This window comes from Pipistrellus kuhlii, unplaced genomic scaffold, assembly GCF_014108245.1.
Source record: "Pipistrellus kuhlii isolate mPipKuh1 unplaced genomic scaffold, mPipKuh1.p scaffold_m20_p_4, whole genome shotgun sequence".
Classification (NCBI taxonomy): domain Eukaryota; kingdom Metazoa; phylum Chordata; class Mammalia; order Chiroptera; family Vespertilionidae; genus Pipistrellus; species Pipistrellus kuhlii.
Genome location: NW_023425540.1, coordinates 23,393,496 through 23,537,674, shown reverse-complemented (window position 1 = coordinate 23,537,674; position 144,179 = coordinate 23,393,496). Strand labels below are relative to the sequence as shown.

The 144,179-nt window shown below is 40.3% G+C and overlaps 1 protein-coding gene across 1 annotated transcript; it reads left to right on the top strand.

Annotated features, from left to right (window-relative positions):
• Positions 1-26,625: 26,625 nt before the first annotated feature.
• Positions 26,626-123,632, top strand: ADAMTS16 (ADAM metallopeptidase with thrombospondin type 1 motif 16). Its single transcript, XM_036409669.2, has 23 exons — positions 26,626-26,853; positions 26,939-27,044; positions 33,431-33,756; positions 54,035-54,317; positions 56,155-56,354; positions 58,446-58,529; positions 60,676-60,835; positions 62,580-62,685; positions 67,991-68,128; positions 74,423-74,576; positions 78,044-78,139; positions 79,680-79,828; positions 81,077-81,249; positions 83,017-83,147; positions 85,076-85,199; positions 85,632-85,876; positions 87,530-87,668; positions 90,819-90,945; positions 112,363-112,564; positions 112,752-112,946; positions 115,552-115,776; positions 121,486-121,633; positions 122,356-123,632. The coding sequence occupies exons 1-23, from the start codon at positions 26,794-26,796 to the stop codon at positions 122,469-122,471; spliced, it is 3,687 nt and encodes a 1,228-aa protein (XP_036265562.1). The 5' UTR covers positions 26,626-26,793; the 3' UTR covers positions 122,472-123,632.
• The last annotated feature ends 20,547 nt before the right edge of the window (positions 123,633-144,179 follow it).

Below are 144,179 nucleotides of genomic sequence, written 5' to 3'. Positions count from 1 at the left end.
GGACGTTCTCCACCCACCCCTGCCAGACCCAGTTCTCTTACATCTCATTTCTGATTCTGGAAAGAAAATTCTTTCTTCCATCCATCCTGAGAGGCAACTGAGGAAGTTTTAATTTTCACACCTACTGCTAAATAGAACCCAAGCAAAGTAAAATCAAGGCAGGAGCAAATATGGAAAATGCTCTCCACTTTGACGTTTCTCATTCATTCCTGTTTGTGATTAAGGGGTTCTCAGAAGAATAAATATGTATTTTCAGTAGGAAAAACTGAGTTTATTAAAACAAATTGTGAGTACCAGACATGCATTTTCAGCAGTCAGCAATTCCATTGGGTTGAATTGGCTACGTTTCAAGCTACACATATTTTGAAGGGAAAAAAAAGTCCTTAAACGCATTCATGAAATAATTTATACTCTTTCCCACTAACATGCAGCTGCCTCCACAGTACAAGGCTCCTGGTTCAACAAAATACCCCTTGCTGGGGAAGTGGGGGTGATACAACTCCTGTCCTGGAAGAGGATCAATGTAAGACTTTCTGACATGGTCAGAGTGTGGGGTTTATACATTAGGCCTGCAGACAAACCCAGTGATTTTGATTTACTAGAATAAAGATTCAGTTTGAGGAGAGTCAACGAACAAGGAAAACCATCTTGACATATTGTAGATATAGGAAAGATAGGTGAACCCAACTATAGGCCCCAGGTTAGATTCTCTGCAGTAAACCCTTTGGTGACCAGTATAGACTAAAGAATCAGCAGCTTCATTAAAACTAAATAATCAGTATGGGTTCATCAGTTGTAAGAAATACACCACATGAAAGCAAGCTGTTAATAATAGGGGAAACCATGTGGAAGTGAAGGGTATACAAGAACTCTCTGTACTTCCTGTGTAACTTTTCTATAAACTTCAAATTGCCCTAAAAATAATATGTTAATTAAAAATCTAAAACAATAAATAATTCATACTGAATATTATATAAAATGTATTACCCATGTATCTATTCTTCAAATGTGTGACCCTCACTGAAGGTCTTTTTTTAATCTTGAATTTTCTTTTCACTCCCTCAAAACTCAGCCATTTTATCTGAGACCTCCTTGCAATTTTTCTTGTACTATATATTCAGCATAATCTACATAGAAAAAAATTTTCATATGGGATCCCAGCCAACCAACCCCACTGAATGCCTGCGTGTCACAAAGCACAGTTTTCATTCCCTCTCTCTCTCTCTCTCTCTCTCTCTATCTCTCTCTCTCACACACACACACACACACACTCACACACACACACACACACACACACACACACACAGATGCACATACACAGTATCATTGGTCAATTACAGGGAAATCCAATGTCTGATATAGTTGAAGATCTAGGAGATATATTATAAAACTATTATAGTATTAAAAGTTATGTATGTTATATTCAACATATCAAACACCTAACATAGAATGTGGACAAGCACATTAATTGAGTATATTTTCAGTCTATTTAACTGGAGTTATAAGAAAATTCTTTCTTATGAAAACTAATGACATCTATCTATCCTTTTTAAAAACTCTAACAAAATGGACATATTATTTATGGTTCTAGATTTCATATTTCAACCTTAAGTGTAAAGTCTCTGTGGACTCCGCTCTTTCTCTCCCAGAAGGGTTTTTCTCTGGGTAGCACATCATTCATTGTTTTTGTGATTGGTGCATAGAGGAGGTGGCATCTCTGAAGCCCTCTCCCAATGTGGTTGCCCCCAGATCCGTCCTTCAGAAATACTCTGCAGCTTCCAGGACTCAGTCCTAGGCCCCCAAACCAAAGTGAAATTTTTACTTCATGGCAGAGAAGGTGTGAAGAGGCATTTTGAGAGCGTAATTCTGTGAGTTGAGTGTATTATCGATATCAGATAGAAATAGCTGAAATACTAGCTGTGAGAATAAGCAATAATCATATATAATTAAAGCCTAGTACACTAAGTGTCCAGTCAACCAGTTGTCCATTTAATCAAAGTGTAATATGCTAATGATATGCTGAGATGGCTAAACTGCTCGCTATGACGTGCACTGGCCACCGGGGGGCCAACTCTCCTATCAGTAGGTTAGCTTGCTGCTGGGGTCCAGCCGATGGGGACTGAGAGAGCCAAGCTGAACATGCCTTGGAGCCCTCCCATGGTCCCTCCTGGGCTGGCCAACATCCCACATCCCTCTCTGGCCCTGGTTGAGCACTAATGGGGTCCCTTGGCCTGGCTTGTGCTCTCTCACTATCCAGGACACCTTGGGGATGTAGAGAGCTGGTTTTGGCCCTATCCCACAGGTCAGGCCAAGGGACCCCACTGGTGTACAAATTCATGCACTGGACCTCTAGTGTTAAATAATAGAAATAAAAGTTAAAGAGAACGTTCTGAGTAGAGGACAGCTGATGTTCTGGGGAACAACGTCAGAAAGTCAGATTGAGCCAAAGCCAGTTTGGCTCAGTGGATAGAGCGTCAGCCTGCAGACTGAAGGGTCCCAGTTTTTATTCAGGTCAAGGGCATGTACCTTGGTTGCAGGTACATCCCCAGTGGGGAGTGTGCAGGAGGCAGCTGGTTGATGTTTCTCTCTCATTGATGTTTCTAACTCTCTACCCTTTTTCCTTCCTCTCTGTAAAAATTCAATAAAATATATTAAAAAAAAAAAAGAAAGAAAGAAAGAAAGAAAGAAAGAAAGAAAGAAAGAAAGAAAGAAAGAAAGAAAGAAAGAAAGAAAAGAAAGTCAGGTTGAAGTGGGCTTGAAAGTGAGGAAGGCCTTGGGCTATTTAAGGAGCAGCTCCTAGTGTTTTCAGAATGCAGAGGACAGTTTACAAGCAATCTCCAGGGCTTGGGGAGAAAATGTGAAGCACCTCATCCTGTTCCACAAGTATCTTGCATATTCCAATAACAGGCATGTTGCCTGAGAGTATGGCCATTTGTTTATTGTTGAGTGTTCTCCACAGGGCTCAATGTAGCCAACAGTCCATTGCTTACTCAAAGGGCTTACTCCAACAATAGGCCAAGAGAGAAAAGTGTTCTTGAGAATAGTGCCATTTCAGAAGGAAAGGAATTCCACCCGAGGCAAGGAAACCCCCTTGCAGAGGGACCTCAGTATCCTCTGTGTCTAGCTGTGAAAGTTGCCCTGCAATGGGCCTACACAATGGCTTGCATTATAGTCCTGTTTTCAAACACATTTTTCTGAGAACCTAAACTTTGCTAGTTAGGATAGTATAAACCCACAGGGATTTTTTTCTTTTTCTTTTTTAACTTGTCCTTGGAAGGCATTTGTCTCCCAGTATCTCAGAATTTAGCAGTCAGCTTTTCATTGTAACAGCATGACCTTCTTGTCCAGACCTTAAGGGTATATGTGTGCCTTGCATAATTTCCCTTTGTTTCCTCAGTTTCTCCTCTCTGCATCTACCATCAGACTAAATGGGTACTCTTCTCTTATTTCCCTGCTTATCTTCTGCAGCCATGTAGTAATTTTGCTTCTAGATTGCCACTTGGCCTGATTTCATGGCAGCCATGAAATTATGCTTAATTTTAGCAATAAAGTTCATATTTAGGAGAAACACAAAAATGAGTTAATTGGCTATTTACCTGCCCAGAACTCCCTTCTCACTTGGTGTCTCCTGTTTTAAGAATTTGCTATTGAACAAAGCCACAGACCTTTCACCTGAAAGCAAGCACCCAGGGAAACAAATAATGCCTCCAGGGAGAAACAAGAAACCATGAGGTATTGTTAAACAAAGCATTCTCTCAGCCCTGTGATCTCTTGGAAGATATGTAGATATCTTATCTAAAGGTTATTCCCACACTCCCACACTCCAGTTATATTGCTTCATTGCACTATGAGGGGGAGCCTTAGAAAGGTGCAGGATTTAACATCAGAGTTGCCAGCAGTGTCTTAAACAATCAAGTTTAATCATGTGTCCTCTTTAAGGGCTGCTATTTTCTCTCACTCTTCTCACCCTGGTACCCTACCTGCCCCAACCCAGCCTTTAGGACTCTTTCACCAACATGTGGGGACAATGTTGTTTTTCTTCTTCTGGGTGCCCCTTAAAATTTGACCCAATTCTCCTCGATAGATGTCATGCCTGGTGACAATTTCTTAAAATAGTAAAGCTGAGGAAAGGCACTGAAAACCTGCCTGAGGCCACAACCCTGTGACTCCCCTTCCCTCAATTTTTACTCTTTCTTCCTCCTTTATCCTTCTTGTTCTATGTTCTTTCTAAACATTCTGTTTGATTCCTTTCATGGCAAAGTCAGTCAAAATGGGGATATGCTGAAAGGAAACTGGGTTTAAAGCAGTAATATAGGAAATCAAATTATGTGCACATGCACCACTTATAATTTTTACTTTAGGAGACATAGAAGGTTTAAATCACAAGTCAAGATTAATTTTAAAACTTAAGTGTTCAGCTGCTTATTATTTTCTTTTCATAAAGTACAAATTATGCCTCACCACTGACAGGCAAATGTGTGCTATATATATATCTTATATAATAAAGAGGGACTATGCTAATTGACCATCACACCATCACAAAGATGGCAGTGCCCACAGCCAATAAGGAGGGAATATGCTAATTGCTGCCCCACCCTCAAAGATGGTGGCTCCTACAGCCACAAGATGGTAGTGCCCACTCTCCTCAGCCCGGCCTTCCTGGGTACCTTCCTCCTGAGTCCCCCAGTCCCCTCAGCACCCCCAGCAGCCCAAGGCTGGCCTGAGTCACAGGCAAGCTTCAGATGGCAGCTGCCCAGTTGCCCAAGCCACCAGAGGCTCAGGTAACCAGGGCCAGCCAAGGCTTGTCCTGCTGGCAGTGGCAGCAGTAGAGGTGTGATGGGGCAGCATCTTTCCTAGGTCACCTCTTGCCCCTGAGGACTTCCGGATTGTGAGAGGGGGCAGGCCAGGCTGAGGAACCCCTGCTCCAGTGCATGAATTTTCATGCACCGGGCCTTGAGTATATATGGCAAAGTCATATATATATACATACATACATATATATATATATATATATATATATATATATATATATATATATATATATGACTACTGTGATGAATTGTCAGATTTGACAGCCTACTTGCAGAAATTTCTTGTGTTTGAACTTAGATTGTGAAGAGAGAAAAAAAAGAGAGAAAAAAATACACAAAAACAAAATACCCTGACCTGAGGAGCAATATAAAAGTGTTAGCATAGGTAGCTAGTTAGTATTAATTATGGAAGGGAGCAAAGGGAATCAGACATAAATCATAATAAACCAGGGAGCTGAATCAGACAATAAGCCTGCTGCTTCCCTAGGAATTTACAGCATTCACACATACTCCAGGGGGCTGCTGCATCTTCCATGCCCTTAGGACCTAATCTCTTAAATGGGTGGAAAGAATCCTTACCAATCTTTAGCAGGGATTAACCGAGAGAGGACTAAAAACAGCAGGAGAAATTCCTCTGCTGGGCACATGCACAGTAGCATTCCAGATGGTGCAGAGGAAGGTCCTCCTACATATAAGGGAGGTATCCAATCTGGGAAAATAACTGATTGGTTAGGAAGAGGGGCCAACACAAGCTCCAGAAGGACTGGAAATTGATTTGTTAATTGGAAAGAGCACCTGGTCCCTTGCACACCATAGATAATATAATTCAAGTTTAACAAATGCTGCTGGCTTAATAACATGTGTTTCCCCAATCATTTGTTTGGTCTCTCCTTAGCAGCTATGCTGAACTAGCAGCTACTGGGGCCCCAAGTGTGAGCCTGGGCCTATCAACACAGCACTGACTGGATTGCAGATAGGAACAGAGGCTAAGCCAGCCGGATGTGGACAGAGACTGAACTGGACTGAACTAATGGCTCCTGGATCCTGGCCATTCTTCTGGGCTTGAAGAAGACAAGACTGGACTTCCTCCACCTCAGGACAAACATCAGGAATATGGGGGTAGTTTTTCATTTCAATAAATCTTCCCATTAAACATTGTCTTTTCATGCTTGGGTCAACAAAATGCTTTTCTTGTGACTTCTTGAAAGGAACCCATTTCCACCTGCAACAAAAGTATTTGTTAAAAAGTGTATTATGGAGGTGCCAGACAATTAGAAAGTTGTCTAATTAACACTTTCACTACACACTTGAAATTTTCCAGATGTAAACACATATTGTATTCATTTACTTCATTTTTAACTTTTGCCTTAGATACCTACCTGAGGTACATGAAACTTTGAAAGCAAAAGCCATAGCAATTTGCCTTTATACCTTATATCTAGCATAAAAATTCCTAAATGATATCCTAATGAGTCCTAGTCCTTTGCAATGGCCCTCAGTAAGGCTGTCCTCTGTGCTATGGGAGGCTGGAGTCCCCTCCAGGAAATCAGAGGACCCCTGGTCAGGTTAAAGATGTGGCAAGTCTTCTATAAAGAAACCAAATCAGCTAGGCTCCACCATGTGTTTCTGAACCTTATCTGATCCCAGATTCTTTCCATTAAGAAACACCTGATAGCACTCCCAGGAAAAGGCATTGGAAAGGGTGAGGCTAGACGACTTCTTGAGTAGAGGAAAACATGGCTACTGATCACATTGATTAAAGACACCAATTTTTTTTAATCTGAGATAAATCTAAATGAGCACAAGAAACAGAAGGAAATATGAACATTATAAAGCTTAATCACAGAGAGCATTGAAAGCTAACTGCAATGTCAGCCAGGGGCTAAATCAGCATTTCTGTCACGCACAGTCCTGTAACTCTGGTTACAGTAGCTAAAATCACAGGTCCTCACTTGTCACATTGCCCCCAAGACACAGGTGAGCCTTGAACACAATGGCAGAGGCAAAACAAGATGTTTTCCAAAAGAAAAAGAGCAAAAAAAATGAAACAAATACATGTTGATCATTAATGTTCAGAATGGCAAACTAACTTTCACTCTTACTGCACTGTAAGGAACCGGGACTACATGTGATGATTCCTTTGTATTTCCTCATTCCTCATTTCTAAGGGGATAAGCTCAAAGCATGTGTTTGGCATAACAATTGTTAGCCACCTTCTTAACATCAGAAAATATGTGAGTGATCATTTTTCTTGCAGAGTTTAGGACACTTATTCTCAGAAAGCTATTTCTAAACTCAGAAAGTCTAGCAGTATTGAAGAGATGACTAATCATCATAAACACATTAGGTTTGTAAATCCTGACCAAATCTCTGTTTTCAAGATGGTTATTTCTTGTTATTTAGTAGCCTGAGAGAATCAACAGCAACAGTGGCTTCTGCATCCAGGGCCAGCAAACCCAGTGGATACCATTAGACCACAGAGCTCTGAGGACCTGCAGGTGACCAGGGAGCACAGTGGGGAGAATATTGCTAAGAACACAGATGCTGAGGCCAGAATAACCAGGTCAAACCATGGCTTGCACCTCTGGTTCTCAGTGTCTCTATCTGGTAAGTAGGGATACTCTTTACCTCATTTCCTACAAAGAGTGATTGTGCTAATTAAATAAAGAGAGTCTCCGACAGAGTAGGTGCCCTCAGACTGTTGGCTGGAAATCTGTAATTAAAAGGGCTAAGGGTGCTTCTTGGCACTCATAGGAGCCATGTTTACTGGGTTGTTATTTACCTGCCTAGAGCCACCCCACCTGGAGCAGAGAACATGGAAGCCACATGGGAGGCTTTTGTAGGAAAAAGAAGAGAACTTGGAATTCTCATTGCTGCTACACCTGCCACTCAGAGCTTTGCACCACGGAAAGGTCAGCCTTGCTCTTGGTGTTGCCACCAATGCATTGGCTTTGTGGCAGCACATTTGTTGGAACACGTTTCCCCCAATGTGGGCAAATACATGCAACAAAACCCAGGAGCCTGATCAAAGCCAAATCTCAGACAGGAAAGGCTCTGGTGTCCAAAGGCCTTGAGGTTGCAGGCTTTAGAGTTCATGGACAAGACAGAGATGCTGGTGCAAGCTGAGGCCCTGGGTCCTGGGAATAGGAATCCCTGCCCATGTGACCAGCATCACCACCAAACAAGACAGCTCTGAGCAGTGCCAGGACCACGTCCATCCCTCCTATTTAAGTTTTAGTATGTATTTAAAGGTTTGCTTTGAACAAGATGCTATAGCATTTTCACCTTGAAACAGCTAGATGCCTTAGAAAAGTATGTTCATAAGCCAGAGTCAGCAGCATCCCAGAGGAGATGGGAGGCACTTCCTCTGTCTCCCTACAATGGCATGTATGTTGGTGTAGGTTCATGTGGGGAGTACACCTCCTCAGGCAGGATGGCATAACCTCTGTTGTGAACAATACCCCCTTTGCCACTTTCAGAACCAGGCTGAATGGATTGACCCAAAGCCTTACCCAACCTCCTTGGTGCTCCACTGCCCTCCTTGGGGTTTAGTAGTCCACTCTGCATAAAACATTAATCTTTGGGCTAAAGGGAAATTGATTCTCAACATGACATATGGCACAGAGGCCCTAAGTGGAGGTGCTATGGCGATGTGTTTTGTGTTCACCTCCCAGTTACTCAGTGACAAGGGCAGTCACTGGAACACTTGAAATACCACTGGGATCAGGAATAAGTTATGTGAAGAGTGAACTATTAACGGAGGTTGAGAGTTCTGAATAACACAGACCTCCCTGGCAGCGCCATGCTTTCCAGCAAAAAAGAAAAGGCAGCACTTGGTCTGCTGCAAGGTGTTTCCCAAGACCCACTGCTGTTCATCATATAAAGGGTGTGTCCATGAGCGTGGTCACATATGGAGTGTCTTACATCTTAAGTGCCTCTTCTGAATGCCCTCATGCTTGATGGAGACACTGTATGGACAGTAATTGTGTGCAGATGGAACTGGACACTTCACTCTGCAATCTGAGCTCACACACTCCCGTGCTTCATGCCTTATGCCCAATGAATGAAAAGTGAAGGTAATATATGCTGATGTCAAACAAAGTAACAGTCATTCAAACCAGCTATCTGATTATAGCCACAAACAGTAAGAAACTCCACAATTAAACCTTAGCCAGTTTTGCTCATTGGATAGAGTATCAGTATGTAAGCTAAAGGGTCCTGGGTTTGATTCCAGTCAAGGGCATGTACCACAGTCACAGTCTCCTCCCTGGCCCTGGGCCCTGGGCCCTGGTCAGAGCAAGTGCAGGAGACAACCAATGGATGTATTTCTCTCACATTGATATTTCTCTCTGTCTTTCCCTTTCCCACTATCTCTAAAAATCAGTGAAAAAATATCCTTGGGTGAGGATTAAAAAAAAAAGGAAGAAAAAGAAACACCACAATTAATAAAATGAGAGATTTACATACAAATACTAATAGAAATTAAGAAAAAAATATATGCTGTTATTTGAACCATTAACAACTCAGGTTCAAATAGTGAAATGAATTCCTTGTATATCATTTCAGAATATCATTGTTCCCTTTGTTTCCTAAAATATCTGCTCCGCCTTCATTGTCATCTCTTTCCTTATAGGTAACATGAGTCATTGTGGGAATGAGTAGCCTCCTAACCATAAGTGACCTATAGAATAGGGGTCATTATTTCTGTCCCTGGAAGAAGTGATATGTCTTTCTCCCTCATCAGAGATAAGTCCAGACAAGCAATGGCGGGCAGGGGGTAAGATTCACAGGTCTTAGAGCCTCCTGCCATCTATCTGAGTGCAACCATTCTAGGACATAGTACACAGTGCCACCTCAGTGTCTGAGACTGCCACTGGAGTTCCATTGTGTCCACTTTCCAGCCAGCAGGAAGGAGGCAGCAAGGAGCATACCCGTTCTTCAAGGATTTCACCTCTGCTGACATTCTACTAGCTGGAACTGCTCTCCTGACCTTGATAAGTGTCATTGAAAATAGGACATTACATCTTTACTCGAGGTAACCACATACCCAAATCATAATAAAATAATGGGGGTCAGATTACCGTATTTTTCGGACCATAAGACGCACTTTTTTCCCCCAGAATGGGAGGAAAAAGTCCCTGCATCTTATGGTCCAAATATAGCCTACACATATACTTTAAAAAAAAAAAGTTTTTTTACTTGCCCGGCTCTGTGTGGTCTCTGTGTGCTTGCCCGGCTCTAAAATGCTTCTAAATGCTGCTGTTTACTTTACAGTGTTGATTACATGTGTTTATGACTGTGATGTTGGGTTTGAATGCACATAAAATATTTTAGGACACTATTTGTTTCAGAATCTTTTTTTCTTCATTTCCTTTCTCTAAAAACTGGTGCGTCTTATGGTCCGGAGCATCTTATGGTTCGAAAAATACGGTAGTTAGGAAGAAAGGACAACAACTGCTAAGAATTGTTCTTGTTATAATAAGAGAAGATTAATCAAGTGGTCAAAGAGGTGACATTTATCATGAGGTACAAGTTTAAGTTTCTGGATCCTATGAGGGCAGTACTGAACACTTGCTTTCTATTTTTCTGACACCCAGACTGTCCCTAAGAATACCACCTCTTAGCACCCAGTGAAATCTGTCCTTCCACCACTGCAGCTTCATCCAAGTGCATTTGAAAGCACAACTAAAACTTTTGTCCAAATGAGAGTTGCCATTCCAAGTCATTACTTCAAACCTGCCTGGCCATCGATTAGAAATTCTTACTTTGGGAATAGGCTTCCAGACCAGCCCTGAGGGAACACCAAAAATCAAAATCCCATGCCTGCACATCCCAGGTCATCTGCAGAAAATAGCGGACTCCATAGACTGCAATGTTGTCCAGTGAACAGGATGGCCACCCACATGGCCCGCAGGCCTCTGCAGGCAATCTTAAAGAGTTCTTCCTACAGTTACTGCTTTCACCTTTTCACCACTGTGACAGGTGTGTGTTAAGAAGTTCCCATCTTAGAGATTACTATTTTTTTCCTTAAGAATCTACACAAATAGGTAAATTGTCATCCCACCCTCTTTTTACAAACAAGAAAATTAAGACTTAGAAAAGGTTAGTAACATGTCCTGGTTCGTGAAGATTGTAAGTAAGGAGACTAATAGTACAACTTGAGCAAGGTGTCTCCACCACCATTGTAGACATGGACAACGCCAGTGCCTGTTCAGACAGGCAGGGCCTCACACTGTATCCTTGAAACTCAGTTAAACTAAAATATAATTTTAGACAAGATGGCTGCAAGATGCTGTATACTTTGTGTAAAATTTCCTATAAGCATATTCAAGCCAATTTATTGTGGCTGCAAACCAAATTTAGTGGCTTCAAACCACTCTTCTTTGCATTAATATTGTTTCAAAGCCAATGATGGATTTGTTAATATTATTTTTATATGCCTAGCTTCTCTCCAGCTTTCTCCCTAGAGATGGATTTTTGGGTAGGGTGTTTTAGCATTCACATGTGTCTTTTATTGTAAGTGTATTAACTAATACCTGCTGATTTTCTACTTATGGCCCCTGGGACTCTGGTCTGGAAGCTGACCCTGAACCAGTATGGCTCTCACTGCTGTGATTCATTTTTTATAGGTAAAAACTATCATTATCAACTGGTTTTTAAAAGAGCAGTTGAGCTTTGGTGTGAAGACTCCTAGTGGGTAAGAGGCCAACATTGTGGATTGGGTTCTTTCCTGCCTCTCCAGTCTTCCTTCTGCCTTCTCCCACCCTAATTTTTCTGCCACCTATTTTTCCATCACTGATAAGTTCTTATCTATTGATATATTGATATACATCTACATGGATATGAAAATCCAAAATAGGTATAGAGAACATTGCAATTATAAATAACATAATATTAAATTACTTAATGGTTTTTGGTGTTATGCAGTGAGACCTATATTATATCTCATGGAATTTTCAAGGTCAGTGATGTAAAATGATCAAGGAAAAAATATCCTCAGCTACAGATTATGTTATTAATTCAAAGCAATTTTATGATTCATGTACATATCTATTGCTACAGTTTAGAATGTCAAACTCAAACCAAAGTTTTACTTCTCCTCCAGTGTTCTCTCCTACATAACAAAGTACTCATGAACTTTATCCTTAGAACCATTCAACCTTCTCACTTTACCAGCATGTCAGTCACTCAGAGAAGCCTAAAGAAATAGGAATATTTTTCTAAATGCTAATGATAGTGAAACTAATTTTTCCATGAGTAAAACTAATAATTCCTTCAAGTTTTAATGATTGAGGAGTCAATTTCAATTGAGATTGTAAACTAAGTAAAAAAATAATAACAATTTTTCTAGAGATTCCTACTAGACCTGTATGAATTGTGAATCAGACACTGAGGTTTGGGAGTCCAGATGCTAGATTGATAATTCCTCAAAATTCAGACTTTGTTTTCTACTATAGTCTTAGGAGAAGATATATCAGTGAATAAATGATACCCATATGGTTAGATATTGCATAGAAATTTAAATAAATAAACTAGATACCCAGTATGAATACAGATTACAACAATAATAAAATGTTTAGAAGTTAAGAGAAAAACAGTGGGCCTCCAAATTTATTAGATAGAGCAAATGACTGTTCCAAGGTCTTCATTTTGTCAATTAATGTACCCCAGGGTTTAAAGGGCTTACCCAGGATGAAAAACATGGTCCCCACAGACATCCACAGCCAGTTGGCAATGTAGAGGCATTCTAGGTGGATTATTCTGGTCCATGATACCCATCGAGAAGACATGGCAAATCAGAGAACTGACTACATGTACTCCTGATAAAGGAGAGAAATGTTTATACTTTTAAGATCATGGTTCATTTTAGATGGATCTAGTAAATTCTGTGCCTACTGTGTTTCCCTGAAAATAAGACATCCTCCGAAAATAAGACCTACTTACAGGTTTCCTTCTGAGTGAAATATAAGGCATCCCCCCGAAAATACCCCCCCCCCCTAAGCTAAACATGAGAGATTTGGTCCACTGATTCTGAAAGAAATGGAGTCACAAAAAATTCACCAGGAAATTTAGGAATTGGGTTGTTATGATGATGTTCCAGAAGATGATGACATGATTGTCATTGAATAAATGAGTAAATTCTTGATACTGTAGGATTCACAGTTTGTCTGGTTTGTGTTGACAACTACTATACTACCGAACCGTATACAGGTAATAAATTTCCTTTATTTTCATTTAACAATAAATGTGTACCGTATTCTTCTTCATGGAAAAATAAGACATCCCCTGAAAATAAGACCTAGCGCATCTTTGGGAGCAAAAATTAAAATAAGATACTGTCTTATTTTCGGAGAAACAGGGTATCACAGACACTAGTGGCCAGCACTAAGTTTGTATTGAAAGCACCATATATTTGGGGCAGGGAGAGCCCTGCTCCCATGCCTGGCTAAGGTTGACTGGCTGCTTGAAAGAAAAGTAGGATCCCATAGCTGGACCACTCAGTGTCTCAGTGCTATATCTGACGATACGTGGCACCCATGCCATCCAAAGTCTGACACCCAAAAGTTTGCCATGTCCCCGACATGGAGAACCTCACTGTGATTCCATGAGCCAGAACTCAGTGGTGGTCATCTGGGCCCTTGGAACATGCAGACTTCATAGATTCTAGTTATGCAGGGTCTGTGCATGTTGAAAGGAATTCTCCAGGCATCAAGTATGTAGTTTCTATTCTTTCCAACAAGAGTTTCTTACAAAGGATCCCTTTGGTGGCTATAATCTCCAAGAAAATCTTGAAATGCAAATAGGCCTGCAACTCTGGCCTCCCTTAATCCTGGGCTTAATGTGTGCACACATGTGTACATTCACTTTCGTTTTTTTTCTGCTTCTTTTTCCAAAAAATTCTCCATAAAATCTATTTCTGTACATCAAGAATTCTTAATAGGTTTATTATTTTTGAGCCAAATGTTATATTCATTACTTTGTATTATATGTGTTTTATATGCTTTTCTACATTAAAAACTTGCCCCAAAATGATGCTGGAATTTAATTCTCGAAGGGGGCAGTACTTGGACTTGATTGTCAAGTAGCCATGCACCATCATGAACCAAGAACCCATTTTCTTAGAGCAGTGGTCAGCAAACTAGGGTTCGTGAGCTACATGCAGCTCTTTTGGCCCCTTGAGTATGGCTCTTCCACACAGTAACACGTACAGGCGCGCATGTACAGTGCGATTGAAACTTCGTGGCCCATGCACAGAAATTGTTTTTGGCCTAGGTGAGTCTATTTTGAAGAAGTGGCATTTGAACACTCAAGGGGCCAAAGAGCTGCATGTGGCTCATGAGCTGTGGTTTGCTGACCACTGTCCTAGAACAAGTGGGCATGGCCCTGATCCTTAGCGCTCAGTCAGCCTCTTACTGCCCTCTCACATGGGATCTCGTCCAGTTCTTCTTACCTCTGAGAGGTTTTCCTGACAGTTTATTCTTTTACACACACACAAAAAGATTCCTGCTTCTGAGGAAAATGTGTCCATTATATAACTTTTATTTACTTGTGGGAAAATTAAAGTTTAAAAGGTTGAATGGACAGACAGATACTTAGCCTTTTATATATAAATTATTATTATCATTCCTCTACTTCAAAAATTATTAGTTTTAAGGAAGGTACCTAACCAGGTCTTCAAAGGAAGTTCAGTAGGAGACACTTACTTTTAAAAGTTTTCAGCTGTCAAAAGAAATTTCAATTGTTGTTCTGTTGATATTTGGCTCTGTTAACTAATGAGTTTGCCAACCACTAACCTAAGGTCTGTCAATATCCCTGAAGTACCAAGGCCACCTATAATGGATGGAGTTAGACCTTAATGAGAGAGATATCTTATCCCCATTAGGACCACCTGTCCTGTGCCCACACCTACAGGGTGGTGTGGGCACAGGACAGGTGACTGAACAATGGCTCCCCTCCAAAGATCAGGAATTTTCTGCCTATGGAATTTTCTCTATTTCTCATCTCTTCCTTTCTATTATTAGTAAGATTCAAGCACTTTCTGCTACTTATTGGCATAAGAAACACCCAAACCTATAAAGATTTTTTATGAGTTTATTTGAACCAAACTGACAACTGCCAGGAAGCAAATTTCACATGCTTCAGAGAATGGCAGCTTTGCAGCTTCTTTTATGTAATTTAAATTAATGGGAGAACATAACGAAGATTACAAGGAGCTGGAAGAAAGCAAGTCAGGGAATGGATTACAGAATAGTTAGACTCAGAAAATCTGAGCTCAAATACTGTACTTGCCACTCTCCTAACAGTAAATAAATACCCTCTGGTTTGGGAGTTAAAGGTTTTTCTCTGAGAAATGGGAAATAATAGACCTCTATCAGGATTGATTTGTGATGTACAGGAAACAGGCGAGTCTCAAGGAGTGCTAGTCAGTGAAGAATCCAGAGGAAGCGGGGGAGAGGCATTGTCACAGGGAGCCCAGATGGGAGAAATAACACTGACAAAGAGAAGTGCTTGTCCATTTAAGAGGTGAGGGCAGCTTAGAACCCGTGACATTGCAGGCAACACCTCAGTGGCTCTGTCACTAACAGGTGGATATGCCATAAAGTTCATTTGTGCAGAGATATTTATATTCACTTCATTGTGTTCATCAGTGGAGCAAGAGGACCAGCCCTATGAATGTGTATGGGAGAATGACTCCTTTGAACTCTTGAGCCCTGTATTCTGGATAGTTGCACAGATAGCTTATGTTGTACTTATTCCTGATATTCCGTGCCTAAAAGGAAGGTTTCAAGACACCTCTCTAGGTTTTGTCCCAAAGCAGAGTGGAGACAACCAGTTTCCAAAGGCAGTGTGTTGTCAATGCTCAGCTTCAAGATCGCCTGGCCAGCTTTATGCCTCAATTGGAAACATTAATGAGTGTCTTGCGTTTATGACACTTTGAAGTTGTTAAATGGAAATAGGTCATTAGATTAACACACACTTTACAAATATTCCATTATTTCCCAGATTCCCCACTGAGCAAAAGAGGCATCTGCAAATCTAATTTGAAAGATTGGTTTGAAGTGAAATTTTGGCAAACTTCCCGGAGTCTTTGGTTTTCTGGGTCTCTGACCCTGTGTTTGTCTCCTGGAGTCATCTTAGGGGTGTGAGCACTGCCACCAAACCCAGGCCATTCCTCAAACAACCACGAAAGAAATACACTTAGTAAGAATTCACACTCACAATACACAGGCATTTTATTTGCAGTATATGGAATAGAAAAGTTGCATGTGCTCTTACTGTAACCAAGTTAATAAGGGTTTTTCTAGGAGGTGCTAAAAATAAGGACATGAAAAAAAAAAATCAGGTGAAGGAAAGATAGGAATTGTCCAAAAAGAAGAGTTTATCCTTTAGTCCTTTATGAATTACTAGCACTTTTTCATTTTGTAAAGTTTCCTTTAGAGATTCAATAGAATCAACTGTTACTATTCCATGTGAAGGTCAAATTCTGAGTCTTACAGACAAGTACGCATGTTCTATTTAACTTTATTTATTGGTCCCCCTGTGCCTGCAACTCTTTATAACCACCCTCCATATCTCTGCTACTTTGTCCTCCTTTGCCATATTCCAAGTAAAACTTCTATTGTGCTGTATTTTGCGTCCCGCCATCCCAAAGAAAAATACCTTTTGAATATTTACAATTAGCATTCAATACTCGTAGGTGTTGCAAAATAGATAAATTTGAATAAGAAAGCATTCCTCTATTATGGAGTTTACTAAATGAGTTAGATGTTAAAAAATAAGGATACATGGAAAGATATATGTGCCAAGAGAGAAAGAGGGTTTATCAATCATGTGTTTTCTTTTCTGTATCATGGATGTTTTGAACTCTGAACCTTATTCATCCTGGAAAGAGAATGCCTCACAAGGCTCACCTGCAAGAGCACCTTTCATATGCTAACCAGCCAACCCAGAGCCTGTGCCCCAACCACCCCCTTTATTCGGCACTTACTCTTGGGCCACTACCTTAGTGGCCAGACATCTAAGAATGGCCCTTGTCCTCAGAGCTCGCTGAAGTTATTCAAATTTGTCAACCCCAAGCCTACCTGCACTATCTGACCTGTTTCTTCTTGTGGAAACCACACACACACAAAAAGGTTCTTGCCCACTTTTTCCAGCTTTCCCTCTGCCTCCTGACCCTGATGCTCCCAAATGTGCCCATCATGTGATATGTCCCCCTTTTGGGATCTGTGAGTAAAAAACTATATTTACAATGAAGTCATCTCATGCTCTTTTGGCCTTACTGAACCTGAATAATAATTATATATATATATGTATATATATACTAGAAACTCAATGCACGAAGATTCAGCAGAATGGGCCTTCCTTCCCCAGGCTGTCTGCACTGCCTTTGCTCTGGCCAGAGCCACCTTCCCAATCCAGCCAGGAGCCGCCTTTCTGCTCTGGCCCTTTCTGCCTTCCCACACTGCCCAGAGGCCTGGAGTGGCTGGGGTAGTGTGGAATACCTGCATCATCGCCATGGTGACAACTCAAGTGTCCCACCCTGCCCCCAGCCGCTTAGTGCCTCTATAGGCAAATTAACCCACCATCTTTGTTGGGTTAATTTGCATACTCACTCCTGAATGGCTTGTGTGTGTCTCGAAGGTGCAGTCAATTAGCATGTTACATATATATATATATATATATATATATATATATATATATATTTATTAAGAGAGAGAGATAATAAGTAAAATGACTGAGTAAGCAAATAAGGCTTGAAGAAGGATATATAGTATCAATCCAGTCTATAAAACATGGGAAGGCTTTGGTAGGCAGAGCGGGAAGGCACTATGTCCAAAAAAAAGCATTGGAAGAGAAACCAATATAAGGTATCTTGCTCAATCAGCAAAATGGTCAGTGGGGTAGAGTTAGATCACATGCAGCTTTATGTGGATGAGCTGTGGGTGATGCAGATTAATTTCACAGTGTGGATTGAAGAAGACTGACCCTGGGTTTACTCTGAAAGTCACTCTGGCACCAGAAATAAGTCCACCTTGTTAAATAGGTGGGTAGGTTGGTAGGTGGATTGAACAATTTCTGAGTGTCATGTGCCTTTACATAAATTACAATCAGGTAAGATTTGTTTTGGGAGGTTAAAGGGGACATGAATGGAGTGCAAAGAGAGATGAGGGAGGCTAAGGCCTGGGCTGCAGAGGCGAGGTCAGATGCTGTATCTGAGGACCACATCTCAGATCAAGGTCAGGAATCATGGGAATGGGCTGAGAGATGTAGTGACAACTGAGTTAAGGCAAGTGACTTAGAACTGAGCATGGGGTCATATGAAGGTCAGAGACTTGTTTTGGATAGCAACCATGTGTGGAGGGCCTGACGAGCAATGAAAGGGTCTGTAAGTACTTTGTTTTTTGGACTTCCCTCAGCAGCAGCCTAAGAGCTGCCATAATTTAACTCAGCCCAGTAGGTTCCTCCCCAATAAAAACTGTCTATGTCTTTTTTACTACTTCTGTCTTAACCCATGCCCATCATACAAACATATCTTTCATTTTTAGGACCAAGTCCAGAATGTACAGAACCTACCAGTTAAGGACAGGTAAATCAGAACCACCTGGGAAAGTGCTATCAAGTCAACCTCTAGACCCTTATAAACATAGTGTGCTAACAGGACTGAGCAGGAGTTCTTGCTGACTGCATCCCTGCCATTACATACTTCTTGATTTGCTGCCACATTTGTCGAAGGGAGAGTTTATAATGGAACTGAAAACCTACTTTATTGTAGCTATCAAAAATAATAATAAGCAAAACCACTTTATTTTTTTAAATTGATTTGAAAGAGAAAGATAGAGCTCAAAATATCCATTGTTGTTCCACTTATTTATGCACTCTTTGGACACTTCTTCTATGTGCCCTGATGAAGGATCAAATTCACCACCTTGGTATAGCAGGATGATGCTGTAACCCACTGAGCTACCCTGCCAGGGTTAAACAGAACAACTTTAAAATGGAGTCAAAACTATCTTCCCAGAGGAACAGTTTTGCAAGTCTTATGCCTCAAATCTTTGACATGTGAAAATAGGACAAAGTAACCTTTGGGTTAGTCCTAAAGCAATCTTATGTCCCAAAAAACTGTTTTCAAAAATAACAAGAAAGCAGATATTATGACTACTAAACTGATGCCAACCAGACTGAATTTTTTTTTACAATTAGCATCACCATGTTATGTTATCTGCACCAATAGAAATGCCTTCCTTCTATTGATGTAATTGCCCCCTTTCCCTTTCTCACAAATATCCCTTGCCTTTGTCTCCTAATTAGAACATTGGGCTTCTGCCTAAATCAGTGTGCCCTGAAAAGCTATTCTTATTGCTCTCAAATAAATGCTTGTTGCCTCTCACTTTGAAAGGCCTTGTATGTTTTAGTTAATTTTGGACTGTGAGCCCCAAACACGTTGGAACTCACATCAAAATCACACATGGTGCCCAGAACCTGCTGATTACTAGTAAGTGGAGCAGCAGCCTCGCTGTCACTTCTTCAGAATTGCACATCATCTTGCCTAAACCAGTTTGGCTCAGTGGATAGTGCATCAGCCTGCATACTGAAAGGTCCCAGGTACAATTCCAGTTAAGGACATGTACCTTGGTTGCCGGCACATCCCCAGTAGGGGGTGTGCAATAGGCTGCTTATTGATGTTTCTAACATCCTTCTCTTTCTCTCTGTAAAAAGTCAATAAACTATATATTTAAAATATTTTTATATCATCTTAAAGGGCACACACTCACCCCTTCATGGCTGTCATCTCTGTCAGACAACCAGGCTGTCATTGATTAAATCTGCCCTCTGCTCAGATCTTCGGATTGGGGCTTTGCTCTTAGCATCAGCTTCTGTGCCTGAGCCTCCACCCCTGCCCTGGAGCCATTTTCTGCCTCTTGGTTCTGCCACACAGCTCTGCACTGAGCTATTGTTCATGTGGCCTAGTTCTGAGCACCAGTGTCCCCTTGTCCCTTCCTCTTGCCCCCTAATATCCACCTAGGCCTCCTGGGGTAGGTATTTTCCTGGAATCTGATCAACTCTTCCTCCCCTCTAGTAAGTCTCTGCACTGAAGTATGACAAAGGAGGAGCTCAGATGATGGATAAAATATGTGGGCAGATTTTGAATTGAAAGGCTTAAACCCACTGCATGTTCTAAAATATAAACTTTTGAATTCTCATCTCCTCTGTGGTGACTTCTGGGAGGTATGGTCGGGAGAAAGTGGACATAGATTAAATGTCCACAGTTAACAGGCATTCCACCTGGAAAGACCTTATCTTCTGTGCCAGCTGAGGCCTCTGGGCACAGAAACATTATTCTTCCAATGATTTGCATGCTAAAATGCAAGCTAAGGGCTCATGCCTCTGCCTCTCACTAAAGCAGTTTGGGGGTTCTCAGGACAGGCTGGGAGGTATCTGCTCCTCTATTACTGCTCTGGAGCCTGACAATCATGGCTTTTCCTAACATAAAAGGTAAGAGGAAACTTGAATGTAGCCTTGTTCCTTCACAGAGATAGTCCCAACCCAGTGCTGGGCCCTTGAGTGGGAGAGATATAGCTGTGAGCAAGACATACCAGGAGGATGAAGGCAATACACAAGGTGCCCAGTAAATACATGATGTGATGCCAGGTGGAGGAAGAGAGAGAAAGAGAATAAAGCCTGCTAAGCAGAGAGGATGTGATGATCTGTTCTGAGAAAGGTGTATTTGATCAGAATTTCCCACATTAAAAGACTGGAAAAAATGAGGATAATATTGTCTGATCAACAGTTTAATTTTCTAGACAGTGACTTTTCAACATCTAAATTAACACTTCATAACCAGTGTCTGTCCCTGCTAAGTGGGACATATCCAGTGTTTGAGGCAGAAAGAGTTTGAAAAAGCATAATCTATATTTGCATTCATTTAATTTATCTTAGTTATTATATATTTAGTTTATTCTGAAATTCCAAATTGTATCCAAGTGTGGACGAAAAAAGGACCACGTGCTAACCTGACTAACTCAGGGAAGGCCTGTGTGGCGGCCTTGCAAACTCAAGAGACCTAAATAACCACAAAGGATGGTCTGAAATAAAAAACTTTAATTAAAAAGCAATTTATAGTGGGTAGTCATATCCTAGGCCAATATCTTCCCTGACAAAGATCAACTTCAATCTTTACTGAGCCCATTGTCTTTTTGCATCTTTAACATACCTGTGAAATGTCAGAGTAACTTACAATTTCCCTTTTTCTGGACCCCTCAGGACACAACCAAATTCTCCTGGGCAGTGGCAGGTCTGAGACCATAAATTCCTTCATTGTTATAGTTAGCAGGTTAATTGCTGACTCTTCACTATCCTGTACCCACCTAACTAAATGAAGTATGTGTCTACGGTTTTACTTTTTATCCAATCCCAGGTTCCCCACTACCACTTGTTTTGCTTTCTCCAGCCTCCCTAACCTATGGATTTTATACAATACATTTAAGTCTCCTTTGACTGTAATGTATAAAACAAGGTGAAAAACTGCCATTCTCAGGAGCATCATCCCAATACCTTGAGATTCTTTTTCCTGGCACTTGTTGACAGTTTGGCTCAAATAAACTCACAAAATTTCTTTATAGCTTTGAATGTTCTTTATGTTAACAAAAGGATGCTATCGGACTTGTACACTTACCAATCTAAATTAGGTAAGAGCAGTCAAATTCATCAGTTCTTTTGAATGAACTGGTAGACAAAGCTAGAAAGTGAGAAGCTCTTATTTGAATTATACATAAGTAAAAATTGAGAATTCAGATTTCCCCAAACAAATTATTGCTTAGTTTTCAGAAATCAATTGAAACATTTGCATCCTAGTGATTTTACAGACCCACAATTACTCTTGTTATTAAAGAAACATTAGGAACAGGATAGTATGTACACTGTTTTTAATCTATAAATACTATCATGTGGTTACTGATCTGGAATTTTGGAATTTGTGAGCTTGGATTTCTTCATCTCATGAAGATAGAATAAGACAGCTGAGCTAGAATTGCTCCATGGTAATTAGTTGTCATGGGAGGTGGGGGAAGGGGTGCAGGAAGGGGGAAGGTTTCCATTTGAATCTGTCCCAGAGCACTAAGTACCACATACACTGTGGTGTTTGCAACATTGCAGATGAGATTCTATATATTTGAAAATCATCTGATGTTTTCCAGCACCTTTGTAAACAGTAAAAATGGTTCTCTTCTCCCATGATTTGTGTTTCTGATAGGTAGGTAGTCAGTCCTCTTAGTCAGGTATTCACACAGGAGATGTGATATGGGAAAATGAATTGAATTGGTCACAACAGATTTGCTATGCAGTTCCGTTGGCAGAAATGCTAAACTCTGTTCAAGGATGCAATCTTTATTCTGGAACAATCACTGGAATGACTTCTCATGCAAATCAACTGGATTTGGAACTACTCCTCATGCAAATCAACTGGATTTGGAAGCAAAGTTTTGAACTAAGGAAATGTTGATATTCATGTTTAATTTGGTCTGCATTGATCTGATACTGCCAATTATTTTTTCCATTTGTTTCATGTTGTCAGAGAAATGATACCATTGTAATTAGGTAGTTGATGATAATAGGAAAGAAGCAAAGGGGGAAGCCAGACATTATAAGCATGTCATTTGGGCAGCTTCACCAGGAAGCTGCAACTTTGCACTCCCCATGGAGCCCCCAGTCTATTCTCTGCAAAACATGGGGGAAGGGATCCAACAAAGAGAAGATAGATCCATGCCCCATAAAGTTGGGGTGATATTGGGAAGGTACTTGCCAGTCAGTCAAACCTGGGGACAGATATGGTTGGCCAGAAAGGGTATGGCCACTGCAAGTGCAGGAAAATTTGGGGTGACATTATCTCCTAAACAAAGGAGTTCGCTCTCTTGTTGCTCTTGGCATGCTTGACTTGTGACTCTTGTTGCTCTTGTGCTTTGGCTCACTCTTGGTTTCCTTGCATTTGCCTGTGTTTCCTCTGTAGCCATGTGGATCTGTGGACCCCACCTGTAATCAACTAAGGGCTACAGCAGGGAGCACAGCTAAGATCGCTTGATGCTAGACTGGACATTGCTCCAACATAGAAAGGAAACTCTGGACATTGACTCTGATTTTAGCTCTGCTGAAACTAAAGCTATACTTCTTCTATAACTGTACTGAGGAAAATGGGACTATGTAAACTCAGGGATTTGATTCCACAGAAATAAAACTTCCTACAATATCACATCCTCTCATTAAAGTCTCAAAAACTTCTTTTTCTTGGGATATTGCAAGAATTTCACCCCCATAAGCAACTGGAGATGAGGCCCTCTACCATCTGTTAACAGTAATATGTACTATTTTTATATAAATGTATTCAATTTCATTTGAATTAAAGTTTTATTCAACTTATAGAACAATTTATACATTCCAGGAATTGTTTATGTCTTCGCCCCATGGCACCTGAGGAGAGCATGGAAGCCTCACACCTGCTGCAGAGCTTCTAGTGCTGCTTCCTGGTGGCACAGGCACTTTTTCCCCTCGCAGGTGGGCTGTGGTGTGCTCTGAGTATGAGCGGTGGGTAGTGAAGGACTGGTGAGGGGGACGCTATGGACTCTCACCCCTGCCCTCCCCAACATGGGATGGTCCCACCTCCTGTGGCACCTCTCCACTTCTGCCCTGTTTCCTGAGCAACATAGTGGCTCTGCCCCATTGTACATGCATCCTCCTACTGAATGGTCATTACACTGTGAGGGTATCAGGACTATTAGCGTATTTGCTCTTTATTATATAGGATGCCTGTCCTGTCTTTCAGAACCTAGTTCCCAGAATACTCCCATTTTACAGAGGCCATAAACCACAAACCATATAAAATCTCCATAGGGGCTGTTGTCACACCCTTTATCTTCCTCTTTCTATTTTCCCTGTTGTTATTCTCTTCTTTTTTTTCTATACATTCAAAATATATTATTTACTTTTCTATTCTCATATAATCTTATTATAGCAACCAGCATTTACTTTCAACTTTTCAAGAGGATCTTAGCTTAATTCTCTATGTTCAAAGTTACCAATAAAGCATATAAGTTGACTCCCTAATCTGTAGAATAGAATTTTAGTAGCATTTCACTTGCTTTTCTATACTTTCTTCCCTTTCAGTTCCTTGAAAATATTTTGTGAAATGCAAAACATACTATTTCTATTGACCTCATTTAGTTATGTATATATGTGTACATACTTTCTTTTTCAGTAATCATCTTTGTCATTTCATGTCAGCAATTATCTAAACTGTCTATTTTAATACTAAATACCATTAATTGAATATCATGTCTCCCAAATAATAAGCACATAAGCATCTATATCTTTCCCAAACTGAAAAAAATCTACATACTAATGATGTTTAAGGAAAAATATGACAAAATGCACAGCCAAACACATCCTAAAAGAATGCAAAAGCAAGGATAAGTGATGTTTCCATGAGGATCCGAACTGGAGAACAAAATCAAACCTGCCTCCAAACTTCGCAAAAATAAATGCCAGATCACAACAGTGTTTGGAAGGAAAATGCTGTGGTTTACATATGTTACTCCAAGTTGACTTTGTTGTGCTGCAGGGAACAAGAAATACATCGTCAAATGTGCTCTATTGTCCTTGGTGTCCCTCCTCAGTGACAGTCTGACTTGAGTCAAACTCTCCCACCCTCTTCCTTGGGGACATTTAAGCTCCAGGTTGATCTCCTTTCCAGTTGAGCTCTTTCTTGCTATAGTGTAGATCAGTGCACCTAACCCCAACAGGTCTGCAAGCCAGCGCTGCCATTCTTGTTGTGCAGATAGAAAACCGAGGCCCAGAGAGACCAGATCAGCTACAGAGAACCAGATCAAGCAACTAGATCCATTGATAAAGACAAAGGTGATTCCAGGTCCTCAAGGAGAGCAGAAACAGCTCCCCTTCAGGACTGGCATTTAGGAATTCACTGTGTGGTTCTCCAGGCAAGTAATTCACAGCCTAGGGTGCAATCATCTCATTAGCATTACAAAAGACACTTTTAATGCTCTCAGCACTTGGGAAATTCCAAGGTTTTCAGGAGCCCTGTGCCACAACTAGAAGACCTTGTGCTTGTGTGTGTGTGTGTGTGTATGTGTGTGTGTGTCTTATTATATAAGTCACAAATCACATTATTGCACTGTGTTCTTGGCAGTTCTGGTTACACCCAGTGTACCAGTTTCTCTCATCTGAGCTCCCATTCCAGACACCCAGGCTGGAGTATGCCTTTGGTGTGTGTGATCCAGAGTCATTCCAGGTGTAGGATGAACTCTGAATTCAGTGAACAGCTAAAGGAACCGAAAAAACACTATTGTAAAAAAAAAAAAAAGTTTCTTTCCTCACAATGGAAAGAGACTCATTTTGGTATTACTTTAAAAAATCCTAAAATTGAATCCTTTTATGCCAGCCTTTCTTCTTTTGTTGCATCTGGTTAAATGTATAGACAGAGGCCCCTGGGTGTCTTCATGTCAGACTTGGAGAACCTGACTCCCAGCAGGCTATATTTGACCTCAATAGAGATGATTAGAGATCCCCACTTACTGAGCATGCAGTACCCCGTACTCACTCAGGACAAAGGAAATCTGCCCTGAGTGAAACTCAGAACCTTTGTGAGTCCCTTGGCTGAACCTTTGTGAGTCCCTTGGCTAAACTGAATATGAGCCACAAAGACCAGAGAACTGCAGGATGTAACTGGTCAGAAATGTGGAGAGCAACCAGTGGAGCAAAGCACTAACAAGTGTATTCATGCGCAAATTCAAACACACACACAAGTGTGCACACACAAGAGGGCATTGACATATATAGGTGCACACACAAGTTCATGTACCCAGCGTTCGCAATGAAACGTGCACACGTATATGTATACACATAAGCTGTGGAGAGATGCAGAACCAGGGTTGGGATTGTTGCCAGGCCTGTGGCCGCCCTCCTGCTCCTCCTTGGGATCCAAAGGCTGCCCCCAGAAGCTCCTGCACAGACAGACCCAGGCAAGGCCAGTCTAGGGCAGCCTAGGCCCTGGGAACCAGGAGCGCAGTTACATCCCCGGGCAGATGGCACAAAAGTCGGAGCTTCTTCCACCTCCAGGTCACTCATCACTTCACAAGCCCCAGAGCAACGCACATACACACAGATCCACATGTTCCCCAGAAGGTTCCGGTGTCCCAGACCGCACCCCATCTTCTCCCCCAGGCAGGAGGGAGGACCCAGCAGGGCTCCGGGCAGGCGAGTCCAGCCCCACTCCAACCAGCAGCTGTCTACGCCTTCCTCTTCGCAAGAAAAGCCCTCAGGAAGAGGGTCCAGGTGCTCAGCGCAGCTAAGCTCCACCAGGCCCGTAGCCAGACAGTGGTCTGGAGGGCAAAGGGTGGGCCATTCAAACTGCCCCCTGCCCAGCGTCTCCAGCCCCTCTCAACCCTCCTGACCACCACCGGCGCCCTTTGAGGATCCGACGTTGGACAGGCGAGCATCCCAATCCTCCCAGCCCTCAGTGCTCTCCTTCTCCACCCCCTTTCCCTGCCTCTTCCCTCCCCCTCTTCGCTGTCCTCCTGCCCTCCTCCTTCTCTCCCCTCCCCTCCAACTCCCTCTTCTCCTCCCTCTGCTCCCCTCCTCTGTCCTCTTTCCTTCTCCCTCCCCTCCCCTGTCCTCTCTGCCTTCCTTCCGATACCCTCCCCCATTCTCCCACGATGCGGGCGGGTGCTCCGCGCCGCCCCCGTCCAGCCGCGGTCGCCACTCCGCCCCCCGCGCGGTGTGGAGCTGCAGTAAAAGCCCCTCGCGGGTGGCGGAGTCGCGGAGGGGAAGGCTCCTGCACTGCAGTCGGATCGGGTCCTGGGTGCCCACTTGCTCGCAGCCCGGCTGGGGACCGTCCCGCGGTCCTGGACCCCTTCGGAGCTCCCCCGGGTGAAGCCGTGCTTTCTCCCCTCGGGGGCGCTGCTTGGGCGGTGAGGCCATGCGGGGCCCCGGCTGCGCGGCGCTCTGGGTGCTGCTGCTGGTGCAGGTGGGTGTGCAGGTGAGACCCGACGGCGGGGCGGGGTCCACGGGGCTCCCCTCGCGCAGCCCCCCGGTCTGACCCAGGTGTCGCCGCTGTTTTCCAGCAGGCACCTGCGTGCGCCTGGAGACCCCCGGCGGCCTCACCTGGGAGCCCGAGCAGCCGGCGTCCTCCGGGGCCTGCGGAGTGGCCCGCCTGGGTGCAAAAGGGCGGTAAGTCCGCGAGCCGGGTGCCTGTCCATACAGGGTGGCGGCTGGTGACCCCTAACGCTGCTTTAGAAGGCGCCGCCCGCGAATGCTCATCCCTTAGGAACACTTCTAAGACACCTCTGCTTCCTGCGGGGGAGCACCTGTGTCCACTCTCAGGGAATATATTTTATTTTAAAACATGAAAGAGCCAAGGAGGCATCTAGAGGTTGTATAGATGTGAGCATCAAAGGATTTTTATAAAGAGCCTATTACTCAATTCTCCAATCCGCCTCTCCCCCACACACCCTCTGCTTTTTAACCTGAGCTCTTTCCTAGACTCAGAACCCGAGGCAGAGGTAGTCATTTCTGCTCAGCACTTAGTTATCTTCAAGAGCATAGTGTGGCATCACAAGCCATGCCCATACCTTGTGCCACTACCTGTCATAAAAACAAATCTGACCCTTTCGCAATGTGTGGTTTTACTTTCGAGGCTCAAAAGCAGCATTTCACAAACAGAGTTTGGGAATTTCACATTTCCTGGGAATTTCACATTTCTTGGGTGAATGGGAAAGCAGGTGTGGCACATCAGTGGCTAGATTAGGGGTGTCGAACTCAATCAGAGAAGGGGCCAAAATCTAAAATCCAGCCTAAATCGCGGGCCGAATGGTTTACTGAACAGTCATAAACTGTCATTGTGATGGAAACGCAGCAGAGTGCAGTGATGACAGCGCGGTGCGGGCCACATTGCAAGGCCTGGCGGGACGGATTTGGCCCGCGGGCCTTGTGTTTGAACCCAGTCCATTGGGTTTTATTCAATGTTAGTACTTTACATCATTTCCAACAATGAACGGTCATCTTAAATGAGAGGGGAAAAAATGACTTTTAGAGAGAGAACAAGCTTTGATTATCAAAGCATAATTTCAGAAAATTAAAGAGGCAATAATTAAAATACCTGAATGTTATTTCTTCCACCTTGATAAAATTACATGAAGATAATAATTTAATGTCTGCATTTGCTGTTGAAGTTGTCTCCTTCTGGCCCTGGACAGTGCGGCTCAGTTGGTTGGAGCCGCCTCTCCATGCACCACAGGGCCACAGGTCTGGTTCCTGGTCTCAGCACACACCCAGGTTCTGAGTTCAATCGCTAGTTGAGGCACTAAAGGAAGCAACCAATTGATATATATCTCTCTCTATCCTTCTCTCTATCTCACTCTCTCAAATCAATTAAATGACATATACTCTGGTAAGAATTAATTTTTTTAAAATGACACCTCCTTCTGAATGAAGATGTAGATCCTATATAAAGTGATAAAACAGATGAATGCGGGAACAGAGGACCTTTTCCGGGACCACCAGAGGGCGCTATATGTAAATGATATAAACGATTTAAAGCTCAGTTTTCACTGTATTTAAAGTTCACCTACTTGGAGTTGCCCTAGTCATCTTTATTGTTTCTCTTACCATGCATTATGCAATATAGAAGTTAATTGGCCCCCGGTACTTAAAAAAAAGATTGTTGTAAAAACTTTAGTTCTCTAAAATTATGAAAATTCCTGAAGGTCTCAGGAGATTTTCAGAGTACTTGATTAAGTTTCCTTTAAGATAAGAGTTTTATAGGCAGAGAACCATTTATTTCCAGGAGGAGCAGCCAAGGCATCCTGCTTAAGCGTGCTTTTTAAAACCCTGGGAGGATAGATTCCTATGAGCTGGACTCCTGGCTGGCTGGCATGCAGCTCCAATAATGGGGCATCTTAGCAGGTGTCACAGCCCAGATTGTCCATGTCAGCCACTTACCTGGCTTGGTCAGAACCTGAAGGGGCAGGTGCAACCCATCATCAGTGAAGTCCAGCTTAGTGGACAAACCGCCCTCATCCCCACCTGCATTTACTTTAGGTCCTTAATTATAACAGACTCAGCTGAGAAAGTGTGTGTCCAGGGGTGGCTTTCACAAAACCAGAGAAAGATGCTTTCTCCTCAGCAGTGTTACCTGCTTCCATCCAGAACAGCAGAATTAGAGTACACTGTTGGTGATGCTGGGGTCAGTTTACTGTTGGAAATCCAGGCATCCGTTATATAAGTTGAAATAACTCTTTTAGTCATAATGTTTGTTTAAAACATATTTCAAACTATACTACAAGTTTTGCTGGCTATATGAAGTAATTGTGCCTCCATACACACTTTGAGGCAATAAAAGGTAACCAAATTGAGATAAATTCTATTTTCAAATATGAGGAGCATCCATTTTATTTTGGCTGATTTCGCATTGCTTTCCCTCCTATTATTGAATGATTATTTTTCCCCTACAAATTTGCCCCTCTAATAAAAATTGTGGCTCCTTTTAGAGCAGAGACATATAATGGATTTGCTAACTTTTTAGTTCTAGAGTAAGTTAAGTTTTTAGGAAGGTTCACAAGATCCTTAGAACTTTGTTTCATTGGGCATAATAGGTCTGTGCTTGTGCTGTGGAAGTTTATATTGATTTACATTCAAGCATTCACATCCCAGGAGGCAGGGCAATGTCCTTCAGGTCGGCCCAGTGGTGTAAATGTTTAACAAGAGGCTCTTTGGAGCTCTGATTTGGAACGTTTGCTGGTTAACATGGGGTCCCTACTCCCATCATGGCAGATTTCAGGCTAGTGATGTGACATCACTAAACACAGAATGAGGAGACAGTGCAAAATCAGCTCTCTGAAGCTGGTCACCTCGGCCCTAGCACAGGCACAGATGATCCACACCCCATGCCCTGCGCTTGAAATCAGACTGTTCCTAGGCTGATTGCTGTTGTCAAAAACTTTCTGACATCCAGTAGTTCAGGGTACTGACTGAAGCAGCCATGTGTATTTTTCCCTCTTTAAAAAAATATATATATGTAAAGGACCCAGGTCTTATTTAAAGGATTCTCAAAGGTCAGGTATCACATTGACTTTTCTCAAAATCACAAACCAATAGTTTGGGGGTTATAATCTTAAAACGTAAGATGAAAAGTTAGTTTAGAATTTTTAGTTTACTGCAATTACATATTAATTGTCCTCCAAATAATAATAAATGTATGATGAGATTTTATAGTTATTTTGTTCATTCATTGCATTCTTTAGCTATAACATTTTTCACATTGATTTGCTTTTTTTTTTCCTTTTTACTGAATTTAGTGGTGATACTGATTAACTAAATTATGCAGGTTTCAAGTGCACAATTCCACAATACATCATATGTATACTGTATTACATGTTCATCACCCCAAGTTAAGTCTCTTTCCATCACCATTTATCCCCTTTGTAACCTCCTCCATCTCCCATCAGCACTCCTTCCCCCAAGGAATCACTACACTATTGTCCATGTCCATGAGTTTTTTCTTTCTTTCTTATTTTTCTTTTTTGTTCAGTCCCTTCATCTCCCTCAACCCCTCAAAACTCCCAGATAACTGTCAGCCTGCTCTCTATGAGTCTGTCTATGTTTATAAGGTTACTAGAGGCCCAGTGCATGAAAATCTTGCACTGGGGGGTGGGGGTGTCCCTCAGCCCGGCCTGCAGCCTCCCGCAGTCTGGGAGCTCTCAGGGGATGTCCAACTGATGGCTTAGGCCCACTCTCCATGAGGAACCATCAGTTGAACATCCTTAGCACTGCTGTGGAGGTGGGAGAGGCTCCTGCTATCATCACTGCACTAGCCAGCCGTGAGCATGGCTTCTGGCTGAAGGGTGCTCCCCCTGTGGGAGTGCACTGACCACCAGGGGGCAGCTCTTGCATTGAGCGCCTTCCCCTGGTGGTCAGTGCACATCACAGTGACTGGTTATTCTGCTGTGCAGTTGATTTGCATATTAGCTTTTTATTATATAGGATTTGCTTGTATAGCATCAGTAAGGTGGAAATACTGTGTAGTGGTCTGCAATTAGCTTTTAAACTCCATGTTCAGTAATTTCACACACTGGTAATCAAAATTAGCCATGGTGGGAGTATTTACCCCAGAGAAATTGGAAAATGCTGTAAACCAGACTGTCTTTCCCCCCAGACATCTGGTTGTCACATATTTATCAGCACAACATTGCATGTGTTCATGTAAAAGGGGCTTATCAGTCATCATTTAAAAAAAAACAAACAGATAATATCTGCCATCCAAAATAAAGGTCGTGAGAATAAGGCTTATATCATCTGGAAACAATTTGATTTTTTAAAATAGTAATCATCTTTTTACATTCAATAAATTTGAGGGTTAGCTAGTGTTTGGAGCAGTCCACGTGCTTCTGTCCTCACTCCAGGGCCTCTGTTGTAATGGAGCCAGGCTAGTGGTGACTGGATAGTACTCCCTGAGAGCCCTGGAGTGCAGGATGATAGGTGATAACTGTGCCATGTCCCACCAGCCGGTACCCTTACTCCAGAAATGCAGAGATGGGAAAGCAGGTTGGGCATGCACTTTTCACTTTTGTCTTTCAGAATGGCTCAGGCTGTGATCACAATCTTAGGCCACACACCCAATCCTGACATGTTTTCTCTTTCTGCATATAATTTAACTGGGTTTGTTTTACTCTCTCATTATTTTGCCCTATGTACCATGATGCCTGCTTTGACATACATTTCAATGGTTGGTTATCATGTTGTCTGCCCAAACCTGCTGCCTGTCTAATCTGCATATAGCCCATCTCATCAGTCACCCTCAAAGTGTCTGTTCATTTATAAAGGGCCAGGCCTGTGGGCCCAGCAATGGGCCTAAAGGACTCAAACGCCAAAGCTCTTAAGCAGAGAAAACAGAGACCACAGCCAAGGCCTCAGTTATTCTGCCTCTTGTTCAGATTGGTTCCCTGGCCTCAGACCCTCACCTGCCATGGTCTTCATTATGGGAACTCCATCTTTGGTTTCTCTGCCTCCCTATCCTTGGCTTCCTCTGCCTCTCCCAAACCTGAGGCATGCCTTTTCTGACTGTCCCTGGCTGCCACCCACTCTGCTCCATGTAACCACAACTATCTGCCAGGACAGCACATGGACATGTGGACAGTTTCATTTGTGAATAAAACCTTCTTTTTCCAGAAAATAAATAATTACTTGAGTACTGTTCAGTTGTGGCCAAATGCCACTTCTGTAGATGTTTTATTTTATCTTATGACTCCAAGAACCATGTTCAGCTCAGATAAAGGCTGTATAGAGCCCCAGTTTTAAGTATCTAACAGAACAGCTTCCTAATGGCATATATATATATATATATATATATATATATATATATATATATATATGAATTAGAATCTGCATGAGAATATTAAGATTGGGGTCTCATTAGGCATGCAAGAGGTCTTTGAAGACTGTTCACCTCATTGCAGGGGTAAATCTTCCCATCTCTCTCTAGTGCTGAAGCCTAACATCTGTTTCAGGCCCTTGGCATGCTAAGCTGCTATTTTCTAATCATTAGAAAAAAATGTGGGGTAGTCAGTAGGCCCTCTTGGGGGGAGTGTGCAGGCCCATCACTAGCATGCAGATGGAGGCACATATACCATTGTTAAGTATCTTGAAAGGTCTAAATCAAGCTAACACATCATTAACTAAGAAAATCTTGACCCCATCCTTGACAAATGCAGCTTCATGTGGTCTCAAAGCTCAGCTCCGAGTGTGGAGGATGGCCCCACAGGGAGAGCTGTCCCTGGCATGCAGCCACCCCTTCCTAGACCAAGACCTGTCCTGCTTGGGATAGCAACAACCTTTCCTGACCTTTGAAGAGTAGAGATGATATCATTAATAATGGTACTGAGAGAACAAATCCTGGCTATAAAATAAAAATAAGCAATTTTCTATAAGAGAGATACTCTGTGGAGAAGAAAACTGCAGTGTTTCCAGGAAACCTCTCTGTACATTGCACAGAGAGGAAGTGACTCGGGTGTACATGGAGTGCAATTGTAACACTGTCCATGATCGAAGCTCCACAGACCTATATGAGTGCTCAGAAATCTGATAGCTCCTTGGAATTTTCCTGACTTAAAAAAATCATTTATTTGAATTTGTTTTTGGCTAAATACTGTACATTCCAGTGGGAAGAAGAGTGTGGCACATGTCTTTGAAAGGTCCTAGAGTGTGAAATGGGATCAAGCACTAAGAACCTAGGCCAACTGGAGGGTCAACAGTGGTGTTCATTGCACGAGCCACTAGTTAAATATAATAGTTTAAGTCAATTTTTTAGTTTTATTCAGCCTACCATCTGTTTTCCCTTTTAAGTGTTACAGAATTTGCTGGATTGGTTATAGGAACAGCAGTGACTTCCCTTTGAAAGGCCACTTTTAAAGTATTCCCTCATTTGTGATTTTTGTGGATGGGTTGATATTGAAAATCCCTTCATCATTTTGTACTGAGTGAAAGCGTCATCTGGTAACAGGTTATATTTGAAAACTTTTGCATTCTTTTTGAGAATTCTGAAATTATTCTTCCATTTTCAGAATATGAAATGGTGTCTCCCTATGAGGTTGACTATAGTGGCAACTACGTGTCCCACGAAATCGCACACCCTCAGAGGAGGAAAAGGGCACTGGCCCAGCCTGGAGTGGACTCTCTTCACCTGCGGCTAAAAGGCTCCAGGCATGACTTTCACATGGAGTTGAAGACGTCCAGCAATCTGGTGGCTCCTGGGTTCATCGTACAGATACTGGGAAAGGGCGGCATTAAGTCGGTGCAGGCTTTCCGACCTGAGGATTTCTGTTTTTATCAAGGCTCCGTACGATCCCACAAAAATTCCTCGGTCGCTCTTTCAACCTGCAAAGGTTTGGTGAGTATAGCTCTTGCTGCCTGCAATGAGGTGGCAGGGACAGTGATGTGTGAAAGAGGAAAGATGACTTATTTCCCTTAAAATATTTGAGCTTGATCTTCAATTAGTGCAGTGAAGATTTCTTTGATTGGCAAAGCTAGAGAAAATAGCCAAATAATCAGTTTAAAATATGTCATGCTGCCTTCTTTGGCCCATTTGAAAACAGCACACACATGTCTAGCCTTTTGTTGCCTCTAATGTTCTATAATAATTGTGGGAAAGCACTGCACCTTGAAAATTGTTCCTATGAATTTATGGCCACCTCTGAAGGCATCGACATCTTAGAGGGTGGCTGCATTCTAACTGCTGGTCCATTATCAGTGTCCTAATTTTTAATAGAATGCAGTACTCAACTGATTGGCCATGGCAATTATTTGATCAGTTGCTTGAAAACACTTCTGTCATTTTGAAGCGGATAACATGCTTGCACCCTTGGGTGCTCATTTCAAATGGGTTGATGAATTCATGGCAGGGCATTGCTGATCTTATTGTACTGATGATTCTATGGGTGCATCCCCCATTTTCTTAATATCAGATTGAGACATTAAGCATCATTTAGGGGCTTCATGTGATGCCCTTTGCTGGGACTCCTAAAGTGAGGGTCATCTGGCAAGTTGAGAAGATACTGGGAAAGTATCCTTTAGACTGACCTAAGCTGAAATATTAATGGTTTGTCTTTGACTTTCCTTAAAATATCTTAATATTTTTAGGTAAGAAAATATTATTACATTCTTTAGCTTAAGTTAATCAGTGACACATATAGAGATGTAACTTAGAGTGAAAATGTGTGGTTCAAATACCTTTACCTTAAGGTCTTGACCATATTAAAGGTTTGGAAAACATTATTACATATCTAAAAAGTGCTTTAAATCTGCCTTGAATTTCTTTCCCTTTTTTGAAAAAGGGATATCAGACTCTATATATCAGAAGAATCGTGTGTACATATGTGAATAGTAGGTGCTGAAAGAGCATTCATAACCAACTTCTTAAGTATTGAATATTTGCAAATGCTAAATCCTTTTATTATTATTATTTTTTTAATATTAACTTCTGCTTTTTAGGGGAATTTGGTACGGGTTGGTCTCATGTCTCCTTTCATTTATAAAAGCCTTCTGGTATTAGAATGGATACAGTAAGGAGTGGCCAAGGATAGGTTGGCAAACTTGTTAAGCATGAAGAGAGTGTGGCTGATTTCTTCCATGCTTTCCCAAGAAAAATAGATCTTAATTACTGGGCTATCCTCTTCACATAATGCACTACATGAAGATAACTCTTCCTTGGCTTTCTTCAACAAAGGTCCAGACCAGAAATGGAAGCCATCTGTGTGGTAGGGAGATGTGCCATGCCCTTCAGAGCTCAGTATGGTTGGATTCCTTTGCAGAGATTGGACAAGGTGTTCCCAATAATCCAGCAGGGATGCAGGCTCATTGGCTCAAGGGTCTCTGTGAGACCAGACTCTCCCAGGACCTCTGAGCTGTGTCTGGAGTCTGTCCCATGAATTGCCTTAGCTGGCAGCAGGTTGAAATTTCTGGCTCTCTTTGAACTCATTGAGAGTTAACAGTGAAAGTTGTAAATTGCAATTACATGAAAGATAAAGAATTGAAAAAATAGGGAAAAAAGCCTCTTCTAGATAATAAACACTGGAATTTAATATTTTGGTCACTAGAATAGAAATCTGTATGATTTCACCATTAATCTTGCAAATACATTAATTCCGACTTCACGGACACTTTGTCTGTAGATGATCATTACAAACATGACCTCAAATAGACTTTCGAGTGTGAGATTCGGGGGATTTTGCCATATGATAAGACAAATCAAAGGCATATTGGAAGAAAAAGGGAGGATAAAGAAGTCCTCTCTTTTTTAGCCAGATTTAAAAAAAAATGTTGAATGGGAATGTCCCTCGTGTGGCTGCCAAGTCTGTTATCTGTTTTCTGATTGATGGTTACTCAGCCCTCATCTTCCAAATCTGTTAACATATGAAGAAAACTAGCATGTGTTTTAAGTTAGATGATGGGTCTTTTTTTTGTTGTTTTTGTTGTTCTTGGTTCTTTCAGATTCTAATTAAGTTCCAGGTAGATCTCAGTTAAGTGTTTGTTTATTTGTTTGTTTGTTTTAACATGGTTTTGAGTTAACCTAGCCATCTTATGGGGTTCTGGAATCAGTAGAATTCTCTTTTATCTGTTTTGTTGTAGCTTAACACACCTCTGTAGACCCTAGTAGAGAGTGTTTTGAAAACAAGATCCCTGATGATGGGAAATAACCATTACTCCATTCTTCCGATTTCATCTGTAGTATGAAACTATTACCTTTAAGTAAAAATATATTGTGTAAATAAGAGTTTAATATGTTGTACCATTCAACTTGAAAAAGTGGTTTATAATTAGTAATTTCCAAACTGATAAATAGTTTTTCCTCTGGTTATCAGATACAGAGTTTGGAAACATATTCCTATAGTCTTCTAATAAGTGATTCGAGGAATACTGTGGAATATGTTTGGCTGTTGTGACTAACGCTACTATGAACATTTGTTTATAAGTTTTTGTGTAGATATATGTTTCATTTCTCTTGGGTTTATACTTAAGGATGTAAATACTGGGTCATATAGGAATTCTATGTTGAACATTTTGAGGAAGTTTCAAACTGTTTTTCACAGTGTCTGTACCATTTTGCATCTCTCCCAGCAATGTACAAGGGTTCTATCGATAATTTCTGCCCGTTTTGGCCAATTCTTATAATCCATCTTCTTCATCATAGCTGTCTTAGTGAGCATGAAGTGGTATCTCATTGTGGTTTTGATTTACTCGATAGGATAGAGAGTATTGGTTGAATACGTTGTTGTTGTATTTGTGATGGTTTTTCCTCAGTACTTTGAATATGTCATCTTATTGCCTTCTGGATCCCATTGTTGCTAATTAGAAGTCAGCTGTTTGTCTCACTGTAGTTTTTATGTTGCTGTTTCAAGATTTTCTCTTTGTATTTCAGCATTTTTTACTATGATATATATTGATATGGGTATCTTTTTGTTTGTTCTTTGGTGTGCATATGTTGGTGTGCTAATATTTCCAACATTTCTCTGAAGCTCCATTTATTTTACTACATTATTTTTCCTCTGTCTTCAGATTGCATAATCTTTATAGATTTATCTTCAGGTGTACTCATTCTCTACTGGCAGTTCAAATATAGTGCTAAGTTTCTGTGGTAAATTTTCAACTTAAATATTGTACTGTTCAGCTCCATAATAATATAAAGTTCTTGGCACAAATCTAAATGAACTTTAGTTCTTCTTGCATAAAACATATTGTTTGTTATGGTATTAATGCATAGAATTATATTGAAGTGATATAGAATTCTATCGGTATATCACTTCTCCTAATATGTAATCATTCACATTTTTAACAATTTTGGAATATTTTTAAATGCCACACTTCTCAGGTCTCTTTAAGAATTTCCTCACTTGGTTGGAGACTTACTTTGGACCCTGGTTTGAATTATACAAGGTTTTATTTCCAGCCACAAACTCCAGGGATTCTCTGGAAACTTTAGTCATTGAGAGTTTCTCTAAAGCACCCAATAAATCCTAGGAAACTATCTGAAATTTTGCCAGAATTTCAACTGATGCTGAAAAATGTTCATAAGTTAGAAAAATAAAATGGGAGTACAAAGAAAGAATCAACATGAAGATTTTCAGAAGAGATAATATGAACTTTAAAAGAGAAGTGTCACTATCTGAAAAGGCTGGTGATAGCAAACAAGCCTTGGAAGACATGTGAGAGAGTTATAGAAAAAGTGAAGATTTTAGGTAAAGTATGATCAAAATTTCTAGTCATACTTTACTTAAAAACATAAAAAGTGAGGGTGGGGAACTGAATGAAAATACTTGATAATTTAATAAATTTCTGCTAATTAAGAAAAATATAGTTAGAAATTTTCAATTTACAAAAATGAATTTATTAATCACTAGAAATAGATCAAAAGAACATTTTATAAGATAAACTTTTATACTTGAAAGGACCAAATATTTTTCCAATAACATCATTAATTGGAAACAAAAATTAGATGATTAGAGAAAATTAATTATAAAACTTATGATTTTGTTTCATTTTCCTTATAGATAGGAAGTAAAATGGAGATGATTAAAAGCCTATAGGAAGAAGAGAGGAAGTCTAGAGGGCTGACAGAATGTCTAAAGGTAACCAAAAGGAAATCCACAGGAAACAGGGAACAGGCAGAAAGTTTATAAGGATCAGACAAAAAGTTCACTGTGGACAGACAGGAAGTTCACAAGGAGAAGGTAGGAAATTTATAGGGAGAAGACAAGAAGTCTATTGTTATAGTTAATTGACAGTAAATCAAAGTATCAAATATGGCATTCACTGTCAATATATAAAGAAGTTACCTGAGAGATGTCCCAGTGAAGGTTGGAAAGAAGAGTTCTGATCTTGTCATTATCCTACTCATTATGCTCTCATTATACTTGGAGTAAACCCTTACATCCCCATATGGCTGACTATGCCCTGGAGGTTTGCCCTTACCTGCAACTCCAGCCTAGTAGGGAAAACTTGCTAGATTGAAGCAGCACCAATTTATTTCTTTCCAAATAAGACTGAGCTCTTCACCTCTCTGAGCCTTAGAAAATGCTGTTCTCACTGCCTAGAGCACAATTTCCACCCCTCTCCAACTGGCTCAAGGTCTCAATTGAAAAATTATTCCCAGAAGTCATACTTCTCTTCTAAGCCAAGGTGGGTTCCCTTGTAATACATTCATGATTCACCTTGGGTTTCACCTTGAAATGAATTATTATACTTTAATTATTAGATTAGTATTTACCCCTCCCTCATAATATATACAGTGAGCATCCTAAGGGCAGCACTATAACTTTAATGAACGATACCATCAGTCCACCAGCACATAACAATATTCCTTGCCCATGGAAGTAACTGGGTAGATGGTAAAAGGAAGAATGGTTGGATGAATGTATGATTGAATAAATGAATGGATGGATAGGTGAAAATTTGTAGTTTCAAATACTAGTTTATTAATGCTGGAGAGAATCCTTGTATCCAGACAGGGGGTGTAGTTATTGTAAATAGCCATGTCTAGAAATGGTGCTGTATAAGTTGTGTTTGGAAAGCATGTGTTTCCTAGACAACACCACACAGATCCAAGCTAGTCTATTGAGGCTGTGGGAGCATATTTACACAGCCCAGGTACTCTTCACATTAATGTGGTCTCAGGAAAGGCCATCTGCATGTGAGTGCTTTTCCAGTCATAACCCTATAAGCAATTTTTTCAAAGGGAAGATAGAATCTCTAAACAAAATTCTAAATAGCAAATGTTGCAATGAAAGGTTATGATGCAGTTTATATAAAGTATGTTTTAATAAACTAACTGGCATTTGTTCATTGCTTAGCCTTTTATACCTTAGTGTGTTCTCAGATACATTGTCTCCATTTCTTGGACATATTTCTTGATTCTCAAGCTTATGACAAGGGTGGGTTATCTATTGCACATTCAGAATTCTGAAAAATGGCACTCTTACCACCCTAAATCCTTTACAAAAAGTGATGAAGCAAATTTATTCTGTACTAACTTTCAAAGATAAAAAGGTATCACTTATTATAAAATAAGAAAAATAATATATATTTATTTTACTTTATTAAGATAAACATATTAAGCAATTGTTTTTATCAAAATCCAGAACCAACTTAGTCAACAAGCATTTTGGAGCACCTATAATTTAAAGGCTATGATAGTTACCCTGAGAAATAAAAGAATAGACATACATGAACTCTTTTCATGCAAAGAAAGGTGCCTATACATTCAAACAAGAAACAGAATAAAATAACTTCTTAAAATAAGCAAATGGGAAATATAATTGGGGGAAATGGCCTTTTGAGTCAGACAAATCAAATTTCTCTCTACTAGCCAAGTGGCTCACCACTGTGCAGTCCAGTTTTCTTAATTTGTAAATAACACTGGCCTCATATAGTTGCATGAGGATTAAATTAGACTACCAATATATTTTATTGGTTTCTCACAAAGAGGAAGGTAGAGGGATAGAGAGTTAGAAACATCAACCAGCTGCCTCCTGCATACCCTCTACTGGGGATGTGCCCACAACCAAGGTACATGCCCTTGACAGGAATCAAACCTGGAACCTTTCAGTCCCTATCCACTGAGCCAAACCAGTTTTGGCTGGATATATAATTTTAAAAGCCCTTTCCACAGTGCTTGGTGCATACTAAGGGCTGAGCAAGTATCTATCTTCTTCCTCCTAACCCCATTATTAAACTATGTGATTTGGAATAAAATCTAATAAGAGAATAACTGTGCACGTTGTAATACAAGCAAGTTCAAGTAAAGTTAGAGAACCAAGAGATGGACTTACACTGACCTTCGGAGAAGCCCCACAGATGAGGTAGGGAAAGGATTAGACTATATTTTGGTTACAATAGAAACTTTTAGGTGATTTATTGAAAGCATTTTAGAATGATAAAAATACATATCATTTGAGCAAGCAATTTAAAATGCAAGAGCATTGTTTATGCAATTCTTGGAACCATTGCTTATGCCCACGTGGTTGATAGAAAATTGTCTATTCCCAACACCTGGGAGATTACTTTGTGCTTAGTGAAGTACCATAAATGAGGGAAGTGCCCAGAACAGCTGACATTTTGACTTTGTATTCCCCCTGCAGCAGCCAAAGGAGCTATAAAACCTTGTTTTATGTGCATAGATTATCTCTAACTGCAGATTGGGAGTCTTAACTATTCCCTTTGCAGGTCATCATTAGGTAATAAAACAAAAAGTGATGGATTGCAGAATAATTAAGCCAAAAGAGAAGCTAGGATGTTTTATATCACAGTTCTGTTTCTGGTTGAGATGTACAACTATGTGTTGAAGATTTGAGAGACTAAATATTAGATGTTGCAATATGCAAGGGCTGTGTCGTGTGTGTGTGCCATATGTAGAAACATAAGTCAGTATGTATTTCTTAAGAAGGTCTATAATATAAGGCAGCCTTTTATTCACTATTCAGTATCATTATTATTAATTTTGATGATTGCTTTGATGCACACTGTAATTATTTGTTTACTACTCGAAAACTTTTTTTTTGGATCGAATTGCAATCATAATTTCTTACCTCTGCCTCTAATAATTCAATACGTTGTCTTTTATGAATAGTTTGAGTTTATATATTTAAATAAAGTTGAGCTCACTAACCCCCAACACTTTTGAGTTTCTTGTTATTAAACCTCTGAAAATATATAATTATACATGTTCCATACCCTCCACCAGGAAAGGAAGGACTAGATCCACTTGGTTTATTAAATTTTTAGAAGAAATACCAACACCCACGTTATTGAGGTGGGAACAAGTTTAAAAGAATGACTGCAACCCAGACAGTCGTCAGTGCAATGATTATGGGAAACAAGTGTTTTCTCTGATATTGGGTTCAAAATACTGACTGGGTCATGCAAGATTTTACATTTACTTAGGATAATGGATGCACTCCTTACTTAAACAAAGCAAATCTAGCTTCACCTTAGCCTGCATCACATGTGTACACCAGTGGCTGAAAGAAGGCAAATATAGCTTTCAGCCTCATCGGAGAGGCTAACTGCTCCTGGATGTCTGTGTCCCTATTTGTATAAGGGGACACCCAGTGTTTAAAATTACCTGTGTCTTAAAATATGAAGTAAATTACTGAGAATAATTTGACAGTCTCACAGATTGCAATTTAAATGTAAAAATGTCCTAAGAACCATAACTTAAAATTATACTGTTGAATGGCAGCCCTTGGTTACATAAATACCCAATAATTACATATCTTATTATATATGTATGCTATAATAAAAGTATCACTATATACACTGTAATCAGGCATTAACATCCATTCTAGTCAATATCTGTACCTAACTATGAAGGCCAACCATATTAATTACATTCTGACATTGTATCATCTTCTATTGTATAGTTTGCAAGTTAATCATCCCACTTGGCAATTATTCACAGTTTAGATTTCATCCTCATCTCATGCAATTTAAAATGGATTCAATTTGGAAACTTCCAATATGTCTCTTTTGTTTGATCTTAGTTTCAAAGTCAACCCAAATCAACTTCCTTCTCTGATTTCAGCCCTTTCATCTACCCTTGGTTAAAGGTGAGACCAGCTCCAGGCTCTGACATGTGATCCAATGGCCATGACATAGCTATTGCACATACAATGCACATGTGCATAAAGTTGTAGAGTAAGAATAATATATAATTTATTCTTATATTTTGGTTAGACATAGAGACAAAGATGCATGAGGGGAGTCTGCTTGTCACTGCCATAATTTTAGTTGGATCCATCCTGTATGGAGAATTTCTTTTATGATGAGTTAACTTTCCAAATTCCTATAGTGCTTTGATTCACTTTCCATTTACATATTCTTTCTGCTATTTTTTTTATGTCAATAATCTTACAGCACACATTTATAGCTCTTGCCCAGGAAGGTAGCCTGTAATAATATTTTTCTTTCATAAGAAAAATAAACACATCCTTAAGGCTTTGCCATGCTTCAGTTATGGTGGTTCTTTGGAAATGGTGGTTTCACTGTTCATTGTAACCAGACAATGAGGAGGTTTGTGATGGTTTCATGCAAAGGTTCTTTATCTCACCTACCCATCGCTTTTCTCCAACACCTAAACCAGAACTTTGGGGGGGAAATTCTTAACCTAAAAACTGCTCTAATGCTTAATGTACTCAAGTAATTGGAGTCAAAACTGTTCCAATGCTTAATGTACTCAATGTGTCATTATTTTGAAGACTTAGTTGCAATCTAGTCCATGTTTAGTTGTTACAAAACAAACATATGGCGAATTCTGCTTCTTTATCATAGGATGATGTATGTTAAAGTATGTGTCAGTGATGCAATTTTGAATAATTTCAAGAAATATGAAAACATACCCATTTTAAATAATGATGAACATTAGTATTAAAATGAACAGTTACTGTATGCCAGGCTGGACATTATTGTAAAAGCAAATTAATTGCATGCATTACTATTGCATTTCATTCTATTAGCAATACAAGAAGAGGTTCTGTTCCCATTTTGTACAAAAGGAATCTGAGGATCAGACAGATTATGTAGCCTGCAAAAAGCTGCCATCTAACAGGGGACAGAGTCCAGATTCCAAGGCACATCTATTGGGTCTCAGAACAAATGATTAGCTTTCCACACAGCACCCTTGTCTCCTCCCAGGGTCACTCGCCACCCATATCCTTGGAGTCTAATTAATTGGTTGGACAACATTGAGTTTTGTCAGTAAAAAACAAGCAAACAAACAAAAAAAACTTAAATGTACAAAACCTGTGCCTGTAATCACTTTGAGGCCTGCAAGGGGGACAACTGTGCAATAATTCAGTGCCACCTCATTCTGAAAACTGTGATTCCTCCAGAAAATTTGTGAGGGTTTTTATAGCTCCAGGTTTATAGCTCTAATGGATATCAGCTCACATGATTATAAAATTTGGTGACAAAGGACCAGAAAGAGAGGACAAGATAGAGAACATATGTTTAAAATATTTTTTAAATCCAACACTAATCAAGTAAGGCAACAGAAATTTCCCATTGAAATAATGGCGGGTCCGTCTAATCGCCCTAATTCTTACTAGCAGGCACCGTGCCTTCCTAATGGACAAGACAACAGTGTTTACAACAGCATTACTCCCTTTCACAGGGTTGAGTCAGAAATGAATGTGAGAATTGGCAGAAAGGCAACTTCAGAGAGCATGGTGATCTTAGCCATCATTGGCTAACCGAGATAAGTGAATGTCCCACTTGGAAATGATTAGAAAACTGATTTAGGATATTCTATTTTTATTTTGAAGAAAATATGTAAGAGATGTAGATATTCCTCATCTATCTTTTGGGATACTTTGTGCTTGAATGGATTGAGGAGCCTAAATTAGCAGTAGCATCCAGTTAATATGGAACAGTGTATTTGTGTGATACAGGATGGCTGTTTACCCCTCATGGGGCTGCACACTATTTTTATGGCCACAGAAGAGGAGGATGAAGCTGAGCCCAAGCTTATTAGGAGTTGCTCTCTCTGAGCCACAGTGAGAATCAAATTCTTTCCTCATTGGTGGGCAGAGATAACAGCTGACTGCCATGTGATGGTTTAGACAAACCAGCTGTGAATCACACAAAGGAAACAACCTAGCCTGTTCTTTTCATTATTTGTTTTGCTTTTGTTTCCTTTGTTTCCCTCTGGAAGTGATGGACCTAACCTACAGCTTTCCAATAGTGAGCTCTCTCCTCATACGGGCGCTGTTTAGAAGACCACTACATTCTCCTGGACTAATTTATAAACAAACAAACAAAAAAGATGGCATTTGCTTAATAGATTCTTCAGCACAGTGTATTAAGAAGGCAATAAAAAAATACACCATTTTGAATATGCATTGCCACATTGTATAATGATTATAGGATTTGATCTGGCAGCTTGGGTATAGGACTGGTCATAACTTTTATAATCCCCTTGAGACTCTGACATGTGTATGAGAGTATATGCAATCATTTATATATAACTGAGGCTGGAATTTGTGAATGGTCAAATTTGGTATACAGAATAACAGATGTTTAAAGGACCTGCCTTGAATGTTCCTTGCTTAACAGAGGTCATGTGAAACAGACAATGTTGGTATAAATGACCATCCTCAGGCCCTATGTTACAACAGCAATTATTAGGCATCTTTTAAGTCTATTCCAGTGAACTTAATGTATAGTGTTGTACTTAGTACTGCTGTTGATATTTACTAACATACCATCAGAAAATATTGATGTCTCAAGTCGCACTTCATTGCTTGAACAGAGGGAAGCTTAGTAATAACATACTTTATACCAAGTCATATTGTGTCCTAGCAAGCCAGCCAATATGTGATAGACATTGAAAAAAAAAATGGAGAGGTTGTATATGTCCTTCTTCCTGTGCTCTTGGCTGGGAAGTGAAAGATATCAGTTGAGCACAGGATGTGCGGGCCTTGGCCTTCAAGACTCATGCCCTCACCAAAGCCGGTTTGGCTCAGTGGTAGAGCATCGGTCTGCGGACTGAAAGGTCCCAGGTTCGATTCTGGTCAAGGGCATGTACCTTGGTTGTGGGTACATCCCAGTAGGGGTGTGCAAGAGGCAGCTGGTCGATGTTTCTCTCTCATCGACGTTTCTAGCTCTCTATCTCTCTCCCTTTCTCTCTGTTAAAAATCAATAAAATATATTTTTTTAAAAAGACTTATGCCCTGGTGTGTCCTGGTGGTGGGTTTGTGAATCTTATTAAACAAACCTGCTTTCACAAACCCCCTACCCACTCCAGAGCTGCTGAGTCAGAATATCCGAAGGTTAAGGGTAGGAGGAGCATGAATTTCAATGAGCTGTTCTCATGGACAGAAAGTTCTGAGAATCATGGCTGGATATGCAAATGTTATCAGGCTCTATGAATAATACTGTGATCTGTGGACCCTTCTTCAGGGAGAATCCATGAAGTGCCTACTGTGTGCCCACAGCTGGATACCCATGTACTTCATGTGTGGTTGTTTTCTTTTGGACTGCCCAGTTCAGTGGCAGTGGGAGGAAGAGATGAACTGATTTCAAATCTTAATCATCTTTTAGAGTTGCCTTGGTGAAAATGAGATGACAGATTTCTTTTCTCAGCCTTGCATTTTTCCACACAATCAAGGGGAAGGAAGCTCAGACAGCTGGCACACTCCTGGGGCTTTAGGCATCCTCTTGGCTTCATTAACTGCCTCTGTTTTCTTTTTGCAAGAAACCTGACCTTTCAGTGGCCTTGCAATCTGTGCTGCACTGTTTGTTAGGCTCTTGTTTTCAAGAACACATCTTTGAATGAACTTCATCCCCCTATGCACCTAGGAAGCACCCCGGTGTGGAAGGAATGATCATAAAAACTCAGCAGGTCTGGCCTCACTGCCTAGCTGTGCACCCTTGTTCCTGGAGCCCCCTTGTTATTTTCTTAATGCTTTACTGAGGTGTAGTTTACACAACAGAGACTCACCAATTTAAGTGAATTATTCAGTGATATTGTGCAGCCATCTCCATAAACCAGCTTTAGACCACTCCCACCACTCTGTGCCCAACTGCAGTATTCTCTGCTCTCAGCCACTGTTCTGGTTCTTGCCTCTATAGTTTTGCCTCTTTTTCCTTGGCATATAGTAGAAACAAAATCGGACAATACGGGGTCTTTTTCTCTGGCTTCTTTTGCTTGCTATGATGTTTTTTGATTCAGCTATGTTTGGTTGTAATTCATTGCCTTCCTTGTTGAATGATATTCCATTGTAAGGAACTACCACGTTTTGTTTATTCATTCATCAGTTGATGGGCATTTAGATCGTCCTTTTCCCCACAAAAATGTAGCTGTTACTCCCTACCTTGAAAATCTGTTTTCAGGATCATTAATAATAGGGTATTCAGCCTAGAACAGAGGCAAGCACATAGTAGGTGATCAATAAATGAATGCCATGATATTAATATGACTAACAGGAATATGATGTGACCTTCCTGGAACTTTCAGCTTAAAGAGCACTAGATAACAACACCAAAGAGACTAGATATCAACACCAAGACCATTGGAGAAGGGAAATACCCAGTGGCATAACTAAATAGAGAAAACAGCTGACTCATGAGCTAAGTGTCAGCTTGATGAGTTCATAGCAGAATTCGCCTCAAGCTGGTAACCTGCCACTGCCAGAGGGAAGGAAGCCATGGGCTTGCACACTGGAATGGATCGAGTGTGTATGGAAAAAACATGATAATTTCAGCAATGGCTTATAGATCCAGGTGACAACACCCTGGGGTCCCATGGCCTCTAATGAAAAACATGTGTGCCTGCCCACATCATGACTGTGGCTTACTTCTCTCTCATGAGGATCTGGCAATGGCCGTCCTAATCTGCTGTGACTCTCTCTGCCATGACACACTGGTAGTGGCTGTCAAGCTTTGTTGGGGCTCTCATTGCCTTTGGCCTTTTGATCTTTTTCTTTTTAACCTGCACAGAGTCTTGTACACATACAATCTCCCCCCCCCCTTTTTTTTTTTGCAGCTCTCTATATGCTGCCCTCATTAAAAAAAAATATGTATATGTAATCTTCACAGCCATGCTAGGAAATAGCTATAGATGTATCATCTGCTTACAAATACAGAAACTGGGTCTTAGGACACACACACACACACAGGAGTTCACACTCTGAAGAGAGGAAGATCCAGGACTTGAACCAAATATATTGCTTCAGGAGCCACTGCTTGCCATTATACCACCACAGTGTATGCCACAAGGCTGAGACTAACACTGCTCCATCATTAAGAACAACATGATGGCAAGCAAGTCCCCACACTTCACACTGTCACTCCAAACTGAGTGGTGAGAAGACCCAGGCCAGTGGAGGTCTGATGGCGGTATGTACAGGAAGCAGGATGAGTGGAGGTGAAGGCTTTGAGGCCACAGGGAGAGTGTGTGCTCCTGGCACAGGAGCAGTGGCTGGCACAGCAGAAGCATTCTGAGCCACAGGGCTTCCCTCTGGTGTCCTCGAAGCCAGCTCATGTCATGTAGGACTTTGCTGAAATTCCAACTTCTCAATGAAGTTACTGGCCATCTATCTAAAGCCGAAACCCCCTTTCCTGCACTTCTAGTGTCCTTTGTCATCCTGGGTTGTTTATTTTTTATTTTATTTTTTTATTATACTTTACATTCAGTATTATTTTGTATTGGTTCTGGGCATACAGCTTAGTAGTTAGATAATCATATACTTTACAAAGTGATCCCCCAAGTACCCACCTGGCAACATATGTAGTTATTACAATATGACTATGTAGCTGTACATTCTCTATACAATATTTCTTTCAAAATAGACTTTACTTTTTAGAGCAGTTTTAGAGAAACAAAAATTGAGCAGAAGGTACAGATATTTGCCATTTTACTCCCTGCCCCCAACATGTATAGCCTCCTCCATTATCAACATTCCCCTCCAGAGTGGTACACTTGTTACAACTGATGAACTTACATTGACACATCCTAATCACCCTAAGTCCACAGATTACATTAGGGCCCACTTTTGGTGTTGTGCATTGTATGGGTTTATACAAATACATAATGACATGTACCCATCATTATAATATCACACAAAGTATTTAACCTGCCTGAAAAGTCCTCTGTGCTCCATCTAGTCAGTCATTCCTCTCTCTCTATTAACCCCTAGTAATCACTTTTCTTTTCACTATCTCCATAGTTTTCCCTTTTCTAGAATGTCATATAGTGAAATCATGGAGGATGTAACCTTTATATTTTGGTTTCCTTTATTTAGCAATGCTCATTTACATTTCCATGCCTTTTTATGGTGTGATAGCTCTTTTTTTTTTCTTTTTCTTTTTTCTTTTTTTTTACCATAGAATAATATTCCATTATCTGAATGTGCATAGCTTATTCATCTATTCATTTACTAAAGGGCATCTAGGCTGCTACCAAGTTTTGGCAATTATGAAGCTGTTATAAATATCCATGTGCAAAGGTTTTTGTGTGAATGTAAATTTTAACTCATTTGCATAAATACCAAGGAGTGTGATTGCCGGGTCTTACAGAAAGAGCTTGTTTAGTTTTTGTAAGAAACAACCGAACTGTCTTCCAAAGTGGCTGCACCATTTTGATTCTCACCAACAGTGAATGAAATTGATGTTGTCAGTTTGGCTACTGTAATAGGTATATAGTGGTATCTCATTGTTTTAGTTTGCATTTTCCTGATGACATATGATGTGAAACATCTTTTCATATGCTTATTTCCCCTCTTGAGATCTTTCTGGTGAGGTGTCTACTAAGATCTTTGAACTATTTTTTAATTGAATTGTTTTTTTATTAAATGGGAATATTAATCCTCAGTACATGTTTGTTATTAGGATATGAGTAAAATATAGAGCAAATCACGTAGCACATTATCTGCCAGACAGACAGTGCCCAAGATAAAGTAACTGTTATTTTTATTCATATTTATATATATAACTAGAGGCCTGGTGCATGAAATTCATGCACTTAGGGGGTTCCCTTAGCCCAGCCTGTGCCCTCTTGTAGTCTGGGAGCCATCAGTTGGACATCCTTAGCACTGCAGCGGAAGTGGGAGAGGCTCCTGCCACTGCCACTGCCACTGCACTCGCCAGTCATGAACCCAGCTCAGAGCTTCACACTGACCGCCAGGGGGCAGCTTCTGTGTTGAGTGTCTGCCCCCTGGTGGTGGTCAGTGTGCATCATAGCAACTGCCATTTGGTCAATTTGGATATTAGCCTTTTATTATATAGGACTATAGGCTCGGTGCATAAAATTCATGCACTGGACAGGGATGGGAGGGTTCCCTCAGCCTGGCCTGCCCCCTCTCACAGTCTGGGAACCCTCAAGGGTGGAAGGCGACCTGGCAATCAGGGGAAGGCAATGCCCCTATCACACCTCTGCTGCTGCCACTACCAGCAGTGCAAGCCTTGGGCAGCCCTGGTTACCTGAGCCTCGGACAGCCCTGGGCAGTTGGGCAGCCACCATCAGCAGCTTGCCTGTGCCTCAAGCCAACCCTGGGCAGTTGGGCAGCTGCCATCCAAGGATTGCCTGCACCACAGGCTGGCCTTGGGTGGCTGAGCAGCCTCCATCTAAGGCTTGCCTGTGCCTTGGATTGGCCCTGGGCAGCTGGTGGGCTGAGGGGACTGGGGGACTCTGGAGGCAGGCATCTGGAGCCGCCAGGCTGGCCCAGCCTTGCCGCATGCCTGCCACCCCAGCTGGGCTGAGGGGATTGGGCACCATCATCTTTGAGGGCAGGGCAGTCAATTAGCATATTCCCTCCTTATTGGCTGTGTGCTTCCATCTTTGTGACAGTGTGAGGTTCAATTAGCACATTCCCTCTTTATTAGATAAGATAGTATACATAATAATTAGTCTATTAATTCATAAACTTATTGAGAGCAAAAAAAGAATGTTGGGGTTTGAAATGGTCCAATGCATAGCTTCCTTTTTTCTTACATTTATCTTTCCCTTTTTGTTTTCCATACATCTTGAATTCTCAGTTAATTATAAACTATGAATAAAAAGAGTAATTTAGCTGGTAGATCTATGTATTTTTAAATCATGTTTGAAGAAAGTGGAATTTTTATACAAATGAGTGGCTTTCCTAAAACTGGGATCCAATTTAGACCTATGCACTGAGTTGCAGGAGATGCTAGGTCCATGGAAGTGACCAACCTGAGATAGCTTCTCACCTGTGCTGCCCAACTGGCAGCTAAGCTTATCCTATGATCAAGATCCATTGAGTAGTTGAGTTTCTCTGGGACACTATTCATGAGAGGAAAGGGCTATACTACTCATGCCCAGTTTTGAGTTCAAATTTGCAGATATGGTGTTTCATTCTTGGAGAGAAATGAGTGAGGGACAAGGAGTGCAGTGCTTCTGGATCCCAACATGCTAAAGAAATGATAAAGTGGGGGTGGAGGGTAAATGACAAATTACCTCAAACAGTGGCTCACCCTTCACTCTAGGTTTGTTGTTCAGCCAGGCATGCTACTGGGAGTCACAAATGATCATATTTATCTAAGCTCTAATCATAAGCTATGTCAGTACTAAGATTAGATCATAGGGTAAAACAAGAAATGCTAATAATTTAATGTTCAAGTGATTAAATTAATATGACAAACCAAAATATGAGAGCTCTTCAGATTTTAAGGAAAGGTGATGAAAGATGAGCATTCACTGTGCTGTACCCTGGAAGCTTCAGTTATGAGGTTTAAAAAAAAAATCATGTGTCAAACAGCAGATGAAAGCATAGATTCCAGAATAGTCTTGAATAATTATTTGGAGTAGCCAGGGATCATTCTAGTGCAATGATTAATTGTACTCTAAAATTACAACTCTGCTTCCTCCTGCCATAAAATTTATCTAAAGCCTGATTCGCTAAAGATTCAGGTGTGCTCAGCTCAGCTGTGCAGCCATTCATCCTGTGATGATGTGTGTTGGCATTTCATCCGAGTCCCACTTGTTGTCCATCCTTTGCTAGTGATTACACTGACCCAATTTGGCCAGGTCACACAGTCCAGGTAGAATTCTACAAAGTAACTGAATTTGTTTGAGTCATGCAAATGGAGAAAGGCATAGAAAAAGTCTTCCCCTTGGAAGACAAACCCTTCTGTGCCAACTCTCCAGCCAACCTCCAGCTGATTCCTTTTGTAGTTCTGCTTCTCTTGCCTCCAGCCCCACATCTATTTTCCTTTCTTCTTCCCAGGTGCCAACAAATGCTCAGGGGTGACATGTATATCCTGATAGTCCTGAGGTAGAAATTGGTATTTGTGAGAGACCAAAGCTCACTCCTGTTTGGTGGATTATGATGACTTGAATAATGCCATAAATGACTAAATTGACAGCATTTAACTTAACCCACAAACCTCATCCAAGTGTCAAAATGTTAGCCTTTGCAAACTGTAGGTGAGCAGTAGGAACGTGACCAGTGACCAAGTTTTGAACTAAGCAAATGACTTAATTTTGAAGACTAGACTGATTTTGGTTTGTGATGATGGGTGATTCCTATGACCAGCACACAGTTCCATTATCCTTGAAGGCAAGAGGCCCAGTGCCCAAGTCAGGTGCACAGTAGGGACAGAAATAATAGGAATCAGATGCAAAATCTTCTGGGAAAGAACCTTTTGGTTATTTACTTCTTATGAGATTTTGGCTGAAATTTTATTTTCAAAATATTACAAATAATCATGCAACAAAACTTACTATGATTTTGGGCACTTAGCAAGTAATGGACTGGCCTTGGGCCAGGTTCATGTTTGACCCTGAGGCATAAGAAAATAAAAAACAGTTTAGCTTTTATAAAAGTTCTATAAATGTTAAAATTGTCTTGTGTTTCTGAGGCATTGTTAAGAAGACTAGAACAAGTAGAATATTCTCAAAACAAATAACACTTGGAGAGTAAAAATACAGTTACTAGGGAATTAAAATGCATGTTTCTCTTAATGAGCCCAATCGTGCTTTCACTGTGTTTATTGAAAACTAGTTGTCTTGAAAATAGCTTATGGTGTCATCTGAGACAATCTTGGAACCAGTTCAGTGAGGACTTCTTACTGCAGGAGAAACAGACTCAGTGGTTGGACATTTATTTATTTCTTCTTCATTTCCATTTTCTTTTTTTGATTCATGCAACTTTTATAGATAGTGTCTATAAATAGACACCCAATAATAGAAATCTACCAACTTTTAATTGTGGATAACCGCATATAGATTACAATAAACATCCTACTTTCAAACTTCAACACTTTCTTTACTTACATTGCTCAAAAGCAGCATTTTCTCAGCGCTAACATGACACACATTTTTTCCTTCCTCATAAATGCAACATGAGTGTTTGGTAGGCTTCCCAGTGTGAAATGATTTACAGAATTGGCCATGCTAGGGATGCAGGCCCCAGGAGAGCTCCTTTGCATAGCGTGGAGGACATTAGCTTTTTCTGAAGCCTGGTTAATAATCCACCCAGCTGACATCCCAGTGGTTACTGTGGGCAGGCATACACTAGACATTTTATGAGTTTCCAAATAAATATGTTTGACTCAACAAGGAAAAACTTTGATAAGGAGAAAGCATTAATCTTCCATGATTTTCCTAATCTTTTAAACAAACTTGCAAACTAATAATGCAGCAAGATAATGAAGTAAATGTGTTCTGTTGTTGTGTGGGGTTTTTTTTTTGTGTGTTTTGTTTGTTTGTTTTTTAGTAATTTTTATTACCTATTGATTATCAAGGAATGTCTTATCAGTTATTATGCTCTATGTATTTAATAAAATTGAGAATGGTTTAACATAGAATGTTGTAACAGACTAAATTACAAATCAAACAAGTACAATGCTTGACCACTTTGTTAATAAAAATTCAAAAATCCACCAGCTGTGACAGGTCACTCTTGCCTGAAGATCTTGTCCCTCTTATCCTGGGCCACCCAGAATATAGCCTTGAACCCAGGGAAAAGCAGGGGATGGTTTTGAGTCTGGAACAGCTGTTACCGAACACAAGTGTTTTAGTTGAGGAAGTAGGAAAAAGTATAAAAATAACAGATCAGGCCAAAAGCAAAGATGTGTTTGGGGCAACTGTGGTCATTGGGTACACCAACACTCAGGTGTCAGAGATCTCATAGTGTATAGTGCAAAGTCCCCCCAAGCCTCAGGAATTGTCAGGATGATGTATGATATTTTACACAATTTGTTTTATTAATTCAGCAAATTTTGTTTGCACATTTATTGCAGGTCATAGGTTTAAAATATGTTGTTAAGTCTTACACTCTCAAAGAAAGTAGTTCTCCTTGTATCCAATGCTTAGATGACAAAATGGCACAGAGAGGCTAAGTAAATATCCTCCAAGATCACACCGATGATACGTAGAATTAGATGATAATTCTCTCTGTGATGTTTGTCTTATCTGGACAATCTCTCTGAGTACACTTGGGCTTGCATGAGAGATGCTGAATGCCATCTACTCCAGAGAACCTAAAGGAGCTAGTAATCTTCCAAGCGGGGATTTGAAAAGCAATGAATTGTTTGTATAGCAGACAAGATTTTTTTTAAAACAATGACTTTTTCTTTTTTTTCTTTTTTAGTTTAATATTTAAACTAGTTACCTTCAATGGAGTGCAAAACCTCTTTGGGTAGTGTTATTACACAAGGTTGAACACATCCAAGATGGCTCTGCTACTCCTGGATTAGTTTAAATGCAAAAAGAATGAAACCTAACTGGCTTTGGCTGTTACTTAATTTCAGACTTAGCTATTTCTTGATAGAACTGCAAACTATTATTAAAGTATTATTGTATTCTAGTTTAGTTGGTAGAGTTCTAGGAGGCAAGAAAGATTTCCAAGTCACTCATGTGGAATATGGTGTGAGAGGCTGCTTCCTCTATGATCCAGAGCATAAATTCCAAGTATTTCGCTTTCCACTGTGAATTGGCAGTTAGGCCCCAGGAGGTCTACCCCCCATGGTGCTGATAGCTTCACTGATAATTTACCAAGTTTACCTTTTCCCCACCAGCAGGAACATTAGCGCCAGAGCTTAACCTCAGAAGGTGGGAATGATATGCTTGTAAGCAAACATAGAAAGGAATACTTGGAGAGCTGGCTATGTCTCTAGTTGGAAGTGTAATTGTGTTTTCTTTCTTTTCCCTATTTTTCCAGTCAGGCATGATAAGAACACAAGAAGCAGATTACTTCTTAAAGCCACTTCCTTCCCACCTAGCAGGGAGACTCAATGACTCTTCTGGGGGTGGGCCTCCCTCCCACATACTGTACAAGAGATCCACAGAGCCACAGGCTCAGAGGGGGCACCAGGCCATGATGGTCCAGAGGCAGCAGGAGCTGGAAAATCACCACCTCTTCTACCACGAAAATCAACACCTGCAAGGTGGCTTTGACCTCAGGCACCCACAAAAGCAGCATTTCTGTGGAAGGCGCAAGAAATGTATGTAAGGGCGATTCTCTTCACATGTTTAATGATTTTAACATTTACATAAGACAATGGAATATTTTTAATTTTCATCAAAGTATGTCTGTTCCCAAAGTGACATGTATTAATTGTCCTTACTAAACATAAGTGGCAATTCCAAAGAGAGTCCATTATCTGCATGTTCAGTATAAACATCTATCTCCATGATAGATGGATAGATAATGTTAGATGTTTTCATTTTTTTTTTAAAAAAAAAAAAGCTGTTCCCTGGACAGATTAAATGATGCACTGCTGAGGAATACTGAATCCACCAGACATCTTCAAAAGAACCCTGGCATGTCTACTCAGTAATTCTATATTTTTGAGGTCTAGATTTATTAAAGCCCACATAGTTTTCCTGCTGAGGTAATTTATCTCTATACATATTTATGTACTTGACTCACCACATCAAAAGACAGACTGTGCAAGATATAAATTTACCTACAATTTATCACCAAGCTTTATCAAAGTCTTTTTTTTTATCATGAACATTTAGGAGGTGATGTGTTATTTACATTTTATGTAGGAACCTCTCACAAATTCAAGTATAGGAGTTCAGTGTTCTCTGTTACTTCCCTTACTTCCTTCAGCTTCTCCCTCCACCATCACTTTATTAAGCCTTCCTCCCATGAGTCCATCTTCACACAGCCCCATCTTTCTCTGCTGTTTGTTTTCCTGTGCTGCTATACCCAATGCCCTAACATAGAGATGGGCATGACCAGGAGTTCCATATATGTTGTGGAATGGAATGAACCACCCATAACCAGTGGGCACCTATAATGAAAGAATAAGTACCATAGTACCTGTGGATATTTTGAAGTCTACTTTCCCATGATACAATTCTAATCATGCTTTCTAAGAAATCCACTAAATTGAATTGTTTTTAACCTAAATTTAGCTTACTGATTATAAATGCCAAAACTATTTTTTAAAGACAGATTCTTTCACTAAAAAAAAAAAAAAAAAAAAAAAAAAAAAAAAAAAAAAAAAATGATTTCAGAGAGGAAGGGAGGGGAGAGAGAGAGATGGAAACACCAATGATGAGAGAGAATCAGTGATTGGCTGTCTCCTTCACATCCCCTTACTGGGGATTGAGCCCACAACCTGGGCATGTGTTTTGACCAGGAATCAAACCCTGACCTCCTGATTCACAGGTCGATGTCCAACCACTGAGCTCTGCTGGCCGAGTATCATAATTATTTTTAAATGGCTTGCTTCAAGAGGACAGAGTATATTTTGTCTTCAAATTGAGTTAAGTAAATATTTATGGTGCTTCCTAGGAAAGCCAGCTCTGCAGTGAGTTTGATCTGTCCCAACTCATTCATTTAGAACTTATTTGAGACACTACAGACAAACCAATCATATGTACAGACATAGGGCTCAGCTTTAAAACTGTCAGATCATTAAAATTCTTCAAATAAAGAAATGATGCAAGATAACACTCATTCTTGAACTTGTTAGTCTTATTGTTTTATCAATAATTCATTTGCACAGCCCATTTCATAAATCCTTATGCTAATAGTCTTTGAGCTTTATGTTTCTAGATTCTGACACTACAGAGCAAAAATGACCTTCTCTTGTTTTAAATCAGGACAAAATTATACAAAGGTAAATAAAGCAATGATTTCCATGACATCTAGATTCTACAGACTTTATTTGAATTGTGTTCCACTTTAAAACAACTTTTGGATCGCAAAATTTTACGGGTTATATGTTTCATATATAATGAACATTCAATTTCTATATAACAAGTTCCACCACTCATTTTGTGTGATTAATTTGCTCTAATTCACTCTCTATACATTCCTCATAGATATGCCCAAGCCTCCCAAGGAAGACCTTTACATCTTGCCTGACGAGTACAAGTCTTGCTCACGACACAAGCGCTCTCTTCTGAAGTCCCATAGGAATAAAGAACTGAATGTGGAGACATTGGTGGTGGTCGACAAAAAGATGATGCAAAATCATGGCCATGAAAATATCACCACCTATGTGCTGACAATACTCAACATGGTAAGAACATCAATTGTTTTGAGGCTGAGTGTATAGTTATACCTAATGGGGTATGTGTGTGTATGTGTTTCACATTCTGCTTTTTACTTATGGATTTATGTCTCATACATGGAAATATTTTATCTGTGGTAAGTCCTTCAGTTTTACTGTGCTTAGATCAAAAGAGCCATTTTTAGAACTTCAGAGAACAAATTAAGGTGGATGAAGAATTTGATCCTCTCTGTAAGCCAGTAATCTGTTTTGATGTACTAGTGTCTCAGTTCAGAAATTTAAAAGTGTATACTGAGACATTTTGGTGCAACAGATCTGTTTATCACCACTGTATGTGTGATTTTTTTAGATGGTTACATAGAAATACTCATTTTAGGAATATTAATGTTCAGCTATTGAGTATACATTGTTTTGTCTAGAAAAGCAGAAAAACAATACAGCTCTTTAGAATGTCATCTCAGATAAGGAGTGTCTATCCCCAGATTGGCAGCTATAGTAATTATGGAAGAGTGGTAAGAAGTATCTAAAGCTCATTTCACTTAAGTGACATCTAGGTAACAGTAGAAAATCTTGTGTCACTAAAATATATTTTTAAAAATAACTAAAATTGACATATAACATTCTGTAAATTTATGCTGTATAAAGTGGTAATTTGACATACTTATATATGGCATAATGATTACCGAAATAAAGATACTTAGTACATCTATCACAACACATAGTTACTTGTGTTTGTATATGTATGTGGTAAGAACTTTTAAGACTTAAAAGCCCTAACCAGTTTGGCTCAGTGGATAGAGCATAGACCTGAGGACTGAAGGGTCTCAGGTTCGATTCCAGTCAAGGGCATATACCTTGGTTGCAGGCACATCTTCAGGAGGGGATGTGCAGGAGGTAGCTGATTGATATTTCTCTCTCATTGATGATTCTAGCTCTCTATCCCTCTCCTTCTCTCATAAAAAAAAATCAATAAAATATATTTTTAAATGACTTAAAAAATAGTTGTGCCCTGGCTGGTGTGGCTCAATTGGTTGAGCATTGTCTTATGCACCAGAGGTCACTTGTTTTGATTCCTGGTCAGGGTACATACTTGGATTCTGGGCTCGATCTCCAGTAGGGGGCATTCAGGAGATAACAGATCAATATTTCCCACTCTCTTTCTCCCTCACCCTTACTCTGTCTCTAGAAAAAAAAAATCAATAGAAACATATTTTAACAAGATTTGTGATAACAATATTTTTTAAATCTACTTTAGGTTCCACCTTAATGAACAAAGTACCCTTGAGTGTGTTTTATACTCCATTATGCCACATGGCTATTATGGCTAGGGTCATTTTTGGTAGGTTGACCCATGTGGTTTATGACTTTCTAGGGAACTGAGGGAGACAGTGACACTGAGACACTTACAACTACACAGCCACAGGGCTGAGGACAACAGGGCCCGGGATGCTCTGATTTGAGCAAGTGTCATCTCTATTCTGTATAACTTTTGTAATGTTTCTATGCCTCAAGTGTTGAGTGGGGACAGGTATATCCCCACTCAGTGCCAAGTCACCTCCCTATAGTATTTCACACTGCCAACTGTCATCACTTATCACCACAAATGCCATCTCAAATGTTTGTGATCATCATCTCAAATGTTTGTCTCTTTCTTAGACCATCTTTCCATGTTTTCTTTTATTTCTCATGTCCTCTTGGTCTTTTCCCAGCATTTGTTTTATGATTCTGGAATTTCTTGCCAGGAGAGCTTGGAGAGTACTTACCTATGCAGTTATCACTATGAGTAAAAAATCTTCTATTCAATTCAAATGAGGACACTTTGCAGTTCAGAGGCCTTGTAATCCCTACATTAGGGTTTGAGAAGTAGAACATCTCCCTCAAACTTCAGTTTTTCACTCCCAGCACCAATGACAGGGATTCAACAATTGGTCTTTGGTGGATAGATATTCCTATACCTGTCTGTCAGGCAGTATAATATATGTTACTACATCACTGGAAACATGGGGATTGGCCTTCAGCATCAGAACTCTAGGCAGATTGAGGGCTGGGAGAAAATGGTGCCACATGTGGAGACTAACATAGATTACCTAACTTTTTCAGGTGTCTGCTTTATTCAAAGATGGAACAATAGGAGGAAACATCAACATTGCAATTGTAGGTCTGATTCTTCTAGAAGAAGAACAGGTATTCTATCTTTAAAACAGCAACTTTTCTCCAGAAAAATAAATGCAAAATAATGCTTTGTTTTCTTTTATATGGATTCTTTAATTCTCTTTCCCTTGTGGACAAAAAATTTTAATATTTTGTGTCTTATGCAATGGGGTGCTTGTCAGTTCCTTTAATGATTATTTGACATTTTGTTTTTTTTGTGCAAAGGTAGGAAGAAGTACTCATGTAATTGCTTTATGAGAAAATGGAATAGAAATGATCTCTTTAATTTATGGGTGGGAAACACACTTGGGAGACAAAGTGCAAACTGTGTCTTCAGCCACCATGAACTTTCAGGATGCCACATGGAACTGAGCCCTTTGGGTCTTTTTGCTAGAAGACTAAGAATGACCCATAGAGTAGAAGTTAAATTGTACTGTGTTGCATTGCATTGCTTTGCTCTGTTGTCTCCCAACTCCTAAGACTGATCCCACTAACCCTTTACCACCTTTAATCCTAGGATTTTATTTTCATAAAGATTCTGAAGTGTTGAGCACATTTCTCTCATTACATATAAAAAAATTATGCTGGATCTTAGTAGCATTTGGTAAAACCATCTCCTTTGCCTCCATTCCAGAGTCCCAGTCTAAATGTCCAGACATACATTTCAGTTCACAAGAGGATGCATATGAACATTTCATGACATAAGTAACATCGGGGGGCATCTCAGCCATCAAATGCTCTCGCTTCTATTCTGGCCCAAGGTGATCATTAAGTGGGCATGGGAGAGTGAGCCTGAGACCCGAGTCAGGCACCCTGCATCCAGTTCCACCACTGCTGATGTCTTAGCAGAATCTCCTCTTAGCTAGAGTTTGTTTATTTATAAAACAAAAGATTTTTAGATGAAATATAAGATCTAAGATGCTTATGGGCTTTAATATTCTGGGACTCTGCTCTTTTCCTGGGCAAAGTGGGGGTAGCTAGGACCTGCCTGTATTTCTAGCCTGAATAGTCAGGAAGATATGACCTCATTGTCTTTTGTGTAAGTATGTGTTTGGGGAAGGGGTGCTGAGCCAGCAGGGTTTCTCAGGTGACAGGTTAATTATTCCTTGTATTAAATTGTTTTCACCTTGGAATTCCTCCAAGCTGCAAAGAATAGGAGAGGTTATCTTTTGATCGTACACCTGTGTTAACTTTGATTAATGCAGTGTTCCTGAAAATCGCCATCTAAAGAATGGAAGGCATGCCCCAGTTTTGATATACAACATCTAGCTCAGGTGTATTTGACTTTCTGGGAAAGACAAAAACTTTTAAAGAGAAAACATATTGCATGACTGAAGGACAAAAATTCCAACACAACATTCCAGTCATGAAAGCCTTACACAAGTTGTCCTACAATTGAGGTATTTGATCTGATTTTCTGTGACCATCATAGGAAAACAGAGCATTGCTATGAATAAGGTTCACACCACTCATTGCAACCTATTCTTCTGGATGTTCCTGCTGCTCTCAAATTCTTTATTTCCCAAGTGTTCACAAGTTCTTCTGATATTTCACAGTTATTTTACTAGACCTTGGTATATGCGAATAAGGTCACATGTTTTCTATGTGGTTTCCTTCCAGTTCCAGTCTATTTTCCAGAAATAAAGCTTTCCCAATTGTCCTACCTTTCTCATGAATATGATACTTCTGTGGTGACTTAGTAACACTGCAATAATAAATATTAAAAGGGCAATAAGTTGGAAATCTCACTTGCTCAAGTTGCTAATGGAGTAAACATTCAGTGACTAGGTGTGCTTTGTGTATGTGTTTAGTCACATGCGAATGATTCTATTGTCTTATATTATTTTGCAAACTGTTTTACAAATATTTTAAGCGCAAAAATTTGATACACAAAAATAATCTTTCATGGCTCACTGAAAATGCATTCAGGGTCAGCTAAATGCATCCCAACTGTTTTAGCACAGAACTAGAGACATGTAAACTAAATCTCTGTGGTTTTATGTAAAATACTTTTTTGTGTTTTAATACATAAAATGGATGCATTAGCACATATGGTATTTGGATCCATCTATGTATTTGAAAGCCAAGTTAATGAGAGTTTGCTGTGATACCAATGCTAGTAACAATTGTATTATATTCTGTTTTCTTTCTGTTCTCATGGTGATCTTGCTATCTCTAGCCAGGGCTTGTGATAAGCCATCACGCGGATCACACCTTAAGTAGCTTCTGCCAATGGCAGTCTGGTTTGATGGGGAAAGATGGAACTCGCCATGACCATGCCATCTTACTCACCGGTCTGGACATATGCTCCTGGAAGAATGAGCCCTGTGATACTTTGGGTAAGATCATCCAGCAGAGCTGAAACCGGTTTGGCTCAGTGGTAGAGCGTTGGTCTGCGGACTGAAAGGTCCCGGGTTCGATTCCGTCCAAGGGCATGTACATTGGTTGCGGGCATATCCCCAGTAGGGGGTGTGTAGGAGGCAGCTGGTCGATGTTTTTCTCTCATCGACGTTTCTAGCTCTCTATCTCTCTCCCTTCCTCTCTGTAAAAAATCAATAAAATATATTTTTTTTAAAAAAAAAAGATCATCCAGCAGAGTTTTGAGGACCATATATGTGCTATGCACCTTTTGTGGCCATATATAGTGAATTTTTGCCCCTATTCCCAATATATAAGTGGTAGCCACTGCTGAGTGCAATTTTAAAGAAGAAAATTGCGTCCTTGTATAAATTTGACCAAAAATAAAAGTTTGAATTTATTCATCAAAAGTGATTACTTCACAGAGGAATGTTCCTAACATATTCAAGAGTTTCTGTCTCTTCTAACTTAATATATTTTTTTCATTTCTTCTTCTGAGAGAATGGGGTCAATAGAGTCAAGAGTGTCTTATTATGTAGCAGAAATGGTACATTTATGAATATTACAGAGAATTACAACTATATTACATTCCTGATTTTTAAAAATTCCTTTATTAATGCCTCAATCATAATAATTTTATATATTTATAAGGCTTAGTAGATCTTAGAGGCAGCTCTTTGATATTTTTTCCAAATAGTTAGTGTAAAACAGTGTGCTCCTGACCAGAGCTCTCATGGACATTTTTTCTTAACTCTCCATTTCCCCTAGGATTTTAGGGAGAAAGATCCTTTATTATAAAACCATTCAGAGAGGACTTAGTTTAATATAGGTTACCCTGACTTCTTATCCTAGGAAAATCTCCTTATGAGGTTGGCCCTTAGCTGGCCTCTGAGAACTTAGATTTCAAGAAGGTTCCCACCATCTTACCTGACAAGTGTGGCTCACTTTGACAAAACTGTTTGTACAAATAATGTGAATTACGTGGAACACCTGCTTTCCTCCTAGGAGTCTGGAATTTGGGTCCATGCCAGGCAGAGGCTGCCTCTGTGATCAGCCCCAATAAAACCCCTGGGTCCCAAATCTCTAATGAGCTTCACTGCTGGACTACAGTATACACTTGTTGTCATGACGTGTTACTAGGGAAATCAATCCTGTCCTGTGTAGATTTACTGGGAAAGGACTCTGGAAGCTCATGCTTGCTTCCCCCAAGCTTCTCATGTACTTGTTCCCTTTGCTAATTTTTCTTCCTATCCTTTTGCCATGCTAAACCATACCTGTGAACATAACAAATTCTGGGTCTATGTGTGTCCTCCAGGCAAATCCTTGAATGTGTATGATCTTGGGACTGGGACTTCCTGTCACACCCATTCCCCACAGCACTTTTTATTTCGTCTTTTGAGAATACATATGATTATAGAAAAAGACAGAAATTCTCCTCCATCTGCAGTGAAACCCCTCTTCTACTGTGTCCAAGTCATAGCCTGTGACATGAACATTTCATAGATCCCTGAAGAGTTTTCCATGCAGAAAACAGTTTCCCTACTCCCACATTGTTAAGAGCCCTTTATGTTAAGAGTCTAAGGGTTTCCCATTTCATATTTCAGCAGCTGAATATGAGAACCAAATTTCCTTAAAGGATGGAGGGTAAATTAGCCTGTATAATACACCCTCTTCCTTCATTTTATTGAAAACTTCTATATATTTTTTTGACCTTTATGCCCATAGGATTTGCGCCCATAAGTGGAATGTGTAGTAAATATCGTAGCTGTACGATTAATGAAGATACAGGTCTTGGACTGGCTTTCACCATTGCCCATGAGTCTGGACACAAGTAAGTACATGTGCATGGGAGGGTGGAGCCCAGGGTCCTTTCCCTCTTGGTTGCTTGCCACAGAAATACGGATTCATTAGGTCAAGTCTGTGAGGGGGATTCATGTATATCCAAAGAGAATGTCATTGACAGGCTGTAAATATTGTCACTTAGGTACTTCTTTTGTTTTTATTTTAATACCTTGTCCTACACACTCAGGGCATGTGTTTATACTTTCCTTACCCTTTTCTTCCCTTACATTCCTGCTCATATATGCACCTGCTATTGCAGACATTTGTATCAGTCCTGCTCCTCTGTCCTGTGTTAATCCTATTCCATGGTCAGCTCCTGTTAGTGGCTCCAGACAACAGAGGGCAGTAACAGGCCCTTCTATTGTTAACTTGTTACTCTTGAGTTCATGTTCTCATATCGCTTTTAGAATTTGGAGACATGTTTTATGATTGGTGTGCTGAGCAGAGTTTGAGGAGTGCAAGCATTACAGGATATTGGGAGATGAAATCTAAGATTTCATCCAGTAGATGGTTTGCTTCCCACATTCCCATTTTTCAAATGTTGCCAGTTTTGAAATGGGGCAGCATCAGAGTGAGTGGTGAGCCTGGCAGATTCTGCTGCGGGACAAGCAGCTCTCAGCAATGGGTGGCATATTTTTATGTGAAAAGCTTATATGTATTCCTGTGGAATGAAAAATTTCTACCAATAGAAATTTATTATTAGACTAGTGGCCCTGCATACAAGTAGCTCACTGCTGCTTGACTCAGCTGGCCGCCCCACCCACCGCTGCTTGTAGCTCTCTGCTGCATGTACCTTACCTCCCCACCTCCTGTAGCTCTCCACTGCTTGTAGCTCACTGCCCCACCCTTCTGCTGATTAGTCATTATGCATCATGGTGTAATGACCATTTGCATATTACCTCTTTATTATATAGGATAAGGTTTCTTGGACCTATAGTGCTGTAAGCTTACCTTACCTTGAGGCACCATCTATTAATTTTTTTAATGGTCCCTTGCTAACTTCCTACAATTGCCATGATTCATAGGAGTGCTGACCATATGAAGGTCTTTTCCTACTATACTGCAGCTGAACTTGAAGTTTCTCCTAGAAAATGCACAACTAGGATATATAATTTTTCTCTTTTTTTATGTTAACCCCAATTTTACTTGCAAAATCACAAAACTTGCAAAAGGCAGAGTTTGTGATTTGGTCTCCATCCCCTATTTAGAAAATGTACTGAGGTCACTTGTTACCCTGACCTGTTCAAAGCATCTGTTTGTGCATGTTTGTGTGTGTATGTTCCTCTGTGCACCTTTGTGTATAATTAAACTACATGGAAGTCATGCAGATTTGGACTGTGTATGAACTGATGACCTGAAAATGAAACTGTATATCCCATTACTGATCCCTTCATCATTATAGGTAATGATTGACTTTTTCAGTGCCCAGAAAATTGCACCTACACTTCATAAAGCTTTCAGCAGTTACATCATAATTGTTTTTTTAATAGACTACTAGAGTTAGAACTTCAAAAACTCTCATTATTTTAACGACACGGGGCTCTTGCTGTCCTCTGAACCATACCTGAATTTAATTAAACAATCAAGGTAAGAAATATTTAAGTCATCGAGGGCTGAGCAAATCGACATTAGATAAGCAGTTGAGATATGGACATTGGCAATGCAAGCAGTTGCAGGTGGTGAATTTAACGGAAGCTAAACTTGATCCATCCAACACTGGGGTCTTCAATGTCAATGACTATCAGTGTTTGCTATTATTTTATCTTAGAAATCCATTGTTAATATTTACTCTTATCACTTGGGGTCGGTCTAAATGGAAAAAAGAGTTTCTTCCAAACAAGAGATAAGTGCTTGTACTTGCAAGAGGGAATATAGATGGAAGGAAGAACAGTGCTCTAGATTTGGATGAAGGGGAGTCCACTCCCTATAAAATTAACCCCCAGAAAATTATCAACTCCTTAGTGGGCACCTGATGTTTAGAGGACATTGTGCAAGAGATAGTGGAACTGGAAGCTCTAAAGAGACAATTTGCCCATGAAATAGGTTTTGGTCTTATTGAAATGGGACATATCTGTAAGAAATTTGCAAATTAATTGCACGTGCTAAATGCCAAAATGAGTGATAATAATAGTTATAATAATAATGGCAATAATAATTGCAGTACCTTCTTTTTGTGGAGCACTTTTTATAAATGTGCAGAGCAATTTTTCATGTATCTTAAACCATATAAAACACTCAGAACAATCTCTCATCTTCCTTCACTAGCTAAGCAGACAGGCTATACTGAATATTCAGCAAATCCAAATGAATTGCATGGGGGGAATAAGTTGGAGAGTGAACAAGTGAACAAATGAGGAGTATTTGAAAGTATATCAAATGAGAGAGGGTATGGCATAGAAGACTCAATAATTAAACTCTGTGAATTTTATTTGAAGACAAGCTCATTTATTCAGCTCATTTATTTAATGACTATTGTTCTTGAAAAAGGTACTATAGGGCCAAGAGGCACTGGGTGATCTGAAGGCTATGTACACTATCAGGGCAAGCCTGTGCCACAGAGATCATCGGTCTGGTGATTCTCAGACTGCACTCCAGAGAGCCTCAGCAATTAGAGGGTCACTTCTTACCAATTATATTGATTGTCATTCTTCTTAAAATTATTTTGTTTGTTCCTGTGTCCAAAAGTATTTGAAACCCATTGACCTTTGGCCAAACCCACAGATGCAAACACACATACACATACATAATATATTATACATGCATTTATACATATATGACACATATGACACATATATGATATATATATATATGACATATATGTGTGAGACATGCACAAACATACACACACACAAATGGTGTCTAGGAGTTAAGTGATTTGACCAAGATCCTATTTGAGTCAGAGAAATGGATAGAAATTTTGAAATTTAGTTTGTGACATGCATTCTGAGGAAACTTTTATTATCCCATTTTATGAGAGGAAACTGAAACTCGGGGACTTAAGTAATTTGCCCAAAGTCAAACCATTTATAAATGACAGAGACTTTTGAAAAACCTGCAACAGAGCTCTGGATATCTGTGTTCTACCAGAGGTTACCATAATCAGGCCAAGGTTGTGATTTATTATCCAAGATGATTTCTTTATAGAGTTTCTCATTTCCTTAACCCCTTTTATCTAAACAGCCTGACATAATTGATACAACCTCTAACTATACTTGGCTGTTCATCTGGATATGTCGTTAATAATGAAGGAATACTTAATGTAATTGAATCACTCAAGAAAGTACCATAGAAATACATTAAAGGCACCTGACACTGAACATAATTCTCCAGTCTAATTTATTTTGAAATTATGTTTCTATGTGGATAATTGAGTTGGTGTTAAAGCTGGAAGGTTATTCTTTATTCATTCAACAAATATGAATAGAGAACATGTTGTGGACTGTTGAGCCCCACTGACTCTGGGGCTATAAGCATGGACAACAAGAATCCCTGTTTTTTAGAAATTTATTAAGTGGTAGGTAAAAAATAAAAGATGCATATGTATATATTTAGTGCATTAATATATGGGGTGTAGTCACTTTGAATAAAGTACTACAGGTTCATGGAAGCAAAAACTTATCCAACATGTATAACTTGAATATTAATCATATTTCTGGGTTGCCAAATACCAACCTTATCTTTAGAATGTGTTCTAGTCATTCTTCCATGACTATATTAATATTAATATCAAATGTGATCATTGTGGCACTTTCATGCTAATGTGCTGGCATCTATCGCAGTACCATTTATGGGAGTTGTACTAGTTGGAAACACAACTCTTAAAATAGTGGTGCTCAGATTGGGTAGGTCAGAATCAACTTACTGTGTTAGAATACACCCAAGTGCCAGAGCCAAACCCACAATCTACTAAATCAGAAAGCTATCAGGGTGGGCTTTGCAAAGACACACTATATAATGTATTTCTCAGGTATTCTGGTGCACAACAGAGTTTGAGATTAATGCTAGAATCATTGAAAATACCTCAGATGAAAAGTTGAAGTCCAAGATGTTCTCAGACCAGGGGTAGTGTGACTTTGAATATCTTAGAAATGTAGGCAAAAGTGGTGACAAACTTGTCTAGAGAGCTTGATGGCCCAAAATGTGTCTTCTCCACATTCAGATCAAGGGCCAGCCGGGGGTGGGTATGTGTGTATTTTATTTTGGTCACTTTCTCCACAAAGCAGCCACCCATATGTGATTACATTCTGAATCTTTTCCATAGTCATGACACATTTTCTCTACCGTGTGGTTACTCTGGCCTTGATTAATAGAACTTCAGAGAATGGGTGGAGGCTGAAATGACTGCATATACATCACCCTTGGTACTGAGTAGGAATTTTGAAGAAATTGGACAATGTTTGCACACTAGAATTTCTTAGATACACCCTTCAATCATGCTTGGATTACACTTTTGCATGGGACCTGTCTGGGCTCTGACATTAGAGTGTCAGGTTCCAATCCTGACTCTGAGACCCTGGGCAAGCCTCTCTCAAGTCCTCAGTCTTGCTGTCACTATATCAAACCTATGTTATGGGCTTCTAGTGAGGTATACATTTGGAAAAATAAGTAGCATGCTTAATATTCTGTCTATAACAGGTTCACTGTCAAACAAGGCCCAGAAATATAGGTAACCATAGCCACCCATTGGGGTTCCATAGAGACATTTCCTCCAAAGGAATGAAGGGAGTATTTGGGTCAATAAATGTCCAGCAGTCACAGCCTCTGGCAGTGTATACCTAGCCTTAGATGGAGCAGTACTGGGTAGGTGCAGGAACCAAGAGTTGCAGTAATTGGCTAGTAATTCTCAAATTGTGTTAGGTATCAACACACCTGGGGAGTCTGGCATCTGTATTTCTGACAAACACTGGAAATTCTGAGCAGAAGAGAGCATAGAGGGAGTGAAGGAATATAGAACAGTTTTAGCTCTACCAAGATCAAACAAATGGTCCACCCATGCCATCTGAAATGCTTTTATATATATATAAAGAAAGCATCTGTCCTTAGCAACATCTGAACAGTGCCCTGTTTTGATATTTGTGAGCCCTTTCAAACAGCTCAGTGAATGGTAGTTCTTCAGGAAAAGTCTATGAAGTTGCCTCATCTCCACAGTTTGGTTGTTAAAGCCGTAATTTATCTGCATGACTAGGACACAAAAGTAGGGGAGTCTTCACAGTGTTTTTACATGTGCTTGATATAGTGCATTAGAAAATTTAAACCATTCTTTGTTTTGAAAGAACCATTTCTCTCTCTCGTAGCTTTGGCATGATCCATGATGGAGAAGGAAACATGTGCAAAAAGTCTGAGGGCAATATAATGTCCCCTACATTAGCAGGACGCAATGGGGTCTTCTCTTGGTCACCCTGCAGCCGCCAGTACCTGCACAAATTTTTAAGGTATGAACTTTGAAGCTGGTCATATAGCTCTTGGTGCTTTTGATGGTCAGGACCTGGTCAGCCTGATCCTGTCCAAGCAGCCTCAAGCTTGGGTGTGACTTCCCAAGGTAGATCCCATTTCAAAGTGTCTTGAGATATTTATTTGACTAAGGAGTTTGCCAAACACTTCCTTAGGGAATGGAGGCCTGTAGGCTTAATTCAACATCATTCAACCTTTAAACTCAAAAGGAGTCCATATGATACTTACCAATCCAAAATATTTTGTCTACATTTTTTTTAATTCTCTTATCTATAACTAAATATTTCAATCCTTGAGTGGGAAGATCTGGCATATATACATCAATGCACACAATGGTAAAGCACACGTAATTTTTTTTTAAATTCATTTCTTAGTAGGAGGGAAAACTTAAATATATAAACCTTAACCTGCCTGTAAAAGCCTATTATTTTAATCATTATTTTTAGGAAATTTGATTATAGCAATAATTTATTTAGGGTATAGAATATTTGGAAGGTAGGATTCCTGAACAATAGTCATTATATTTTAAAATTTAAGAGAAAGAAGGGTCCTTAAGAAACATCATTAGATTATTCCCCAAATGTCAATGAATTTGCATTTATAGTTTGGCTTAAGCTTTAAACCGTAACTATTTCTGTCTTGTACCACATGCAAATGTATATTGGTGAGATCTCTGTTCCTTGTAGTCATTCAGATTTCCTTTTAGCATTTGTTGTTCCCTACACAGTATTTTCATGAAAGCAAGTTGGGGATTGTTAGTATTATGTTTGATTTTTTTTGCAGCTGTTCAGTATGTGTATGTGTGAAGAATTCTGCTTATTGTAATAAAGAACATTAATTTTAAGGCTCTCAGTACTCTTCTATTAATAAGAAAAATTAGGAATTTTTTATATCTCAAATTCTTCCTATAATTTTAGAGTATTTTTTAATTATATTGCTTTTTCATCCTTTTAGTTATGATGAAGACAACATAAATATTTTCAGCTTTTATAAGTGTTCACTGACATCTTGGGAAAAAGGGGTGCCAAGTTCAGATATGCAGTGAAAATCAGCATTATAAAAGTGTCCAGAAAAAGTGTTTTAACTGCCAATAAATATAGGTAAATTCATGGAAAGAAAATATTTATATTCTTAGAGAATACATATTTTGATGACACTGAATATGGGTTGTAATCTTCAAATCAGAATATGATTTTCAGAATAATTATTAAGGTTATGGAATTCAAAGCCATTTTTGTCCTATGTTACTGGTTTAATGTAATCTGAAGTATCTTCATTTGTTTTTGTGCCAGTCAGTAAAACCTTTCTGTTGCAATTAGTAATGGGCCTTTATTTTCAGGGACTTTTCTAATTTCCTTGGACCCTGTGATGATAAGTAAATATACAAAAATTTACATGCTCATAAGTTTGTTTACTTGGAAGATTAAATTTTCAAAAAAAAAAAAAAAAAAGACATTCAATATCAAGTTCACTATGAAGGTTTACTTGAGATGACCAGTTATAAATTGGACATGTATACAGCGTGTTAACACTGACTTTTCATCAGCTTAATGAATCTGACGCAAGTCTTCTTTGACATGTTTGGTGACTTCCTGATTTCCAAGGAATCAAAACACTGCTACATTCTCCTCCAATTTAGGTGGCTCTCTGGATATGATCCTGATAATGAGTAAGGATAAATGCAAACTCTTAACGATGAATCTAGTTTCTTTTATTAGCAATTTAGCATGTGGTACATGGAAAAAACATATAATAAGTAACTCAATTGGCCTAAAGTTGTCAGCACAACTTTTCTCCCTACATGGTAGAGTCAAGAAGGACAGATGTGTGTTTGGAGTACATTCATCAACCTAGTCAATAAAGTAATGTGTCATTTCCTATGAGCAGACACAGGCCTCATCACATTTACTCATGTCTGCATCCTGGAGGTCTAAGGTTTAGGGAAAATTTAGCTCATTATTTTAAACTTAATGACAACATGGACTCATCTTCAATTTATTTCTTTTAATCTAAGTCATGGACTACTGATAATTGAACATGCCTCCCCCTCTGACCACACTAGTCTACAGCAGCACATGAGAAAGGTGACCAGAGCTGGAAGTTTGAGGGGTGCATGGGTCCCCTGTCAGACCCTACACCTTCTCAATGAGAAATCGTGATTTGACTGTAGAGTTGATTATGCTTGGTTAGGGCTTAATGGAAATAGTACAGTTCAGTGCACATTTTGCTCCACTGTATAATGTTCATCTTAAGAAAAACAAACCAGCAAGTCACAGCATGTTGCAGTTTCTGCAAAGCCCATGTGACATGAAGCCTGAAAACAGGTACCATCATGTGATGGAAAGAGCAGCAGAGGGAAACAGAGCTTACTTGCTGATCAGGTCTTTGTCACTTAAGTCCTGATGGTGGCAAGCGACATAACCTTTTCTGGGGGCTCTGGAGTTTTTACTTGGAAAAGGAAGAAATACATCTAAAATATCTCTCAGGCTGTTTAATATTTTATGGTTCATGAATAAGAGTGGAAAAAGGATGTTGACATATTGTGGTACCTTTGACCTTGCCTCAGTTTCTTTCTTTAACACAAGTTTAATGGAGTCCAAATTATTAATATTTCCCCTTCAGTAGAAGCATTTTTTGTGTGTGTGTGCATTGCTAAAAAAAAAAAAAAAAAAAAAAGCATTCTGCTTACCTTAAAGTCATGCATATAGTCTGTGCCATGATCTCCTACAACAGTGGTTGCCAACCAATGGTCTGGACCACTGGTGATTGGTGAGGTCCAAAAGGTTGGCGACTGCTGTCCTACAATGTTTACTGTTTTGCTTGTCACATGCAAGTTACCTGATTTTGGTTCAGGGCATGCAAAAGAGTCAAAACCTCTTTTATCCTTGTAGATATTTTGGTAGGTTGTTTATAAAATGTCATGCTTTTCCTTCTTGCACCCATATCCTGGGGGATCCCTATACTTGCCTCACTGACTCTGGGCTTAGCAATGTGACCTGATTTAGCCAATAGGGCAGGAGCAAGCAGGTCCAAGCATAAACCTAACCAGATTTGAAAGGGATTGAGAGGGCAGGGCAGGGCAGGGCAAGGATAAACTCCTGACTCCACTGTGGGGCAGGGAGGGGTTATCTTCCATTTTGTGTAACTGGACCCTAGCCCTCACCCAACCAATCAGGGTCAGCCAAAGCAGTGACATCACCACCAGTGTAAAACCCCTGGGCTTGGCGAAATTTGGTCTCTCTTCCGCCATGCTGTGGGTATGAGTGGGACATAGCCCATGCTAGCATGGAAGAGGCTCTTTTGTTTATTGCATCGGACTCGGCTCCCTGGTGGTCTGTGGGGATCATGAAGTCTGGGTGTAACAGAATGAGCTCAACACATGGAGTTTTAGCTCTTCATATGTGATGCTAATCGGAGCTGACTTTCACATCCTGGCATTTGATATGTGTGTTCCTACATCTTCTCCATCTATGAGGTCTTCCAGGCTCCCAGTCTATGCACTGTGTGTTTCTTGACCAGGCAGGGACCTCATCCTCACCACCATGTGCTTTTCTCTGTGGTTTTGTAACCAACATAATTACCCTTATATTACTCTTCATTGCTTCTAGCATTTCCATTTTCCATCTGAGAGCATTTCCTCTGTGTCTGAACCAGTCCCATTAGAGTGTTGTTTGTTTCTTTGTTTGTTTTATTGTGGGCTTCTTAGTAACATATTCATGTTTGTCTTTATTTTACTGTTCTTTGTAAAGAGTATTTTGGCTTTAAATAGAATTCTTGTTCAGCAGTTATCTTTCTCTTGTAATTTGAAGCTATCATTTCATTGTTGCCTGGCTCTTGTCATTTCTTTTGATAAAATAGCTGTCAGTCTTATCTCTTTTTCTCCAGGTAGCTTTTGATTTCTTTGTGTGTGATTTTGGTTTTCTGTAGAATTCCTGTATGTACCTATGTGTGCTTTCTGTTGAGGATTTTAGAACTACTAAAATCTATGGTTTGCTATGTCCATCAGTTTTTAAATATTCTTGGCCATTTTATTTAGAAGTATTTACTCTGTCCAATTCTTCCTATCTTCTCTTTTTTGGATTCCAATTTTGTTAATATTATGACTTTTTACAATATACCATATGAGTATTTTGTATGTTATTTCTTTGGTGAAATTATTCATTTTTTTATTTTCTTGAACCTATTAGTTACAGTAATTTTGAATTCTATTTCTGATTATACTAGTAGTTGAATTTTTTATGAGTCTGCCTCTATTATGTGTATATTCTCTTGGATTTCAATCATTTGGTCTTATCTCCGAGTAAACATACTAATTTTGATAAATGAGGACATTGTTTATGAAATGTTTAAAGACATAGTAATGATTTTATTTTTAGCAGATGGGGTGGTTGGAGTTTATCTTCATTCACTTTATAAACTGACCTATCGAGCTTATTCTCATTCCTGGAATTAGGCCTATTGTACTGTCAATGAAAATCCTTTAGTGTACCAGGGCCCTCCTTTCCAGCAGAGCCTCTGTTCCAATGTTCATCTCCCAGCACCAGATTGCCAAAAACTTTGCTCAGCTCCTCAGGCCCTCAACTTTCACTTTCTACTCTGCCACTTGTCTTCCTAGCAGATGCTTATGACTCAACAAATTCCCTTTTTGAGGAGGAAAATAGAACTGGGTGCTTGGCTTGACTCAGTTCTGTGCCTCCCTTTGCTCTATACATTTTCATTCCTTGTGTCCTTTTTTTAGTTTTCTGATGCCCAAGAAGGATCTATTTGATACATGCCACTCCACCATAGTTAGAAGGGGAAGTTCTCTTTGATCTTAACTTTAAGGATGAATTATAAATAGCAAGTTACATTTGCACAAACTATAAAATTCCTGAACCTGTGAACCTCTTTATAATTTTTCAGTCTCTCATGTGAACCAATCAGTATAGCTGACTTTACCCAGTTTCCTGCCCATGGACCGGAAATAATATTGCCAACCCTGATGTAAACTTTAGGAAATAATTTGAGACATCTTACTAGTATACAGAAATCATTTGCGATCCATTGAAGAGAGGGTCTGTGGAATTTGCAATTTGACAAATCACTCCTGTCTTGAAATGTTAATTACACTTTTATTCATTTTTCTTTACTTATAAATATGTCCTTGCATCATGCTCAGAGAAACAGTAATAGACAAATAATTTATTGAGCTCATATAGTGAGCCAGTCACTACTCATAGCCGATTCCTATCATTTAACATCATCTCTACTTCTTGGTTTGCTCTGGAAAACCTTCTGACCTCATTGCATGTAGGATTAATATCTCGTGCAGAGTGGCTTGTGCCATCCCTCATGTTTTTTGTGTGTGGATATTAATTGAAGTCACGCATCAGTGGGCTCCAAGGCACAGGAATCTGGGACTAGGGCCCTGAAGACTGGGGCCAGAAAGATTCCAATCAAGGTGGACAAGCACACAAAGAAAAGGTTGGAGATGCATGTTGTTGATTAATTTATTGTGATTACAGGGGGCTTTTTTTCCCCTTTTGGCTTGTTGAAATTTACAAGTAGGATTTGGTTGCTATTTGCAAACACTTGTCCCTCCTCCCTCCAATGCAAACATTATACCTAAGTACAGCCCTGGTAAGGAAGGGGATACTGTATTTGTGGAGGAAGGAATTATTAGTTGGCCTTTAGCCATCTGCTAGTAAACTTAAGCAGAGTTATTTTCCTCCTGGACTTCGAAGTCTAGTAAGAAATTAGCATGAGGATAGAGCATTGCTGGTGGAAAGTGCTGCAATGGTTCATACAGAACCTTTGGAAGCTATAATCTGTTGTGCAGGTGTCCCCTAGCCTTGGAGAAGAAGGAAGAAAGAAAGGGAAGCAAGCAGGGAGAGAAAATGCATTTTAATCTTTGAAATTGGCAGATTGTATTTTGCCTTTTACAATACCCATTTCCATCTTTTGATTGTTCCTGGCAAGAAGTGTACATAAAAGTGGTCTGTAATAGAAGCTTTTCACATTGAACATCTGGTTGTATTATTCCATTTTGCTTTTTCCCCATGAAGATTTTGAGTAATCTAAGAAAAAACAAATTGCCTTCCTGGAAAAAGAAAAATGAACAGTTTCTGAAAATGTGGCCCCTATATTGAAATTTAATTAAGATGATGGTTATATTGGACCTTCAGGGAAAAACCTCCTCTTCTGTATATAATATATGTGGTAAACTATATGAGAAGAAATGGCATAACTGAATGTACCTCTTTGATAATTCTTTTGGCATCTCCTCTTTGATTTAGCACTGCCCAAGCGACATGCCTTGCTGATCAGCCAAAGCCTGTGAAAGAATACAAGTATCCTGAGAAATTGCCAGGACAGTTATATGATGCAAACACGCAGTGCAAGTGGCAATTTGGAGAGAAAGCCAAGCTCTGCATGCTGGATTTTAAAAAGGCAAGTGATTACTGGTCAGTGTTCAGTGCACTATTATTCATAAAACCATTTTATTCAGTGTAACTGACATTGATCTATTCTCCACTTATTGGGTACCTACCAAATGTCAAATCCTGTATGTTAAGGGCTGGCCCCATATAACAGGAAACACATGTTTTACTGGCAAAGAAAATGATGACTGATACTGTTGTGGGTATCAGTTTTCACTTGAGAACAACTTGGCCTATTAGGTCACTTCTTTCTTTCTGATTTATCACGTGGGAGCTCAGCAATTACTTTTGGTTGGTGTTGGTTGGCAAACTAATACTCTGCATTTTTTAAAGTGGTGGTATTAAAAAAAAAACAAGGTCCACCATTACCTTGCACCTCTATAAGCATAATTTACTCTAAAGTAGCAGCTTTTCTAGGGCTTCTGATTATTAAATTCTCCAATTAAAGTATATAGAGACAAGTTTCTTGAAGGAGAGGCTAGGTAATACACCAACCCCGAGGATATTAGCCTTATGTTCTCCTAATATAAATTCCTCATATAACACAGAGAGGAGTGTTCTTGCTGGACAGGGAAATGGAGATTTAGGAACTCTGAACCATAAGGAGACCTACCTATAGATTAAATGAAAGTAACTCTTTTTGAGGTTTCTTTTATTCTAGTTTATAATAGAATTAAGACAAAGGTAGACAAAAATATATAGTTCTCCAGAAACCTCCCATCATTTCAGAATGCACCGGAATATTTCCAGTTTCTAAACTCAAATAGAGCTTGCACAAAGGTCAGTTATAGCCATGTGCCAGAAATGGGTTTTTATCTCCTCAGCTGAGCCATCTCAGCTTGGACCAAGAATAATAAATCAGTTCTCATCAGTATATATTCCATGGGCACAATGTGAATTCTCTAAGAATTTTTTGAGTATTACTCTTCTTTATGTTTAAAAAAAAAAAGTACTTAAAACGAATGTTTTATTTCAAACTAGAAACAACTTCTGGTTTCCACATTACTTTGTTCTGTGACCATGGATTATGTCATCCATGAAACCCTCATACCATTTGGAAAATATAGAAAATAAGTTAATGTGCATATTTTTTCCATTTTTTCATTATTGAGGAAATATTAGCATGCAATGAAATATTGAAGGGAGCTGAGGCAAATTTGTCACTCACTTATAAGTTTCCCTTCTCTCCAGGATTATGTACTATGTTACCTTTCGTCAGAGGTCTAAAACAATTGGCCCCTACATTTTTTTTAGCTTTATAGTTTTCCTATGCAAAAAAAGTAAGCCTATTATCAGTTATTTAATTATGACAGTAGAAGAAAAACCTCTTGAAATAAAAACAAAACTTTTCAACAAAATGTCAGCTAATCATTATGTAAAATTGTTCTTCAACACAAATAAACTTGATGTATTTTGTCTTTATAAATTAAGTTATATTTTTGTGACCAGAATCTCTAATATTTGAATTCAAAATTACATATTATATGGCAATTAGAGGTGGATTGAATTATCTCAGCATATTTTCAATTTTGAAATTTACATTTTTTAATGAACTTCTACTGAAATTTTATGAAAATGGTTCTATTTTGTTAGGTTGAAATGTAAAGATTAGTAAGTCTCCTGATGGAAGAACATAAAAGAATAAATGGGAAGCAAATTACCCAGTGTCTAGGCCAACAACTATCACATAAGAGCCACTTAATTAAATTTGCTGAGCTGGGTGATAGATGGATGGATGATACTTTAGAAAGAGATGAACCTCTTTAGGTACCACATGCTAATTAGTTTCAAAAGTTATTATACAGTACAAATGCATGTGCATTTGGTGAATATGTATGTATGTTTACATACTCATGTGTAAACTCCCATACTTAAGTGGCCATGGTTTACTGATGACTTACATAGTGATCATCAAAATCAGTGGTAAAAAATAGCCCACTGCTTGCAAAACAAGTAATTGCAATAGATTATATACCTTATTATTATATCATTTGTAATTATATTTTCAGTTTACATTTTTGGAGAGCATAATACATACAGTTTGAGAAAAATGAATCTGGTGACACTCTATTCACAATATAGAAACAATAAAGTTTCAACACAGCCATTGAAAATGATTTTGTGGAGGTGTTAGGTTGTGATGTTAAAATGCACCAAGTCATATTACTGAAGTTAGTTTTTGTAAGCATAAACCTTAAATTAGGGGATAGTATAGTAAGTGAGAGCCTTCATTAAGATAGTATTTCTTAACTGCAAAAATAAAATCATGAGTGAACTGTCTACTTGGGCTTCAACTTGTTTTTTCCTGAGTTAAATATGGATTATTATAAATGTTGTGTCTTCATCAAGTCCCAATGCTTTGTCAACATTGCTTGTTGGCCTGACCCTGAAGTTTGAAATACAAGCTGTCACAATACTTGGAAATTTAATCACCTTCATGTCTTGGCTTCTGTTGAAATTGGGAGCTCCCCCCATGCCCAGAACATCTTACATTTCAACTCCCTGTTTTTGGAACCATGATTTAAAAGGGTCTTTGTTCTAAGAGGACCGTGAAGTTTTATTAAGAATATAATGACATGCAAAAATGATGCTAAGTTTAATACAATAACTGTACATTATGTCCAGGGGTCAGCAGCTAAGTCAGAGTATGATAAAAGTGATTAGGAGTAATTATTTTTTTTGGTTGTGTTTTAATTTTTACTGTATTATCTCACTCTTTGAGGTCCTAGAAATTTTATTTGTTTTTCAGAATAGAGTGTCATGTTTTATCTGATGGCAGACAGTTGCATCAATAGGGTATCAAAGTATCAAATGATTTTTGATATGTTGAAAAACAGTAACAAGGATTGTATGGTATTTTAAGAGTCTTCTAACTTTATGGCTTATTTCTGGATGTATGATGGGTCAATGGACAATGCAGCAAGATTCATAATCCTCTTTAATTTGAAAATTTTGGATTCAGACTTAGAGAACTTAATGAAAGATGGAGTCAAGGATAAATTATAATATGTTAGGTTTTATTGTTTGTTAATTTTAATTTTTTTGGAGTTGTCTGCAATGTCTGGATTAGGCATATTTTACTTATTAATTTTTTAACCTCAACCAAGGATTGATTTTAGAGAGAAAAGAATGGAAAGAAAGAGAAAGAGAAACTGATCAGTTGCCTCCTGTATGACCCCAACCATTGATCAAATACACAACCTTTTGATATATGGGACTCAAACCAACTGACTACCAGACCAGGAATATATTTAACTTATTAGTTTAGAAAATATAATTTTGGTAAATTTATGATGAAAAAACAAAATTTCAGGGATCAACCAAATCTAGAACATGAGTCTTCAGGGTTCTCTATCTATGTATCTACTGCTAAGTAGATATCAGTTTTAATTTATATCAGTTGTTTCCCCTTAAAGTTTTCATTGATAAGTTATCATGGGTCATTTGTAATACTCATGACCTTTCTTCTCCTTTTAGGATATCTGTAAAGCCCTATGGTGTCACCGGATTGGAAGGAAGTGTGAGACTAAATTTATGCCAGCAGCAGAAGGCACCATTTGTGGGCATGACATGGTAAGATGCTGATCTTAGGCACATACATTGCCATATTTAGATGTCAGTCTTTCAGCCCATTCATCTCTCCTCATCTTATCTTGGTATTTTTAAACCCTTCTTTTTCATAAATATGTGCATACCTATATATATCAAAAGATTGTGTTTATATTGATATTATGAAGAGGACTCTCTTTTTTTCACTTTGTTCAATGATAGAATTGATGAGCTCGCTGGAATTAAGATATGTGGATGTTCAGGCAAAGGTGATGGCAGAACCTATTTAGTAAGGGGAAACATTAAACCCTTAACAACCATTTAACCACTTAGAGATCCAGCACCAAATATTAATGTTAAAGCCACAAAGCATAGATTTGGAGACCTTTTCCCAGCCATGTGCCCCTCATGGAGCTGAGAGGGGTCAGTCCTATAGGACTTCATTTTTTCAGCTGGGGTGGGGGAAGGCAGTAATGAAAGAGAGACTTTTTTTTTTTTTTTTTTTTTTTTTTGCTTGTAGCAAAGAATCAAAGAATTCAATGGATGAGGCTTTAGTTCTCAGACTTACTTATATTTTAAATTTTTCTTTCTTAAATAATAATGAATCAAAGTATTTGAAATTGTCACTCCCCTGTGCCAACAATTAACAAGTAGCAACAATACATCATTAATAATTGAAATATTTTTTACATTTTTACTGGTTTATTACAAAAGCAGCATTTTTTCTCTCAGAACAAATCAGGTGACTCTAAATTGCTCTACCCCTTGCCCCCAGGCCACAGGACAGGCTCTGCCAGCCACAAGAAACAAGGTAGTTACTTCCCTCCTCTCAACAGAAGGCCTAGGTCTACACCAAGCTGTAGGTAGAAAATCCAACACCGCTCAATACAATGTGAGATCTTATGTGGGGTAGGAGTGAAGGAACCATGTAGATGTTAGCATGAATCTATGTTGATGGGCCCTCCTCTTGAGAAAGGGGAGCTGATAGCATCTCCAGGGACAGACAAGCTCTGTGCAGATTATTTCATTTCAGAAAGCCCTGTGACCTCTGATGTGCATCAGTTATGACCTCCAGGCTCTGAGTCCAGGTGCCTTAGAGCAAAGTCACAGCCCACCCACTAGAAATGACAAGGTGTTGAGTCATGTGGAACCTCCAGCTGGATTTCTCTACCTTAGACTCAGTCTCAGCCAAAAATGAGATGTGAAAAGCCCATTGTTTTCAGGAGAGGTCAGTGTCCACTCACTTGAGAGCTGACCATCTATGCAACACTACTTAATTAAATGGGTCAAGTTCCAACAGCTCAGCTGGGGTTTTCTTTTTCTATTTATGTTCCATTTACATGGATTTATAGAACAATGGTAGGTTTGGAAAGACAAAAGAAGCATCCTTAAGTGTGTTTGTATGATGTGCTACTAATGGTTAGGGACGAGAATGTCTGCTTATGGTACCAGGCTCCCCATGACTGAGCATTGAGCATTGCAAGAGTGCTGATCCATCTTTCTACCCATGAGGTCATATCTACTTTTTTTTTTTTTTTTTTTTTTTTTTTTTTTTAACTTTTAGTGGTGCCGTGGAGGGCAGTGTGTGAAATATGGTGATGAAGGCCCTAAGCCTACCCACGGTCATTGGTCAGACTGGTCTCCCTGGTCACCGTGCTCCAGGACCTGCGGAGGAGGAGTGTCCCACAGAGACCGCCTCTGCACTAATCCCAAGTAAGCAAGTCTGAATTTCCCAACTCACAAGTGAGAATTTCTCTGCCACTAGCCTTTCAAACAGTGCCTGTATCTGAGCTCAGTCGTACTCACTCTGTACTTCAAATTTTATTGTAAGAAACATTAAGTAGGAAAGCCTTTTCTCTCAAACATTTCTAAAACAATATTTCTTTGATATGAGATGCTTATAACTATCTAAACATAGCAAAAATTAATAGATCCAACAGTGATATTCCAAAATTGGATTGTAACCATGTTTACTTGAAATGCCAAGGGCCTGCCTAAAACAAAGAAAAAAATCATAAGAAAAGTATAGAAAAAAATGAATAAGAATCAATAAGAACAATTATTTTATTTGAAAAAAATAATATTTAGTTTTCATAAAAAATATTTACTTTCCAATATATGCTTTAATTGTGGTGGCCTCCTGTTATATAACAAGAATGTTAAATGCAGTATGTGATAAAAAAACAAATTTTTGGTTTTTCATCATATATATTCACCTTTCCAACATGTGCTTTAGTTGTGGCCTCCTGTTATATAACAAGAATGTTAAATGCAGTCACCAGTATAGTGGAGTGAATGGATTTTAAATCCTCTTTTTGTGCCTAGGTTTGTTTAAGATATGTCATATTGCCATTATCTCAGGCCTGGCTGTAACATGTGAGATCCAACAGGTTCCTGCATGGACAGGATGCTCTCATCCTGGTGGTACACATGAATTCTGAGAGGATAGCAAAGAACCTGAGGCATTTGCTGTCAGTGCCAACTAGTGGAAGGTGACTGTTATTTCTGACCCAATTGGGTGGCCTGCCCTTGTCACAGGAAGCTAGTAGTGGAAAGAAGTGGTATAGTTCAATTTCTTTCTCAGTTCTGCTTTTTATCAACTGTGTAATTCTGGGAGAGCCACTGACCTCCTTTGTTGCCCCCACCTTTATGGAATTCGGAGCAATGCTGACCCTATTCCCACAGAAGGAGGCTGGGAGGTGGCCATTGACAAGTACTCACAAACGCACTTACCACATTCTAACCTCCTCTGCCAACATTGTAAACTATACCCTCAGTAGAAAAGGAAACACTGCCCATGTCGCTAATATATAAGAAACTATCAGTGACTACTTAGTAAATGACTTAGCCCCTGTAAGTAATTTAACAAATCTGCTACATCTCTCTAATAAACCCAATTTGAAGGAAGGGGCAAGTCCCCATTAAAATGTAAGGTTTCTAACAGCAAAATATGTGTTCCAGACCATCTCATGGCGGGAAGTTTTGTGAGGGCTCCACTCGCACTCTGAAGCTTTGCAACAGTCAGAAATGTCCCCACGATACTGTTGACTTCCGCGCCATGCAGTGTGCGGAATACAACAGCAAACGGTTCCGAGGGTGGCACTACAAGTGGAAGCCTTACACGCAAGTAAAAGGTAAATCCCAAACCCTACTCAGTAGTAATAGCCTCCTACTTTATTATCTTTCCTCCTAAAAGAACTACATGATAGATGGTGTGGAGTTCAGGTAGATCAGATACCCCTATATGAGGTCAGTGTCATAGATCTCTTTCTGGGGTAATTTGACATATGGCCACTGGCATCTTAACCAGCTGTGTGGTCAGAAATTAACAAGCCAAAACAGAGAGCACGTATATAATACCATTCAATTTTAGAAGTGGTAAAAAATGCAAAGTAGATATTTTATTGTCAATGGATCAATGCTTATTTTAATTACAAATCCTTATAGTTGATGGTGGTATTTCTAATAGCATGTCACCCAATGAACACATAATTGCCAGATAATGAAAGAACAATTTTACTATCTTTTGGAAAAATCAGACAATTTTAAAGTGTACTATATTCAGAAAGTCTTGATCTGTAATATAACTATAAATCTAGATGTTTATTTGTGACATATGTAAGATTTTACTCTCAGTTGGAGAAAAATGATGATTAGTCTTGTGATTATTATAACTTGAGCTTGGTAGCTTAAGTGGTATAATTTAAAAATAAGTCAAAGAACATCTAATCAACTTATTCTTTGAAATTTGGAATATTGTCCAAGCAACACTCAAGATATACATAAGTTAGAACTTCTCAATGACATTTACTTACTTCATCACAATATGTAATATTTTCATGCTGAGAGGTTTATGAAGTTAGTAGATTATGGATAGAAAATTGTCAGCAATTTCACACAAAGCATTCTTGGTGGTATTTTCACTCTTAAACTCAGAGAAAATTAAGCCAGTGAGAAATAAGTACTAGGCAAGAGAAAAAAATAGAAAGAACTTTGAAATTGGGGTCACAAAATGTACGTGCTATTCCTGACCTTGCTAGTCTTCAATAAATAAATTTATTAATCAGGGAAGACTAAATTTGATCTTAAAATTGTTCAAGTGGGTCTCATAAAATAAAGAAAATATTAGTAGATGAGTCTTGAGCCTATGAAAACCCCTAAGGCAGACAAAATGTTCATCATAAAGAGTTCCCTTCTTACCAATGAGAAAACAAAGGGATGTAGTTTTTACAAAGTTTATATTTAAGCATATAAGTCATAAACCTTTGAAATGGAGTATTAAGAGAGGAAGTGAACTTTATCAGTCTTAAGGATATGATGATACCCATGTTCTTTATGTATCAGTTTTTTTTACAATTATATTTATAGAAACATCATTTTCTAGAGATTTCATCTAAAAGTGATTCCCTCTATTAGTTTAAAAAATATTATGTAATTTTTCAACTTCATTAGCGATTAAGAAATTCAATACTTTTAATTCTTGTGTTACCTTTTATTTGTGAGAATTTGACATATTGTTAGAAAATGATAGTGACTTTTTGAATTTCTACAAGAAAGTAATTAATTATACTAGTGAAATAGTGAATAGTAATGTTGTAGTTCAAATCAACAAATGTTTATTGAATGCCTACTATGTGCCAATTACTGTGTAAAGAACCAAGACTAGTAAAAGAGAGCGTTGAGTAAAAAGTAACACTGAACATTTAGATAATAATAAATTAAAGGGGGAAAAACAAGCCTAAAGAAACAACCATACAAAAATGTCTTTGCAATGTATTATTGTGTGAGAGTTTATTTTATGGGCAAAAAGAAAAAAAAAAGTCTATCTAAAATTTAGAGCAAAAATGATCAGAGCTTAAGTATCTTTCTTATTTGTGTTTGTGTGTGTATTTCTTTTTAAGATCAGGACTTATGCAAACTCTACTGTATCGCAGAAGGATTTGATTTCTTCTTTTCTTTGTCAAATAAAGTCAAAGATGGGACTCCATGCTCGGAGGATAGCCGTAATGTTTGTATAGATGGGATATGTGAGGTAATAATGATCGTTCATTCATTCAACAAACATCTCCAGACAGTCTGCTTTGTGCCAGGCATCCTATAAAAAGCTAGAGAGAACAGACAAAAAACAAGCCCTTTCCTTCCAAGTCACAGCCCAGTAGGGGAGAAGCCAGATGTACAATACATGTGCTGAGACACAGTGGTTTGTTGCACTGAAGGTGCAGAGCACAGGGAGAAGGAAAGAGCTGATTCTCTCTTAGATGTGGATCTGGGAGATTTGCAGGGCTCCTTGGAGAAGAGAGCTTCCAAGCTAAATCTGAAAGGGTGAGTTGGAAGGGGAAAGTTGGGGAGGCAGGCAGAGGAGCATGGGTTGGTAAGACACAACTCAGTCATCAGAGTACCCAGAAGCAAGGCAGGGGTGGGGGTGTTGGGGAGGTGAGGGGTGGGGAATGGGCTCTCAGAAGAACAATCACTGCTAGAATGAGGAGTCAGGTTTTGATCATTGTATCTGTGTAGATCAGTCACTGGGATTGGGAACTAGAGGAATCATGGGATCAGATGCAGTGGCTGGACGGTAGCGTGGAGAGTAAGGAAGGGGTGGGGGTGGGGGACAACTCAGAGCCAAGAGGTACTCTGCAGCTATTACAGGGGTCTCCAAAAGACCCAGTAGCCTCAACATCTATTAGAGAGGGACTTGGGTGACAGGCTGCAAAAGACTCAGTAACTAAGTGGACATTACACTTGGAGCTTGTTGCCATGTGTAGAAGTAAGTTATGGAAAGAATTTCATTATAAACAAAGTGATGGTGTGACCAGATCACATACAGAAATTACTCAATATTTTTATTCACTGGAGTCCAACAACCTCAGTCCAAGTTCTAATTATACGACCATGGTAAAGTAGAACCACTCATTAAGACCTTGGTGTAATTCTTTTTAATGCATGAAGATTAGGCTAGATGATTCTAATAAGATCTTTTTTCAACTTTAAAATGCTCAAGTCTCTACTTGTTTTGTCGAATTAGCAGTTGATTTGTTAAATATTTCAGTATTTTCTGGTATTCTTAATGATAATGTTACAATCCCTTATTTGTAATTTTGAAATCTAAAACAGACTATGAAATAGAAAGTCTGTTTGGACGGAAAATGTAAGCTGAAATGAATTTGTTTGATGGTAAAAACCTGCCCTGAGCAGATATAAGGCTATTTGATAGTTTTTTAACCGTGTAGTATGAAGATTTCTGTGTTTTGTTATAGAACATCATTGCTATTGTAGGCCCCGCTGGGACTTTCACATTATATACACAATATGTCAATTTCCATCCTAAAATCTCTGAAATGTATCCGTCCCTTTGGATTACAAGCAAGGGATTGTGGACTATACTTATTTCATTTCTGAATAGATTTTCCCCCCACATCTATAGACTTTGTTAGGAAATATATTTATAAAACTAACAAGAATTGTACAAATAATGAGTTCCTAAGATTGTAAGAGGGTGAACAAATATGCCCTTTATATAATTTACTTCTGGGAATTACTTCCACATGGCACGGGCTACTTCTCTGCCATTGAACAAGTAGATTCAAAAGCACCAGGGCACATTCCAGTGGACCCTTGTGAGAACACATTTGCTTGTCATTTGTATTAAGTGCTTTATGTCACACTGCATTTTACCAACATTTCCAACTGGATAAATGCAATTCAGGGCTCAGGATACAATAGCTGTGAGCAATCTTGAAGAGTTCAGGTTATGTTTGACATTTGAAGTTTTCCAACTTTGGATCTAAAGAGTAGATTTTCAGTCTTGCTGTGCACATATTGGGTATCCAATAAATATTTGTTAATTTCCCTGTGTTGGAATTTTCAACTAGAGCGGGGAAGAGGTTTCCTGCTTTAGGTTTGTGACATTGCTCGTGTTATCTTTTCTTTCATGAATGACGTGTGACCTTATGAATATCCCAGAAAGTTGGATGTGACAACATCCTTGGATCCAATGCCATGGAAGACTCTTGCGGTGTGTGCAAGGGGAATAACTCAGACTGCACAGTGCACAAGGGCCTCTATGCCAAGCACCACCGCACCAACCGTGAGTATGCCATAGCTGCCTGCGGCGGTTGAGAGACAATATTGAAATGGGAGCTCTTTGGTGGGAAGAATTTGAGGTATAGTGAATGCATCAGGTGTTAAGACTCTTGACATGGCCTGGAGGTGAGCAAATGGGGGTGGGAGATAGTCTGCAATAGTGTCAACAATAAAAATTAACAGATCCCACAACTGCCTCCACTTCTGCCTACTCTCGATCCTTTGTTTTGATAGAAAGTGGTTGCTATGTTATTTGAATTAGAATCATCCTTAGGAATAGTGAATATTACAATAACTTGCCTTCAATTACAAATAAGTCATTCATAGGATTCTCACGTTGTTGTTATGATGGAATACTGAAGGTGCTGAGAGATTTGGCCTGGGCATAATTGAGTGAAATACCCCATCCTCCCTGCTCCTGTCTGCTTTAATCTAGAGTATTATCAGATGGTTACCATTCCTTCTGGAGCCCGGAGTATTCGCATCTATGAAATGAATGTATCTACCTCCTACATTGCTGTGCGCAATGCCCTCAAAACATACCACCTGAATGGACACTGGACTGTGGACTGGCCCGGCCGCTACAAGTTTTCAGGCACCACCTTCAATTACCGACGGTCCCACAGAGAGCCAGAGAGCTTGACCTCTGCGGGGCCAACCAACGAAACACTGATCGTGGAGGTAGACTCCAGCCTCATTGTTTTGGGGTCTGATTTGGGGGTCTTCTAGCATTTCTGTACATAGAAGGCTATTGGTGTAATTTTAAGTGCACAGAAGCATGCTTATAACTAGGAAATGCATCAGAAACAAGACTAATCAATGCATAGGCTGAATGGGTCAATGAACTTTTTTTTACCATCTTCATTTCTTTGTGCATGATTAAATGTGTATTTATGCACACTGTCAGTCTTTACAAATGTCTGCTTCTCTTCTGTAAGATCTATAGCTGGGAAAGGCTTTATCTGTGCCTCCTGATCCTGAACTGCTTCTTTAACCCTGTGATAAACTTACTCACCTTGCATTCTTGCCTTGATTATTTCTCTTTCACCATCTCAGGCTATTAGTTTTAATAATCATAGAGAAAGAGCAATGAGTCAGGGTTGAAAATGAGTTCAGCTTATTAGGAACTTTGCCTATGGAAATAGAGTCACAGAGCCTCAGGGTGTCAGAAGGGGAGCAGCTCAATGGCCTTGCAGTACAGCCCAATCTCCAGGGTGTCAACCTGTCCTACACCAACAGAGACTTGAGCTGATTTGTCAGGGAGGGGACTGTGGTGCCAAGATGTCATGGAAGGACCAGAGTCATTATTCACTAGAATATTACATCAATGATGCATAAGGCTCAGAAATGCAGATGTCTATCAACAGAATAATGGTGATGTTGCTTTTAAAATAAATAAATAAATAAATAAATAAATAAATAAATAAAATGTTCTCCCTGAGATCAGTGGATCTGATACACTTATGAGAGAAAAGATGGTTATTGGTCCATGTGTTCAGGTTTTACACTGGAAGGTGAAGAGTTCAGATGCAAAGTTATGCCCTAAAATTATGGCTGGCAAACTGCAACTCGCAAGCCACATGTGGCTCTTTGGCCCCTTGAGTGTGGTTCTTCCACAAAATACCACGGCCTGGGCAAGTCTATTTTGAAGAAGTGGCATTAGAAGAAGTTTAAGTTTATAAATTTGGCTCTCAAAAGAAATTTCAGTCGTTGTACTATTGATATTTGGCCCTGGTGACTAATGAGTTTGCTGACCACTGCCCTAAACCATGGCTCATATATATGCTGGGCCTGAGAGATCATCCTGACTAGTAAGATATGTTTCTCCTGGAACTCCCAGGTACACAGCAACAGGCACCCAGTCATGTAGGAAGTCCTCTGACTTAGCTTTGGCAGTGATATGAATGACATCACTTCAGCATCCTGGGTTGTTACTCGGAAGTGTGACAGTGCTTTTTAAATATCACTTTCTGATTCACTCTCATGGAAGGATTTGCAGGGAAGTCAGAAGGAACATGGAGAGAAAGCAAGAAATAGCTTAAAACGCAAAGACATCTGAAGTCTTGTGTGGAAGAAACACTGAGAATATGGCAAGTCAGATGTCTCTATAGTTACTAGATAAACTTGAGTCCAGTTGGGAGTTTATTCCTGTTCAGAAATAATACAAATTTTGGAGACTGAACATTATTTATTTTATCATTTTAAACACGTTCTGTTGACATTGTTATTGTTTCATGCTTTTAAAACAAATCATGTAGTTATTGGTTCCATTTTAACTAGTTATATTCTCCCTCCTCCTTCCCACCCTCCTTTCATCCCTGTCTTATGCTGTAGCTTCTGCTCCAGGGAAGGAATCCAGGCATTGCCTGGGAATACTCCGTGCCTCGGTGGGGCGGTGAGCAGGAGCCCAGTGCCCAGCCCAGCTACACGTGGGTCATCATCCGCTCCGAGTGCTCTGTTTCCTGTGGTGGGGGTAGGTCACTTCTCTGTCTCTCCTGCTGGTGGGCACAGAGGTGCCCGAGCACAGTCAAGCTGTGACATGCACTACACTGGTCCTCTTCATGTCCTAATGAATCATCCAAGGTGTCTGCCTGAGGGAAGCAGTGATATTTCCAGAAGCGGAGGAGAGAACAGTGATCCTAAGTATCACTTGAAAGACTCAACTACTTTCTCTGGTTCATCTGTGTTAGCATGTAGCTTTGAGGAAATCCTTTAGTGAATTCATTTCTGCTTTTCATCTAATTTAAGGGGTGTTTTTTTTTTTTTTGCAAAAATTTGTTATGAGATTATTCAAATGAAAGTCACTCAACTTATTTTATATATATATATATATATATCATGTTCCTGATGAGAAATAGAAGCTTGCATTAGAAGTATAGTGATATAGAATAAGTTTTTTATCAAATGGTCTTGTTCAAAAAATTCAGTGGAAAGAAATTGACTATAAAATTGTATACTGAAACTCATAGAGAAATTATAAGAATTTTTTTTTTGCCTCGGAGCTGAATCCTGGATGATTTCTCCCCGCTCTGCTTCTCAGCTTCCAGAAAAGCAGTTTCCCCCTGCTGTATCTTAGGGCCAGCCAATCTGGGTGATCTCTCCTTTGTAATCAGAAGCAAAGTGTTGCAGGGGAACCAGCCTAGGTCCGTGGTGGGCTAGTCTACGCGCCCTTACAGACTGCTTTCCAACTCCTATGTTCTCCCTCCGTGTCGGATCAGAATGGGTTGCTCCCTAGAGAACCCCACTATTAGCAACCTTGGGGACCCCCGTCCACTCTCTCGAATCATACCAGACCCAACAGTGGGGTGTCTGTTGGGACACAGACACCCCGCATTACCCCCGGCAAAATCCAACCTTTTTGTGGAATCCGCATATCCTCACTGGTCGGGGCCCCCACAGTTGTGGTTTTTTCAGGTCTCAGGTAAGATCCCCAGTTGCAGCACTGATGTGGTTGTAAGAGCCAGTATGTACAAGTGTTTACCTGACCGCCATCTTCCAGGAAGTCCTCAAATTATAAGAATCTTATTAAAATTGCAGTGGAAGTGACAAGAAACGACACTTCAAAAGACTCTCACAAGACAATATATGGCTTTTTAATGTTAATACTATAAGAATTTTAAGCACATGTTCAGATTATTGAAGTTGATTCACTAGAAGACATTTTTAGCTAGAGTTAGTATGGACTATCTGGTAAAGAGTGGCAAGTAAATATTTGCAAATTTAGAAACAAAATAGTAAATATTGTCTGATATTTTAGAAACAAATTTCCACTCAAGCCAATGTATTTCAGCTTTGTGTATCCTCAGTTTTAATAATTAAGAAATTAATTCAGACAATACTATATTTAAATGGTATACAAATGAGAACTTGCATTAAATAAGAATCTAATGAATGAATGAAGAAAAATAATAATGAACTCATATTCTTAATAAAGAAATGAAGAAAATGAAGAAAAACTGAAAGATTCACAAAAATATCATGGTCTAAAAAGTTAACACTATGTACTTGACATATAATATGTTAATTCTTTTCATTTTTCAGCTAAGAACAAAATATTCAAATTATATTTAAATTCTGACATTAAGAAATCCTAAGGGGAAAAAAATGTGATTCCTTCTGTACAGCTGGATAGCAAGCTATTGGCTCTAATGGCAACTGAAAAGCTCCCCACCTCTCTGTCATTCAGAAACCATTATCAGGGCCCTAGCTGGTAACTCAACTCATAAGAGCATCATCCTGATACACCAGGTTTGCAGGTTTGATTCCCTGTCAGAACACATACAAGAATTAATCAATGAATGCACAAATAAGTGAAACAACAAATTAGGAATTCCCCCACTCTGGTGTATCTTCCCTGGAGTATCTTCCTTCTTCTGATTTTTGGGTCTTCATGCTTGTGTATTGCAGGTCCACAGTATATCCAGCACTCTCTGTAATAATAACACATGTTTCTCATGGGACAATGTGCGCTCATTTGTGTAATATTTTCTAGTTTTCTGTGTAATTTTCCTTAAATTATTGTTTTATAAGGCTTTTGGCAACAGCTGGAATTAATTCTATAGTTAGAAATATTGAAAACTTGGAGATTTTGATAAAATTAGAGTCTTTTAAAGACTGGATACTCCTCTTTCAGATACTTTGGCAAAATGTGAAGATTTCAAAAAGCTTTCCAAAAAACTGGCGAGGACTGGTTTCTGAAAAGATAAAGGCAGAGTCTGGCCACATTGATCATGACACTCACCACCTCCCAGGACCAGGGTTCAGCTCTGGGCTTTCCAGTTAAAGGATATTTTCTCTGACTGTCTTTAGTCTTTGAATTGCATACTCTTCTCTCTTATCTATGAATATGGATCACTTTAGAAAATTGGCTTGATTCTGGCATTTTCACAGATTAGGTGATATTTCTTTCTGACAAACAGTTGAGTGATTGTGAGTGCTTTTGAGAAATTGCTTCACAGATGTGGCCTTAGTCAGAGAAATAATACCTGTAAAAGTTCAGCTATATGGCTGAGCAAACCCCATTCCATCAAAAGAAACTCATCTGAAAACATAGTTATCTACCACCTCCTGTAAAAAATAGAACTTGGAAAACCTATATCCTATTGGACATGTACAGTCTATGTATATTTTTATTTTCTCAGAATATTCAGATATTTGAAAAATGTCAAAGGAACATTTAATTTCATTTTTATGCCCATTATTGTTTATATGGGCTAGGAAATAAAATTTAAATTAAAATTCTAAGTATCTTTACCACCTATAAACAGATTTGACCTCAAAAATTAACTCATCAGACATCAAGTATATACTAGTTGAATAAATGAACACAAGATCTTAACCACTTACTGATTTATCAATATGCAAGACCTATGTTGATTTTAAAGATGTTAAAATATAGTGTGGAAATGCATGTATCTTAAAACCGATGGAATTCACTAATAAAAGTCATGAGGAGTGGTCAGAAAAGTAGAATATCATCAGCTGGCCAATTGGTTAGTAACACAAAGGCATGCAAATACAGTAAAGTGTGTTTTTCCCCAGTGATCTTCATTAGCCATTCACCTGCCTTTTACCTTGGGGCATGTCCCTGGGTCTTTATCTTGCACTTTGCCCTTTCATACAGGGCAGATGACCACCCGAGAAGGCTGCTACAGAGACCTGAGGTTTCACGTAAATACGTCATTCTGCAATCCCAACACCCGGCCTGCCACAGGGGTGGTACCTTGCAAAGTATTTGCCTGTCCTCCCAGGTAAGAAACACCAGGCCATCGGAACTAGTTTCATAGTTTTACAAATATACTTGGGGAATCCTAGGAGCTCCTGTGTCTAAAGGTAGAAGCACCAAGTACCATCACACAATCCCTACTAGCAAAGAGGCCAAAGTCACCAGGACTGCCTGAACAAGCGAGCATTAAAATGTTTCTGGAAAATCTTGTGAATGTCAGTGGAAGTTCTTAGAGCAGCATCCTTTTCGATTGTTTAATCTGCGTGCTGCCAGGGATGGTAGTACACTGCAGTAATAGTAAAGTTTTAGCTCTCAGCTTTCTGTCTCCTTCCTACTATTTATTTTTCTTTTTAAAAGAAAAATATTATTAGATGTATTGGGCTGACATTGGTTAATACAATTATATAGGTTTCAGGTGTACAATTCTATGTTACATCATCTGTATATTGTATTATGTATTCACCCCCTGAAGTCAAGTTTTCCTTTGACCCCATGTATCTTTTTCTCCCCTCCAGCCTCCTTCCCCTCTGATAGTCACCATGCTATTGTCTGTGCCTATGAATTTTATTTGTTTGTTTGTTGCTTTCCATTTTATACCCCACATATTAGTGAAATCAGGTGGTTCTTGACTTTTTCCATCTGACTTATATATTTCACTTAGCATGATATTCTCAAGATTCACCCATGTTGTCCCAAATGGAAGTATTTCATTTTTTCTGTGGTTTACTGAATGAAGCCAGTTAGAAGAACCCTTGTATAAGGCTTCCTAGGTTGTCAAGGGAGTATGGGTGTCTGCCGTGCACTGTGCATGCTCATGTGTCAAAAGGAGGTGCAGAACACCTGGACTCTGTCCTTCTGTCATGCTATCCTCAATACTGTTGCCCCTGGATATTTCTTACTTTTTAAAAATATATTTCTATTGATTTCAGAGAGGAAGGGAGTAGGAGAGAGAGCTAGAAACATCCATGATGAGAGGGAACCATTGATTAGTTGCCTCCTGCATGCCCCCTACTGGGAATCGAGCCCACAACCCAGGCATGTGCCCTTGACCAGAATTGAACCCAGAACCCTTCAGTCCATAGGCCGACACTCTATCCATTGAGCCAAACCAGCTAGGGCTGAATATTTCTAAATAAAGCTCAGGTTTACTGAGATGGTGCTTCGGAAGGACCCAGGAGGCAGCTGTGGTCCTGCCCTGCTCTCATCAACCATCACACCCTGGGCATGTCCTTAGTCTCTCTGCTTCTTGCTTTCTTCATCTTTTCGGGACTATGTTATATGTAAAAATCACCTGAGTAACAAATTTAATAAATTAAATTCAGACAGCCAAAGCACTTCATACAAAATAGTCTTATACATCTTGATTTTAAAAACCCATAAGCTGGGATATAGAGCCCAGGTTTGCTGAACTGAGCCACCCAGCATGAAATTGATGATTTTCCTGAAGACGGTAAAATAAAGGAGGGTGAGAGGCACTATCTGCTTTCATCTCTAACTTGTGTGGTCCCTGGTCACTTGTTCGGATAGTGATGAGGCCACTTATCAACATTTAAGGGGCAAGGGACCTTTCTTCCTACTACCGTGTTTCCCCAAAAATAAGACATCCTCCGAAAATAAGACCTAGCACATGGAAAGATAAGACATCCCCTGAAAATAAGACCTAGTGCAACTTTGAGAGAAAAAATTAATTAATATAAGACACTGACTTATTTTTGGGGAAACAGGGTAGAATGCCTGGATGGGCATCCCTGGAAAGATCCTGTACTTCCAGCCCATCTATCCCCTCGGGCCAGGGACTCACTACTTCAGATTCACTGACGTTGCCTCAGCCAGAATCCCCTGTCCTCCCTCCTAGCAGGATGCCAACAGAAGTGAAGCATGGCCTTCCATGTGTGTCCTGCAACAACTCTGCCTTCTCCTCCTCTTCCTCTCACCCCTCCATGGGTTGCAGCAGGCTTGGCTGTAGTGAGCCAGCTTTAGTCACTTGGGCAAGGGCAAACTGCAAGGTGGGTGGAGTCCAAGGATGAAGGGTGTTGGAATGATCAGAGTTACCACACCTTCCCCTACCAGTTCAGGCTTTCTTTTGAAAGGGACATGCCACTTCCTGGGGTTTAGCCCTGGTTATAAGGTCTCTGTTGGTGCAGCTAAGCCACTCTCCTAACTCCTATGTGCTTCACCTGTGAAACTTGGGTCCCAGCACTCCATTTTGGCCACTGCCTCTGGTCATGGCAGCTCATGTGCTCCCGTATCCAATTGTCCTTTTGTCTTTCTGGGACACCAGTGTTTCTACTCTCTCTGTCCAGCATGTCATGTCCTCTTCCCAGTTCAGTGTCCGAGTAGTGCTGTCATCCTTCTCTGGGGAGCTGGCTTAACATTTTCTCCCAATTCTTCCTCTTTATCTTTCCCCAGAGACCCGACTTGGCTACATCCAACTTATCACCCATTCCACACATGGAGCTCAGTTGTTAAATACTGCCAGAAAATGTACAAGCCCCTGTTCTTGCTCAAAAAAGTCACCATCTCACATAGCCACCCAGGATGGCAGCCAATCCTAACACTGTTGACCAGTCATTTCCTCCCTCCCAGGACAGTGATTTGATATTCCCTCCAGCCTCCTTCAGCATTCTTCCTCCTCCCATTCTGCACTCTGGGCCACAGCCTTAGACCTCAGAGATGGGAACCAGGAAACAACCACCCTTCTTCCCATGAACAGCCCACCTGGGAGTCCAGCCCTCACATTGTTTTTGCCATTAGTCCTGCCTCTTCCCGAAAGCTTTCCTAGAACATGTCTCTGCTTCCCCTTTGGTTTCACAATTGTTGTTTTATTCAAAGAAAGATTTTTAAATGGCAGTCAGACTTCCCCTATACTCTGTTGTAAATATGTATATATGTGGAGGCCCTAATTTCTCCTCTAAGTCACCTGTTCTTCCCATTGATCTTCTCACTGGGCCTTCCCTGGAGTTTATCCTTCTGGTTTTGAGGGATCTAGAGCCGATGACATTTCTGTGTTCTTCAATGTCCTGTATTCTGTATTTATATCCAATGTTATAGGTAAATTCTGGTAAGAGCTCTGTGTGCTGAAAGGAAAGGCATTATTCCTGGAGGAAGTGTCTGTCTCAGGAAGTTGAACCTGGTGTATGGGCATAGCAGGTAGAAAACACACTGATAGCTTGCCAGAGTCACCTAAGAAAAACCCAGAGGCCCCATCTTAGCTCTTTGATTTATGTGTCTCACATTTTTGAATATGTGCATTTTCTCCTAAAAGATAAAGTTTTGGAAGATGATATAAATCCCAGCTGGAAACCTACTGCTATGCTTTCCTGCTCAGAGAGAACTCAGGGGATACCCCAGCCAGTAGCAGGGGCTGGAGGACTAGCAGCCCGAGAGGTTCCTATGGTTCAGGTGGGACAAACATCCTGGCTCCCATCCCACACCTCTGCTTGGAGTGGACTTAGTGGGCCTGGGTGATACCAAACAGAATATGGTACGTGCTAGGCAGACAATGTGTGGTTAAAGGTGTGGTCTGCTTAATCACCAACCTGGGTGCAGTCCCCCTTTGCCTGCACGTCTTCTACATAATCCAGGGAATACAGGTTCGGATATGCTGAGGAAATCCACATAAATGCTCTTAGCACAGCCCATGTGCTAAATACACAATAAATCTTGGCTGTTTTAATTTTGCTGTAAAAGGAGAAACAAATTCACATCAGTTACTTATTTAGTCTGTGAAGCAAAACTATCAATGACGAAGCATAGAAGAATGAACTTATATTATGTATATTAATCCTCGTGGAGTTTCATTTTAACAATTGAATTGGGAAAATAGATCTTAATTTAAAAAGTTGCTTTGTTTTCCTCTGAGATGCGAGATACATTTCTCTCTTGCCCAGAATACCGACAATATTTTGTTCCTGATTAAGTGGGCAGAAAGCCCCAGTTTTATATTTCGGAACATGAGAGCGTGTTTTTCTTATTAGAGCCTGTCTCCACTGAGGTGTGGGGCCCTCTCCAAGCCCTGGTGTCCTGTGGTGTCCCTCTAGTGGCCTCCCAAAGCCAGAGTGACTGCAATAGCTCATTCTCTCACATCTCGCTCAGCGGACAGGATGGCCGGATGCAGTGGGGTGCAATCTGGTGTTCCATGTCCCATGTGTAAGGAAGGTCCCAAAAGGATTGGGGAGTTGGATCTTTAAAACATCTTAATCCACAGCCTTCTCATTTGTACTTTAAATAAAAAAGAAAGCTGCTTTTCTGGTTTAAACCTCTGACCTCCTGCATCAGCTTCCAAATGGCATGCCTGGGCAGTGTCTAAGGCTCACTCAGCTAGAGTGCTGGCAAGCTCCTGGTCATTAGCAGGATGGGGTCCCAGGACATTAATCTCTGTAGGGGGTAGAGTACTAGGAATCCAGGGGTCTCCTTGCTGGAGGAAGATGATCTTAAAAAGTCTGGCTGGTTCCAGCCTGCAGGAGCATCATGGCTAAATGACAGGGCTTAGGCAATTCCCAGCTGCTCCTCCGGAAGGCAGCTGAGTAGACATATAACTTCAGGTCTCTCCTCCTGGCACCAGGCAAGGCTGGCTGGGCAATGGCCTGAGAACAGACTAGCAGTGCACAGCACACCCCCTCCCACCGCCCATAGCTCAGCTGCCTCCATCTTCATTTTAGCATGAATCAGGCATTTTTATCTCTTGCTTTTGAAACACGAACTATAAATCACACAGATATTTATTTCAGTTCTCTTTCTCAGTTTATCTAAGTGCAGTGGCCCCTCGTGTCATTTATCTTAACTAGCTCGTTTTCAAAGCATAAACCCATAGGATGTGTGCTTTCCTGGACAGTGGATTGAAGATTCAAGAGGAAATGCTTTCCAGATGCGAAAAGGATACTCTTCCCCTCCCTGCAGTATTCTTCTAGGAATGCAGAGGAACGATTTAAATGAAAAATATTGCGATCAAATGCCTTGTTTTCTCTGCTTAGGAGTCCGTACAAAGTACCCTCTCTCTGTGATCCTCTGCACCTGATCTTTGAATAGTCATATTATCATTGCCATTACTATGGTGACTCCTTACAAACCCCTTAGCAGAATGGTTTCATTCTGTGGACTGAAACCTATTGGCAATGTTTCACTTGAGGCCAGTATTTTCATATTGTATTTTTAAGAGAAAGGAAAGATGTGGGTCAGGTATAAGGTGGCTGTTTGAATATTAATAGAATATTGAACAAGGATATGTAAAAATTCTGTTCAATTAAAAATGTTTATTTAAAACTCTTCTTTATACACCACCCTCAAAGGTGTTGATTTGCAAACCTCTCTCCCATGTAGCCCACCTGTGCTGAATGTCCATATTCAGACATCTTTCCCACCAGAGTCCTCCTCCTTTTGCCCACCTCCCCACCCTGCCTTTATAAGAGTTTCACTAAATAAAAATGTTTAAATCTCTGACCTTACAGGACTAGGAAATGTGAGTAGATAAGTACAGTGACACATATAACTTTGAAGGAGCTTTCTCTTAAGAAGGAAACCAATGATACAGGAATTTAATAATTTATTTTGCAATTCACCTTAGCATTTATCAGGTAGTATGAGATTTTTCTGACAGGTCTGAATATGACTACTACATCTTATAATTTTCTTATTCTCCTCCCCTCCACCTTGGATTTCTGTTTAAGTAGTCCTTATTTTCTTTGTGAAATTTCCAATAAACATTACATATCTTTCATTGCATTTTTATGGGCATGCATAGATTTTTAAACAATATTCCCAGAGCCAAAGATATTCTCAAACTCACTTGTTTAGATGAATTAAATTTCAATTAAAAGACAACTTTTAAGACAAGACCTCATTTTGATGAAGGAGTAGTGTTACAAAATAAAAAAATATGACACCTGAGAGTATAAAACTTTTTTATGTGCAACTTGATTTGTTTTCCTATAGGCTCCATATAATTTCAGGGCAAAATGACCTGAAGCAGAAAAAAATTCTTAATATGCTTCTGACTGTGGTCACCAGGAATGCAATGGTCACAAAGGAAAGACAACCGTCTCCTACAATATTTACATTTGTCTGGATCCAATGCAAAACAGGAATCCACGTGAAAATTCCAGTTCCACCTCCAGCTGCCACATTACTGCAGTCTTGTTACACTTTTATGTCAAACAAAATTCCAACAATAAGAGATTTTTATTTTTTATTTTGGATGTGATATTACATATTCTCTCAATTTAAAAAACACCTACAGAAAAGAATCCATATAAATTCTCAAAATTCAATACTTAATTCTAGGTGTTTGCTTCTGACATTTATTTTTTGTTTTTATTTTATTTAGTAACTGCATGCAGATCATCTTACAAAGGCATGTTGTGTTTTAAAGTTCACTATGAGAAATCATCATCCCTGCTACAACTGTCATCCCACCCCCAGTCCCACTAACCCGAAACAACAATTTCAGTTGTTTTGTCTCTCTCCTTTGGTATGTGTTCTAATATTTCTAAATAGGATACCTAATTATCATTTTTCTATTTATTGGTTTTAGAGATTATTCTCTTATCTGTCACAGGGAGGATATAGCCCTTTTGCATCACTTTTTATGACTCACATCACTTTTAACACCAACTTCCTTGGCCTCCATTCTTCCAATATGGTGACATTCCATTATTATTCACTATTCACATCCTTATTATCAGTCCTTTTCACTAAGTAGGATATCCTGATTCTGTCTTCCTATATATAAAGTTTCATTCTTTCCAAAAGTTAACTGCCTGAATTTTGTCTGCTTGGGTTTCTTTATATATATTTATAGTGTGAGGATTCATTTAACCAATATCAGTTGGATGTCTCTTATATGTCAGGCAGTTGGTATTCAGGAATAAAGGTCCCTGGCCTTGAGGAGCTTACTGGGGAAGAGACACAGTCAGCAATAAGCACAAGATATTTTTAAAAGATGGCCCATTTTGGAAGGTGAACAGATCTGTGGGTTAAAAGAAAAGATAGGGAAAGACAGAGGAGGTGGGAGCAGGGAGAGCAGGAGGTGCAGAGTGTGGGTGCCCCTCATAGAGAACAGGCCGAGGAGGAGGTGAGAACTTCACAGGCTTCTCACAGCTCTCCTCCACATTCAGACATGTCAGAGAACCTCTCAGCTGGTTTTTCTTTTGGGATCCTCATCCCTGGGGCCACCATTCTTGTTCCACCTTGAACCTGTTGTGCTGGGACTCCCTCTGTTTCTCTGTGATATAGAATATTGTTTCTTGTTTCCAGGCCATGGCCTGTCTTTGTTTACACCACATTCAGGGAACAACCTCTTTCCACTGTCTGAGAAAGTTTCCGGGAGCTGAACTTTCTCAGCTTCACCAGTGACAGAGAGTCTGAGAACAGAGTTCAGGGGGAAAATTCTCTCTCCCTTGGAGTTTAATGGGCATGACATCATTGACTTCCATCTCCTGTGGCTGCCAAGGAGTCTGCTGCTATTCTGATTACTTTTACCTCCTCCTTTTTGGAAGCCTTGGGGTCTTTTCTTTATTCCTGGGTGACTAATGTACTTTATCTCATTGTATCTTCATTCATTTGCTGAGTCCCTATGGGCCTTTCCGTGTAGTGGGAGAAAGATTTTAATACTATTCTGCTTCATTCTTTATATTCTTGCCTTTAGAATTCCTCATATATTAATTCATGTTTTAGTGTTCTTATGTTTTCTTTTCAAATTCCATCCGTTTATCTTTTCATTTGGGGAGATTTTTATTATCTTACAGATTTCCTGCTCTTTCTTGCTCATTGTTTAATACCTGACAACAAATGTTTTCTTACTTTTGTGGTCTTTGATTGTAATCTTTCTTTTAAAGCATCTTGCTCCTCTCTTTATTTGAAAATATGATTATTATTCTTCCTTTACTTTTGTTGTTCTTTCTTTCTCTATTTCTCTTCCTCCTCATCTCCCCCCACCCCCCAATTCTTCCTCTCCTTTTACCTACAGAGTCTATTCCCTTTATTTTCCTTTTTCTACTAGTTGGTTGGTGGGCTTTTCTGTTGTCTTTCATTCTGTGATCTTCTTCCATAGCCTAGCTGAGCTTATCTTTCTATTTGTTTCTAACTTTTGAGTTATGTTTTTCTCCTCTTTTTTTATTCCTCTGATTATTTAGAAGACATACAGTATATTTCTAATCATATTTTAGTTACCTATACAATTTTAAATAATATGATTAAGCTAATGTGATTTATCAACTTACAAATTAGCACATTTCTATTATCTTACAGATTTGAAATAGGTAACTAACACATTTCTACTCCTTTTATTCTCTACTAGAGGCCCAATGCACGAAATTCATGCAAGGGCCTCAGCCCTCCAAGTCCTGGCTTTGTCCAGAAGAACATCCAGACGGTTGTATGGCTGTCTGGTCTAATTAGCATAATATGCTTTTATTATTATAGATTTCTCACATTTCAGGCTCCAATCTTTATCATAAGTGCTTACAGTTTTCTCATTTCAATTTACTTTAATATAATAATCATTATTATTTACATATTATATTATATGTTATTTACCTGTATTCTTTCAATAATGATAGAATGGTATCCCACGTTATAATCTTGATCACAGTTGGATAAGCTTAATTATCTATTTAAATGGATCCAAGGATCTTGCCAGTCTTCATACAATAGCATTCTTATTCTTGTGTTCAATAGTTTAAATCTTTTCCCTATCAGCAGGACTATGTCTTGAGGAAATTGTTAAAGAAGGATCTTCTAACTCCTTGAATATTTGGGAATGTCTTCCTGTTGTTTTTCTTCGCACTTCCTTTAATGTCAGTCTGTCATCTTATCTCCTCCTTGAGGTCTTGCTTCATGGTATCTTTACTCTCTTTTAAATTTTATGACTATGTAATCTATGTTATAAAATTATATTTGATAAAGTAAGTCTTCTTCCAGAATATTTTATTATTTTCTTCATCTTTTGAGCGCTATATATTTTTTTGTACATGTGTCTTTTAGTCAGGGGAAGATTGCTGTATAATCTTCACATATATTCCATGTAAGGTTCCTTTTTCCCAATTCAGTTCTGACCTGGGCATTTGTATATAATCCTTTTATGGACCTAATTGAAGCTGGTCTCTTTCCTTCTGACCCTGTTCCTACAGTGTACGCTTTTCAAGTGCTTTCTGGAGCAAATGTAAATGATTTGTTATGTGAGTGGTCTTTGTTTTGATTCTTTTGATAACTTCACAACTTCTCAGCCATTTATTTGCTTTTGGGGAAAAGAATCTCTGCACTCCCTCACTTGCATCATCTTTCCCAAAACCTCTACTTCGATTTTTAAATTTAAAAAAGAATTTCAGAGAGATGTGCTTTTTTTTTTTTTTTAATGAAGCTATTGTAGAGTGGTCCACACCCATCAATATTTGTATGGCCTATATGTGGTTACCAAAGACATTAACTTGGAATAAGGTCTGCTGATCATGAACAGTATTATTTATCTTTGCAGAGGATTCTGCCATCTTTTTGCAGCAAATAATGCTTATGAAGGGTTTCTCCAGAATTGGCAGTCAGTTACACTGTCCTAGTGGCCATTGTGGCCCATAATTGTGGTTTGTCTCAAGTTTGCCTCTAAGTGGTGAGACTGAGATGGTCCAGAGCACAGGCGTCAGGTCAGGCCACCTGCACGGGAGTCCTGGCTCCTCCATGTGTTCCTGCATATCCTTGTGCACATTACTTATTATTTCTGCACCTCAGTTTTCATCTCTGAAATGGATATAATGATAATCCATGTAAATGTTTGTGTGAATTGAAGAGTCCACAGAGATAAAGCACCTCATTAAGTACTACCCATCCATCATCACTGGTATTGTCGGAACTCAGTAGACTAGAGGGATTTAGGATTGAATTCATCAGCCCGATTGTCTGACTGTAGATTGTTCAGGACTTGGAATATATGTATATTGATTTCTCAAGGACAATGAGATTTTGCAGAGCCCATCCAATGACATTTAATACCTATTAGACTGTAATAAACAATGAGCCATACAAAAGATACCTGTATTCAGCCCTCCACTGGTCTCACTGTTTCCAGGTGCCTTCACTTGTTCTTCTTTAGGAGACCTTTTTATTTTGTTCAAAGAATTGGATTTCCCACAGATTTTTTTCCGGTGTCTGTGAAGGCAAATGCAATTCTCTCATGGCTACTTGTGCAAATGTAGACCTTACATCATAGGGTCAGTTAGAGAAAGACATCATAGTACTGTCTAAACTACCAGACGGCGTTTTTATGTTCTGCATATGATATTTTGGCATAAATTATTATAAATGCTACACTGGTTGGCTGATGTCCCAATTTGAGTCACTTAAAACAGCTGATCTAGAGAATAAGATCTTTAAATATGTTTTTTTTCTCTCTCCCAACTCATTGTAAGAATATTGAGCATAGTACAAACTATTTAAATATAAAGAGTATTTTCTCATGTCGGTGTACATTGGATCATTAGGTTCTTTTGCAACATAGGCTAATAAATTATACCAATTATAATACAGCAAATATGATTAATTAGATACCAGTATAGTACATTCCTCCTCACACCCCCTTCATCTTCTTGCATCAGTGTTGTTAAGAGCAGTAGATAATAGGACATTCACAACATGATTTATCTGATGGCTTTTGTGATCTAATATCTGAAGCTTTACAATGGAGAGTTGAAGCCAAAGAACATGACAATATTTAACTAATTATTTAGTTAACTAAATAACTCACTATATTATTTAATTAATTATTTTTAAAAGCATCAAAACCATTATTACTAATACATAAGACCCACCAGATAGGAAAGAAATTCAGCCAAGAGAATGAAAAATAATTAATCTGTGGGTGTGTTGAAGAATGAATGCAACTGTAAAAGGTAGTTTTATAGGGATGGAAGCCAGAGGTTACAGAAATATTATTCTAGTTACTCTGTGTGTTCATTTTCTGGTTCTGATTAATCTCCTCCAAGTGCCACAGTGAGAACTCCTCCCTGCAGAGAATGGAATGTTCCAGCCTCACCACGAAAGATGACCCCAACATCAAATGTTAACTGTATATTTTTGGCAACCACCTGGCCTAATAGAATCAATTGGTCAGAAAATCATCTATAGCATGTGGTGCCTTCACACCTGGGCCTCAGTTTGGAAACTGTTCGTCAGAATATGAGAAAAAATGTAGAAGTTATTAGAAACTATTGTAAAAGTTCTACTGTCATTTTATAGGATCTATGGTAAATATTCATGTTATGTCTTAGGTTCCCCATCATTCATTTGTCATCAGTGCTTTCATGAGTTTAGGGGGGGTGGGAATCAAGGAAATGAGATTCTAGTTTTATTTGGTTTTTGTTGTGGCTAGTAGATCAAGTTCTACTGTCATTTTATAGGATCTATGGTAAATATTCATGTTATGTCTTAGGTTCCCCATCATTCATTTGTCATCAGTGCTTTCATGAGTTTAGGGGGGGTGGGAATCAAGGAAATGAGATTCTAGTTTTATTTGGTTTTTGTTGTGGCTAGCTCGTGGACTCAGTATAACCGCATAACCATGATGTTCTTACTGTCTCTCTCTACTACTTTTTAGCAAAGAATGTGTCTGAAACTCTGCATAGGATACTGACCTTGAGTCTGTCCATGGTGTCAATTTGCTTGCAGATCTGATCTGTGTAAAATATGGATTCAATATGTTTCTTTGAGTTCTCTTAAAACCAATTGGATTTATGACAATTCCTGGTAACCTTGGTATATAAACCTTCCATTGATGGCCCTAAGTGACTAATCCCACTTGGCTGGCCGAGTACATAAGCCACAGAAACTGAGGGGCTGCGGTCTGGGCTCAAACTGTCCAGATCCACTGGACAGGGTCACCTGGAAAGCATTCTTAGAAAACTGACTCATGAGCCTGGAGAAGCTCATTTCAAAGTATTTATCTAAGAATGAACATCCAAGAAACCCTAAAGCAAAATGCCAGAAAAGCCTGAAACTCTAGAAGGAGTGATGCCATCATTTTAAAATTCTTCTAAAAGGAAGCCCCGGTGAGGAAAGTTCAACTCCTGTAATAGAAGGGGAAGCTGACGTTCCTTCCAAAAGAAAAAAAAAAGTGAGGATCCAAAGAAAGTGAGTTGGAACAAGTGGTTAGTGAATCTTCCGTGACTTAAATTATACTTTGCACTTTGAGAGATGCTTATTAAACCATCTCCTGTGGGAAGGTCATTTATTTTAAAGAAAGAAAAGTGAACCGCAGTTGTGAAATGTTTAAATTTGTGAGACACATAAGCTTTCCCTAGAGCACCACTAATAGGCTCTCTTGAGAAGAAGGAAAAGATATTTCAGATGTTATAGAAACTTTGGGTGACATGATGACTAAGGGAAAATCATTTGGAAAGAGCACGGCCCTCCCTAAGTATTTTGACACTGATTCAATATTGAATCATGAAGGACTTTTCAAAACACTATTCTGTGTGGATATTTAGTCACAAAGTAGAAACGCACAACTTTTACCTATAGTAATTCTACACTTAGGTGCATATGAAAAGAGACACATACCAAAATTTGCAACTATCTAATTAAGATATGTACCGTATTTTTCGGACCGTAAGACGCACTTTTTCCCCCCAGAAGTGGGGGGGAAAAAGTCCCTGCGTCTTATGGTCCAAATATAGCCTACACATATACTTTAAAAAAAAAGTTTTTTTACTTGCCCGGCTCTGTGTGGTCTCTGTGTGCTTGCCTGGCTCTAAAATGTTCTAAATGCTGCTGTTTACTTTACAGGGTTGATTACATGTGTTTATGACTGTGATGTTGGGTTTTAATGCACATAAAATATTTTAGGACACTATTTGTTTCAGAATCTTTTTTTCTTCATTTCCCTTCTCTAAAAACTGGTGCGTCTTATGGTCCGAAAAATATGGTACATTTTTCCTAGTACATTTTAGCGCTAAGCAATATTAGGTAACTATCTCACATTAGGCTTTCCCCCAGCTAAACAGCTAGCCTTGTAGAAGTGCTAATTCATTGAACAGCACACAGCAGTAAGTTGTCCCTCTCCCCTGCCCCCGCAAAGCCAGCAATGAGAGTCCAGGTCCCAAAGCTGCACTCACTGGGCTCAAATCCCAGCCCATACCTTTTCCATGACCTTTCTGCACGTCACTCTTGTTTTCTCTGAAGTGGAATAAAGAATAAGATCCACCTTATTGGTCTGTGGGGAGAATTAAACAAATTTATAGCTCTCAAAGATGTAGAGCTCCAGCTTGGCTTTCACTTAATTGAATTTGCACTCTACCTGTGAGATGCTGGTTCCCTCCCTGTTGCTGCAGTGTGTGAAGCTTCATTCGGACTCTTTAATATTCAAATCAATTATGTTAGAAAATCAAAATTTGAAATGTAGGGATTTGTTGCTGGGTTTGTTGTTGTTGTTGTTGTTGTTAACAGCTGTCTCTGACAATGGGGTAGTGTGTTCTTTTCTTCCTAATAATCTGCTTTGGCTGCACTCAAAATAGGTCTAACACTCCAATGTACCTATCTGTTAAGATGTGCTGTCTACTGCCCATAAGCCCATCGCTTCCTGGTTTCTGCAGATGTGTTTGATCCTATTATTTCTAAATGGAATTGGTTATATCTGGGATTGGCAAACTGTAGCCTATGGTGATTCTGAAAGTCAGGTCTTATTGGAACACGGGCATGCCATTAGTTCCTGCATCATCTCTGGCTGCTTTCCCTCTGCCATGGCAACACTGAATGGTTGCAGCAGAGAGCATCTGGCCCACCAACCTAAAATATTTACTATCTGGCTATTTAGTAAAATGTTTGCTAACTCCTGAGCTAGATGAAAATGTTTTCCCAGGAAAATGAGTGTCTTAAGGAAAATATTGTTTTTATTATCTTTCACTCTTTTTAGGGCAGAATAACAGTGTTAATATTGTTACAGCAACATATTCCAAATAGTTCAGAAAACCTGAATCTGGTTTAGGTCCATAGTCTTTCTATAATTCATGTTAAGTATATTGTACAGTGACTTAAATGAGGAATTGATTCCATCTTCTCAGCAATTTGGGAAACATGTTGTATCTTTCCTTTATTAGGAAAATGGTGTTTTCAATCTAGGACATTTTTTAAAAATAAAAACATAAATTAGGTTAGTAATCATTAAATCCATATAATATGCAGCTTCAGTTTATATGGCTAGTTTTTACTTCAAGTGTAGCATTTCCTAGCCAGCTATCAGAATGTGTAGGCATTGTGGGCAGCCTCCAAAATCTGTGGATGGGTCAGCAGGTGGGAGACTCAAGGAAGAGTTTATTCTATAGTTCAATTTTGAAGGCCATTGGCTGGCAGAATTCCCTCTTCTTCTGGGAAAGGTCAGTCTTTTTCTATTGAGGCCTGCAACTAATTGGATAAGGCCCACCTATGTTATGGAGGTCAATCTGCTTTGCTCAAGTCTACTGATTTAAAATGTTAACCATGCCTAAAAAATACCTTTTCAGAAATATCTATAATGTTGGAGCGAATATCTGGGTACCATGGCCCAGCCAAGTTGACACATTAGATAAACCATCACCTAGATCGAGTCAGATGTACAGGAGGATGCAGCTTAGTTGGAGAATCAAGGGGTAGAATCTGTGATTTGGTGAAATATAGGATGGTCAGGGGAAAGGACACCTGGAGGGTTTCACTCCCTAGTATGGGCACAAGGGCAGGAGGGCAGAAATGGGGACTGTTGGCTCCAGTTTCCCATCACATGCAGATGGACATGCTTTGTGGACATCAATGGGGAAAATTTGGGGGTTCTCACAGGTCAATAATAAATAAATAAATAAATAAGTAAGTAAATAAATAAATAAATAAAACACATACACTTCAAATTTTTATTTTCATGCTAAGTTCATAAGTATGCATCCATTTGATAATTTTTTTTAGTTATGGCCAAAACCTGCTTTGAGTTGGAATCTGATTAATAAAAAAATAATAAGTGGACTATTTTGCATAAAATATACCCAATATCTATGATGTCCAGTTTGAGAATCTTTTTTTAAAAAATATATTTTATTGAATTTTTACAGAGAAGAAGGGAGAGGGATAGAGAGTTAGAAACATCAATGAGGGAGAATCATTGATCAGCTGCCTCTTGCAAACCCCCTACTGGGGATGTGCCTACAACCAACATACATGCCCTTGACCGGAATCGAACCTGGGACCTTCCAGTCTGCACGCCTACACTCTATCCACTGAGCCAAACCGGCTTCAGCCAGTTTGAGATTCTTTAAAGAAGAGTGAAACTGGTCATATTCATTCATTATTCATTCAAGTATAAAATTAGTTTTAGTTTTTAATTTTTCTCTACATTTTACTTGGTCTCAGCCTAAGTAAACAGGATTTGATTTAATGACTAGTCTTTGCTGAGTCATTCTAAAGATCCAAATTTGTTTTCTTAGAAATAAGCTTCTCATTTTTCATGCTCATATTTCATCAGGCTACACCAAATTTAATTTTATTACATAATTCCAATAACAAATTCAGCTGGGAGAAACAGATTAGAATGTAGGCTCAGCTGGTTCCATGTGTTCCTGCTTGTCAGTGGGTGGCAGCAGAAGGATATTGACAACCATGGGCAAGACTGGCCCTCATGTGGTGCTCAGCATGGCCTGGGCAGGGGCTGAGTTTTTTCACAAAGAGAATATGACGCCCAATGAGTCTATTGGGTCAGTTCAGATGAATAAATAAGAGAGCTACTCCTGCAATGAGATATGGACTAAAGGCAGAGAGGAGAGGCATGTCTGGTATCCAGAGAAGAGAAGATCAAATCTAAAGGAACCACAGGACAAGTTGATTCAGGGAGTGTCCCACTGCTTTGCCCTCCTGAAGACAAAACCAAGGAGTCTTATGTAGGAAGTTATATTGACTCTCCCCAGTGGAGAACCTCCAATCTGCTTGGACAGTAGGATGGATTAAGAGGGATCCTTTTAACCTAAATGATGTCCCTAGTTATAAATCCATCCATTATCACAACCTTTTGTGTCCAAGCATAATGTAAGTTTACAAAGACCTTGCACCATGAAGCCACTCTTGGATAAGAATATCTCCCCAGCACTAAAGTTGGGTGGTTTGGGAGACTTAGAAAAATGCTAGTATTGGGCAGAGTTAACTTTTACTTCTCAGTGTTCTTCATATCAGGGTTGGACTGGTCAGTATACTAGGAAGCAGCTCTGGTCCATACCAGCTCTTCAGCCACTTTGGTTCCGAGGTAGTCTTTCTTTGGGAAGGAGGCTAAGCTTGCATGACTTTACACTCCCAGAAGCTCAGTCTCTGGGTGTGGGTATAGGAGCTGACCCAAAGTACAGTCTTAAAAACCAAAAGGGCTACTCTCAGCCAAGGCACTGGGCCACCTGAGTAGACTTATCTAATTCACCAGTAACAAGGAATGAAGGTGTCTGCCTTCCTCCAGAAGAACCTACTCACCAGGCTTCCCACTGCAACTTTATTAAATATCCTAGTTCTCCTAACAGTTAAAAAATAACATCAATATAACTTGATTATTAGGGAGAGAGGGAAGATAGTGCCCATCTGCAGGGGCCCATGTCCTGGACTGTCCTAAAGAGCAGGATGTTGCATTTAGCAGTCATGTTTCCAACCCTGCTGGTCATCTTAATCGTCAGGCTGGGGAAAGGATGGCTTTGTCAACATTCACATTCCTGACCCCAACCTCAAATTAGTAATTCCTGCAGAATGAAGGAAAGATTAGGAACACCTGGATATGTGAGAGCCCTGCCAGCCAGCTGTGGTTTGAAGAACACTGTCAGTGCCATCTGGGTACAGGAGCATAGAACAGGGTCCTCTCAATCCCTATGTACTATCCTTGAGCATGAAAATTTGGAATGTTAAACCTGATAAAGTGGAGGAAGGTACCTCCTATTCACTCAGTACTTGATTTCAGTTGCAATCTACTCTAGATTGCTAACTTGTCTACTCTATGGAGTCACTGCCCCAGTACATTATAATCCAGAGCAAAGATGTTTGTAATATAAACAGTTGATTACCTGGTTGGGTGTTGAATGGGTATGGAAGAGGAGCAAGAGGAAGCTATCTTTGAATCTGATGATGGAAAAGATGCTCGTTCTTTTGAGTAGAGTAGGGTGGACACTTAGAGCAGCATTGGGTGGGGGGGCACTCCTGACCCCTCCTCTTATTTACATCTTCCAACTACCTTGGGGACTGTCCTTTCTTCTTGGGGCTCAGTTGCCCAAACATAAAACACAGTCAGTAAAATCTATCATTTTTGAGCTCATTTCCAACTCTAACCCTCAGCCTCCTTTTTTCCAGTACTCTGTGTAAACTATATTGAGGAGCAACCACACAAAGAAGCAGAACTTCATTCACACTTGAATCTAATGATTTCCTTTTCTCTTTTATGACCTGAAGTCTATCATTTGAGTTTATGGGATGCAAACACCCTCCGTGGTCTACAGAAAGAAAAACCTCAGAAGAAGGATTTTTGCTGAAACAGGGAATTGTTGAGGCTGTTTTGAACAGTGAGGTCAAATTCTTTGGTCTCTGTGTCCCTCATAATTTTGTTTTCCCTGTCTCCCCAAGTAAATGAAAGCTCTGTAGATCTTACTGATTCTTCCTAAGATAACATCTGATGACAGGATAGCGAGACAGGAAAATCTGGTAAAAATAGCATGTTGGCCCCCTAATAATAAAAATTCACATACCTCTGGCTTCTCACAGTCCATAAAATTAGCACCCACAGTGCTTCCTTTGTGGGGAGCTTTTGATGTCCTTCAGTTTAGCTTGGTGTGAGTCAGAGAAGAAATGCTGCATTTAAAGATGAAAACAGCTCAGTGCCTGTGTCTGTCTCATTATAAATCTCTTCATCAGTCTCACAAGTCCACAAAGTGGTTTGCCTTTTGAGGCTGAACAAATGAAATAACAGTCAAGGTACATCTTCGAAGTGCTGACGGCAAAAGCCTGCAATCCCCATCCGGGTCTCCTGTTTTCTGAAGTCTGCCCCTGACTTGCTACTTAGTGGTCAGTAGTGGTCTCAGTTCTGACGTGAAAATCAGGCAATTCCAAGCATTGCCCCTAGAACCTCCTGCAAGCAGACCATGGTGGAGGGAATGAGTGAGTGCCCGGCCCTCATTATTCCAATGTGCTTACCAGTGAACTTTAGTTGGATTTGGAGACAAAGTACATTGCTCTGGAAGGTAGAGCGTGTGAGCAGAGCACTATCTATTTGTCCTATAACTCTGGCTACATCGACACCATTCACTTGCACATTTGGTTACCAAGATCATTGGTAGAGCTAGTTTTCTGCCTCTGAACTTGCCTGGAATATAGCTGGTACCATCTGACACTGATGAAATGTCCTTTGACAGACCAATAATGCATTCCAAATCAGCAGATAGGGAAGGTAGGTGAAGGGCTTCTGGCCATCTGCCAGATGGGCTCATAAAAGCAGTTTCTCTCCTTCCTCATCCTCCCATGTTCTCTGACCTCCACTGCTGTGCTGTCAGCTTACAGTTCTGCCAGGCCCTCTTTAAGTTAACTTACCATTTCCCAATGAAAAAAGCAGACATTTCAAACTAGCATCTGTTTATTGTTGAATCAGCATTGTTATCTTAAAAACATTTCATGTATAAGAAAAGTGTGGTAGAAATAGAACAATCGATGCCGTCTTGAAAATCAAAGAGAATAAGCAGAAAAAGAAAACAACTGTGAATGAATTCTACAATGAAATGAGCAGTTACTTGCTCTCTGAGTCACTCACTGATGTGAGTCTGTGACACTCCTGACTGGCACAGTTGGCGAAAGACCGGGCACTGGTCCACGCCAAGACGGGTGTTCTCTGAATCGGAGGGTAGTTACAGCATGTGGCTGTCTGGGTGGTGTTTCAGGACAAGGTATCTTATTAAAGCCAAACAAACACTCTGTGGGAAATTTGCATTTTTCAAAGGAAACTTTAAATAACCAAAACCAAAACCAAAATGTTAGTATTATTTTAATGTAGAGGGTAAAGTCATTTTTATTTAGAAACAACTAATGTCTGTGACAAATAGTGATATTGAATCTTGAACGAGTGGTGCCAGGAAACCCTGCCCAAAATGTTGAGAGTGACAGCGGTCAAGTCCATCACCTCTCCCAGCAGTACTCTCTGAAAGTGTGCCCGACAAGAGCCATCCAGGGCCAGGGAAGCACAGACAGTGGCTGGGTAGCTGAGTCTTCTTGATCTGGGTAATTCCAGCTGCCTGCTTTGTTCTAGCTGGCAGGCAGACAGGAAGATCAGAACAAAGTGGGGTAAGTGCGGCTCCTGGTTTGCTTCTGAACACACCTGGCATCTGCTCTCAGAACCCTCCAAAAGCATGGGAGTCTGTGCAGATCTTGACTCTACCATGAGCTGAAATTAAGACCTTTCCCCAGAGCTCTGCCTGTGAAAGGAAACAGACACTCAGCGTTTCCATGTGCTCTGCGAACGATCTTGGTTCAGGAGGAGTTCTTAATGACGGGCAGTTAACAGAAGGGCAGAGAATGGATCGACCTAGTTGGAACAGCTTCAGGTGGTGGAGACAGAGGACTTAACGAGGGGGTGGTGAGAAAAGCCTGAGCGCAGCCAAGACGGCTTTGCAGCCCCTGTGTGGACACAGCAATTAGAATTTACAGGTCTGCAGGGCTGAGAGAGCAAACGCAAGAAATGGGAGAAAACATAAAAGCAATAGGAAACAACTGAGAAGCTCCAAAGGCAGAAGCATCACAGCCAAGAGGCTCAAAACCTAAGTTTCATAGCAAGGAAGGAGGCATAATTTACGTGATTTAACATGAAATAAAAGATAGTCATTTTATTGACCCTAAAAAATGGGAGCATTTCCACAGTTGAAATGGAACAATGACTATAAGCCCAACATTGTTTGTTTTTTATGAGAACAAAACTTTGTATTATAGGGATTTTTTGTAATAGTCTTAGACACATAATAGAATTTCTTCAGGAGCAACCTTGGTATAAAATAGTTCAAGAATTCTACAAATGAAAGTAAGTAAAAATTGTCATGACACAACTCAGCCTAAAGTGCAAGGGACCCAGCAGGGCCCTGCATAGCTGGGGGAGGTCACTTCTGCTTCCCATCCAGGAAGTGTCACCATCTTTGCTCTCTCTCCACCACTGATTTGTCCTGAGAACTTTCACAAGAGACAAAAAACTGGCTCTGAAAATGGGGCCCATTTGAGAACTTGAGGAACGGCCCCGCCATTTTGCTCTTGGCAGAACAGCACACGTGGAGCCGGCACAGCCTTGGTGGTCAGGGCGCTCCTGTAACATGGAGCCCAATCTTTCTGCCTGATTCCTTTTTTAGATACCTCGGTCCATTCATGAAATTAGAGACTCTGAAAATGTTTTAAAAAGCTTTGTAGTATAGGAAAAATTCTTGTTCTAGACATTGAATTGTCAAAACGCTGAATGTAAAGGTTGTATATACTGTCTGTCCTCAATCATGTAACAAAGGAGAAAGAGAGAGAGAGAGAGAGAGAGAGAGAGAGAGAGAGAGAGAGAGAGAGAGAGAGAAGGCACTGGAAGAGAATGTGTGGGACTAAGAGCAATGGTTATCTGTGTGTCTTTTTCTTGATGGCTTTCTCTGTATAACTCGGGTCCACACACTTCAGTCCTCACAAAATGTTTCCCAATGGTATGAGTGTCTCTACCAAGTGTTCCTGCTGCTGCTTTGGGTCCTCAGCCCAAGTGTGACTTTTGGGTTCTGAGTGGGAGGAGAGGATGCAAGTCCTGAAGCCCAAGGATCAATGGAGACATCATCACAAATCCTCCATTTACCTCAAGACTCAGGAGGAAATCACTGTTACTTTAATTTTTACTCAAAAATGCTGAAGAACTGCAAAGTGGAGGCTTCATTTGGAGTCCGATTCAAACACACAGATTAAATTAAATTACGACATTTATGATACAATCTGGATTGGAACTCTGAATATATAGTGATATAAGATCATTGTCAATTTTAGACACCGTTAATAGTTTTGTGGCTATATTAAAAAACAAAGAATCCATATCTTTTAGAGATGCATATTAAAGTATTTACATGTTGGAATTTGCTTCAAAATACTACAGGGGGTAGGGCATAAATTGATAATTGTCAAAGTTGGGTGGATGGGACACAGAGGGCCTTTACTTTTGTATATGTGTAAAGTTTTCCATTTTTAAAAAAGGAGCTAGAGGGGAAACTGTGTTAAAGAAAGTTATTTCCTAGTACAGGTGGACCCTGAAAGCTAGGGCAGGGGGAAGAATGACAATTACAAAGTGAGAATCATCTACAGTGGAGATGGCCTCTAAAAAATAACTGCACATGTAGATTGTAGGTGAACAATAACGTCAGCGACTTCCTGGATAGACATGCACTCCTCTCGGGTAGAGGTGGCACCGTTCCTCATTGTAGGTCTCTCTGTCCCCTCCCAGTTGGTCCGTGGGGAACTGGAGTACCTGCAGCAGGACATGTGATGGAGGGACGCAGAGCCGAGTGGTCCAGTGCACTCAGCGAGCCCATTACAGAGCAGAGCGGGTCTCGGCCAGCCTGTGCCCACAGCCTGTCCCTGCCAGCCGACAGGCCTGCTGCCCCCAGAGCTGCCCACCCACTTGGAGTGCTGGGCCCTGGGCTGAGGTACCTTGGGCTGGGTTGATATAGGGGCTGGGGATGGCAGCAGAGATCCTCTTATGCAACACGGAGCTGGGTTTTCACCAGGACTTACAGGGCCTGTGACCTAACCCCTCCTTTTCCCCCTGTGCCCAGCAAGGTCTGAGCATTTTTTATTCCTTGCTGGGAGCTGAGACTTACTCTCCCTATGCAGTGCTCACGAACGTGCGGGAAGGGATGGAGGAAGAGATCCGTGGCCTGTAAGAGCACCAACCCCTCAGCCAGAGCGCAGCTGCTGCCTGACGCCCTCTGTAGCTCAGAGCCCAAGCCCAGGACTCACGAAGCCTGTCCGCTTAAGCGCTGCTACAAGCACAAGAAGCTGCAGTGGCTTGTGTCTGCCTGGTCCCAGGTAGGTGCGCCTGGTCTCAGAGAGATGCACCTGGTCTAGACAGAAGGTTGACCAGCTCTCCCCTGAGGACTGCATCTCTTCACCTGGTTTCACTGCTCCCCTTTCCTCGCCCTACCACTGCCCTGCTCCTCCTCCTCCTCTTTTTGCTCCAACTCTGCACCCCCATTCGGGCCACCATCTAAACTGCAGCCAACATTAAGGCACTCTACTCCTAGACATGTCCTTTAGTTCCTGTGGGTGCTGTAGAAACACAGACAGACAAACTGAGTATAATTTGTGGGCATCCAGGTGGCAGTCCTCAACCTGAATATTTAACAGTGTCCTTGAGCAGTGCATCCACAAGGTCATCACACAGTTGGTGCAAAGGTGAGGAAGAGTGGGTAAATGGGGTACAAGTTAGAGAGTAGGTGATATTTATTGTGCTCACAGTGGGGTCATGGGGATCCACCTAATCCCAGAACAGCTGCAACCATTTCCTAGGAAAGGCTTACACAACACAGAGCCAGAGGTGAGTACATTACCATGGGAAAGTCAGAGGACCCAGGCTGTTTTCAGAGACCATGTCCACACTCAGTTCTTATATTGGAGAAGACACTGCTCATGTTGGGTTTGCTGGAATCAAAGCCTTGTGCTGCTGAAGTCCAGAAGCCCTGTTATTGGCATTATTTGGGGACTTCCCTGACCCTATTATACTGGGACTAACAGAAGTTTGGAATGCTGAAGGCTTTATGACTAGCTTTGGCCCAATTGAGGGCTGGGACAACCTGTGAGGGTGCAGTCAGAACTGCCGCCACTGCCCAGCACAGCCTCCCACACTGGGGAGAGGGCGTCAGAACAGGTGTGGGAGCTGCCTGAGGGGCATGCCTGGGCTCCTTAATTATGCTGTGGTGTACGTCAACTCAGAGGTGGTGTCAGTAAACCCCAGAAAGACACCAGGAAACTAACATGGCACAGAATGACAGTAGCACCTAACCAAGTGGGAACGGGCATTGAGAGACCGCCTCCGTAATCCCAGAGCTGTCTGTTTCCACGGCACCTGTGAAAGGAAAGCCCCTAGATCCTGACCTCAAGTGCCTCTGGGACAGACAGAGGATCTCCTCCCAGCCCACACCTGGAATGATGCCTTCATCAGGGTGGGGCATGAATCAATAAAGGGGTGGCTGTGCCAACCAGGGCTTTTAATCCCATTCAGACACTGTTTCAGTTTGCTACTGAAAAGTAAAACCACTATCGTTCACTGAAGCAAGTGCCATGGCTGAGGGAGAACTCCAGGTTCTCTCACCTGGGACACAGGAATGTCGGCATCTCCTAGGACTGAACCATACTCCTTAGGAGGCTGAGTCCATAGGAATGAAGTGAGTGGGGCTGTATAATCTGTAGGTGTCCAAGTGGGTAGTCCTCCCCCTGAACATTTAACAGAAGGAGAGAGAGAGAGAGAGAGAGAGAGAGAGAGAGAGAGAGAGAGAGAGAGAGAGAGAGAGAGAGAGAGACCCAGTGCCTCTCTTCAGTATAGCCACAGGAGGCAACTAAGTAGTCTCTAATTCTAAGCTCTGCCTCCATATTGGCGTCAGGATACCCACAAAGCACACCTGTAAGCCACACCTGACCTCAAAGAGTGTGAAGCCAGAACCTAGACAGATATGGCCAACCAGGCTCCTCATATGCAACCTGCAGACACTGCAGAGTAGATGGAATCACCCAGGGCCTCAACATCACCCATTCCTCCAGCACAGCTCAGCAACTTCAGACTCTGGGACTGCTCTCCTGAGAACATTCGAGCCCGGCCAGCCCTCTGATACAAACAGCAGTGTGCCTTGGGCTTTTGTGTCCTCCCTGCATAACCTGCAGATGCCTCCTCTGCCTATCCCCCTGGTTGGCCCAGGGCCCATTCTGCATGTGCCAGGTATCCTACAGCAGTGACAGCTCAGGCTTGGAGCTCCCCTCCATGGAGAACAAGTGGACTTGCTCTTGCTGTCTTCATGGGAGCACGGGGCTTTTTGGGGAAATTTTTTGAGCCCTGGGTTTCTTTTGCCTGCCTCTGCTTTAGGGTCCAGCTTCACACTGCGGTCATTGTTAACCCATGGATCTCTGTGGTTCACCTCATGTCCTGTGTATTAAATTTCAGTGCACTCTAGTATCAGCTATAGCCCAACATTTTGATTTCCCAGTGAAATAATTACTTCAGAATTACTCCTTCCATAGTTTTGATTGCCTTGCCCCCAAACTCAAGGCCACTATGGTCTTAAAATATTCCTTAAAAAAAAAAAAAAAGGGAAAAACATCAATGTGAGAGGGATACATCAATTGATTTCCTCCTGCTCATCCCCCACTGGTTATGTGCCCTGATTGAGAATCAAACCAACGACCTTTCAGTGCTCAGGTCAACACCCAATCAACTGAGCCACACTGGCCAGAGCCCTCCTTTTGTAATGATAAAATCTGTGATGCCTTTAAAATGCCAATAAAGTTCATTAAATGTTTACACTCCTATAAAACTTCAAACTGATATAATCAGAAGATAGTTTAACTCAATTATTTTCTAAGAGACAGCCGCCACAGAAGAAATATTTTTCACTCACATCTTTTGTTTACTTTTTGTTTTTAGTGCTCTGCTACATGTGAAAGGGGAACACAGAAACGATTCTTAAAATGTGCTGAGAAGTACATTTCTGGGAAATACCGGGAGCTGACCTCAAAGAAGTGCTTGCATTTGCCGCAGCCTGACCTGGAGCTGGAACGTGCCTGTGCCCAGTTCCCTTGCCCCAAGCACCCCTTGTTTGCTGCCACAGGCCCACCGCGGGCCAGCTGGTTTACCTCGCCCTGGTCTCAGGTAGGGGCCCTGCTTCCCACCTTGGCATCTGGCACAGGCAAGGAGTTTCTGGGAGGGTATCAAAACCCACTAAGCAGTTCCTGACCTTCTCTCTACGGTGTGTGCAGGTGCCTGTGTTTCTTGGTGCCTGTAGCTTTCAAAAGAGGGTACTCTACAAAAGCTGCAGAATCTTTTAGGGCATGTGTGCTTTGTTCTTAACAGTCACCCAATTAAGCATTGGAGAATGTAATGTTTTGGGTAAATGCTAGTCAGAATTCCCAGAGATGAGTGAATGAGAAAGAAACTGGGAATGAGTAGGTGGTTGTGAGATTATACTAGATTTACTACAAATTAAGTGAGAATAGGGGTCAAGACAGCCTGGAATGTCATGTCCTGCCTGGGACTTCAAACTCAGGTTGCCCAGACCCAGAGAGATAGGCAGGATGCTCTTAGGGCCTTTGGTGTGTCCAGCTCCCTGCCCCTACCACACTTCTTCACCTCTAAGGAGAATTCTGCTATTATTCTTGTTAACTCACTCTCTTCTTGTTTTCTGCCTAGAACTCCTGGCAGCCTTCACACTGCTGAGCTCTGTCCCTTCTCTGTCTGTGGTCCTTCTCCTCTGCCCTTAGTTTTGGATTACTTCATGTCCCAGAACCATGCCCTCACTCCTCTGTCTCAGTTCTGTACAGTTGACCCTCACCAGTGGGGCTCCAGGGGCTGACCCTGCCTAACCCATCCCAGCTGGCCAAACCTGGTACACCTGCACTACTTGCTTCTGCCCAGGAGGGGTGATTTTCTTTTTTTTCTTTTTTTCTTTTTTTTTTTTTTTTTAGTCACTGCAGGGAGGGGAAGGGAACATTTTTTGTCTTTCTAATTGTTGACCAATGAGCCAGCCTTCTTTGCAGAGTGGAGGCCCCATCTCTGACTTTGTCCTTTTCGAAGAGATGAAGGTGGAGAAAGAGTGATGTAGTGTGCAGTGGTGACAAGCCTGTGTGTGCCCCTCTGCCAGACCCATCCTGTAGAGCACATGTGTCAAACACAAGGCCCGCGGGCCAAATCCGTTCCGCCAGGCCTTGCAATGTGGCCCGCACCGTGCTGTCATCACTGCACTCCGCTGCGTTTCCATCACAATGACAGTTTATGACTGTTCAGTAAACCATTCGGCCCGCGATTTAGGCTGGATTTTAGATTTTGGCCCCTTCTCTGATTGAGTTCGACACCCCTACTGTAGAGGGTCCTCAAAATCATACTCGCACACCCTGGGGAACACTCTTGGATTCTCTGTTGGGAGCCTCACTGCCTTGGGCATCAATAAAGTCAGTAGCAAGGACTAACACCTGCTGGGAGCCATGCCCCTCATCTGCTGGCACTGTGCTAGGCATTGTGGGACTCCTAACTCATTTGTCCCTCCCAGCTGCACCATGAGGGAGGTAACACTATCACCCCCATTTTACAGATGAAGAAATTGAGGCACAGAGATTCTGGTGTCAGATTCAGCTCACAGTCACCAGGCACCTCTCCCTGGTCCTGACATCTCAGCTTGGTCCCAGGGACACACTATTTTATCTCACTTCCACTCTGGGCAGCAGAACACAGACCTGGTCAAAGCCCATGGTCATCATGGGCACATGGCGGAATCTTGGCTTTTAAAAGGCAAATTAAAATAATGTCATGCATGACCACAACTTCTGGTTTTCCACCTTATAATCATCTTGATCCTTGACCAGGATGTCAGAACCCTATTAGGTAACATTTCCTTCAACACATCCAAGTTCAAATCCTAAATTTATCAGAAACACAGGAGTGTTACACCAACAAATTGTCATAACACTTGTATGCACTCAGAGCCGCCAAGCTGGGCCTTCGATAATTCTAGCAGCTGATCCCAAAAGCACTGGGCTGATGTCTGTCTTTTGTCAGTTCCAAAGGAACTTTCACAGGTCTTTGTCTTTCTTCAAAAATATTTCTCAGAATATCAACTCAATACCTGTTGCCATAAAAATGACCCAGCTGGCAGCATTATCACAGCTTTCCCTATCCACACAGTTGTTCTTGCCTAAACAATGTCTGCTTATCCTATCTACCCATTTTCCCAGTTACTCACTCATCATGCCAAACTCTCCCTAGGAGCCTGCACTGGACACAGGATGGGGATGGCTCTGAGCTCTCAGCATAACTCACCCATCCCACTATGAGTTGGGGTAACCCCAGGTAATGTGCCTTACTCCCCAAGTTCACTGAGGGAAAAGCTCTGGGGTCCTGTATTGGAAGAAAGCATGGAAATAAAGTAGACTCTGGAGTGGAGACCCCTCTCATGCTGAATCATGCTCTGTCTGCCCTCCAGTCCAGTGACCGGCAGAGATCAAGGTTGCCCACTTGAACATGAGCTGCTAGAAAACAGATATGGTCACAAAACAACCACCAAGACTGATGTTTACCCAGAGATAGCTTTGTGACAGATGTTATACTGTCTTATATGTGCATTTTATACAATTGTATGTGTGTATATACATTTGTACATTATATGTATGTTTGCTTGTATAGAAAGAAGCTCTTTCTCTCTAGCTTATATATATATATATTTATATATATTTTTATATATATTTATATATATTTATATATATTTATATATTTATAAATATATATATATATATATATATATATATATATATATATATATGTAAAATCTTGGACTTCCCAGGGCATCTAACCCATACTAAGTATTCTGGGGGAATATTTGCTGAATGTAAGAATTTTAAAGAAAAAACAAATTCAATGAGCGAGTCAGGACAGACACTTGTCATCCTTATTTAAAGATCTTTCTCTCCCAGCACAGTCAATCAAACCACACACTTTTCTCAGGGTTTTTATTTACATTGCCATTGACATTGTGTGCTCTATTGAAAGACCCATGTGTAGGGGTATAATTTTTAAAATACAAAGACAATACTTGCTTGCCAACCACCCATTTCCCCCTGCTTCTATGACTAATTTTTAAAACAAACACCCATCTCACATGGCTGGTAGATGATAGTCCTGTGAGTGTGTGTGTGTGTGTGTGTGTGTGTGTGTGTGTGTGTGTAGGGAGGGAATGTGGCCAGATAAGTTCATTAAGAATTATCTATGGTTTACTTTCCAGTCAGGCTGCTATATCCCCATCCCGAATAAAACCATAACTAAGTTTGATTTGTGTAAAAATTTTGTTAAGGATTGAGAATTCCTGCTATTGATCTGAGTGGGAAACTCAAATGAACAAATGTTACAGAGCAAAAATCATACATAATTATTGTCTTTTAAGTCCAAAGGAACTTATCAAAACCAATTTAATCTATTATGGAATCTATTTTAGTATTATCTAAATTTTTATTAGAATAAAATCAGTTCAAAACCCCCTCTAAATGATGTCCCCCTCCCAGCCATTGTGTCAGAGCTCTGGCTTTGTCTCTGTGAGCCCACATTTGGCTATTGTCAGCCAACTTCTTACAAAATCGTAATATCCCAGCCTGTCCACTGCCCCTCCTCTTCTTTCTTGGTCATAACTCCTGGTCCCAGGCTCTGAGTTCTGCCAAAGAAACCATTCCCTCGGTCCTTGGAGAGGAATAGGTACACCTTCCACAGACCTTTCATACTGACCTTGACTTATGTTCCATCTCCACTGTGGTTCTCATTGTTTCCAAATTTGATAGTTTTTTCATTTAGAAATATATGAACTCCTCTCCAAAAGATATTCAATTTAGAAGTAGTTTAATTTAAATTATTGGGGCAAGGGTCATTTGAACTGTATTATTTTTAAGCATTCCCTGCTTTAAAACCACACACACACACAAAAAGTATCAATAGCTACAAACGTTTTCCTTTGATTTTCTTCTGAGTGCACAGTCTGTCCAACAAGATGAAGCGGTAGGTGGACTAAGGAGTGGTGTTGAGTTGTGTGTTTTTTTAATTTTTAATTTATTGTCTAAAGTTTTACATGTGTCTTGAGTTGTTTCTTGGGCAGGTGTATGCTTATTCTATTACTCGAGAATTGTTGTTGGGAGACAAATAGAGGTTTTTCCCCAAGATTGTTATCTCTCTGTTAGTAGGGAAACTGGATTCTGAAACCGGCTCCCCACCCTTTACCTGGCAGTCCACTCTGCTCAATTTGGAGACTTTTAGGCAAATTTACAAAGAGGGAACAGCAATCATCAGTATTTAATTTAAACCAAAACAAAAAGCCTAAAACATGTCTGTAATAGCTTTTACCAGTCTGAAATACTCAGCCTGTTTGTCTAATAAGTCACTTTTATCATATCTTGCCTAATATTTATCCAATGTGATTCATCTGTTATCTTCTGAGACTTTAACTTCTGGAGAGAGATAACTCTTATGGCTGTGTTTGCCATAAGCACTTGTAGCCAGGACTCTGTGTCTCAGACTGTGGGAAATTGTCAGGCTATGATGTATGGCCAGTGCCTGGCTGAACTTTGCCCCCAGTCAGGTTTATTCTTGTAACAGTATAAAGATTGTGGTTCTATTAATTTCTGTTTATTTAATGGCTTTGCTTTTCATCAAATTGAATGGCTTGTCGCCTGGTAGGACTGATTTAAATTATATGGTCATTTGGGCTTAGGGTGGTTCACATTCTAATTTGGTCTGGGAATGGCTTCCGTGGGAACACCTGTTGGACTGTCTGTCTGACTAAAGGACAACAGTGACTGCTAAGGCCACACACAAAATGTTTCAGGTCTTTGACAGGATGACTTGTTCAAATAAAACATCATTAGTTTTGACAAATATGGACTCTGTGCACCACTATTCTTAAATTTTGGAAAAGAGAAGTAAATATTTGCTGATGCAATTCTGTCATCTAGAGCAGTGGCTGAACCTGGAACACTTGCAACATCTTGGTTAGATATGCAGTGTCAACTGGTGACTATTGGCATCCATTCAACACTCACAGGAATCCACAATTTGTAGTGCAGAGAAGAAGGAAACTCTATTCAGTGCAAACAGCTCAGTTGTGATACAGTCTAGAGTTTGAGTTGCTTTCTTTTGGACAGATAAATTGCTGCAGTTTGGAGTTCCTCTGTCTTTCTGAGCATCTCTCTCCTGATTTCTTGCCTACAGAATGAAGCAGCCCATGTTTTATAGTCCATGTGTATGCATCCAGCCAGCTAGTGGAAGATGCTCTAGCCGTATCCATTGCATTCTTTAGCTCTGCTGCACCCGTGCACCTTAGGGAACAGGGCCTTGGTGTCAGAGAACATTGCCCTTCGGAGGATGTAAATGCCATCACAGAATGAACCCAGGAAGCTTGTGTTGCCACTTCCAGGCATCCAGAGTCTGTGAACTTGGGGTGGAGAGGGGGCTTAATGTTATCATGCCTCTGTAGGAGTTGGCTTGTCGAGAGTACCAGAAAGATGGCTTTGTGATGGCATCCATGAAGGGCACTCATTCCTTCCCGCCAGACCCACTGCCTGGACAGGTCCAGGGAAAGATGCTATATCCCAGATGTGTGCCAGTTCCTGTGTCCATCAGCCCACAGGTTGCTTAAAAACATTATAAACCTCTGGGCAATTCTCCTTTCTGTCCATACCTGGGATTAATCCAGAATCTGTTCAGCCACCCACCATCAGAAAGAGAGAGAGAGAGACACCTTGAGGAGTCTGGGTGGAGGGGAATGCTTGGAAGAGGGGAGCACTCTGATAACTGATCAGCCCTGGATGATTGTCATACATGTGTTTCTCACAGTGCACAGCCAGCTGTGGGGGTGGCGTGCAGACCAGGTCCGTGCAGTGCCTGGCAGGGGGCCGGCCAGCCGTGGGCTGCTTCATTCATCAGAAGCCTGAAGCCTCCCTGGCCTGCAACACTCACTTCTGCCCCATCGCAAAGAAGAAAGGTGAGTGCTGGGAGTCCCTGGGCTTGACCTTAGCATGTTGGAGGGGGCTGTCAAGTTTCTGGAGCTATTCCGGAGAGCCTGAGGAACTTGAGGTGCCTGCTGGTGAGAGAGCCCTAGAGTTCAGTTCTTGTCTCTGCTACCCCTTTTCTCTTTTCATCTGCTCTCCAGTTTTCCCATGAAACAGTCCTCATTTCTCACACCTCCCTAGACATGACATCTATGGTGGTGAATTTGAAGTCTAGCTTTAAGAAAGCATGATGTCTTTTCCTATGTCAGTGCTATCCAGCTTATTCTTTAGGGACAAGCTACACAAAGGCCACCTTATTCAACTTAAACTCCATCTCTGTGCACAGAGCCTCCAGTGCCTTTGCAGAAATCAGCAGTCTGTCTCTGGAGGCTAATCAGAGAGGAGATGGAGCTGGGGAGAGCTGAAAATTAATGGTCGGACTCCCTCCACAGAGTGCCTGTTGTCTCGGGTAGATGAGTGGTTGAGTGGGTAGGATAAGCACAAAAAGAAGAAAGTTCAGTTTTGCTGGGACCTTCTCAGAAGGGCCTTATAAAAACAGCAGGTTACAAGTGGCTCCATTTGACCTGAAGAGCTGCTGTCTCTCAGCAGCTTCAAGACAATGGCAAATTCACCTTGATTTGCCAGCGAAGTTACTAGCTTTTAGCACTGGACATGTCATGGGGACACGGACTAAAGGATGTTTGCTTGTTTCTAGATGCTGTCTGCAGAGACAACCTGCACTGGTGCTCCCTGGTGCCCCAGCACGGGATGTGCAGCCACCAGTTCTACGGCCAGCAGTGCTGCGAGACTTGCTCCAAATCCAACCTGTGAGAGTGGGGCCACCTCCCAAGGCCAGAGAAATGCCTGTTTTCAGCACCAACGAACTGTCCAGTTCACTTGGGAATGTGTCCAAAGATGGAAACTGGAAGAAGAAAAACTGTTAGCTGTTGGGCTCTTTGTGCACAGCATGCACATGTGGGTGTATGTGGGGTCACCTGTGCACACACAAGTGTATAGAGTCATGCTGGCTTGACACCTGGAGGAGGCAGCTGGACTCGCTCTTCAGAAACAGAGCAGTGCTCCCTACGTGTGTATTTCAGCTAAATCAAGTCTGAAAGACAGTGGAGCTGAACTTGCTACATGCTAATAAATGTTTGGTGCTTTGTAAAAAGGAGAAAGCCACAAAATTAGAAACAAGTACAGAATATCTGCTGCTAAGCATGCTGGCCTTCCTTCCACCTCGGGGTCCTCTCCAGAGGTTAGAAGTAACCAGCTTCCAACCAAGACAAGCAAGAGGCCTGGACAGATCCTGGCTGTGTTCCCAGAGCCCTTGCTTCATGCCCCAGCAACAGTTTCTCTTTTCAAGGACTTGGTGCTGTGACAAGAGCTGGTATTGTCTCTAAGGGGCACTTGCCTGCCCCAAGGGTTGGGACTCAGTCCTGCTTTCAGAGTTTGCCTCTAGAAACAGGAAAAATGAAATTCCTGCTAAGGTGCTCTATCTCTTACAGACTTGTGAGCTGAGGGAGAGGATTTTATATCTTAGGTTTTCTCTTTCACAGTTATTTACAAGTGAGCGTCTCTATTTAAACTGTTTCTTAGTGCTTTTCTTTTTTTTTTTTTAGATGACAGAATTACAGGTAATACCTTGATTAACAAATGGTTGCCTGCACCACAACCTCATTGTCCTAGGAAAGGCTGTGGGTGGTTCTTCTCCAATGGATATGCCAACACCATAACCTTAGAAATCAGGTTTCATTTTTGTGCGTTGTGGGTTTTTTAACTGTTTTTCCATGAAAGTTGGCTGTGTTTGTGAGACCCATTCAGAGAGAAGGCACTGATTTCCCAGTGGGAAGCTGCCCCGCAGGCCCCAGCATCATTCATCAGCATGAGTGCTGCTGCCATTCTCCCTTCCTGCACGCAGCTCTGTTTGGAATGGGCATCTGGATATTTATATTTGCTGAATTTTTATAATAAATTTTATATTGTACAGTGCGATTCTGACTGCTCATGATTCTTCACAAGAAATTAAGTGTAAGGAATTAGCTCACATGCTTAAGGGGGCTGACATGTCCCGTATCTGTAAGGCAGGTGGCAGTCTGTGCACTGACCTTGGGCTAGGTGACGTCACCTCCTCCAGCTGATCGCTGCCCTGGAGCTCTGGGAGTGGCTCACAGGCATGTGGCCCAGGCAGTGCCTGGATTTGCCTGCTTCCAAGTCCGGAGCCCTGCTCTGCCCATTCCCAGTGCTCCGGAAATAACTGGCCAGTGGGCAATCTCTTTCTATCTGGTTCCATATTAGGGATGGGGGGGAGGCAGAAAAACTCATGGCTGGTTCAGCAAAACCAGAAAGGCCAAGGTGTAATTGTCTTTACCACTTAGTGTCCCTGCTTCCACAGGACGGCCCCATATGACAGACGGCAGCAGTGGGGTGTATATGGCACTTAACCGGGAAGGGAATGAACCATCCAGAACAGCAACATCACCCACCATGCCTATCATGTGCCAGGCACTGTGCTTGCTTCTGTTCCAAACTATAATAAACAAGGCCCCTCCCCTGTGGTCTGACTGTCTTTGACCTTGGGCAAGTCACTTTACCTCTCTGGTTTTTGGATTTTTCATCTATAAAGTAATTAGGTCTCTCAAGCTTTACCAAAATTCTAAGATGCTACCTTTTTTTGACCTGCTACTATTAAGCTAATACTTTCCTGGAAGTCATGAATCAACCCTGAGAATGGATCTAGCTAGGTGGAGAATATGCTCCTGCTCTGCATTAGAAGCCAGACAAAGAGGGCTCTGAGGTTTTAGGATGACTTTGGCCTATTGAAATCCTTACACCTATACTCATATACTCACATACTCCGGGTGGTGGCAGAGCAGAACGCACCTAAAAGGCCAGGTGGGTAGATTCCAGACCAGGCTATCCAGCAGTCTCTAACAGAAGCTGTGCCCAGGCCCAGGTGCCTGCAGACTCGTCCTCACAGTTCCTTGGCTCCCTTCCCTGGTCAGGGCCCCAGCAGAGCTGCCTGGGACTCCCACTGTTTCAGCATCCAGCCCGTGACTTACAGTGGCAGGCATTTCTTCTGACCTCAGGGGTTTTGACGGATGGCCCAGGCAGCTGGCACCCCAGAGGGTCTGTGGTGGGGCTAGGAATCATAAGAGCTTTAATCTGAAGTCTGGACAGAGACTCAGCCACACCTGTGTGCCCTGGAACCAAGAGGCAAGTGAGCTGTGTGCCCTGGCTGGAGCCCAGGCCCCATGATCTTGCCAGGTGGGCAGCCCGGAGCTGAGAAGGGCAGGGAAACTCATTTCTGCCCACTTTGCTTGCTCATCTGGTAGTTGCTGTCTTTTCAGGAGCCAAGCATGTATGGGAGTGGGGAGAGGGAAGGCAATGGTAAGATATGTACACATATAATACCTTAATAAAAATAAATAAATAAATGAATGAAAGAAAGAAAAAGAAAGAAAGAAAGAAAGAAAGAAGAAAGAAAGAAAGAAAGAAAGAAAGAAAGAAAGAAAGAAAGAAAGAAAGAAAGAAAGAAAGAAAGAAGACCAGCCTCCCAGGAAAATAAGGCCCAAACCATCAAAATAGATGTGTGTGCTATATTTGTCTCCACGCTTTTCCAACAGGACTCTGCACTGTTGAGAGCCATTAGCTTCCACATCTCCTTCAAGTGGAAAATTATGCCTTCCCATGGGGGCTCAGAAAGCTGTCCTTCCCCTGAAGAGGGATCCTACAAATGCAGATTAGTTCCAGCTGGGCCCTTTGTCTTCTGTAGCTGGGCCACACCGAAATAGCCCATCCTAACACTTGGGCCTGCCCCTAAGGGGAAATGAAAAAAATATTTGTTCAGCTTGAACTCTCTCCCCTTATGTTTGAGTGAGTGGACTGTTCTAGAATCTGTCTCACTTTTGTCACACTTCTGTACCCTTCAAGATTACTCCCAGAACCTTAGATACCCTAAATCCCCCTCCTCCAGAACACTGCATGCTATGGACTGAATTGCATACTCCCAAATTTGTATGTTAAAGCCCTATCCCCCAATGTGACTGTTTTTGTAGCAAGGCCTGTAAGGAGGAAGTTAAGATTAAATGAGGTCATATAGTGGGACCCTAACTTCATGGGACTGGTGTCCTTAATATTATAGAAAAGGAAGAGACACCAGAGATAACCCCTCCCCGCTACCTGCACCACACACACATCTAGCTGGTATGCTGGAGCTGGCTTCCTCCTGAAAAGTAAATACATGAAAGTCATAAAAAGGCTTTGAGAAGTTGAAACCCCATAAAATGTAAGATACTGTTATGATAGTGTCCTCATGACTCAGGCATGAATAATGACAACTTTAGAAAGTAAACTCTATGGCACATCTCAGATCTCCTTAAATCATGCCCCAGTTGCTATCTTCTGACAAAGGAAAACACAGCTAGTCATTGAAGACCCCTTTCTTCTCTCCTCCTCAACCGTGGCATCTTACTAACCGTCTCCCTGGTCAGTGGGTCTGACAGAAGACACCGAGTAAGCATTCTCTCTTACCACAGAGAGGATTTCCAGGGAAAGGAAAGCCTGCTCTCCCGGTTGGTTTGCTTCAGTCGCTGTGTGCTAGGGCTCTGAGCCTGCAGGTCGTGCTTTGATTTGGATCACATGGGGCATTCTTTGTGGATGTTCTCAGATCATGGCCATCAGGGGGATGTGCATACAATCCCCAGCGGCTCAGCTGTCAACCTTTCACACCAGAACCACATCATTTGTGGTTTCTAGGATCACAAAGACCAAGAAATGTTCACTTCAGGAATTCCCTCTGATTTCTCTTTCTCTTAACAAACCCCCTTTCACCCAATTCTATCCACCCTATGTCATGTGAGACATTCAAGTTTTGAAATGTCCAATAACATCATGTGACCACCAAGTCTAAAAATGTCAGAGGTTTAATAAGCATTTAGATAAATTTATTCAATCCAGTTCATCTGTAACTCATGTGAGCACCTATGTATATGGATGACATGGTGTTGTCCTTTGAAGCTATAGGTTAAATGTAAGATTCACTCCTGTCCTGAGCTGCTAATTTTATCATGGACATGAGTTTGACAAATTGAAGCAATGAACATCTAATATAATAGCAGATATAAATACATATTGAAGTGAACATGCTAATGTTATAACTGTGGTGTAGGGATTGGGTTTGGAGGGAGGACAAGAAGAAGAGGCATGTATAAGGCCTGGTGGAACATGCTGGAATCTGGAGGAAAGAATAAAGCGTTTCCAGGATGATGCAACAACATGGCAAAAGAAACAACATATCAAAACTGTGCATAACCATGTGTCACATGCACACCATCTCTGTACCTGGCAGGCATGGGGCAGGGGAGGGGCTAGATAGGATGGGCACCTTCTCACACAGGTACTGAGAATGGAGGCTGGGCTGGAACTGACACTAAAAGAAAACTCTAGACCTTGTCAGTCATTGAGCAAAGGCCAGATCAGTCAGTAAACTGAGCATGTGATTTGGCAAGGTCAGCAAAGGTAAAACAATGAGTCTAGGCTCAATGATGTGGTGAAAGACTGGGTGAGAATGGATCATCAGTAAGAGAATTAAGGAGTAAATTAGCAAAAATGGAGAACATAAAAAGGGCCACATGAATCTCTAACTTCCTGAGCCCCTCATGATCATAGAGGACCCAGGGCTGCACTGGGCTGACCATAATCTGACCATCTTCTTCTGGAATCCTAATTCCCCTGAACTGATTATATGACTTATGGTTTCTCACAAAGTATCAAATGAAATGTCCGAGGTTTCTCTTTGGGCTGATAATTTGTTTTCCTTTGGGAGTCAGGGTTTGCCTAAGTTGGTGCCTGCACTGGGACAAGATAATGCTGTACCATGAATGATGATTCTGCCATTGTGGGATGGTTGGTGTTGTGTGCTTCTTATCTCAAACAGAATGTCACTGTGCCCTCCATCAATCGTGAGTAACAAGAACACACCATACACTCCCAATGCTCCTGGAGGAATGAGGCTTTGTTCTGCTAAAGGAACGTGTGCATGTTGCTAACATAAGTCTGGCCCAAGCCCAGATTTCCAGTTTAAGGAGCTTAATTTTCATCTGTTCAGAGGGAAAATGGAGAGGAGGACTTCAGTAGTGGGAGCATGTAAAATATGGAGTTCAGAAGCCTGAAGGATGTACAGAGAAGGTGTAGGATGGCTCTATCCTCAGAGCAGAGACTGGAATTAAGTCTTACATGTAAATAAGGGGCAGTGCATTTTAAGGGTGGCACATATTGTTATAAAATATGTTTCCTTACAGAGGAAACATGAGAATTTTTTTTAAACACAGCATTTGTGTCAATTTTCAAATCCCTTTGAGCATGGCAGTTAAAATTAACAAAAAGGTTAAAAGATATTTTCCAGTGAAAACCACACCAAAATAATTCTAATGGAACTTTGAAATTAGGGGGGAAAATAAGTTAGATAATATTTCAGGTTTTCTATTTATTATAAAACTTCAACCAAGACAATTCAATGAGAAAAGAATAATCTTTCTAACAAATGGTTCTGGGACAACTGGATATCTACATGTGAAAGAATTAAGTTGGTCCACTATCTTACACCGTATGCAACAATTAACTCAAAATGCATCAAACACTTAAATGTAAGAGCTAAAACTATACAACTACTAAAAGATATAAATCAGCAATATCTTGAATTTAGCAATAGTTTCTTAAATATGACAAAAAATCACAAGCAACCAAAGGGGGAAAATAGATAAATTAGATGTCATAAAATTTATAAACATTTGCCCATCAAAAATACTATCAAGAAAGTGAAAAGATAGCCCAAAGAATGAGAGAAATATTTTAATCCTTATATTGGTAAAGGTCTAATATTAAGGATAAAGACCTCTTAATAAGGAGTTAAAGAACTCTTAACAACTCAACTACTTAACAATAAAAAGACAGATAACCCAATTTAAAAATTGGCAAACAATTTGAACAGACTCCAAAGAAAGTATACAAGTGGCCAATAAGCACACACACTCAAAAAAATGTTAATCATCAGTAGTCATTAGGGAAATGAAAATAAAAACCACAATGCTTTAGTACTTCACACTCACTAGGATTGCTATGATTAAAACCACCTCAAGCCAAAACCAGTTTGGCTCAGTGGATAGAGTGTCAGCTTGCGGACTGAAGAGTTCCGGGTTTTATTCCCATCAAGAGCATGTACCTTGGTTGCAGGTACATCCCTGGAAGGGGGTGTGCAGGAGGCAGCTGGCCAATGTTTCTCTCTCATTGATGTTTCTCACTTTCTATCCCTCTCTCTTACTCTCTCTGTAAAAAATCAATAAAATATATTTATATTTTTTAAAAAAAATACCTCAAATTATAAGTGAGGATATGGAGAACTTAGAACCCTCAGGCCTTGCTGGTGGGAATTCAAGTGTTACAGCCACTGTGAAAAATAGTTGGGAGTTCAACCCAGCATCTCCACTTCTAGGTATAAACCCAAGAGAATTGAAAACTTGTTTACACAAAAACACATACACCAATGGTCCTTGCATCATTGTTCACCCAGACTGGAGGGCTGCTAAAATACTAGGTTCTGGGACAGTGGTTCTCAACCTTTCTAATTCCATGACCATTTAATACAATCCCTCATGTTGTGGTGACTCCCAACCATTATTTTCATTGCTACTTCATAAGTGTAATTTTGCTATTGTTAATGAATCATAATGTAAATATCTGTGCTTTCCAATGGTCTTAGTCCACCCTGCTAGTGGTCGGGACCCACAGGTTGAAAACTGCTGCTGTAGAGCCTAAGACTGTTCTGGGAGATGGCATTGGAGCCATCTGCCACAGCCTCAGGCTATCACACTGTCTGAGGCTGCCCCAGTAAGCTGGTGCCTAACTGAGTTCTGAACAGCCACTCTCCCACCAGCTCTCTGGGTTCCTGAAAGCCATGGTTCCCACTGGCATAGATCTCCATAGCAGGACAAGCTCTTACCCAGCCCAGGGAGAGAGGGATGGGATGGAGCACCCATGTTTCCTCCTTGATGTGGCAAACCCAAGACCTGAAATAAACTGGTCCAACTTTTCCTTTCATTTGTCCTGGGATATTTTGACAAGCCACTTCCCAGAGTTGAGCTTAGAATTATTTTCTTCTCAAAGGTATTAAACCATTTCTAGGGCACAACCTTTATTGTTGTTTAATTACTGCCTTTGTCCACATTAAGTCTCTAAATAGTCCAAATGTATGAAGCAATGTTCATTTTGCCTCTTTGATTTCCACTAATACAATTTGCGGTAAAGTTGATTAAACTTGGCAGCTTCATTGTGGGATTTCCTTCTCCCCTGGAAGGATTTGAAGCCAGAAGAAAAAATGTGTGGGTCTCCAGGGAGTCAAATCCTTGGCTAGGAGGTCAGGGATTTGGGGCAGAATCTCCAGGGTAAATAACTGAGGAAAAGGATTGATCTATCCATCTATTTAGGCAAGAAGTACTGTGATGCGACACTTTGAGGGGGTTGTAATGTGTGAGGAGGGAAAACCAGGAAAGCTGATCCTAAACATTAGCACACTTTTCCCAGACCTCCTACCATATTCTGTCCCATGGGCTCTGGCCAGGCCTCCCCCAGTTTGAGGAAGCCTCCATACATTTGTTTCCTCTTAGCATGACTCATCTCACAATTACTCAGCTTTCACACGGCATGGGACTCCCACACATCCCCAGCCAGCTAGCAGATCACCCCTGCCTCTCCTTTTCTCTTAATGGGTTCTGATTGATTTATCCTCAAGTATCTGAAAAATTGATAGCAGATGGACCTGTATGGCATTGCACCTCCTTCCCTCTGCTTGGGGTTTCCTAGAGCATGGGGTGGGGGGGATTCTATAGACTCAGGTATCCAGACGAGTTCCAGCAAGGTGTTCAAAAACACACGAATCTCCATCCTTTATCAATGCATTAGCCTTTCAAACTAACTGGTGAGCTGATTTTGAGGAATGTCGGATATTCTGCAGAACTGGAACAAGACAAGTCAGAGTAACATTATGAGTTATGGACCACAAAGCCAGACGTGACTCTTAAGTTTTTGCACTGAAAGGATGGTAGAATCATTCAGACACCCACCCACAAAATATGCATTAAACTAGAGGAGTCAACCACAGTAACACAGCCCTGCTAAGGAATGTGAGCAGTACTGGGGGAGGGTGCTGGGAGAAGAGGGGAGTGTCTGCTCCTGCTCGAGGCTCCCATGTTTGCTATTTGATTTCACAAAGGCTGTGACTGAGCAGTAGGTCCAGGACTTACCCCCACCCCACTCCAGGCTAGGTAACAGAGCTGAGTAACAGTCCCTAAAGCTTGGGCTCTCCCACGACACTGGAGCCAGGCCCATCCTCACTCTGTGCCCCTACCTCACAGAATGACTCTTCTAGGAAGCCACTCCTCAAGGTGGATGCTGGAATGGTTCAGCTGAGCCAAATGCATCAACCCATCACCCATAACACCCTCCCAAAATGTTTGTACACACACACACACACACACACACACACACACACACACATACACTGAAATTTTGGTGAGCCAAAGCTTTGGTCTTTAAATAAGACTTCCACCATCTTATTTACAAACCAGAGGCCTGATGCAGAAATTCATGCAAGGCACTTGTTCCCCCACCACCACTGCCTCCTCTTCCTCCTCTACCTGGGCCCCTGCCACCGAGGCTTAGTCTGGTCTGATTAGCATATTACATTTTTATCATTATAGATGTCTTATGCATGCACTATGTTGTCTTCCTCTTTGTTTTTTTAACTAGGACATAATTCACATGTGATAAAATTCACCCTTTTAAAGTGTAAATTTCAGTGGTTTTGAGCAGTGGTCACCAACCAGTGGGACCACTGGTGGTCCATGAGTTCCAAAAGGTTGGTTAACGCTGTTTTAGGGCATATTCACAAAGCTATGCAACTATCAACACTATTTAAATCCAGAACATTTTGTTTATCTACTCATCAGTTGATTGATATTTGGGTCATTCGCAGCTTTTCGTTACTATGCAGAATGAACAATTGTACACAAGTGTTTTTATTTCTCTTAGATTTATTATACCTAAAGGTAGTAACTATATGTTTAATATTTAAAGGCATTTACCTAACTTACAAAATGACCCTCCGATAAGCCTGATACCAATACATAGTTGTTACTATATTATTGACTGTATTCCCTTTGCTATATTTTACATCCCCATGACTGCTTCTATAACTGCCAATTTGTACTTTAATTGGGCTACTTGTCTTTTTATTGATAGTGTCCTTGAAAGAACAAAAGTTAATAAAGTCTAATTTATTTATTTTTTTCTTTTGTTGTTTGTGATTTTGGTGTCATGTCTAAGAAACTGATACCTAAGGTCATAATGATTTATGCCTATGTTTTCTTCCAAGAATTTAATCCTTTTTTGCTTTTGATGACTCTAGTGATGATCAATGCTTTTCAAGCAAGACAAGAAAGAGAGGGAAGTATTCCAGATAAAAATGAGTCAGTTCATTTTATTATTTTCTAAGTATTCCTAAAAGAGTAATCTTTATAATAATAGAGAAGGACTATCTAATCTGCTGATATTAAATAAGCTATTGGAAACACGCAGCGTGTATGTCTAGGTTCTCTATTATAATAATAGAAAACATCAATACTTAGAGCTAGATGGAAAGAGTTTCATTGTACATTTTAAGAAGACTCCTGCTGAGACCGGTGTGGCTCAGTGGATAGAGCTTCAGCTTGGGGACTGAAAGGTCCCAGGTTCGATTCCGGTCAGAGGCATGTACATGGGTTGCAGGCACATCCCCCATAGGAGGTATGCAGGAGGCAGCTGATCGATGATTCTCTCTCGTCAATGTTTCTAACTCTGTATCCCTCTCTCTTCCTCTCTGTAAAAAATCAATAAAATATATTTTTTTAAAAATTCCACTTCTAGGAATATATCCCAAGAAACTAGAAACACCAATCAGAAAGGATATATGCACCGCTATGTTCATAGCAGCACAATCTACAATAGCCAGAATTTTGAAACAGCCTAAGTGTCCGTCAGCAGATGATTGGATCCAGAAACTATGGTACATCTACACAATGGAATACTATGCTGCCATAAAAAAGAAGGAATTCTCATCATTTGCAGCAACCTGGATGGAATTGGAGAACATCATGCTGAGTGAAATAAGCCAATCAATGAAAGAGAAACACCACATGACCTCACTCATTTGTGGATAATAAAGAGCATTATAAACTGATGAACCAAAAGATAGATATAGAGACAGTATAACAACAAGTAGACTGTCAAATTACAGCGGGGAGGGGAGGAAGATCTGGGGGAGATAATAGATCAACCGAAGGACTTTTATACATGCATATAAGTACAACCAATGGACACAAAACTCTGGGAGGGAGGGATGTGTGGAGGGAGGGAGGGGGGCAAAAAAAATCAATAAAATATATTAAAATAAATAAATAAATAAATAAATAAATAAAAAAGAAAAAAAAAGAAGAAGACTCCTGATTTCTCCTCCAGTGTCCCTTCCTCATCTACTACTCATGTTCTCAGGGTTTTCATTTATGTGTGTGATTTAGTTGTGGAATGTTATCAGCTGAGGGGGATGGAGTCTCCCAGCCTTTTGATGATGCCAGTCTTTCTCCAATCATTCCTCTGCAGCTGCTTCCTCCTTCCCCTTTCCAGAAGCACCACCTGCTGCAGCATCCACTGCAGCAAGATCCTGATGACTGGCTTTTCCAGTGTGTGCCAGGGCTGTGACATCCGTGCATGCTTCTCAAAGTCACAGCAGATGAAAGGTGGTCATTTTATGCTGCATGTTCCATGATAAACTTGAAATCTCTTAAAAGACTAATCAGTCTTCTTCAGGTTCTCCTTAAATCATCCCACGCCATGCTTCTGTCCCTCAAGGTCCTTCCTTCCCAGTATGGGCTGCACAAATCTGAAAACTCTGTTTTTGTCATTCTTACAGAACAAGAGGCCTTCCAGTGAAGTTCTAGCCCTGGCTGCAGACAGACATCACTCTCCAGCCATCTGACCATAATGTGTCTACTGAGCGAGATCCTCAGCTGAAAGTGACCCATCCTTCCCTCTCTCCCAAGCATGGAATCCAGCTCAGTTCCACAAAGTAACCCTCTTGAATCTTTTCCTCCTCTGCATTCTGTAATTCCCTGAGTGGGCTGCTACATGACTGCAGATTGACCCCCCACCCCCCGACCCCAGGCCTTCAGGGCTCACAACTGTTGCCTACATATTCAGGAAATTAATAAAAAATAAAAAAGCCATTCAACCCACATATCCAACCCTGGAAAAACCCAAACATTGTTCTTAAACATTCAAGGCAACATTCTTAAAGCCCCACATTGACACAGATTTTTATCACATCTGTCCCTGGAGGCTGGAATTTCTCATTAATACATAGTGATTCCTAGAGGGTGTTTGGTTTGGCTCACTGTTGCCAAAGTTGGGGGAGTTAGCAGTTAAGCCAAACCCTGGCATTTAATCACACTTTGCATTTCACCCATTGATCCTCCCTATACATTTTACCAACTAAATTTGTTAGGAAAGAGAAGAAACTGATTTTAAACACACATATCACAGTGGTAGAAACATCTCAAATAGGTTCAGCCATAGGCTCAGAAATTATAGTTATAACGCATGTTCATTTCCAATTGCAGCATGTTTCTAATCACTTATTTTATATCAGCAGATTAGACAGTCCTTATCTCATGCCCTTCCCTCCAGCAACTGCACACTTGACTATCAGATGCTTCCTCCTGCCCAGACTCTCACGCTGTGCTAATTAGGTTTACAATAACACAAATGATCCACCACCTCCTGGATACTAGTGTATGTCTATGTTATCCACATTTGACCCAAATTGTGACCTAAATCAATCAAATAATTTAAAAGTCAAAATGTATAGTTGAGCTTTGTACAAGGTCCATAGTAATTGTGAGGTCTACTCAGAATTTGAGTACAAAATGACAAAAGAGTCTAAAGAAAAAATGTTTCTAGTTCCTCTGGGAAATAGAGAACTAACATAATTATTCATACAAATACCCATCTCTAGTTTAGACAATAGGCTTTATTTTTACTTCATATTTAGGGCACATAAGTTATCAGAGGCATATAAATTGCTAATTATATGTGTTCATAACAGACCTCTAAGTATGAAACAGACAAAATGTTTTATTTAAAATTTAATAGGATCCCTAACCAGTTTGGCTCAGTGCATAGAGCATTGACCTGTGGACTGAAAGGTCCCAGGTTCAATTCCAGTCAAGGTCATGTACCTTGGTTGTAGGCATATCCCCAATGGGGAGTGTGCAGGAGGCAGCTAAATCGATGTTTCCCTCTCATTGATGTTTCTAACTCTCTATTCCTCTCCCTCTCCCTTCCTCTCTGTAAAAAAATCAATAAAATATATTTTAAAATAAATAAATAAAAGTTAAAGGGAATTTGAAATTATAAAATAGTGTTAGTGTTTTACTTTATAACAAAGTAACATTAAATTTAAAGAGTTTTATAAGATGACAAAAGTCATGTTTATGGAGGTTTGCCTTCATTAGCACAATCCCTGGTCTTCTCAGTGCCCTTTTTCTTGCATTGGTTCAACAGTACTGGGGAGAAGAAACCAAAGCTGTGCCCCTGCATGGGATAAGCAGACTTCCTCCACCTTTCCAGAGAATGTGCTCTGGCCATGCCCAGGTGTGCTACAGGAGATAGGTGGGGACCTACGCATTTACCCAAGGCTGCTGTAGAACCCAGTATTATAACATGTTCTCTCAGTGGGGACTCAGGGTGGAAATTTCTTCTCATCTCAATTACTGGAACATTCATATTCTTTCTGACGATCTCATTTACTTTTTTTATTTTTTATTTTGTGGGTGTTATAACTAGTAACCATTCCTGTTTCTATCCTAATTTCATGCTAAAGTAAAATCGGTTTCACTGATTTTCTACGCTCATTGTTCTTTTTCCCAAATCCCCTTGGCTGCTGTTAGTTTTGTTATCATGTATTTAATTTTATTAAAGTCTTAAATGTCTTTGTTGATCTAAGTAAGCCTACCTAAATAGTTTTTTACTTTAGAAAACAAAATACTGTTAATTTTTCAGAGCTTCTTAAAGATGAGCATGCATCCTGGAGATCTTATAGTGGTACATGACAACTTTTTCAATTGAGTCGACTTAAATATATACGTGAATAAATAAAATATGATATATATAAAAGGTTTGAAAGGAGGCTAAATTCATGAAGGACGTGATGATGTGTATCTGAGCAAGTGGGAGTGGAGGTTAGGAGCATGGTGGTGAGTAAGGAGGACTGCCATTGGGAAGGCCATTCTGCTGCTCTGAATGGAAGAGGTAAGGACACAGAAAAGACACAAGTGGTTGAGAGGTGACCTCTGCCATCTAGATGGGGGTGTAGAGGTTATGAGAGAGAGGCTCAGCCTGGGTACATTCTGGGGATGGAACAGAAAACTTGCTGATGGATGGGATGTGGGTTTGAGCAGAGAGAGGGGCCAAGGATGACCCCAAGGTTTGGGCCCACACAGCTGGCAGGATGGGTCTATCCCTTCAGTGACTGAACAGAGACAAAAGGCAGAGCCAACCAGCTCAATGCAGTGTGGTAGCGGGACAACTTAGAATGCTAAATTTTCATCTATATTTCTTAATTGTCAAACAATTTCTTCCTGCACTGTTGGAACTTAAAACAGCAACTCTTGGATGCCAGCTCTGGCTTCCACCACCTTCTTCAAAGCCCTAAGCCTCTTCTATCTATGCCTACAGGCTTGGCAGTCTTCATGACTAAATTGGTTGTCTGTCAGTTGACAGGCAATAATCTGGGTACACACAATGTTTTCTTCTCCCAGCTGCAATTTAGCCAGTCATTTTTGAGACAACTCAAGCAACACATAGGTATCCACATGTGTAAGTTAAAATCCAGTTGTGTGGTAGCTGCCCTTGGGACTGTAATGATAACTTAAATGAACACATGCCTCCCTCCCACATACAGACAGATAATATATTGAGAAAATGAGGCCATGAGAAATTGTGATGGCTTGGTATAAGTTGGTTGACTTTGTGAAAAGCAACTTATTTTATTAAAATTTAAAATATAAACACTGTGTTTGGGATGAGCCAGTGTTCTGTGAAAGAACCCTACAAAGCAGAGCGAATAGAAACCACCCTTCCTCCACTATTTATTCTAATGACCACATAACTGAAAGCCCAAAAGTGTAAAGGATGCTCCAAGATCCAATGACAAAGCAGTCCTGGATCTCTGTCCTTGTTCCAGAAAGCAACCCATGTCTTTCTTACCAGCTGTTCTGCCTGTCCTCATGTGAAATTTTAGGGACCCCATTTCTTTGTTGTCAGTAGCACATGGACACCTGAGCTCTCTTGACCTCACAGAGGATAAGAGCTCATATGATAAGATACACTAAAGCACAGATTGATATTGCAAGGAGCCTTCCCTTCAGACCACCATGGTCAGCTCTCAGTGGGTTTATGGACAGCTTCAGCCGTCTGAAGGCTAAACTGGAGAAAATGTATTGAGACATTTAGAAGGGAAAAATTATATGACAGTTCCTCAAAAGGTAGCTATTTGAAAGAGAGAATGTGGATAATACTTTACTCGAGGTCTTTCCTGGGGCTACAGGGCACCTACATTGATTTGGTGGACTCAATAGTTTGGGAGCAAGGGTAAGAAATGAGGGAAATGAATGCTACCAGACTCCATTGCATTCATGAGAGACACTTTGAGGTTTCCTGACATCTCAGAGGAATAGTTCATTTTTCTCAAGCTTTATTTCACAAGTGGCCTTTCAAATTTCCAGAAGTCACTGTGCTGGAGCAGCCCACAATTGTGTGGATGGTCGGTTTTGTTGATTTCTTTCTTTCTTTCTTTCTTTTTTTTTTTTTTTTTTTTTTCTATTTGCACCCAAGATTCAATTTCCTGATCTTATAACCTTTCTCAGGCACTTGGTTCTAAGATCCTAGCTGCAAGCTATGGCAATTGTCAAGATGAGTGATAAATGGATTTGCAGGCTGACATGATATTTATAAATCAGCACTAAATATCTCTGTCTGGGCTATAAATGTCTTAGGTCTCTTTCATCCTGCTGAGAGTAATGTAAACAGTGAGCTTGTCTGACCTCTTCAACATTCTGCTGATGCCAGGCTGGCGAGCCCTTCCTGGGGGCTGGGGTGGGCGCCGCTGGGGCAGAGGAATTCTTTGGTTACCAATCTTCTCTGCTGCCCAGAAGACATTCAATGACTCATCCCACACCTGACCACAGCGATCTCTCACCTGCAAGGTGAGCTCCTGTTCCCCTGGCTATCATGTCCTCAGGCACATAGACACAGGAGGGCTCACTCTGCAGTATTCCCCAGGGGATGGCACCCATCCTGCTGAAATGTGGGCAGCACAGCTCCATTCCTGGGCCAGCACTCGTTCTATCATTCTCAGAGCTCAAAGACATGCATTTTCACTTTGCTCTAATGGGAGTCCTGATGAAGGAGAGCTTATAGAATTAAGTGAAAAGCACTTAAAAAATTATCACTTCAAAATTCATTAGTGATATTTTAAATTTTTTTGTAAATTTTAACATTGCCTAAAGGCCTCGGAAATACAGCCTGGTGCTTCTAAAAGTATCAGACTTTCCCTCTATGCTTTGTCTTATTCTCCCAGCAACTGCCCTTTGTCCTCACTGGATCTCTCCTGATTTTCTGAGTCTGTAAACCCCCTTTTAGACATCGATACTCCTGTGCTCTGGACCTGCAGCATGTCCCAGCCACCAATTAATCCTCACAGCCCAATGAGCCGAGTCCTCTGTTTTCTCTGCTCCTGCTCTTATTATTTCTTCACAACTGCTTCAATAATTAATAAAAACAAAATATACTTAATTAATAATTGTTATCAAAACATCTTAAGTGTGTTACTGAGATGTGAACATGAATAAACATGGCTGCAGAACCAATAATTTATCCAATAGAGGAACAAAGGCTAACTTTCTGTCTTCTTTCCTTGAAGAAATGTTTATTGGTTACCAATTAGGAGAATGGCTCCTTGGAGAATCCTTAAGACAAAATTCCCATTTGTTGGGAGTAAAACTAAACCATCATGAAAAGACACACTCACACAGGGAGGCCTCTCTCTCCAGGAGTGTCAGCCTGGTGTAGCTGAGCCCTCTGGTGCTTGTCCACAAGAAGGACAACTGGCCAAATAATGCAGTCCACTTCATCATTTCCCACTTATGAAATTATCACATGCTCACAATAGGTGAGTATGCAGGGGCTGTGGAATTTATGCAATACAACTCAGATCTTAAAAAAATAATTGTGGCTTTTTGCTAAGACAATAGATAATACATTTCTCATCACAAAAAATTATAACTATATGTGGTGATGGATGTCAACTAAAATGTATTGTGGTGATCATTTCACTATATATACTTATGTCAAATCATTATGTTGTGCACCTGAAACTAATCTAATGTTATGTCAATTATATCTCAATTTTTTAAAAATGTGATTTTTTTCTTTTTAGCTGAACTGAAGTCCTTCAAATGCCCATCATACTGCTGATGACAGAGAAAACTTGAGTTGACTAGTCAACTGTGACTCAGAGTTCTTTTACAGATATCTTTTTGAGGAATATGTTTAGTTGTTCTAGGGTTCAGGTTCTCTGACATGGATAATCTCACCTCCAAAGGCACCCCACTTCCTCTTCTTCCATGACTTTGCTCCAACTGCACCCTCTTCACTGGTTCCTACTGCCTCGTACTGACTCTGGGCCAGTCCCAAGTGTCCATGGCTGATGGGTCTCAAAGCCTGAGGATGTTTTGTCTGAGCCATCCTAATAGGAATGTATTGGTATCTAATCATGGTTTTGATTGGTGGTTCCCTGGTAACTGATGATATTGTATTCTTTTCTGTGAGCTTATTTGCCCTTGACATATTTTCTTTGGCAAAGCATGTTTTCACATCTTTAGCCCATTTGTACTGCATCACTTGTTTTCTTATTTTTAAGTTTTTATTTTTATTTTTATTTTATTTATTTATTTTCATTTGTTTGTTTGTTTTGTTTGTTTTTAAAGGAATCCTTTACCAGACATGGGTTTTGCAACTATTTTCTCCCTATCTATGGCTTATGTATCATATTAATTCTCTTAACAGTGTCATTTACAGAGCAAAGCCTTTTAATTTTGATAAAGTCTAATTAACCAATTTTTTATTTTATGAATTGTGCCTTGGTGTTGTATGTGAGAGATATCTAATTCAAGATCACAGATACTTTCCCTTCTGTCTTTTAGAAGTTTTATAGAAGTAGGTTTTCTCTGTAGGCCTATAATTTACTCTGAGATATTTTTTGTGTAAGATGTGAGGTTCTCTTTTTAGCAAACAGATGTCCAATGGTTCTAACATCATTTAATGAAATAACTTTTATTTTTCATATTACATGCTACAGATAATGTAGCCTTGGAAAATGTTTACGTGAACATCCTCATTTAATCTTCAAAACCATCCTGTGACTAAGGAGGTGTGCTATCAATCCTCTCCTTCTGTGACAGACAGGAACCCAAGGCAGAGAATGTGTGAGTGTTTGCCCTACATCACTCAAGTCTTAAAGGCTGAGAGCTGAAAGATACCCGATTGACACCCAACCCTTGGCTCCCCTTTGGGGAGGAGAGAAATGTGGCCAGCCTGAGGCAGTCTCTTCCACCTTTGGGCAGCAGTTCCAAGCTTTCCACAGCGCTGCATGCACATCTTATTGCCACCTCACTTTGGGGCTAAACGTGACTCAATCTATACACTGCTGGTCCCAGTCGCCAAGACTGGCATAAGAGTGGCCTTCCTACAGGCCACTCAGGCTGTGGAGGTAGAGAGGAGTGGTTGGGACCCACAGGCTCTGCCTAGAGACCAAGTAACTTCTTAAATAAAGAAAAGAGGTTGATTGCTTCAGACCAAATAAGAGATGGCCTCCTCCAGTGCCAATAAGGTTTTACTTTCAAAAGAAAGTAAATGCAATCCCACCCCAGATAAACATCTTAATATGATCCCACCTGATATAAACATCTTAATGAAAAAGCCAAGGGACTTGTATTTTGTTGCATTTTTGGATTTCCTTTATCCTATTCTAAACATTAGTTTTGTACAGTGTGCTAAAGCCCCACTCCCATCTGATCTTATCCTTTGTAAAATCCTGACCATCCCAATGGTTTTGTGCTTCTTTTAAGTGTTCAATAAATAAACACAGTCAGTCATGGTTACCCCCCTGTGGGGTGACACATCAGTGCCCCAAATGCTTCTAATCAATCATTGGAGGGTGAAACGCCACTGATTGTTAAAAGGTCTTATGATTGTACATGTTTCTGATATTTCTTTATTTAAAAAATTATGGACTCAGCTATTTAAAAATTACTTTTCATCTTATATTACCCAAGAAAAATACTTGTGTCATGAAGCATGGAAATATGTGAGCCCTTTAATTTGAGATCTTTGATTATTGAAAGGAACTGTAACCTATCATTAACCACTAATATTCCCTGTCGGATTAAAGTGTGCATTGACATCAGACTTAGCCCAAACACAGATTTGTTCTTTTCACTTAAGAAAACAAATTGCTTCATCTGATTGCTATGGTGGGTTCTAATGTCAGTGGCATTAATTTTGCCAATCAGTCCATTTGTAATACTATCGATCTCCATTCTGATTGTGACCATCACCAACAGTATTTGGTACATATAACTTTCTCAGATGCCCTGGCTGTCAATAAGAATTGGTTTCCCCAAGTCCAAAGCAGGCCACAACAGTTGCACTAGTTGTTCTCACAGCCCCAACCCAGGCCCCAGAAACTGTGAGATAGTCCTCAACACGCTGGGTGGAGTGAGACACTGCCAGTGGTTCTGGCCAGCCACACACCTTCTTTCCAGATTGTGTTCTGACTCCAAGAGTCAATCTGCCAAAAAATACTATTTGGACAACTTTCTCAGATACTCAAGCTGCTATAAATTACCATAGACCATGGGACTAAGCAAAAAACATTAATTTCTCACAGTTCTGGAGGCTGGAAATCTGAGTTCGGACTGCCAGAATGGTAGGTTCTGGTAAGGGCTCACTTTCTGGTTTACAGAGAGCCATCTTCTTGCTGGGTCCAGATGTGCCACAGACTGAGCTTTTGCTCTTTCCTGTCACCTACATGACATCATTTAGCCCTAATCACCTCCAAAGCCCCACCTCCAAAACCATCACATTGGGAGCAGGACTTCAATGTATGAATTCCTAAAGGTTCCAACCCCAAGCCCAGTGGTGGCTTCAGACAACCTCCAAGACTCCCACCATTTTTCCAATTCTATATTTCTTCTAAACTCTTCAAAGTGAATTAACTTTGACCTAAGAAACAGAATGCAGTTGACATGAATGAGATAAGGTTTATGCTACATAATTCCCTGCATTATTTTCCACAGTGAAAAGAGAAGTCTATCACTAAATTTCAAAATAAATACATGATTGAACAATGAGTGAGTGAATGGGTGGATGGGTAACTATATCCACAAAACTTAATATTATTAACAAATCAATTTTATTTTATTTAATATGGCCAAAATATCTGGAAGTTAAGGTCACAGAGATTTAAATTACTCAACTATGAGAAATCTGAGGCTGAAAATTATATTTTATTTTTCTTTGAAAATCATTTCACCAAATTCTATAATCATTCTTGTAATGATAAATGAAAGTTCATTGTTATCAAACTCTGGAGAACATGTCATTCCTCATTCAGACATTGTAAATATTTTAAAGCCCCTAATTTAGATGTGTATTTGTAAAAATAAAAACTCAACTTTTCAACAATGAAGTAGAGATCATAGTTGTGAATATACTTGTATATGTTTTTGTATATGTGTGTGTGTTTCAACAGTCCAAGAAAAAACTTATAATCATAATATTTAATATTTAACTCTTTGTGGGATCAAAATACAATCAGCTGTCTGTGTGTCCAGCCCACAGACTGGAGACATTTACCTTCAGAAAGATATGATTGCTGTTGCCTTAAGTTTGTCACCTCTTAGGAATACCTACCAAAGAAAGCGTTCAGCCTTGTCTCAAGCTGGAGGCCATAAATATTATAGAGGACAAAGAGGATGGCATTTTTAAGAAAGTGGGTGAATTCTACTTATTGAAATTCTTTAAAATGCAATCAGCCTATGATCATCAGTAAGACTCACTTTTGGACTTGGACTATTCCCACACTTAACAGGAAAATAAGCCAGCCCCAAATACACAAACATAAAGCACAGTGTCACCAAGGAGGCATTAACCCACAGTTTATCCATTGCAGATCATGAAAGAAATAGACATGTGGACACAGCCTTATCTGCATTGGGCATCCTCAGCTAGCCCCTGCAGCTGAAGGATCCGGGGAGGCATTGTGTTCCTGAAAAGATAGACACAGGCTTGGAGAATTAAGATATCCAGACAATAAAGCATATTTTTATTATCCTGACTAATGCAATAATTCCTCTCAAGTCACATCCGGATGAAACATCCACATTCTCTGACATTCCAAAGGGAAAAGAATGAAAGACATGCTATGAAATAAATATTTCAGGTTTTTTAATGTTTTGGGCAGCCTTTGGAGGAAAATCTTTGATTTGACTCATTAGGTCAGTTATAGCAGTTAAGTCACTGCTATAATTAGACACTGCCTGGGCTAATGTCCTTGGACTAACAGCCAGTGCGTTCACTGCTGTACCAGAGAGAGGAATTAATTGGTAGGAGGAAACTTTGTCACATTACTTTACCAGATGGACTCTCCCCTTTCCTCATACAAATGAATTTTTTTTCCCTGTGACTAGTTATATTTCCAGAAGATAAACATGACAAATATTCTACTCACATAAAGTCCAAACTGTGTGGCTTATAAACAACAGAAATTTATTCTAAGTAATGGAAATCAATGAGGAAGGCAGAGAGGTTAGGGGGAAAACATAAACTCTCCAAAGCAGTGGCATGGGGAGCTATTATTTCAGCTGTCCCAGGACAGGGTCACATCATTTGTGTGCAGTGCCATCTCCAGACACATCACCGTTACACACTATTTGTGACATCAATGTTTATGCAGAAAAAGATGCTCTGTTATGCTGTGGGTTACTTAATATTAAAATATGTTTTGAGAAACACTGATAGATTCTGCTCTGAAAGACGTTATTGCTATTGTTTCTATGGTTGCTTGGTTTCTATCGTTTTCATGTAAAATGAATTCTTTGGGAGACTCCATAGATAAACTTTGAAAATGCCAAGCTTTGTGCCTGGAGACATCTGTCTAAGTATTCATAAATCAAACATGTTCCTAACAGTTAACCATTTTCTAGGTGCTTAGCACCAAGTGTCACCAAATAATTATATACATGATCTCACCAAAAACTTGGGAGTAGGGCTTATTGTCCCTAATTTACAGATGTAAAAAATATTTTCCCAGACATTCTAGTTATTGAGCAG

What these genes read in the sequence shown, in the direction of transcription:
- ADAMTS16 (XM_036409669.2), top strand. Translation starts at nt 26,794, where the DNA reads ATGCGGGGCCCCGGCTGCGCGGCGCTCTGGGTGCTGCTGCTGGTGCAG. An exon ending in GTATAGATGGGATATGTGAG is followed by an intron (nt 83,148 to 85,075) that starts GTAATAATGATC and finishes TGAATATCCCAG; the next exon opens with AAAGTTGGATGTGACAACAT. An exon ending in CCCCATCGCAAAGAAGAAAG is followed by an intron (nt 121,634 to 122,355) that starts GTGAGTGCTGGG and finishes GCTTGTTTCTAG; the next exon opens with ATGCTGTCTGCAGAGACAAC.